Source organism: Electrophorus electricus, chromosome 26 (assembly GCF_041902795.1).
Source record: "Electrophorus electricus isolate QZ-2024a chromosome 26, ASM4190279v1, whole genome shotgun sequence".
NCBI classification, from domain to species: domain Eukaryota; kingdom Metazoa; phylum Chordata; class Actinopteri; order Gymnotiformes; family Gymnotidae; genus Electrophorus; species Electrophorus electricus.
The window spans coordinates 7,907,648-8,051,826 of NC_137522.1; the positions used below are offsets into that span (position 1 = coordinate 7,907,648).

Consider the following 144,179-nt stretch of genomic DNA (forward strand, 5'->3'; position numbering starts at 1 on the left):
GTCATTGAAATCCAGTGGCTGGACCAGAAGCAGCACAGGACTTTGGATCCTTGGCACTTGCTCTTCTGTTCCCTGCCCAGCACATTTGCAACAGGTGTTCGGTCATGCCAAAGGCTCAGTTCAGGTTCAGGTGTGCGGGGAGCTGGAATAGGGGAGAAATGTGCACTGTCCATCTAGGCTCTGGTGAGCATGCACTGTGATCTGAACAGGGCTGTTTCTGGCATATTCTGATCCAGCACTGACTGCATTAGCACAGCACCACGTTCGCTTAGTTAATACCCACTTATTTAACACTGATTTATTTAATACACAGTAAATCTGGCTTAAAACTGTAGTGCAGGACAGGAGATCTAGTATCAGATGCCTGAATTTATCTCTTGAAGCACATTAGCCACTAGATTCGCCTGTCTCAAGATTTGCATGTTTGTCACTGCGTTTCCCTTTTCTCTGCTCTAGGTCAGATGATGAGACAGATGTTCTCTCCATTCAGGCAGATCATGGAGATCAGTGTTTTCCCGGATAAAAGCTATTCCTTCGTGAGGCATTGTAACGTGGAGCGAATGTGAGGCGGACGCATACGCCGAGAACAGCGAGATTTATTAAGGGAAAATCAATAATCAGAGTCGTGAAAACGGTGCAGGGTCAGTGAGCCAACACGTAGAGTCCAGGAATACATCTTAAACAAACAAATAAAAGCACACGATGAGAAAAAGGGAGCAGGTTATAACAATGATACAAGTAACGATAAGAGCTGACACTAGATATAAAAAAAAAAACAGGCAAAGAAAACAGTAGGCTGAATCGGAAACAGAGGCTAGGCTTTAGCCAATGACCAGCAAGCACACAGGCAACAAGCCAGCTTTTACTTACACAGGGTAATGAGGACTAATAATGCACAGGTGATGCAAATGAGGTGAAAACCAAAACAAGAACTACAGAAAATGAACCAATGAGACACGGAAACCATGACAATAGGATGCTAGGGAGTAGCCAATCATGACAGATGTGTTGTATCGAGAGACGTGTAAGATAAAGTTAGGACAGGTGCGCTGAAAGTAGCTTGCTACCTAATAGGTGTAACTTGCCATCATATGTACTGTAATTACCATTTCTATTGCAACATACTGTGATTACGATATGCCTGTTCCTATATTAAACTATGCTGGTGTCATTGTGATGTGGCTAAAGATTGATCAGAGATGTTTTGACCAAAACAGGTTTGACTCCCATGAGGTACCGGCTCATGCCATCATGTCTGTGAATAGCAAGTGTATCAATGGCTACATGGTAAAGTGCTACCGGGGCAAAGAAACCGCCAACATGAGCTCCATGCAGCAGATGCCCATACCTCAGATACTAACCATGGCCCCCTAAAGGCATAACCTCAGCACGCTACCCAACCCCCCAAAACACACAAACAAACAGGCACAAGCTCCATCGAATTTCTGAGCAAAACTCTCAGAAATAACCAATAACTACATGTCCTTTCTTTCAGCTTGTACAGTATTTCAGTTGTCAGTTCAGGTGTACAGTCCTAGCCAAAGGTTTTGAGACTGACACAAATTTTGGTTTTCACAAAGTCTGCTGTTTGTTTGTGTTTTTTTTAGATCCTTTTGTTAGATGTTTATATGGTATAGTGAAGTACAATTATAAGCATTTCCTAAGTTTTTATTTATTTTTACTTTTTATTGACAAATACATCCAGTTTAAGCAAAACCCTTTTTTTAAGACTTCTGCAATTTTTCTTGGCATGCTGGATATCAGCTTCTGGACAGAATCTTGACTGATGGCAAACCATTCTTGCCTAATCAGGGTTTGGAGTTGATCACAGGTTCTGTCCACCCTCTTTTTGAGGACTGACCACAGGTTCTCAATGGGACTGAGATCTGGGAAGTTTCCTGGTCATGGACCCAAAATTTCAATATTTTGTTCACCAAGCCACTTTGGTTATCACTTTTGCCACTTGTGACATGGTGCTTCGTCATGCTTGAAAAGGCATTGTTCATTACCAAATTGCTCCTGGACCGTTGGGAGGAGTTGCTCTTGGAGGATGTTTTGATACCATTCCTTATTCATGGCAGTGTTCTTAGCCAAACTTTTGAGCAAACACTCCCTTGGATGAGAAGCAACCCACACACATGAATGGTCTCAGGTACTGGCGCTTGCATGACTTTTTTGGACACCTTGAAGCCTTCTGTACTGCAATTACCCTCTCTCCTTGAAGTTCTTGATGAGTCGATAAATGGTTGAATTTAGGTGCTATCTTACAAGCAGCAATGTCCTTGCCTGTGAAGCCATTTTGATACAATATAATGTTGACTGCATATGTTTCCTTGGAGGTAACCATGGTTATTTAGGGTTTTCCTTCCATGCAAGCTGGAAGAGTAAAAGTTTAGTGCCATTTTACATTCTATTTTTAGTTTCTTGTTTTAAATTGCAAATGTGATCACTGTAACAAAGTACTAATTCCCCCCCCCTAATTTTGTCATTCTTAAGTGTATTCTTAAGCAACAATGTTATATTTACCACAATCTCCGGTGGCAAGCCATACATGGTTCCTCCTACTACTAATTCAGAAGCACTTTGCTTGCACAGCTGATGAAGGACATCTGTCCAAAACATCCTGTACCTCAGTACCTTGGAGAGTATTATAATTACTGGGGCTAATAGGAAAAGCTATTGCTGGCTTATATTTTCTGATAATATTGAGATTAAACAATGGCCTCACTCATTTACATTTACATTTCTAGAATTTAGCATATGTTCTTAGTTGTGTCCTCCAAATGTATCCCTAGCTGGCACAAACAGGAGTCCAAAATCGCCTTGAAACTATGACACTGGCTGAAGCTGTGGCTCAGATGTGCACGAGTGTAAAGGATTCTATCAGTGCAAAGAAGAATGAATTTATTGCACTTTTCACCCATTTAAATCAACAGACCATCTGCTTGCACTACCAATGAACACATTAGTGTTGGCAATGGCATTGGTAAAAGAAGGCCAGGAAAAACATCAATTACAAATGTCAAAGAAAAAGATAGAAACAATGTTAAAAAAAAAAAAGATGTCATAATGATGTCCCATGTCATAATGTCACAAATGAAGGGCATCCCACGCACACTACCATTCCAGATCAGTCTGTGGAAAGACATTGAAGAGGATGGGTCTAACAATGAAACTTTTCAGGTGGTGTTGTGCTAGAGGCATTGAAGATGATTTTGAAGACTATTACAAAGACACAGAAGAGGTGGAATCCAGGAGAGACCTAATTAATGGACGAGCTGAAGGAGCTGAGGGTACTGAAGCAGAGGAGCCCGAGACACGAGCAGCAGGAGGAGCCAGAGCTCCTACAGCAGCACAGCCAGCTAGAGCAGCTCTGCTCACAGCAACATCGACAGGTCACACACACACACACACACACACACACACACACACTCAAAAGCTGAATATATCTGAGCTAGAGAAAATGGTTGGTGTCAGTACTCAGTATAGCTGAAGATATCTGAGCTGGAGAGGACCATGACATTCGTCATATATATATTAGTTAGATACATGAGTTTGTAGCACTCAATCTGGTAAAACTATGCACTCTGTATGTATACTATATACTCTGTATGTATACTATGCACTCTGTATGTATACTATATACTCTGTATGTATACTATGCACTCTGTAGGTATACTATATACTCTGTATGTATACTATGCACTCTGTATGTATACTATATACTCTGTATGTATACTATGCACTCTGTAGGTATACTATATACTCTGTATGTATACTATGCACTCTGTATGTATACTATATACTCTGTATGTATACTATGCACTCTGTAGGTATACTATATACTCTGTATGTATACTATGCACTCTGTATGTATACTATATACTCTGTATGTATACTATATACTCTGTATGTATACTATGCACTCTGTATGTATACTATATACTCTGTATGTATACTATATACTCTGTATGTATACTATGCACTCTGTATGTATACTATATACTCTGTATGTATACTATGCACTCTGTATGTATACTATATACTCTGTATGTATACTATGCACTCTGTATGTATACTATATACTCTGTATGTATACTATATACTCTGTATGTATACTATGCACTCTGTATGTATACTATATACTCTGTATGTATACTATATACTCTGTATGTATACTATTTACTCTGTGTGTAGTACCTGGTTTAACAGTATACACTCTGTATGTATTAAGTTGTAGTCAGCTCATAATCAAACTTACAAATGTATATATCATCCTACTTAGTGTGTCTGCAGATGTGAAGAAATTAAACAGTACACAGTAAACACAAACATAACCACATTAAACACAGTCATTACCACATTAAACCCAAACCATAAATATATCTTTCAAACTACATAAAATGCCTTTTGCTGTAGGCCATGTTTCCGCAGACACTCACATTTGATGAAAATGTTATTTATTACCTTGTCTGTGGTTTTGAAATCTCATCATCACCATACAAAATGTGTTTTTTTCTTATTGGCATTCTTCATTCTTTTAATACTCTTAGTTGGAGGACATCCAGAATGTGTGTGTATGTGTGTTTGTTAGAGAGAGTGAGGGAGTGGGATAGATAGATAGATAGATAGATAGATAGATAGATAGATAGATAGATAGATAGATAGATAGATAGATAGATAGATAGATAGATAGGTGGCGCTGTTGTTGATTGCCACTGTCAGCCTTGGCATGCTCACTGGGGGTTTGGACTTGAACAGTTGTAAAGCTCCTTTGTGACATCTGTTGTCAAGAGAGCTATATAAATCAATTTTGATTGATTGATATTCTACTGTTCTGTTCTATTCTATTCTATTCAGTTCTATTTCACTTATGTTCTAATTACAAATGTCTATAGTAGATGTTTAATTACTGCAGATCTCTACACTGACTGACTGTCTCTTAAATCGGGCTGCACCTTGTTAGGCGCCCAGGACGGCGTCCACACTGTCTGGTGCCACCCTCGCTTCCTGTGGGGAGGCTTGTTCCAGAGGGGCAGCTATGATGCCTCCATCTCAACAGACAACGAGGCCTCCATACAGGAGATGAAGGTTATTTGTGTACATCATTTATTACTTACTTGATCACGTACTGCTTTTGCATATATGCATATGTCTGTGAATGCATCTGTATGTTTTGTTTTTTTTTGCTGAGTCATGCTTTGAGTTCCTTTGGTTCGCCACTAATGCACATGTTCCCAGAAGTGTGTTTGTGTGTGCATGTATATGTGTGTGTGTGTGTGTGTGTGTGTGTGTGTGTGTGTGTGTGTGTGTGTGTGTGTGTGTGTGTGCACATGTTTGTACAAACACATAAAAATGACTAAGGCAAACACCCTTTGCTTGGTGATCTTCCAGGATTCACTGGCAGAGGCTAAGGAGATGTATCAGCTGGCTATGGTGTCCAATGCCCAGCTGGAAAATGAGAAGACCGTGTTGATGTACCAGGTGGACACGCTGCGGGAGACACTTCTGGAGCTGGAGGAGCAGCTGTCTGAGACACAGAGGGAGTGTGAGGAGAACACAAAGGTGAGCGAGAAGAAGAAGCCCAGGGTGTTGTGAGTTGGGCGTGGTTCTGTGGGAAACACAGAGTGGTCTAGACCAGGTTTTCTGTGGGTGGTCGTGGCTCTATGAGAAACACAGAGTGGTCTAGACCAGGTTTTCTGTGGGTGGTCGTGGCTCTATGAGAAACACAGAGTGGTCTAGACCAGGTTTTCTGTGGGTGGTCGTGGCTCTATGAGAAACACAGAGTGGTCTAGACCAGGTGCTCTGTGGGTGGTCGTGGCTCTATGAGAAACACAGAGGGTTCTAGACCAGGTTTTCTGTGGGTGGTCGTGGCTCTGTGAGAAAGACAGGGGTCTAGGCCAGGTGTTCTGGCGTGGGCATGCTGCTTTTAACACACCCATAAGAGGCTTGACTGTTAGCAAGTGAGCACGGTTAGAGAAAGCCAAGTGTAAATTGTTGTAAATCAATATTTTCATATACTGCTTGACCAAAATAATAATTAAATAACTAAAAGACACCACATTAAATTTCCTCACTGAGTATGAAATGGTGGTGTTCCTTTGGCCGAGGCCAACGGCCAGAGTTAAGACACTGTGAGAACTTTAACCCTCATGTTTGAAACTGTTCCACCCCATGTCTGTGTGCTAGGAGTATGAGCGAGAACACCACGCACATACTGTCCTTCAGTTACAGGTCAGTGAGCTGAAGAAGACGTTGAGATACTGAAGGTAAGGGTTTCCTGTTACCATTACGAACCGCAGGAACCACACTCAGCCACGCACCGCCACGCCTACTTGCAAACACCCCCCATCTGATTCACCAGAGTTCGAGCAAGCACCTGATCCTCATTCTCCTCATTACTGCCCCCTTTATAAGTTTCCCTACCCCACATTCACACTGTGAAATATTGCTACTCTATGGTGCATACCGAGTGCTCTAGAATTTTCTTTGTCTTCGTGGTTTCTGACTTCTGCCAGTTTTTTTTTTAGAGCTCCTCTCCCGCCTGACCCCTGGACACTCCTCACCCCCAGACTCTGCCCCGTGTTATCGACCTTTGAACAACCTGACCTTGAATACCTGCCTGACCCCCACTGATTTGTTTGGTTTCACTATTAAAACCTCTTGCATTTAGATCCTCTTCCTCATGTGTGTGTGTGTTCAATCGTTACCATTACCAAGCCCTGACCAGCCACTGTCTGGCCAGCTTGAGCTGGAGTTCTCTACGTCGTTTGGTTTAACTGTAAAGTTGCCGACCACTGATTCTGGGCATTTTAAAATGTCCTTCTGCTTAAAGAAATAAAGGCTTTTCTTTATCTTCCTCGAGCTTGAATAGGCCAGCACTGCCATCCAGTTCCACCTAACATATGAAATGTGACACTTGGTGTCACCCACACCTGTGGAGGAACATACTGTCCTTCTTATCCCCACCCAGCTGTTCCTACTCTGTTCACTCGTCTGCTCTCTCTGCTCTGATCTGACTCGCCTGGTGTTCTTCCAGCTCCGTGTCCTGTGGTACTATCACTGAGTTTCAGATCAGTGCTTTGATTTGCCATTAAAGCTGCCCAGTAGAAGTTAACCTATTAAATGCTTCTGATGGAGGAACACTCACCTGGACTAGCTGACCTGTTTCATGTCATGTAATCAGTGGTCTTTGTCTTGTGTTATTTTGAATTTCTTATATTATGTGGCCTGTGTGTATAAGCAGACTTTTGGCATTCTGTATTTTATCTTTAGTTTTCCTTTTCCTTCTTCCTGTTGCTCTTCCTGCTGCTGACGGTCGGCCTTAGAGAGGCAGAAGGAATATTTGGATATTATCCGAGATGAGCGGAATGCTTTGAGGGGTGAGGTTTTCCGGCTTAGGGATGCTCTGAAGGGATAAATCTGGAGCAATGTCGAGCGAGGAGGCAATTTAGTTGATCCACCAGGGGATGTAGAATCGGCCTCTAGCTTGGCTCACGACCTGCAAACACCTACCATCACAGGTGATAGCATCTTGGGTAAGATTAAAGACCAGGTTTGTTTTACCTGTTAAATGATTTTATAACACATCGAAATCATTATCCTTTCATGATAAAACATATCATTTGAATTGTTGTGCCTACTCTTAATATGGCAATTAGTGAATATTAATTTCTAACAGTTTGGAGTGCTGCAAACTAAGTGTTGATTTTTATGTTTCAAACAATTGATCCTTTCATCTAAAGTGCCCAGAACCTATTAGGAGAATTAATCATGTACTCTCTCTGTCCAACGGAAGTGAATAATTCATGAAATCAGTGTCTCTTTCAGCTTTTTAAATTTTTCAAAACCTGCAGTCTTCTACAAATGCCTTTGGGGTTCTGCAGTGTCCAGACTGTATCTTATTCATAATGAATTTTATTCCTCCTTCCTGGTGATTTTTTTCCATTCCTTCTCTGCAACAATTAGTCTAAAAAAAATTAATTCTATGCGGCCTTTAAATGTCTTTCCAATGATATTCCAGAGAGACCAAAAGAAAAATAAAGATATTGGAACTGACAGCACAACACGGAAGAACACAAGTCCAAGATTGGAGTCTGTATTTCAGGAAGAAGATCGGAGGTCTGCTTCTGAAGATGAGGACACGAGCAGTGTGAGATCAGCCAAGGCAGCAGGCTTTGTTGCACAGGCGTTAGTGGAACTTCACCACGCAAACAACGAGACTGTGGTGCAGATACAGGACATCCACCCCTCTAAAATATCTGATGGAACAAAAGTGGAGCAGTTACTAAGAGCTGAAAGTGGGGCAGAAGCATGAAGTGGAAGGTTAGAGAACCACAAGGAGCAGAACACCAAGCAACTTGTCTCAGTTTACCTCATGCAGGTTGCAAATGACATCCATATAGACTGTACAAAGCATACGGACTGTAACCGAACAGAAACTGTTCAAGGAGGTGTGAGTGATAGACAAAGTCAAGGCGATGTATTGAGCAACAAGTCAAGGAGTGCAAATGAGTGGAAAAGTGGTGGACCTTGCCGAGCAACCTCTCACACAGGAGGAGGGAGGAGCTTTAGAACCTCTCACACGGGAGGAGGGAGGAGCTTTAGAACCTCTCGTACAGGAGGAGGGAGGAGCTTTAGGACCTCTCGTACAGGAGGAGGGAGGAGCTTTAGAACCTCTTGTACAGGAGGAGGGAGGAACCTTAGAACCTTTGGTACAGGAGGAGGGAGGAGCTTTAGAACCTCTCGTACAGGAGGAGGGAGGAACCTTAGAACCTTTGGTACAGGAGGAGGGAGGAGCTTTAGAGGATATGAAAGTCCCAGATAACCAAACTGAAAAGACCACATGACATTTCAATGAAAATATAAAAGAGGCACTTTGAGCACAGCAAAACGGCTCCGAGCCTATTCAGTCTTAGCTGCTGGAGTCTGCATTCATTCCTCAGAAAAGCAAGGTGATGAAGGTACTGTTAAGGAAATTAATAGACCAGGGCTCAACAGAAAAGATCAGGAGCTCATAAAACCCCTGATGGAGCTGAGGTGGCGATGACCAGCACCAGTTGACTGTGTGCGACGGAGCCTGCACGTGAGGTGCTCAGCAGGTCACTGCAGGAGGAGGAGCAGGGAGTTGCTTTATTTCTAGATAGCTGCTAAGAAGCTGGAGCTCTGGACTTTGAGGTATTCACACCAGAGCAGGAGGATGAGCCCAGTGCTGAGACCCGGAAGGAAGCAGATACTACTGGGGACAAGGTGAAAAGCACCAGGATGAAGCTTAGGACAGACAACACACACAACTGCTGTGTTTCATAGCATGGCCAGACAACACACACGACTGCTGTGTGTCATATCTTAGGACAGATTACACACATGACTACTTTGTGTCATAGCTTTAAAAATTTTTTAAATTTTATTTAATCTTATTTTGGAAGACCATTCTTCTTAGTATCAGATATTTTCTTTCTACTACCAATCAGTGTCAGATGAAGAAGTTTCCAGGTATTGAACACCGGAGACGAAATCTCCTGGCGGCTCCCTCGTTGCCAATCTGCACTGTTGAGGGGACAACTTATATAGGGTCAGATGTGTTTCTTAAGTGCCAATCAAATAGAACAAGGCAAACGATTTTTCTACTCCTGGAACAGTATAGATGGACAGCAAATGCTGGTTTCTATCAGTGTGCACTTTGCAGTTTGGAGGATCCTTGGCTTTGATTCTGCTGGCAGGGCTATAATTCTACTGTTGCCACAAAAGGAACAAAAATAGCACCCAAGATATGGGCAATGACATTTTCAAGGATGCCTTGCCTCCAAAAAGAAAGTCTGTGACCTTCAACATCGAAGAGGATGGCGTATAGTTCTCAATGAAGGACATTCGGTTGTGAGACGTGGACTGTGTGATGAAAACCCCTTGTATATACTGTATATTTGTTCTGTGTGATTTTGTTCCACAGTCTGTTCCTGCACATTACATATCTATGATTACTTGTGATTAATTCACTATACAACAATTTACATGCTACCTCACAATATTCTAAATCAACCTTTAAAAAAAGTAGAAAAATTGTAGAAAATTGTATGTGGTTTAATCTTTAAATCATGTCAATTTCATTAAACTTACAAAATCTTTATGATGATTAAATATAAACACAAGTTTGAGATACAATTACAATGTTTACACATCATATTTAAAAAAAAAATATTTTCTCTATAAAGACAAATAAATATTCTGTAAAAACTCAGATTATATATATTTTTTAAAAAATGTAAATTCTCTAGAATGCCATAGAAAGATTCTGTAATTCAAGTCTGGTCTTTACCTGAGCTCCAGAAGTCTCCAGTGGTGCAGGTCAAACTATCTGGATCCTCCCAGTGTATTGAATACTAGGATTAAAGGCAGGCTTACAGAATATATATATATATATATATATATATATATATATAAAAAAAAAAATTACTATAAGGACATAGAAAGATTCTGTAAAAAATTATGACAGCATATAGACAAGAGTACAGAAAAAATATGTAAATTACCTCTAAGGACAAAATATTACATAACACCGCCACCTGGTGGTGAAAAATTAGTCCTACAAAAAAATGTATTACTTATAAAAACTAGAAATATGTAATTGTTATGTGTTTGTTGTGGAAATATTACATAATTTTCAATTATGTTAATGATATATCTATCATGTATTTTTGCTTTCTCACAATTACCTAAGCTATATTGAAAATTACAGGGAAAAAAAGAAAAATGTAACAACAAAAAAAAGACATAATTAACAGAACAAGTCTGTACAGTTAGTAAGCGGACCCTAACCCTAACCCTAACCCTAACCAAACCTGGCACTGATCCACTTTTAGGCCCTTTGTAAAAGGCTGAAATTACCTCTGCGTTCCGCCTATTACCTAAGAGTCCCATTAGGGTTTCTCGCCTGCCAAAGCTGAAGAGGTTGCCCGGTCCACCAAATCTGACACAGTGGTTTATGAGGACATCCTGGACAAGACTGACTGGTCAGATCGGACATTATTCGATTTTTAGTCCTGTTTTAAAGGCTGATATTACCTATGCAGTCAGCCTATTACTTACGTGTCCCATTAGGCTCTCTGCCAGGACCACCAAAACCTGACACTGTGTATCACGAGCATATCCTGGCTAAGAGGGTGTGGTCAGATCTGATACTGGTCCACTTTTAGACCAAATTTGCTACAGTATGTCATCAGGCCGTGCTAGATGAGCCACTGTAGTCACCTCTAAGATTGGACTATTTTTGAAGAGTTGGGGCCATATGTTACCAATGAGTTACAGGTATTAACACAACCCCTAACCCACTGCTACAATGGCCCAAGATACCATTAGATTAAAAAAGATGTCTTCCTACTTCATACATCTTTTGAATATATAATTATTATTGATAACATCCGTTCCAACTGAGCATGTGCTCAGCAAACTGCAAGATACATTCATCCATTATGAACAGTGCAGTACACATCATGTCATTTAGGACAGACTATGTTCTAAACTTCACAGAGCAAGATTGATAATATGCAACTTAATATACAATCTTGTTCCCATAATCACTATTTTGCCAGTATGCATAAAGCACATAATCTGGAACCTACATTAGTGATGTATATTTTAAAAGTATTCCAATAAACTTAATTTAATTTTAGTATTTGACCTATGGCTCAAGATGTGTACTAGGAAGCAAGAATCATGAGTTAATACATCAGCACCATACACAATGTGATTTTTCAGCCCATTTTTCAATGTATTCATTTGACTATATGGCAGGCTATGTGGCAACTATAAATTAACATAGTGTTTATTATTGTTTATATCTGATTTGAATTATTTGTACACAAAGTTTTGTCCCATATAAAATGTATTTTACAATGGAAAAGATCTAGAATGATATAATAATGGGAAGCAGTACAATATTTTGAAAACTAAATCGCTAATGGACTTGAAATGGGGGCAGCAGTCTTTATTGACTGTTGACAGTGTTTCACAGATACCATTATTCTCATTTTAAGTGATTTATCGTTTATTTATCATTTATAAGTGACTTGGCAGGTTGTCCAGATAAAGTACTTCCTTTAAAAAAGTTTGGACTTGGCCGTGCTATATTAAAATGTGCAAAATGGGTTAATTTAAATGCAAAGATGATTGTCATTGGACATGGTGACTATGTTGAAAATACAACATTGTGCAAATTTGACCGATGTGATTAAATTACTACAATAGTAAGAGGTATACACAGACTACGAGGTGGTGTAGCATCACAAGCTGCTGGACAACCTACTGTGTGTGACTGCAGAAATGTCCAGAAGAATCAAAACATTTTTGAAGCTGCTATGAGGGCTGTTTATGGTGACTGTGCCGGTTTGTGCCGGTACCCAGACATATTGGGATCGTGGAGCTGTTTCTGGGAGAGGAAAAGAGATGAAAGGAAGCAGATCTCTTGAGAGGAAGAGAGTGGAAGGAATTGGATCATGTGGCCATGTAGTGAGGTTGCTGGAAGTCAGACGTTTGTCTGAAGAGAAGAGAAACAGAAGCCAGACACTTGGATGTGGGGGTATGAACACTTTTTGGAAGAGTGGGAACAGAGGAAAAGAACTGGAAGATTGCCGCAACCTTCTCCTGAAAGCAGGTGATGAAATCCTCGGGAGTGAAAGATGAGGGTGGAGGGGGAGGGTTAAGGACCGAAGAAAAAACACTGAAGAGCTCGTATGGATCAGATGCTTATGATTAAAATGTTCTTTTGTAGCAGCATGACTTTGCAGATGGCACTTCCAGTGAGTACTGGTATGAGCTGAGGTCTGAATCCAGGAGAGGTTGTTTTTTTTTTTTCCCACTGTCTCTATGCAGTCCTTTTTGATTAATATGACTGAAAATTTGAATTGTAATGACATTTTGGAGTTTTCTCCTGTGGTAATACAGAGCACAGAAGAATCATTAATGAGGGGAGCATAGAAAGGAAAGTATTAGTAACTGTATCCAGGGAGACAGAAGAAAGTGGGTTTTGAGCTCCAACATTTTCTTGGAGCTCAAACTTCACTAGAGGTGTGCTAAATTTTCAGAAGTTCAGAGTGTGCTGAACATTTAGGAGGTGCTCTGTGCAGCACTCTGTTTATTGTTTAGTGTGAAATAGGCAGTTTGATATCAACATAATGGATTTAAATCACAGTATGTTAAAGATCCCCTCAAAAATATACAGTTGTGGCCACTTTGAAGTCGCAAAACAGTGTGGTAATGAACTGTATGATTACTTACTGATATCCTAATCAAGAGCTACTCCATTAGCCATTCTCTGCCATGGTTTTGCGTTGCATAGCCTTGAGAAGCATTCAGCCAAAATTACAATGTCAAAGGCAACGAGAAGTCTCATATTCTCCAGGTTTTATGAAGTGTGGTGCAATTTCCACGACAAATTATAGCCCTACATTGAAGTAAATTTTGCGCACAAAAATGCTTCTAAAATTCTTGTCTGTCTACTGGGAAGTCAAATTTACTGTCTGATATAGACCCTTGTTGAACAGCATTTATCTTGTTTCCATAATAGTCTACACTAACAGATGTTATGTGACTTGTCCTTTATATAGTATATAGTGTGAATTGCGACTATAAGTCTTAGGCTTAAATCTTTACAACATAATTAGCTTTACACAGATGCTTAATTTTTGCAGGCCAATCTAATTTTTTAATACCATAATCCAAGGACCTAAACACCAGAACTCTACAGGACAGAACTGATGCAATGAAATATAGTTACACTTTTGATTTTAAAATAGAATTAAACTTCCATGTGACAGTTGCATTTTCACACCACTATTTCTTCATGCATACCTTCACAATATTCAGCGTATTACTTTCGATTGTTAAAGAATAAATGCTCAAGAAGTAAACAAACAGCAGAACTGTTTGAAAATTAACTTTGAAAAGATTGTCAACTGTTTTTACCTTATAGTTGCAGAAGGAGCATGTGGTGAATTCACTTTGACCAATTGATTCATACAGTATTCCAAAGACGATGATGGATGCCAACGTGCTTCCTATTCATGTGACACCGGTTACAAAGCATTTGATGAAAAGTGGCGGGGAGTAGTAACCTGCCAACAGCCTGACTACAGGGTCGTCCACAGCTTCTGGCGTGTCCACAACCCAAGCTGGGCCAACATCAACACCCAGAGACAGCTCCCGTTCTGGCAGAACTCCAGGCGCAACAAGGGAAGACTCGACTAGTCCTCTCCCTCTGATTAGCAGAGCGAGGTATAACCACGTTATACAAAGCAGCTACCAACAAAAGATCTGCCTTTCTCAAAAAACTGCTCAAAAGACGGACAAACAGAAAAAGCAGACAAATCCAATGTCGCAGCCATAGCCAGTACAAACAGCACAACACACCCCACACACAAAGAAGGAAGGGGGGAGAAATAAAAAACACCAACCAGAACCAAACACCAGAGAGAAGGGGCAAAACTAAAAGGAACAGGCTAAAAAGGAACTAACAGGAACCAGAGGAGAAACAGAGGACGAGCCCCCAATTGTTACGACCCCGTCTAGGCTGTGAGGCCATAACACTGAAAAAGAAATGCAAACGGCTAACTTAAACACACAAAATATATGCTGAAAATGCATTGTAATAAAAACAGGAGTTGGAATAATATCATAATAGCAGAAGGAAATAGTTAAAAATAACAGTCATAGAACTGACATTTATGGTATAACTCAATAAATGTAACTGTAGACTTATATGTAATGAGTCATAATTAACTCCACCCTTACCTTATATATATATATATATATATATATATGTATATATATATATATATATATATATATATATATATATATATATATATATATATATATATATATATATATATATATGATGTGATGTGATGTGACAGTATTTCCTGTGTGACATAACACGGCATACATTTGAATTTGCATGCTAATTTCTGCTTGACGATCATTATTCATATAATACTCAGGGGTTTAACTAATTCCAGTTTAACCGTGTCATCTCCTTAAAACTTGGGATGTCATTCATGATGGCAGGGACGCAATGTGATCAAGTCAGCATAGTGTTGTCAATTTCTTATTATTTTATATCATTATGATATCAGAGGAAATTATGTATTTGTTGTTTCTGAGGGAAAAAAGTTTCATATTAAACTTTCATATTAATATAATTTACTCTGATACTTCAAGGAAGAGTATCTGATTTGTTCACAGCATTCATTTGAACTCAAATTTAAATGATTATGCTAAATTATTAGTAAAAAGTAGTGACAGTACGTGAGGGAAATGTGTGGGGAGGCTAACATGTAAATGACTACTAATCAAGACCATTTTTGTTACCTATACAAACAGACAGTAATGCTGAATTAATTTTCTAAGAAACGTTCACAGCCATGTTATCCAGCTTTAATCGTGAACTTAAGAGATCTGATGATAGCAACACTAAGTGATTCTAAGTGATTCTCTAATTGGTTTCCAAGACGCTATGTAGCTAGCTATATTATAGCTGAATATGAATGGGTATTATTACAAACAGGTACATAGCAGTTATAAATTTGAAACTGCAAATGGAATTCCAAAATTTGCTTCTCAGTTCTGACTGGTCAGTTTCCATACCAAAGGTTGTAGGCTTTCAACCTCAATATTTTTTTGTTAGTGTTTTGTTTTTGTTTTTTAAATGTATCTATTGGTCCACCACCATCCCCCTCTTTAGAGGACTATTAAGACTTAATTTATACTTATGTATTGTTCATGAGGGAAGATACATAAGCGCAAATAAAGAAACAATAAAAAAATAAAATTTATTAATAACACCAGCAGTATAGTATGTACAGTTTGTATGACAGATGTTAAACATTGTTATACAGAGATAGAATTCTGTATTAGGGAGAGTTTGGATATGGAGAAAATTGTTTTGTGGTAGTTATGTAGCTTGGTATGGAACTGGGTATGGATTTGTGTACCTGCTTTTTCAGTGTTCATTTGGAGGCATGATTACTGTAGAATATTAATTACCAAGGTCCAGATTGAGTCATATTGAGTGGATTTGCCAATGCGGAACCATGCTCTACATTTCACCTAGCATGTTTTTACACCTAATTTAGATTTTCATCATAATCAAAATTATATCACTGATGATATACTGCAGTGGTTTGATTAATGTTCCAGTCTTTAATGATGATTTGGACTGATACACAAGAACACACAAACAATATATTTAAAATAAAATATAGTTTAATAATTGTAATAATCTTAATACAAGCGCTATTCATTATGATTTAATGTATGTGCAACATTAGATGCTTTATTATTATTGTTGTTGTTATTTAATGCAACACCACAAGCAAAGAGCTATGGGTCAGCTTCATTTGGAAGAAGGCAATAAGTATGTCAACAGATTCATATTCTGTATTATCTATTATGTATGTCTACAATGACAGAAGAAGAAACAGAACAACATTAAATACAGAAAAATCCAGTTTAAATGCAAGATTACGTTGTAAGAGTTTAACTCTTATGAGATTAAGAATGTATTAAGAAATACTCCTTTGTGAATTATCATGATGTGAATGCATCAGTAGGGTAGTGGGGGAATCAGGTTCCTGTCCGGTTGACTGGTTGTGCTCTGGTGATCCTCCCAGGATGGAGTGCACGCCAAATGCATCAGGTCTGTCTTTTCCGCAGAGCGGGTTTCAAGACAAACCATCACAAATTCATGGGGTTACACCGCTGACGCACAGAAGTCCACAGGAAAGCCCGGAAACGGGAGGGGGATGCTAAGAAGTTATCTTGCCCAGTGGGAACACAGAGTTTACAAATACTTGGAAAGATCATTCTCTACCACCTGAAATGGAAGAACAGCTATAGCTGCATAATTCTTGAGACAATTCCAACATCTCACTCTGTAAAAACAATCTGATATCATTTGGGTGAATTTGGGTGAAATCTACGAGTACATATGCAATCTTTAAGAGTATAAACAAATTTCTACAATAATTTATGGTGATTTTATGGAGGGTTTTTTGTTGTTGTCTGTTTTCTTACGCTGGGATTATTCAGTGGGGAATATCTCTTCACAACTTGGCCGTCTCGGTCAATGAGGAACTGCACAAATGTCACACACAAACATCAGTCACAACATCACAGCACCTTCTAAGCCAAAAGAGCAGACAAGCAGTGAATTTAAAAACAAGGAACCAGATAGAGAGATAAAATGTAATGGTTCTAAATTTCCATAAATAAATGTGAATAGGAGCTAAGGAAGGACATACCTTAGTGAAATTCCACTTGATGCCACTGGAAGGGATGGGAAAGTATATGTGTTTTACCATATGAATCACTACTAGTAATTATGTCAGCCATCATAATGCAGTTACAGAGAGGTAGTGACAGAAAAGTGACAGAAGAATTAAAGCATTAATCCTGCTTTGTCATGTCATGGTTATTGAGCCCTTTGTGAGAAGATATCTGACTTGGCATGTCCCCTTTTGCTGAGTGGGTGCTGAGATGCCAATGTGGCATTACAGCATGTCCATGCAGTGCCATCACCTGGAAAGTGAGTCTGTCCAGTGCCTACACCAAAACCACCCCAAACCCTGCCCGCAAATCAGATCTCTCCAGTATTCAGTTCTAACAACGTTCTCTTCGTCCAACCATAACATTGTACCTGAACCAAATATTCTTGTGGAAGTGAATAGAACCAAGATTGAGACAGCTTTATATTAATTATTACGGGAAATAAATGCTTCTGCTTGTATCACTAAATGGGAATAGTGCTGACTTACTTTCCCAGAAATCCTTTGCCATTAGGCTGTTCCTTTAGCAAATTCTTTGATTTGTGCACTGGTGCCTGGTAGTTAAGGTTTTGTTGCTGTTTGCCTCTGTTGTGTTCTACATTTGTTGTGTTGTTCAAAAAGTAAAAGGTCAAAGTTCTTCAATATTCAAAGGCTTACCGAATTGTTCTGTAATGAGATCATTTAAGAAAAAAAGGTTCTAAGACATTAGGGTTAGGGTTAGAATAATCATATCACCATTTCTCTATAAGGAAGTAAAGTTTCTTTAAAATTTGTGTAATGCAATTCTGGTCATTACCTGAGCTCCCGTGTCACAGATTATTTCTACAGGATACAGGAAAAAATATGTATCTAAAAGAAAAATGATTATGTAAAAGTTCTGTCAGTTAATAGAAAAATATGTAAATTCTCTAGAACTGCTTAGAAAGATACTGTTAAATGTCTGTAATACAAGTCTGTTCTTTACCTGAACTCCAGAGATCTCCAGTGGGGGCAATCAGGCCATCTGGATCCTCCCTGTGTATTGGATGCTAGGGTTAGGGTTACAGAATATAGAAAACATGCATATTTTAGGAAGGAAATTTGAAAAAAGATTCTGTAAACATTATGACAGCATATAGAAAATAATATATAAATTCTCTAGAACTGCATAACCCATATAGGGTTAGGGTTACAGAATATAGAAATAAAAATATGTCAGTTCTCTTTAAGGACATAGAAAGATTCTGTAAAGGTTCTGACAGTGTGCAGAAAAAAATATTTTATCTACAAGGATATTAAAAGATTCAGTGTACAAGATAAAATATGTAAATTAGGTACAACTCCTTAGAAAGATTCTGTAACCAGAAAATGTGAAAAAAAAAAAAAATCATTTCTAACCCTGATCTTAATCTGTTTAATTTCTTCATTTCAACACTTCCACTTGTGGGGGTGAGACATTTTTTGAATTGCATTTTTTATATTTAGTTTTTCCAAAGAAATACGTAATTTCTCTACTAAAGGTGATTAAAAAAGAAAGAAAGAAAGATTATGTAATTATGTAATATCCCATGATGTAATACCCCGAAAATTCCCGCTTCTGAATCTGCGGCTTCACAAGTTCACGTATTTTTTCCTTGGAACCTCACACTTAAAAGTCGCAGTTTATCGCGTCTCACGACCTATTTCGTTGTGTCAAGTGTATCGTGTAGCGTGTTAGCTTTGCGTGTGTGTGAAAGTACGGTACGCTACATCCAGAAGAACGGAGCGGCTATTAGACATACCGTTTCATCAAGTTTCCGTGAAACTGCTAAAAATGTATCCAACGTTAGGAATAAATACATCGTTAGGATGGAATCGGCCAGAAGAATCATCTACGTTTACCTGTACAATTTTAAAGGGTGATGTAAATTATAACATCAATTTTTAAATGAACTTGAAGTGTTTTGGGGAGATAGGCCTTTTAGGCCTTTATTAGTTGTCCGTCCAAAATTCGCATTTTTGGACAGGCAACGAACATATTCAAAATTCGCGGTGGGGTCTAGGAACGTAACCCCCGCAAACCTTGGGGTACTACTGTAATTCCTCTACCTGTGGTAGCAGTCCCTAGTTATTGCAATTTGTCACATAAACATTACCAGAGTTCTGATGCTGAAAATGTTTAGATTTTTGCCTTTTTCCGATTCCTCAGGCATGGGCTGCTACTGTTGATGGTGGTGCTCCTTATGCTGCTGTCAACAGTAGCACTGAAGATCTTTCCAAGTGATCCCACAACTGTTCATAAGGCAATTGGGAGCAGGGTTATTCTTGGATGCCATTTTACCTGGGAAGATATGGATCACGGACCTCTGGAGATAGAATGGACACTTAAATTTGACCTTCATAAGTAAGATCCTACCATCCTTCTTTATACCTCTGATAAATTATATTCTAACTTCTATTTCCCTTGATGGACAGAGTTTACTTTAACTCTTCGGATCCAAGTCAAGCAGATACATCGGTTATCAATGAGGGGCTCAAGAGGTCAGATGCAGGGACCTACAAGTGTCAGGTGAAGATGGTTCCAGGTATTGAACACCGGAGCCAAAATCTTCATCTCATAGCGGCTCCATCGTTGCCAATCTGCACTGTTGAGGGGACAACTTATATAGGGTTAGATGTGTTTCTTAAAGTGTCAATCAAATGGAACAAGACGAGACGATTTTCTACTCCTGGAACAGTACAGATGGACAGAAAATGCACGAGAACATTCCAGCAAAAACCTTCCCAACTCCCCAGTCTAGTCACGCCTCCTCATCATGGATAGGTCAGTGACAATGTCACTCAGTCTTAGCAGCCACCTAATTGCTTGACTTGGTGAAAGGCTGGCAGTACCCAACAGCTGACAATGTTATCTGTAACAAATAAAAACACTTCAGTTGTGAGTAATGTAAATTAGCTGATGCTTCATAAGTCATGGAACATTTATATATTAGAAAAAAATATATTAAAAATGATTAATACCAGACTATTCTAAAAATATTCAAATCCAAAGTATTTGTCATAGATAGTCATCCAGTTTTTCATCATCATTTAAGTACAAGTAAAAATGTAGTGCACAGAAAAGACACGCCTTTTATTGAAATCAATGGTTTAGCATCTGTTTTTATAATATTTCCGAGCTGGCAATGAGCCACCAAATTATGCAGAAACAACGCATATAAAAATGTAAAGGCAAGTACAACAAAAATGTTTCTGAAAGGTTAGATAAGAATATAAAAGTATGTACAAGGTCAGTTTAATTATGAAAAATAATGTTATATATATATATATATATATATATATACACACGCACACACAGAGACCAGCAGCTGGATGGCAACAAGAAGGTCTACAATATCTTCCTGCTTTGCTTTCTGAAGAACTGTTTAAGTACAAAACTGTTTCAAGAACAATCAAACAAAGACATGATACAAAAGAAAGAATTCATGAAATTAAATTAAAAGTTATCTCTAGTCTTACTCTCCAACAATATAGAGCTTACAGAATTATAGGGAATTTATAAAGTCGGTGACACAGCTTGGCTAGCTAGCTTTTAGTGGTTAGAATAACACGTACAGTTAAGCACACATGCATAGTGTACAATCAAGTAAAGACTTCTCAAACATACCTTGCCATTGACTTGGATTTCTGGGGAGTGGCTTGCAGAAGGATGTTTCCATTTTGTGAGACATTCATCCTCTGTTTGACTTTGGTGCTCTGGGTGTCCATTTTGTACTTTCGTATTGTAAGGTGGTAAACGTTGCATATACGGTCTGAGGCCCTGGGAAGCGTTCTTACCCCCTAGTGGGGGCAAAACACCAAATTAAGTACACGCACCAGCATCAAGGCTTGAATTACTCCGTGTACTAATGACATCCTGGAAATACCCACCATTGCACGTCCTTCATCCTGTACCAAAATCACCAAAATAAACATGCTTTGGTAAAGATGCTGCCTCCTTTGTCAGCCACCTTGTCCCCAGCTTTCTCTCTGTAGATCTGGAGCAGGTCCAAGAGTCTGTCCACAGAGTCCTCCACCTCAAACCGTATCTATGGTTTTGTTGTACTACAGCAAACGGCAAAGCAGTCACACAAGAGACTTGAGACAAACAGAACTCTTCTGACCACATGAAATACAAATGTTTGCATTTGTAATTCAATCAAACAATGACCTATGCATGCAACATTAAGCATAGCATGCAAGGACAAAGCAGAAAACTAAACAGCAGAAAAATATATATAAAATGCAGATCTTTGCTGGCAACAGCACAAGATGCTGCGGATGAATACTGTATATTAGGACATGATCACGTACCTTTGATAAATTGAAAAGAACTTGGATTGCCAAGGTGATGATCTCCATGGAAGGAACACTGCGGTCGCAGCTCCTTATCAGGGTGAAGACGGTGCATGTGGCTCCACTGTTCACAAGGCGCTCACAACACCCTGGTGAAAGTCTGGTTGCAGTCTCTTTAATCACAATCACAACAAAGATGTTGTTTGATGCTCTCACCTTGAAACGACAGTCATGTTTGTGTATTCTGCCCATGGTTCTATTACCTGAATTCTTTAAGGCCATAAGAATGTGGGTATAATTGTGATATTCCAGAAGGTAACTCAGGGCAGTCTTGGTCTTGTGATACAGCTTGTCTTCTTTGGCTTTCCTGTTGACTTTCCTGAGGCAATGTCGGATGGAAATGACCTTGGAGGTATCATGGAATTTTCTTGAGCTATGACCTCTCCAAAGGGTCTAAAGATATCATAAATGTCATTGTTGCATGATATTACAGCTTCTTACAAAAGCATATTGTTAAATTCTGTGTTTTCCCCTGTTCTATTGAAATTCAAGCAGGACATCTCACTGTAATTTCACCATTTGGCAGGACACACTAGCTTGTTTTTGATTACTCACCATCAACTTTCTAGACTATCTATCCCCATTTCTCATCTGTCTATAACACCCTCACCTAGAACTGTATAAAGAGTTTGGCAGGCTCTCTGATCACCAGAGAATGATGCAGTGCCTCATCATGTGCTCTCTGTTGGCCAAGTGTTGTCAAAGTTTACTGTGATGTTTCCAAGGTAATTGACACAGCAACCATCTGCAATCTAACTATGTAATTTAAGGCAACCAGAGAGTCACCAAATAAATTTTAAAAAACGCAAAACAGACATCCAAGAAAGTTATTTCCCTGCCTGCGCCTTTATAATTCCATGCCGAAACTTTTCTTTCCTGCGTCTCAGAAGGAATCTTCTGGCCATGTGCTGGATAACAGTGGCAGCTTGACTGCGGCGGTGAAACCAAGCCACTCTCTGTACCTTGATGATGCTCTCTCTTTGCTCAAGGTATTGCTTTCTTTGAAGCTTCGCCCTGACCCAATGCTGGATCAACACAAACAAGGCAGAGAGGTGGGCATTTTAGATGGTATAGTAGCATGTCAGGTCTTTATGTTGGGCTTACTTGTTAGTTGTAAATAAATACAAGATCAGTAAAATAGCTTAGAATGTGATATATATATTGGTTGTGTCAGATTTGAGTCAGGTTGTCCAGTCTCAAAAGGCAGCTTCCATGCTTAAATTGAGAATAGTATACTTTTTCCTCCGAAGGCACATCCATGGCCAAACTACCAGTCCCCTGTACTACACCATCCATGAAAAGGTAAAGATTACCTGGTTAGCAGGTACATAGTCATTATTGAATAAAGCTCAGATGTTTGAACACTGCTGTTTGAGTCTATACTGCTGTGAAGACAGAGCATCGGGGCACTTGGACATGCTCATTTTCTGTTGGACATGTTCATTTCATCACACTGCCAAAGCCTTAGCATTAGAATCGCCCGAGTGTGGAAAGAGTTCTGTACCTGGATGTACAGGACGGAGGAGAATTGCCTCCGGGCTGCTGTCAGTGCCCAGTGAGCTCGCAGGGCCCTCTGGATCCTCACCGCACAGAGATGCACTGAACCGCCGACGCACCACAAGCGTGTGCAGCTTCCTATGCCTGGAGACAGGGGTGATGAGAGTAATGCAAAGTTAGAGCTGAAAGGGCATTTTCAGCCATTGAATCTTATGCAGTCCAGTTGCACTTGTGATTGCACTGAAGGAGTGTAATATAAATGTTCAGGTTGTATAAAACAGTGGAGGTCAGGGAGTCTGTTACCTAAACAAACAAAGCTCAATTGAGGACAGGCTCAAGGACTGCTGGGGTCATTAGTGTTAAAGATGACATGCCATGGCTTTGACTTCAATCATGTTCAATCATGTTTACGTGACTGACAATATGAATGGTCACCACCCTCTTTTTAGAAGCTTGTTCTCCCTAGAATGTTGGTCAAAAACAGGCTGCAGTGGCAATATCAAGCACAGCCTGGCAATAGCCAACAGATGCGCTGCCCATCATCAATGCAAAACTGTTAGAGTAAAGGAGCAACTACAAAAACAGGTAGAAACGCACGTTTCAGATTTAGACGTTTAACCTGGCTAGAGATGTCTCAGAAACAGTATAAAATATTTATTAAATTGTTCTACAAACATATGATGTTGACCAGTTGGGAAGTGATGCTTGCCAACAGTGATTTCACAACAAAGGTTCTCTTTTCCAATGTATGTAATGGTCATAGATACAGAAAATTGACTGCGGAGTACTTATGCGTTGCCTTGCGAGCTGGCCACGGCAGAAGGCCTGCAGAGTGACGGCGTCAGTAACCCACCTCCTCTGACACTCCTGCTTCACTCTGGCCAGCAGGAATGCTCGTAATCTCTCCTGGAGAATGCCCACTGCCCACCACTGTCCTCGGAATGCACGTCTGTGCTTGTGCATTTGTAAAGCAGCCTGAATGACGGTGGCAACGTTGTGCATCGCTGTTATATTCTGACGTATGCAGTGCCATCTGAAAGCTGCCTGAATGAGAATAGCACGCCTAAGCCTCACATATTCCTCATGGTCATTCGTCGCCTGAATATATAACCTGTAATGTTTCTGTATGATAACGGCAGACAGCCTCATGACCTGGAACTTGGTCCATGCCTTCTGAAAGCAACCTGAATCAGAGTAACTGCTTGCTGCTGAAGAGCAATTTCTCTCCTGACCTTCTGACCTCTGTAGCAGGCTTGTAGGAGAACCGCAGCATGGCACAGTCTCAGGAAGTGCTCCCTCTGCTGGCGGGCATAAAGTGTGGCACAGTGTTTTTGCTGAATGGCAACAGCAGTATATTTCATGCATAAATACTACATCTGGGCACAGTGGGCCCAGAACAGTGGCAGCCTGATGCTTTTGGCTCAAAGAGTGGCTGGCTTTCATACCACGGAACGCTGCTTGTAAAAGCACAGCAGACCGCTGCATCCCCTGTAAGTACAACTTGGCCTTCCTCATCAGTGTGTCTGCTCAGTGCTGAATAGTCCTGGCTGCCCACAGTAGCCTCTGTTAGTCTTGTTTGTTGATTTGCTTCCTGATGTGGGACGGAATGATTACTGCAACCTTCCTTTGTTGTTCACAGAGAAGACATTATGAATGAAGAGAAATTCAGCCACAGAACAGGGCAGTGGAAGGGAGCTCAGCGATACAAGCTACCAGATGGAGCCATCTGAAAATTACTCCTCTCATCCTCAAGAAGCACCTTGAAATCCACTGATGGTGACTCATTAGCTAAGACATTAGCTAAGAATTGTTACATTTTTAAAAGGCAGTGCAACTTCCTACCATAATCTACTCACATAAAACATACATATAATCAGTATACATGTCCTCCTAATGCAGGTCATAAATAATGGGGAGAAATGTTACCATTTTGCTCCATTGCAAAGGAGCAGTCTGAGTCACTGGAGATGTTTAGTTTCACTTTGCCCTGATAGCCACACTTGATGGTCTGGGTGGTTTCCTGGTGAATGTCCTCAGCCGGCAGGCGGCTTGGATGGTAGTGATGAATCAGACAGCAAAGAATTCTGCCACCCGAGAAAGCAACTGTGACATTTTCAGCTTAGAGAGGAATCAAAGACACAGGCTCCATTAACCTCGATTCCAGCCACAATAAACTGTAGTAAATCAATGAAACATTATTGGTGCTTGAGGGGGAAAAGAAAAATCACCCCCAAAATAAACATACACACACAAACAACCACCACCCACCTTTAAACTGTAAAATTCACAGACAGAGTTGACCCAGTCCAGGAGCAGATGTATTTTCTCTCTGGGATGTTGAAATGTTGGCATTTCTTTTGTGCAACTCACAACACATTTATCAGCCCTCAAACAACACCAACATCTGTTTTGTTTTCCATGTTTTCCCGAGGACGCAGATTTCCTCTTTGAGTTGTTCCACATCAAGCTAAATGATGTCAACCTAAATGATGAATTATTGCTATTTGATCCATATAAAAAGAAAGAAGCCTGCCTGCTTATTTAAATCACTGCAGTGCAGGGTGCAGTCTGTTACTGTGGCAGTCAAATGGACGGTCACCCATGTCAACAGAAATAAATGTTTACAAGATAATTACGGTATGTACAGAGCAGAGTTCATCATGGTAGTTAATATCATCAGCATTACAATTTGGAACTATTAATATTAATATTAATTAATATTAAAATTAATAGTTAATAGTAAAATTTATGTTCAAACTATTAATATTAATATTTTAAAAAGTACAATTTTAAATTATTCCACAATAATTAAATACAAGCAATAACATGACTTATCTCTCCATGAGGCTTAGATGTGAAACCTTATAGCTGAATTATATTAGCAATATTGTATATTATGACAATTCTAATCAATTTTTTAAATGAAATTATCATCCAAGTTTAGAATACAGTATATAAATGCTGAATCGATGTAAATCTAATGGGTAATGACCAAATCAATTTTACACTGTTGTGAATTTATAAACAAAATCAGAGCACACAAAGGATGTAAATCAGAATAAGACAAAATACTTGAAAGTTAAAAACGATTTTCCACAGTAGATTAAGGGTCTTCTCGCTGAGTCCATCTACTATGTCTCTGGCATCGGTGACTGTCCCTAAAATGATTCCAACATTTTATGGCTCATCTAAAACCTCCCACAGAAGGGAACACTGATGCATGTGTACAGGGCACATGGATGATGATCTTGAGTGTTCTAGTATCGTGCTCATCAGACAGGCCATTCCCCTAACCGCCATCAACATGTATACGAAACCAAAGCACTCAATCCCATGTCCCTTCCACTAAAGGTCAAGTGGACCTTCTGACCTAGAATTAAGGCAAATCTCTTGTATCATAGCAAAGAACAACCTAGGATCAAATAAACATATACTGAAGACAAACATTGAAGCGCCTTTTAAAGCTACGCTAAGCGAACGCCGCATCTCAGGTCAACGGCGAGCTTCTGCACGGCGAAGCTGAACTCAGCCAGGGGCGTCTGGCTGTGGGACACAGCGAGACCTAGAAGAGCAAGGTGGAGTGGGAGATTGCCCTCACCACTGAGAAAGTCCCGCGAGAACGCCAGCAGGATATCTTTACTCGTCTGAGGGACCACCATGAAACGATGGAAATCAAAATCAATTCCATGTTAAATTGTGATAGAAATGTAAGAATGAGACGAAACAGATTTAGCACAAACACTAAATCTGACTATAAATACAAGAATGGGAAACAGAGATACAATTAACAACAAACTGTTATGTTCACATGTTTTATTTGGGTGTGAGTCTGTAAAACAATGTGGAATAAGAGCAAAAAATATTTGGCCTTTGGAAGGTTAGTGACTGATAATCACATATACCCTATTTCAAAGTCTCTTCTACCTTTGGCATAATATAGTTTAGCATTTATTTGTTGCATTGTGATCAGTTAAATCAGAATAGCGCCACTGCAAGGATATCAGAGGAAATGCTCTATTGCTCTCATGCTTATGGTTGAATTAACATTTAATCATTTCGACTTTTTTAGTTTACGTTTTCTTCCACGTAATAAAACACCAGTTAGCCATCTAATGCTATCTCTGAAACTAATAAGAGGCATGTCAAATCCTTGATAGGTTCATCCATGTAACCAGTCTTGTTTGAACGTTCTATATAAATTTGACAGAATGTGTATCCGTATGTTTGAGTTAAGCCCATCATACACAGGATAACGGGGAAATGAAAAAGCTACCGCAGGCAATGTCTGAGATTGAACGCCTTATTTTTAATCGGTCTTTTAGGTTTTCCACAGAAAAGTTATGAAAGAATAATTCTTCACATACAAAATATATGAGGTAGCCTAATACATAGCACCGGCGCAATTTTATGCTTGTTTATGAGTAGGCCTACATTTTGGAAACTGCCGTTTCAAATTGTATTACTGAATGTTTACAGAATCTTTCTATGGAACTGCAGGGAATTTACTTTTTTTTTCTATACATTGATAGAACTTGTACAGAATCTTTCTGTCCTTATAGAGAACATACATATTTTTAGTATAGACTGTAAGAAATTTCACATTTCCTCATAGAGAATACACATATGTTTCTATACTGTGTAACTCTGAGCCTATTCTTTATATGAGGGGAAGCTCGAGGGACTTTTACAGACTTTTTCAACGTTCTTACAGAGAATATAAATAGTTTTCCTATACACTCATATAACACTCAAAGGTTTGGGAATTGAATTAGATGCTTCCCTTTGGAATTTTTTTGAGTCTTCCAAGCTGAGCACAAATTCCTGTATTTTCAGTTTTCAAAGAGCTAAATTAGCACGTGTGGCTTTAGGTAGTGAGCATACCCCATTTCTCCTTGTGCATGGTCTGCTGGTGAACTGTGATTTCTTCGTCCAGTGATTTGAGCTCCATGGACAATGTGGAAAGGACAAGTTTGGAGGCTGCTTGGTTGAGACGGACACCTCTACTGGTGTCGTATTCTCGTATGTGCCGAATTATAGTTTTTGTGTGCTAAATATACAGTGCTTCTGAGTGGTTGCCGCTTTGTCCTCTTGCATCTGCAACCACAAACAGGACATACTAAGCTGCCAAATAATAACTGAAGGATTTACAACTTAAGTCTTTCCACATTTCCTATGAAGGAGAGGTCTCTGCCAATTTCTTTTGTTTTGTTTCACATGAAGTTTAAAAAATGTAATGACATGACTTCATGATTGAGCTACGTTTTCTATTTTTTTCCTTTCAGGTCGGCTCCCATCATAGAAACTCTGGAACTTCATGAGCACGGTGCCTGCAAATATAAAAGAGCAATAATATAAGTGTTAGAAGTAAAATTAGACTGAATCTTGATTGTGTTCAATAGGTCAACCATACTGATTGCTGAATGTTTCTTTAACAAGATGCCCAAGTCATTCGACTTGAGGTGTACTTAAATATTTGATTTTTTCTTGTCTGGATCATGGATCTCTCTCACTAGTTTTTTTTCTTCTAGGTTTCTCTGAAGGTTGTTTGAAGTAGACAGATGTTTTCATCTCACTGGATGAGTCTGGTGAGAATGATGCACATCCTTCTTTACATAGTTTTTATCATTTAAGGGTTAGGCTTCTCCACAGGGGGCTTGGAGGGGGCAGATGTTTCTCCATCAGTGGAAAGGGTCTGGAGTGTAAGCACATAACTCTTCCTTGATTGACCGCTTGGCTCCATTTTCTGTCGCTACACATCTGGCACTATAAAAAAGATATGGTAGGTGCTGTAAAAGTTATGACCATATATAAAAAAAAAAAAGTAAATTCTCTACAGGACCTGAAAAATCTTTATACATTTTATGTAATCCATGTCTGCCCTCTGTTTTTCCCTGGTTCTGTTTGGCTGTTCATTTTTGGTTCTTTGTGTGCCCCCTTGCTCTTGTGCCAGTGTTTGTTTGGTTCTGACTGGTGTTTTTTTCTTTGTGGGTTTGGTATGTTTGTACTGTTTGTACTGGCTATTGTGTGCTATGGCTGCCACATTTCATTTGTCTGCTTTTTCTATTTGTTCTTCTGTTGATGAACAGCAGATCTTTCACTGGTGGCTGCTTTATATAAGTTGCTTGTGCCTCACTCTGCTAAGGCGGTTAGCTTCAGTGAAAATGTGGCAGTAATGAAGCAGTTCTGCCTTTTCTCCTCTCATTTGACCTTTCCAGCTCTAGCAGGAGACTCATTGTTCAAGGATGGACAGTGTTTAGATGCACATGAGGTTTAAGCTGAGTGCATTGTGATTTCCATTAATTGAGACAGTGATTCTAAGATATGGTTTCTACACTAATATAAAGAACAATGTAGTCAGTTTGGCATATTCAGCACGCCATGATTTGCACGTTAGTCTTTAGTAAGACGTAAGGCAGATATCTCCAAAAATATTGTGCTAGTTCCTTTTAGTCCTTTCATGAAAATAGTTTCTATTATTGTTAGAAATTGGGCAATGGCTGTCAGTGAGTTTTTGTCTTCTCTCCCAGAGGAGCCTCCCACTAGTGGGGAGTCAGGAATCGGTGAATGTAATGCTCCTCCATCGCCTCCCCTGCAAATGTCCACTGACACCAAGGAAATGAACGTTATCTCAGGTTGTGCTGACTCCTGGCACTAGCCGAGGACAGGGATACACCCCCCCACCCCCCCCACCCCCCACACCAAGGGCACCACCTCGTTTAGACGCTTCGGTGCATCCAACAAACCCGGCAACCTGTTCCTATAGGCGGCGGGGCAAGGCAGCTCAGGCCTGGTCAGGAAGGGTGAAGAGGCTGAGGCTGATCACACGAACAAGGTTGAGTTTGCCGTGCTGGACGAGCTGGAGTATTTCAGCGAGAACTTTCTGGAAGCGGAAGACAGGGAGACGAGCGAGTTCATGCCTGAGATGATTGTTCAACAGGAGCAGGTGAACAAGGAGGACCTCAGTTACTTTTATGAGGTGTGTGGGATGTTTCTGTTATTGTCTGCTGAGCAGTTAATTGGCACAAAATTGATTTTGATAGCACTGTAAAAATGCTTCAGTTCAATACTACACTGTAGTGTGATTTGCTGATGATGGCTCTTTGATGGCTTGTCACTAACATATGCAAACATCATTCAAAAACATTGCACAGTAATCCAACATTGCATGATTTCAGTGGGGGATTTGCTACTATGTCAGGGTCATTTAGTCCCAAATACATACCTTGAATCCATTTCCTGGTACAATCTATGATTAAATCTGTGCAAAAATAAAGGAGTTGACTTCCACGTTTAAGAATTATGGTGCTGCTTGAAATTTTATTGTGTAACTAATGAGATATTGGGGCCATTTCCCAGAGAAATTTTAAACCTAAGTCTAATTTCTAAAGGTGAGTTACTTTTGGCTCTGCAGTTTAGTCCAGGACTAGGTTTATTCTATGTGAGTGAAACTGACGCACAATGTGAATCCATTTATTAACTACTGAAAGTGATATTTTGATTGACATTTGTATCATCCAGTCATGTGGCATCACATGATCAGTAAATGGTCGTGTATGGTTTGGGTCTTTTGTGTAGGTCGTGGGCCTCTTCCTGACAGGTGGATCGTGACATTCCACAACTCGGGCATCCCAGTCCACCTCCCTCGGGAGATGAGGGAGGTTACCTGGTCTAGACCTTACTTCCTTGGAACTGAAAGCATCAGAGTATACAGAGTGTTTGGGTCATTCTCACAAAGACCTTCACTTCGCAGCTCTCTGTCACAAAAGCAGGAGCAGGAAAATGGCGACGCGGTAGCACGCCGCGGCCACTCCAGGTCCGATAATGGCGCTATTGTGCTACTATCTGTCGTCTATACTACTTTTTTCCAGCAACTTAAACCACACATACATAGAAACAACAAAGCTCCCTGTATACCACCGCCATAGCCTGCTACACTTAAGACACCATGCACAAACCTACCTGGACGACGGCGTGCTTCAGACGCTCTGTGAGCTCGGGTTGCTATGCGTACCAGGCCTGCAGACCACGGCGTCGCCTAAGTCCGGATACCGAAGGGGAGACACCGCAAGCGGTGTGCAAGGAAGCAGAAGCGGGGGATTGCGAGCTGGGGTCCGTGCTTGGCTAAAAGCTAATCCTAGTCAAACCTCACACAAATAAACTATGCACTCCTGTTGCAGTCTTGCACATTATCCTACTATCCTACTGTACTAAACCAGCACTGTACTCTGAACTGTTCTGGCTGCTACCAGTGACTGCTATGTTCAGTGCCATAACTTTCAGTTCAGGGTTTGTTTATTCGTATTTTTTCATTTTCTCCTGTATTTTTCTGTAAAGGAATTTGTAAACCTTCTATAGTGTGTCATTGAAATCCAGTGGCTGGACCAGAAGCAGCACAGGACTTTGGATCCTTGGCACTTGCTCTTCTGTTCCCTGCCCAGCACATTTGCAACAGGTGTTCGGTCATGCCAAAGGCTCAGTTCAGGTTCAGGTGTGCGGGGAGCTGGAATAGGGGAGAAATGTGCACTGTCCATCTAGGCTCTGGTGAGCATGCACTGTGATCTGAACAGGGCTGTTTCTGGCATATTCTGATCCAGCACTGACTGCATTAGCACAGCACCACGTTCGCTTAGTTAATACCCACTTATTTAACACTGATTTATTTAATACACAGTAAATCTGGCTTAAAACTGTAGTGCAGGACAGGAGATCTAGTATCAGATGCCTGAATTTATCTCTTGAAGCACATTAGCCACTAGATTCGCCTGTCTCAAGATTTGCATGTTTGTCACTGCGTTTCCCTTTTCTCTGCTCTAGGTCAGATGATGAGACAGATGTTCTCTCCATTCAGGCAGATCATGGAGATCAGTGTTTTCCCGGATAAAAGCTATTCCTTCGTGAGGCATTGTAACGTGGAGCGAATGTGAGGCGGACGCATACGCCGAGAACAGCGAGATTTATTAAGGGAAAATCAATAATCAGAGTCGTGAAAACGGTGCAGGGTCAGTGAGCCAACACGTAGAGTCCAGGAATACATCTTAAACAAACAAATAAAAGCACACGATGAGAAAAAGGGAGCAGGTTATAACAATGATACAAGTAACGATAAGAGCTGACACTAGATATAAAAAAAAAAACAGGCAAAGAAAACAGTAGGCTGAATCGGAAACAGAGGCTAGGCTTTAGCCAATGACCAGCAAGCACACAGGCAACAAGCCAGCTTTTACTTACACAGGGTAATGAGGACTAATAATGCACAGGTGATGCAAATGAGGTGAAAACCAAAACAAGAACTACAGAAAATGAACCAATGAGACACGGAAACCATGACAATAGGATGCTAGGGAGTAGCCAATCATGACAGATGTGTTGTATCGAGAGACGTGTAAGATAAAGTTAGGACAGGTGCGCTGAAAGTAGCTTGCTACCTAATAGGTGTAACTTGCCATCATATGTACTGTAATTACCATTTCTATTGCAACATACTGTGATTACGATATGCCTGTTCCTATATTAAACTATGCTGGTGTCATTGTGATGTGGCTAAAGATTGATCAGAGATGTTTTGACCAAAACAGGTTTGACTCCCATGAGGTACCGGCTCATGCCATCATGTCTGTGAATAGCAAGTGTATCAATGGCTACATGGTAAAGTGCTACCGGGGCAAAGAAACCGCCAACATGAGCTCCATGCAGCAGATGCCCATACCTCAGATACTAACCATGGCCCCCTAAAGGCATAACCTCAGCACGCTACCCAACCCCCCAAAACACACAAACAAACAGGCACAAGCTCCATCGAATTTCTGAGCAAAACTCTCAGAAATAACCAATAACTACATGTCCTTTCTTTCAGCTTGTACAGTATTTCAGTTGTCAGTTCAGGTGTACAGTCCTAGCCAAAGGTTTTGAGACTGACACAAATTTTGGTTTTCACAAAGTCTGCTGTTTGTTTGTGTTTTTTTTAGATCCTTTTGTTAGATGTTTATATGGTATAGTGAAGTACAATTATAAGCATTTCCTAAGTTTTTATTTATTTTTACTTTTTATTGACAAATACATCCAGTTTAAGCAAAACCCTTTTTTTAAGACTTCTGCAATTTTTCTTGGCATGCTGGATATCAGCTTCTGGACAGAATCTTGACTGATGGCAAACCATTCTTGCCTAATCAGGGTTTGGAGTTGATCACAGGTTCTGTCCACCCTCTTTTTGAGGACTGACCACAGGTTCTCAATGGGACTGAGATCTGGGAAGTTTCCTGGTCATGGACCCAAAATTTCAATATTTTGTTCACCAAGCCACTTTGGTTATCACTTTTGCCACTTGTGACATGGTGCTTCGTCATGCTTGAAAAGGCATTGTTCATTACCAAATTGCTCCTGGACCGTTGGGAGGAGTTGCTCTTGGAGGATGTTTTGATACCATTCCTTATTCATGGCAGTGTTCTTAGCCAAACTTTTGAGCAAACACTCCCTTGGATGAGAAGCAACCCACACACATGAATGGTCTCAGGTACTGGCGCTTGCATGACTTTTTTGGACACCTTGAAGCCTTCTGTACTGCAATTACCCTCTCTCCTTGAAGTTCTTGATGAGTCGATAAATGGTTGAATTTAGGTGCTATCTTACAAGCAGCAATGTCCTTGCCTGTGAAGCCATTTTGATACAATATAATGTTGACTGCATATGTTTCCTTGGAGGTAACCATGGTTATTTAGGGTTTTCCTTCCATGCAAGCTGGAAGAGTAAAAGTTTAGTGCCATTTTACATTCTATTTTTAGTTTCTTGTTTTAAATTGCAAATGTGATCACTGTAACAAAGTACTAATTCCCCCCCCCCCCCTAATTTTGTCATTCTTAAGTGTATTCTTAAGCAACAATGTTATATTTACCACAATCTCCGGTGGCAAGCCATACATGGTTCCTCCTACTACTAATTCAGAAGCACTTTGCTTGCACAGCTGATGAAGGACATCTGTCCAAAACATCCTGTACCTCAGTACCTCGGAGAGTATTATAATTACTGGGGCTAATAGGAAAAGCTATTGCTGGCTTATATTTTCTGATAATATTGAGATTAAACAATGGCCTCACTCATTTACATTTACATTTCTAGAATTTAGCATATGTTCTTAGTTGTGTCCTCCAAATGTATCCCTAGCTGGCACAAACAGGAGTCCAAAATCGCCTTGAAACTATGACACTGGCTGAAGCTGTGGCTCAGATGTGCACGAGTGTAAAGGATTCTATCAGTGCAAAGAAGAATGAATTTATTGCACTTTTCACCCATTTAAATCAACAGACCATCTGCTTGCACTACCAATGAACACATTAGTGTTGGCAATGGCATTGGTAAAAGAAGGCCAGGAAAAACATCAATTACAAATGTCAAAGAAAAAGATAGAAACAATGTTAAAAAAAAAAAAGATGTCATAATGATGTCCCATGTCATAATGTCACAAATGAAGGGCATCCCACGCACACTACCATTCCAGATCAGTCTGTGGAAAGACATTGAAGAGGATGGGTCTAACAATGAAACTTTTCAGGTGGTGTTGTGCTAGAGGCATTGAAGATGATTTTGAAGACTATTACAAAGACACAGAAGAGGTGGAATCCAGGAGAGACCTAATTAATGGACGAGCTGAAGGAGCTGAGGGTACTGAAGCAGAGGAGCCCGAGACACGAGCAGCAGGAGGAGCCAGAGCTCCTACAGCAGCACAGCCAGCTAGAGCAGCTCTGCTCACAGCAACATTGACAGGTCACACACACACACACACACACACACACACACACACTCAAAAGCTGAATATATCTGAGCTAGAGAAAATGGTTGGTGTCAGTACTCAGTATAGCTGAAGATATCTGAGCTGGAGAGGACCATGACATTCGTCATATATATATTAGTTAGATACATGAGTTTGTAGCACTCAATCTGGTAAAACTATGCACTCTGTATGTATACTATATACTCTGTATGTATACTATGCACTCTGTATGTATACTATATACTCTGTATGTATACTATGCACTCTGTAGGTATACTATATACTCTGTATGTATACTATGCACTCTGTATGTATACTATATACTCTGTATGTATACTATGCACTCTGTAGGTATACTATATACTCTGTATGTATACTATGCACTCTGTATGTATACTATATACTCTGTATGTATACTATATACTCTGTATGTATACTATGCACTCTGTATGTATACTATATGCTCTGTATGTATACTATATACTCTGTATGTATACTATGCACTCTGTATGTATACTATATACTCTGTATGTATACTATGCACTCTGTATGTATAATATATACTCTGTATGTATACTATGCACTCTGTATGTATACTATATACTCTGTATGTATACTATATACTCTGTATGTATACTATGCACTCTGTATGTATACTATATACTCTGTATGTATACTATATACTCTGTATGTATACTATGTACTCTGTGTGTAGTACCTGGTTTAACAGTATACACTCTGTATGTATTAAGTTGCAGTCAGCTCATAATCAAACTTACAAATGTATATATCATCCTACTTAGTGTGTCTGCAGATGTGAAGAAATTAAACAGTACACAGTAAACACAAACATAACCACATTAAACACAGTCATTACCACATTAAACCCAAACCATAAATATATCTTTCAAACTACATAAAATGCCTTTTGCTGTAGGCCATGTTTCCGCAGACACTCACATTTGATGAAAATGTTATTTATTACCTTGTCTGTGGTTTTGAAATCTCATCATCACCATACAAAATGTGTTTTTTTCTTATTGGCATTCTTCATTCTTTTAATACTCTTAGTTGGAGGACATCCAGAATGTGTGTGTATGTGTGTGTGTTAGAGAGAGTGAGGGAGTGGGATAGATAGATAGATAGATAGATAGATAGATAGATAGATAGATAGATAGATAGATAGATAGATAGATAGATAGATAGATAGATAGATAGATAGATAGATAGATAGATAGATAGATACTTGCCTTCAACTACAATGCAGGGTTTCCATATATATATATATATATATATATATATATATAGGTGGCGCTGTTGTTGATTGCCACTGTCAGCCTTGGCATGCTCACTGGGGGTTTGGACTTGAACAGTTGTAAAGCTCCTTTGTGACATCTGTTGTCAAGAGAGCTATATAAATCAATTTTGATTGATTGATATTCTACTGTTCTGTTCTATTCTATTCTATTCAGTTCTATTTCACTTATGTTCTAATTACAAATGTCTATAGTAGATGTTTAATTACTGCAGATCTCTACACTGACTGACTGTCTCTTAAATCGGGCTGCACCTTGTTAGGCGCCCAGGACGGCGTCCACACTGTCTGGTGCCACCCTCGCTTCCTGAGGGGAGGCTTGTTCCAGAGGGGCAGCTATGATGCCTCCATCTCAACAGACAGCGAGGCCTCCATACAGGAGATGAAGGTTATTTGTGTACATCATTTATTACTTACTTGATCACGTACTGCTTTTGCATATATGCATATGTCTGTGAATGCATCTGTATGTTTTGTTTTTTTTGCTGAGTCATGCTTTGAGTTCCTTTGGTTCGCCACTAATGCACATGTTCCCAGAAGTGTGTTTGTGTGTGCATGTATATGTGTGTGTGTGTGTGTGTGTGTGTGTGTGTGTGTGTGTGCACATGTTTGTACAAACACATAAAAATGACTAAGGCAAACACCCTTTGCTTGGTGATCTTCCAGGATTCACTGGCAGAGGCTAAGGAGATGTATCAGCTGGCTATGGTGTCCAATGCCCAGCTGGAAAATGAGAAGACCGTGTTGATGTACCAGGTGGACACGCTGCGGGAGACACTTCTGGAGCTGGAGGAGCAGCTGTCTGAGACACAGAGGGAGTGTGAGGAGAACACAAAGGTGAGCGAGAAGAAGAAGCCCAGGGTGTTGTGAGTTGGGCGTGGTTCTGTGGGAAACACAGAGTGGTCTAGACCAGGTTTTCTGTGGGTGGTCGTGGCTCTATGAGAAACACAGAGTGGTCTAGACCAGGTTTTCTCTGGGTGGTCGTGGCTCTATGAGAAACACAGAGTGGTCTAGACCAGGTGCTCTGTGGGTGGTCGTGGCTCGATGAGAAACACAGAGGGTTCTAGACCAGGTTTTCTGTGGGTGGTCGTGGCTCTGTGAGAAAGACAGGGGTCTAGGCCAGGTGTTCTGGCGTGGGCATGCTGCTTTTAACACACCCATAAGAGGCTTGACTGTTAGCAAGTGAGCACGGTTAGAGAAAGCCAAGTGTAAATTGTTGTAAATCAATATTTTCATATACTGCTTGACCAAAATAATAATTAAATAACTAAAAGACACCACATTAAATTTCCTCACTGAGTATGAAATGGTGGTGTTCCTTTGGCCGAGGCCAACGGCCAGAGTTAAGACACTGTGAGAACTTTAACCCTCATGTTTGAAACTGTTCCACCCCATGTCTGTGTGCTAGGAGTATGAGCGAGAACACCACGCACATACTGTCCTTCAGTTACAGTTCAGTGAGCTGAAGAAGACGTTGAGATACTGAAGGTAAGGGTTTCCTGTTACCATTACGAACCGCAGGAACCACACTCAGCCACGCACCGCCACGCCTACTTGCAAACACCCCTCATCTGATTCACCAGAGTTCGAGCAAGCACCTGATCCTCATTCTCCTCATTACTGCCCCCTTTATAAGTTTCCCTACCCCACATTCACACTGTGAAATATTGCTACTCTATGGTGCATACCGAGTGCTCTAGAATTTTCTTTGTCTTCGTGGTTTCTGACTTCTGCCAGTTTTTTTTTTAGAGCTCCTCTCCCGCCTGACCCCTGGACACTCCTCACCCCCAGACTCTGCCCCGTGTTATCGACCTTTGAACAACCTGACCTTGAATACCTGCCTGACCCCCACTGATTTGTTTGGTTTCACTATTAAAACCTCTTGCATTTAGATCCTCTTCCTCATGTGTGTGTGTGTTCAATCGTTACCATTTCCAAGCCCTGACCAGCCACTGTCTGGCCAGCTTGAGCTGGAGTTCTCTACGTCGTTTGGTTTAACTGTAAAGTTGCCGACCACTGATTCCGGGCATTTTAAAATGTCCTTCTGCTTAAAGAAATAAAGGCTTTTCTTTATCTTCCTCGAGCTTGAATAGGCCAGCACTGCCATCCAGTTCCACCTAACATATGAAATGTGACACTTGGTGTCACCCACACCTGTGGAGGAACATACTGTCCTTCTTATCCCCACCCAGCTGTTCCTACTCTGTTCACTCGTCTGCTCTCTCTGCTCTGATCTGACTCGCCTGGTGTTCTTCCAGCTCCGTGTCCTGTGGTACTATCACTGAGTTTCAGATCAGTGCTCAAGCAACTTGTCTCAGTTTACCTCATGCAGGTTGCAAATGACATCCATATAGACTGTACAAAGCATACGGACTGTAGCCGAACAGAAACTGTTCAAGGAGGTGTGAGTGATAGACAAAGTCAAGGCGATGTATTGAGCAACAAGTCAAGGAGTGCAAATGAGTGGAAAAGTGGTGGACCTTGCCGAGCAACCTCTCACACAGGAGGAGGGAGGAGCTTTAGAACCTCTCACACGGGAGGAGGGAGGAGCTTTAGAACCTCTCGTACAGGAGGAGGGAGGAGCTTTAGGACCTCTCGTACAGGAGGAGGGAGGAGCTTTAGAACCTCTTGTACAGGAGGAGGGAGGAACCTTAGAACCTTTGGTACAGGAGGAGGGAGGAGCTTTAGAACCTCTCGTACAGGAGGAGGGAGGAACCTTAGAACCTTTGGTACAGGAGGAGGGAGGAGCTTTAGAGGATATGAAAGTCCCAGATAACCAAACTGAAAAGACCACATGACATTTCAATGAAAATATAAAAGAGGCACTTTGAGCACAGCAAAACGGCTCCGAGCCTATTCAGTCTTAGCTGCTGGAGTCTGCATTCATTCCTCAGAAAAGCAAGGTGATGAAGGTACTGTTAAGGAAATTAATAGACCAGGGCTCAACAGAAAAGATCAGGAGCTCATAAAACCCCTGATGGAGCTGAGGTGGCGATGACCAGCACCAGTTGACTGTGTGCGACGGAGCCTGCACGTGAGGTGCTCAGCAGGTCACTGCAGGAGGAGGAGCAGGGAGTTGCTTTATTTCTAGATAGCTGCTAAGAAGCTGGAGCTCTGGACTTTGAGGTATTCACACCAGAGCAGGAGGATGAGCCCAGTGCCGAGACCCGGAAGGAAGCAGATACTACTGGGGACAAGGTGAAAAGCACCAGGATGAAGCTTAGGACAGACAACACACACAACTGCTGTGTTTCATAGCATGGCCAGACAACACACACGACTGCTGTGTGTCATATCTTAGGACAGATTACACACATGACTACTTTGTGTCATAGCTTTAAAAATTTTTTACATTTTATTTAATCTTATTTTGGAAGATCATTCTTCTTAGTATCAGATATTTTCTTTCTACTACCAATCAGTGTCAGATGAAGAAGTTTCCAGGTATTGAACACCGGAGACGAAATCTCCTGGCGGCTCCCTCGTTGCCAATCTGCACTGTTGAGGGGACAACTTATATAGGGTCAGATGTGTTTCTTAAGTGCCAATCAAATAGAACAAGGCAAACGATTTTTCTACTCCTGGAACAGTATAGATGGACAGCAAATGCTGGTTTCTATCAGTGTGCACTTTGCAGTTTGGAGGATCCTTGGCTTTGATTCTGCTGGCAGGGCTATAATTCTACTGTTGCCACAAAAGGAACAAAAATAGCACCCAAGATATGGGCAATGACATTTTCAAGGATGCCTTGCCTCCAAAAAGAAAGTCTGTGACCTTCAACATCGAAGAGGATGGCGTATAGTTCTCAATGAAGGACATTCGGTTGTGAGACGTGGACTGTGTGATGAAAACCCCTTGTATATACTGTATATTTGTTCTGTGTGATTTTGTTCCACAGTCTGTTCCTGCACATTACATATCTATGATTACTTGTGATTAATTCACTATACAACAATTTACATGCTACCTCACAATATTCTAAATCAACTTTTAAAAAAAGTAGAAAAATTGTAGAAAATTGTATGTGGTTTAATCTTTAAATCATGTCAATTTCATTAAACTTACAAAATCTTTATGATGATTAAATATAAACATAAGTTTGAGATACAATTACAATGTTTACACATTTAAAAAAAAATATTTTCTCTATAAAGACAAATAAATATTCTGTAAAAACTCAGATTATATATATTTTTTAAAAATGTAAATTCTCTAGAATGCCATAGAAAGATTCTGTAATTCAAGTCTGGTCTTTACCTGAGCTCCAGAAGTCTCCAGTGGTGCAGGTCAAACTATCTGGATCCTCCCAGTGTATTGAATACTAGGATTAAAGGCAGGCTTACAGAATATAGAAAAAATAAAAATAAATTTACTATAAGGACATAGAAAGATTCTGTAAAAATTATGACAGCATATAGACAAGAGTACAGAAAAAATATGTAAATTACCTCTAAGGACAAAATATTACATAACACCGCCACCTGGTGGTGAAAAAATAGTCCTACAAAAAAATGTATTACTTATAAAAACTAGAAATATGTAATTGTTATGTGTTTGTTGTGGAAATATTACATAATTTTCAATTATGTTAATGATATATCTATCATGTATTTTTGCTTTCTCACAATTACCTAAGCTATATTGAAAATTACAGGAAAAAAATGAAAAATGTAACAACAAAAAAAAGACACAATTAACAGAACAAGTCTGTACAGTTAGTAAGCGGACCCTAACCCTAACCCTAACTAAACCTGGCACTGATCCACCTTTAGGCCCTTTGTAAAAGGCTGAAATTACCTCTGCGGTCCGCCTATTACCTAAGAGTCCCATTAGGGTTTCTCGCCTGCCAAAGCTAAAGAGGTTGCCAGGTCCACCAAATCTGACACAGTGGGTTATGAGGACATCCTGGACAAGACTGACTGGTCAGATCGGACATTATTCGATTTTTAGTCCTGTTTTAAAGGCTGATATTACCTATGCAGTCAGCCTATTACTTACGTGTCCCATTAGGCTCTCTGCCAGGACCACCAAAACCTGTGTATCACGAGCATATCCTGGCTAAGAGGGTGTGGTCCACTTTTAGACCAAATTTGCTACAGTATGTCATCAGGCCGTGCTAGATGAGCCACTGTAGTCACCTCTAAGATTGGACTATTTTTGAAGAGTTGGGGCCATATGTCACCAATGAGTTCCAGGTATTAACACAACCCCTAACCCACTGCTACAATGGCCCAAGATACCATTAGATTAAAAAAGATGTCTTCCTACTTCATACATCTTTTGAATATATAATTATTATTGGTAACATCCGTTCCAACTGAACATGTGCTCAGCAAACTGCAAGATACATTCATCCATTATGAACAGTGCAGTACACATCATGTCATTTAGGACAGACTATGTTCTAAACTTCACAGAGCAAGATTGATAATATGCAACTTAATATACAATCTTGTTCCCGTAATCACTACTTTGCCAGTATGCATAAAGCACATAATCTGGAACCTACATTAGTGATGTATATTTTAAAAGTATTCCAATAAACTTAATTTAATTTTAGTATTTGACCTATGGCTCAAGATGTGTACTAGGAAGCAAGAATCATGAGTTAATACATCAGCACCATACACAATGTGATTTTTCAGCCCATTTTTCAATTTATTCATTTGACTATATGGCAGGCTATGTGGCAACTATAAATTAAGATAGTGTTTATTATTGTTTATATCTGATTGGAATTATTTGTACACAAAGTTTTGTCCCATATAAAATGTATTTTACAATGGAAAAGATCTAGAATGATATAATAATGGGAAGCAGTACAATATTTTGAAAACTAAATCACTAATGGACTTGAAATGGGGGCAGCAGTCTTTATTGACTGTTGACAGTGTTTCACAGATACCATTATTCTCATTTTAAGTGATTTATCATTTATTTATCATTTATAAGTGACTTGGCAGGTTGTCCAGATAAAGTACTTCCTTTAAAAAAGTTTGGACTTGGCCGTGCTATATTAAAATGTGCAAAATGGGTTAATTTAATTGCAAAGATGATTGTCATTGGACATGGTGACTATGTTGAAAATACAACATTGTGCAAATTTGACCGATGTGATTAAATTACTACAATAGTAAGAGGTATACACAGACTACGAGGTGGTGTAGCATCACAAGCTGCTGGACAACCTACTGTGTGTGACTGCAGAAATGTCCAGAAGAATCAAAACATTTTTGAAGCTTTGGTAGCATGAAGATTCTCTGTCGCTGCTATGAGGGCTGTTTATGGTGACTGTGCCGGTTTGTGCCGGTACCCAGACATATTGGGATCGTGGAGCTGTTTCTGGGAGAGGAAAAGAGATGAAAGGAAGCAGATCTCTTGAGAGGAAGAGAGTGGAAGGAATTGGATCATGTGGCCATGTAGTGAGGTTGCTGGAAGTCAGACGTTTGTCTGAAGAGAAGAGAAACAGAAGCTAGACACTTGGATGTGGGGGTATGAACACTTTTTGGAAGAGTGGGAACAGAGGAAAAGAACTGGAAGATTGCCGCAACCTTCTCCTGAAAGCAGGTGATGAAATCCTCGGGAGTGAAAGATGAGGGTGGAGGGGGAGGGTTAAGGACCGAAGAAAAAACACTGAAGAGCTCGTATGGATCAGATGCTTATGATTAAAATGTTCTTCTGTAGCAGCATGACTTTGCAGATGGTACTTCCAGTGAGTACTGGTATGAGCTGAGGTCTGAATCCAGGAGAGGTTGTTGTTTTTTTTCCCACTGTCTCTATGCAGTCCTTTTCGATTAATATGACTGAAAATTTGAATTGTAATGACATTTTGGAGTTTTCTCCTGTGGTAATACAGAGCACAGAAGAATCATTAATGAGGGGAGCATAGAAAGGAAAGTATTAGTAACTGTATCCAGGGAGACAGAAGAAAGTGGGTTTTGAGCTCCAACATTTTCTTGGAGCTCAAACTTCACTAGAGGTGTGCTAAATTTTCAGAAGTTCAGAGTGTGCTGAACATTTAGGAGGTGCTCTGTGCAGCACTCTGTTTATTGTTTAGTGTGAAATAGGCAGTTTGATATCAACATAATGGATTTAAATCACAGTATGTTAAAGATCCCCTCAAAAATATACAGTTGTGGCCACTTTGAAGTCGCAAAACAGTGTGGTAATGAACTGTATGATTACTTACTGATATCCTAATCAAGAGCTACTCCATTAGCCATTCTCTGCCATGGTTTTGCGTTGCATAGCCTTGAGAAGCATTCAGCCAAAATTACAATGTCAAAGGCAACGAGAAGTCTCATATTCTCCAGGTTTTATGAAGTGTGGTGCAATTTCCACGACAAATTATAGCCCTACATTGAAGTAAATTTTGCGCACAAAAATGCTTCTAAAATTCTTGTCTGTCTACTGGGAAGTCAAATTTACTGTCTGATATAGACCCTTGTTGAACAGCATTTATCTTGTTTCCATGTGACTTGTCCTTTATATAGTATATAGTGTGAATTGCGACTATAAGTCTTAGGCTTAAATCTTTACAACATAATTAGCTTTACACAGATGCTAAATTTTTGCAGGCCAATCTAATTTTTTAATACCATAACCCAAGGACCTAAACACCAGAACTCTACAGGACAGAGCTGATGCAATGAAATATAGTTACACTTTTGATTTTAAAATAGAATTAAACTTCCATGTGACAGTTGCATTTTCACACCACTATTTCTTCATGCATACCTTCACAATATTCAGCGTATTACTTTCGATTGTTAAAGAATAAATGCTCAAGAAGTAAACAAACAGCAGAACTGTTTGAAAATTAACTTTGAAAAGATTGTCAACTGTTTTTACCTTATAGTTGCAGAAGGAGCATGTGGTGAATTCACTTTGACCAATTAATTCATACAGTATTCCAAAGATGATGATGGATGCCAACGTGCTTCCTATTCATGTGACACCGGTTACAAAGCATTTGATGAAAAGTGGCGGGGAGTAGTAACCTGCCAACAGCCTGACTACAGGGTCGTCCACAGCTTCTGGCGTGTCCACAACCCAAGCTGGGCCAACATCAACACCCAGAGACAGCTCCCGTTCTGGCAGAACTCTAGGCGCAACAAGGGAAGACTCGACTAGTCCTCTCCCTCTGATTAGCAGAGCGAGGTATAACCACGTTATACAAAGCAGCTACCAACAAAAGATCTGCCTTTCTCAAAAAACTGCTCAAAAGACGGACAAACAGAAAAAGCAGACAAATCCAATGTCGCAGCCATAGCCAGTACAAACAGCACAACACACCCCACACACAAAGAAGGAAGGGGGGAGAAATAAAAAACACCAACCAGAACCAAACACCAGAGAGAAGGGGCAAAACTAAAAGGAACAGGCTAAAAAGGAACTACCAGGAACCAGAGGAGAAACAGAGGACGGGCCCCCAATTGTTACGACCCTGTCTAGGCTGTGAGGCCATAACACTGAAAAAGAAATGCAAACGGCTAACTTAAACACACAAAATATATGCTGAAAATGCATTGTAATAAAAACAGGAGTTGGAATAATATCATAATGGCAGAAGGAAATAGTTAAAAATAACAGTCATAGAACTGACATTTATGGTATAACTCAATAAATGTAACTGTAGACTTATATGTAATGAGTCATAATGAACTCCACCCTTACCTTATATATATATATATATATATAAGGTAAGGGTGGAGTTCATTATATATATATATATATATATATATATATATATATATATATATATATATATATATATATATATATATATATATATATATATATATATATATATATATATATATATATATGATGTGATATGATGTGACAGTATTTCCTGTGTGACATAACACGGCATATATTTGAATTTGCATGCTAATTTCTGCTTGACGATCATTATTCATATAATACTCAGGGGTTTAACTAATTCCAGTTTAACCGTGTCATCTCCTTAAAACTTGGGATGTCATTCATGATGGCAGGGACGCAATGTGATCAAGTCAGCATAGTGTTGTCAAGTTCTTATTATTTTATATCATTATGATATCAGAGGAAATTATGTATTTGTTGTTTCTGAGGGAAAAAAGTTTCATATTAAACTTTCATATTAATATAATTTACTCTGATACTTCAAGGAAGAGTATCTGATTTGTTCACAGCATTCATTTGAACTCAAATTTAAATTATTATGCTAAATTATTAGTAAAAAGTAGTGACAGTACGTGAGGGAAATGTGTGGGGAGGCTAACATGTAAATGACTACTAATCAAGACCATTTTTGTTACCTATACAAACAGACAGTAATGCTGAATTAATTTTCTAAGAAACGTTCACAGCCATGTTATCCAGCTTTAATCATGAACTTAAGAGATCTGATGATAGCAACACATACTAAATGATTCTCTAATTGGTTTCCAAGACGCTATGTAGCTAGCTATATTATAGCTGAATATGAATGGGTATTATTACAAACAGGTACATAGCAGTTATAAATTTGAAACTGCAAATGGAATTCCAAAATTTGCTTCTCAGTTCTGACTGGTCAGTTTCCCTACCAAAGGTTGTAGGCTTTCAACCTCAATATTTTTTTTGTTAGTGTTTTGTTTTTGTTTTTTAAATTTATCTATTGGTCCACCACCATCCCCCTCTTTAGAGGACTATTAAGACTTAATTTATACTTATGTATTGTTCATGAGGGAAGATACATAAGCGCAAATAAAGAAACAATAAAAAAATAAAATTTATTAATAACACCAGCAGTATAGTATGTACAGTTTGTATGACAGATGTTAAACATTGTTATACAGAGATAGAATTCTGTATTAGGGAGAGTTTGGATATGGAGAAAATTGTTTTGTGGTAGTTATGTAGCTTGGTATGGAACTGGGTATGGATTTGTGTACCTGCTTTTTCAGTGTTCATTTGGAGGCATGATTACTGTAGAATATTAATTACCAAGGTCCAGATTGAGTCATATTGAGTGGATTTGCCAATGCGGAACCATGCTCTACATTTCACCTAGCATGTTTTTACACCTAATTTAGATTTTCATCATAATCAAAATTATATAACTGATGATATACTGCAGTGGTTTGATTAATGTTCCAGTCTTTAATGATGATTTGGACTGATACACAAGAACACACAAACAATATATTTAAAATAAAATATAGTTTAATAATTGTAATAATCTTAATACAAGCGCTATTCATTATGATTTAATGTATGTGCAACATTAGATGCTTTATTATTATTGTTGTTGTTATTTAATGCAACACCACAAGCAAAGAGCTATGGGTCAGCTTCATTTGGAAGACGGCAATAAGTATGTCAACAGATTCATATTCTGTATTATCTATTATGTATGTCTACAAGGACAGAAGAAAAAACAGAACATTAAATACAGAAAAATCCAGTTTAAATGCAAGATTACGTTGTAAGAGTTTAACTCTTATGAGATTAAGAATGTATTAAGAAATACTCCTTTGTGAATTATCATGATGTGAATGCATCAGTAGGGTAGTGGGGGAATCAGGTTCCTGTCCGGTTGACTGGTTGTGCTCTGGTGATCCTCCCAGGATGGAGTGCACGCCAAATGCATCAGGTCTGTCTTTTCCGCAGAGCGGGTTTCAAGACAAACCATCACAAATTCATGGGGTTACACCGCTGACGCACAGAAGTCCACAGGAAAGGCCGGAAACGGGAGGGGGATGCTAAGAAGTTATCTTGCCCAGTGGGAACACAGAGTTTACAAATACTTGGAAAGATCATTCTCTACCACCTGAAATGGAAGAACAGCTATAGCTGCATAATTCTTGAGACAATTCCAACAGCTCACTCTGTAAAAACAATCTGATATCATTTGGGTGAATTTGGGTGAAATCTACGAGTACATATGCAATCTTTAAGAGTATAAACAAATTTCTACAATAATTTATGGTGATTTTATGGAGGGTTTTTTGTTGTTGTCTGTTTTCCTACGCTGGGATTATTCAGTGGAGAATATCTCTTCACAACTTGGCCGTCTCGGTCAATGAGGAACTGTACAAATGTCACACACAAACATCAGTCACAACATCACAGCACCTTCTAAGCCAAAAGAGCAGACAAGCAGTGAATTTAAAAACAAGGAACCAGATAGAGAGATAAAATGTAATGGTTCTAAATTTCCATAAATAAATGTGAATAGGAGCTAAGGAAGGACATACCTTAGTGAAATTCCACTTGATGCCACTGGAAGGGATGGGAAAGTATATGTGTTTTACCATATGAATCACTACTAGTAATTATGTCAGCCATCATAATGCAGTTACAGAGAGGTAGTGACAGAAAAGTGACAGAAGAATTAAAGCATTAATCCTGCTTTGTCATGTCATGGTTATTGAGCCCTTTGTGAGAAGATATCTGACTTGGCATGTCCCCTTTTGCTGAGTGGGTGCTGAGATGCCAATGTGGCATTACAGCATGTCCATGCAGTGCCATCACCTGGAAAGTGAGTCTGTCCAGTGCCTACACCAAAACCACCCCAAACCCTGCCCGCAAATCAGATCTCTCCAGTATTCAGATCTAACAACGTTCTCTTCGTCCAACCTTAACATTGTACCTGAACCAAATATTCTTGTGGAAGTCAATAGAACCAAGATTGAGACAGCTTTATATTAATTATTACGGGAAATAAATGCTTCTGCTTGTATCACTAAATGGGAATAGTGCTGACTTACTTTCCCAGAAATCCTTTGCCATTAGGCTGTTCCTTTAGCAAATTCTTTGATTTGTGCACTGGTGCCTGGTAGTTAAGGTTTTGTTGCTGTTTGCCTCTGTTGTGTTCTACATTTGTTGTGTTGTTCAAAAAGTAAAAGGTCAAAGTTCTTCAATATTCAAAGGCTTACCGAATTGTTCTGTAATGAGATCATTTAAGAAAAAAAGGTTCTAAGACATTAGGGTTAGGGTTAGAATAATCATATCACCATTTCTCTATAAGGAAGTAAAGTTTCTTTAAAATTTGTGTAATGCAATTCTGGTCATTACCTGAGCTCCCGTGTCACAGATTATTTCTACAGGATACAGGAAAAAATATGTATCTAAAAGAAAAATGATTATGTAAAAGTTCTGTCAGTTAATAGAAAAATATGTAAATTCTCTAGAACTGCTTAGAAAGATACTGTTAAATGTCTGTAATACAAGTCTGTTCTTTACCTGAACTCCAGAGATCTCCAGTGGGGGCAATCAGGCCATCTGGATCCTCCCTGTGTATTGGATGCTAGGGTTAGGGTTACAGAATATAGAAAACATGCATATTTTAGGAAGGAAATTTGAAAAAAGATTCTGTAAACATTATGACAGCATATAGAAAATAATATATAAATTCTCTAGAACTGCATAACCCATATAGGGTTAGGGTTACAGAATATAGAAATAAAAATATGTCAGTTCTCTTTAAGGACATAGAAAGATTCTGTAAAGGTTCTGACAGTGTGCAGAAAAAAATATTTTATCTACAAGGATATTAAAAGATTCAGTGTACAAGATAAAATATGTAAATTAGGTACAACTCCTTAGAAAGATTCTGTAACCAGAAAATGTGAAAAAAAAAATCATTTCTAACCCTGATCTTAATCTGTTTAATTTCTTCATTTCAACACTTCCACTTGTGGGGGTGAGACATTTTTTGAATTGCATTTTTTATATTTAGTTTTTCCAAAGAAATACGTAATTTCTCTACTAAAGGTGATTAAAAAAGAAAGAAAGAAAGATTATGTAATTATGTAATATCCCATGATGTAATACCCCGAAAATTCCCGCTTCTGAATCTGCGGCTTCACAAGTTCACGTATTTTTTCCTTGGAACCTCACACTTAAAAGTCGCAGTTTATCGCGTCTCACGACCTATTTCGTTGTGTCAAGTGTATCGTGTAGCGTGTTAGCTTTGCGTGTGTGTGAAAGTACGGTACGCTACATCCAGAAGAACGGAGCGGCTATTAGACATACCGTTTCATCAAGTTTCCGTGAAACTGCTAAAAATGTATCCAACGTTAGGAATAAATACATCGTTAGGATGGAATCGGCCAGAAGAATCATCTACGTTTACCTGTACAATTTTAAAGGGTGATGTAAATTATAACATCAATTTTTAAATGAACTTGAAGTGTTTTGGGGAGATATTTAAGGTTTAACATATGAAGATAGGTCCTTTTAGGCCTTTATTAGTTGTCCGTCCAAAATTCGCATTTTTGGACGGACAACGAACATATTCAAAATTCGCGGTGGGGTCTAGGAACGTAACCCCCGCAAACTTTGGGGTACTACTGTAATTCCTCTACCTGTGGTAGCAGTCCCTAGTTATTGCAATTTGTCACATAAACATTACCAGAGTTCTGATGCTGAAAATGTTTAGATTTTTGCCTTTTTCCGATTCCTCAGGCATGGGCTGCTACTGTTGATGGTGGTGCTCCTTATGCTGCTGTCAACAGTAGCACTGAAGATCTTTCCAAGTGATCCCACAACTGTTCATAAGGCAATTGGGAGCAGGGTTATTCTTGGATGCCATTTTACCTGGGAAGATATGGATCACGGACCTCTGGAGATAGAATGGACACTTAAATTTGACCTTCATAAGTAAGATCCTACCATCCTTCTTTATACCTCTGATAAATTATATTCTAACTTCCATTTCCCTTGATGGACAGAGTTTACTTTAACTCTTCGGATCCAAGTCAAGCAGATACATCGGTTATCAATGAGGGGCTCAAGAGGTCAGATGCAGGGACCTACAAGTGTCAGGTGAAGATGGTTCCAGGTATTGAACACCGGAGCCAAAATCTTCATCTCATAGCGGCTCCATCGTTGCCAATCTGCACTGTTGAGGGGACAACTTATATAGGGTTAGATGTGTTTCTTAAAGTGTCAATCAAATGGAACAAGACGAGACGATTTTCTACTCCTGGAACAGTACAGATGGACAGAAAATGCACGAGAACATTCCAGCAAAAACCTTCCCAACTCCCCAGTCTAGTCACGCCTCCTCATCATGGATAGGTCAGTGACAATGTCACTCAGTCTTAGCAGCCACCTAATTGCTTGACTTGGTGAAAGGCTGGCAGTACCCAACAGCTGACAATGTTATCTGTAACAAATAAAAACACTTCAGTTGTGAGTAATGTAAATTAGCTGATGCTTCATAAGTCATGGAACATTTATATATTAGAAAAAAATATATTAAAAATGACTAATACCAAACTATTCTAAAAATATTCAAATCCAAAGTATTTGTCATAGATAGTCATCCAGTTTTTCATCATCATTTAAGTACAAGTAAAAATGTAGTACACAGAAAAGACACGCCTTTTATTGAAATCAATGGTTTAGCATCTGTTTTTATAATATTTCCGAGCTGGCAATGAGCCACCAAATTATGCAGAAACAACGCATATAAAAATGTAAAGGCAAGTACAACAAAAATGTTTCTGAAAGGTTAGATAAGAATATAAAAGTATGTACGAGGTCAGTTTAATTATGAAAAATAATGTTATATATATATATATATATATACACACGCACACACAGAGACCAGCAGCTCGATGGCAACAAGAAGGTCTACAATATCTTCCTGCTTTGCTTTCTGAAGAACTGTTTAAGTACAAAACTGTTTCAAGAACAATCAAACAAAGACATGATACAAAAGAAAGAATTCATGAAATTAAAGTAAAAGTTATCTCTAGTCTTACTCTCCAACAATATAGAGCTTACAGAATTATAGGGAATTTATAAAGTCGGTGACACAGCTTGGCTAGCTAGCTTTTAGTGGTTAGAATAACACGTACAGTTAAGCACACATGCATAGTGTACAATCAAGTAAAGACTTCTCAAACATACCTTGCCATTGACTTGGATTTCTGGGGAGTGGCTTGCAGAAGGATGTTTCCATTTTGTGAGACATTCATCCTCTGTTTGACTTTGGTGCTCTGGGTGTCCATTTTGTACTTTCGTATTGTAAGGTGGTAAATGTTGCATATACGGTCTGAGGCCCTGGGAAGCGTTCTTACCCCCTAGTGGGGGCAAAACACCAAATTAAGTACACGCACCAGCATCAAGGCTTGAATTACTCCGTGTACTAATGACATCCTGGAAATACCCACCATTGCACGTCCTTCATCCTGTACCAAAATCACCAAAATAAACATGCTTTGGTAAAGATGCTGCCTCCTTTGTCAGCCACCTTGTCCCCAGCTTTCTCTCTGTAGATCTGGAGCAGGTCCAAGAGTCTGTCCACAGAGTCCTCCACCTCAAACCGTATCTATGGTTTTGTTGTACTACAGCAAACGGCAAAGCAGTCACACAAGAGACTTGAGACAAACAGAACTCTTCTGACCACATGAAATACAAATGTTTGCATTTGTAATTCAATCAAACAATGACCTATGCATGCAACATTAAGCATAGCATGCAAGGACAAAGCAGAAAACTAAACAGCAGAAAAATATATATAAAATGCAGATCTTTGCTGGCAACAGCACAAGATGCTGCGGATGAATACTGTATATTAGGACATGATCACGTACCTTTGATAAATTGAAAAGAACTTGGATTGCCAAGGTGATGATCTCCATGGAAGGAACACTGCGGTCGCAGCTCCTTATCAGGGTGAAGACGGTGCATGTGGCTCCACTGTTCACAAGGCGCTCACAACACCCTGGTGAAAGTCTGGTTGCAGTCTCTTTAATCACAATCACAACAAAGATGTTGTTTGATGCTCTCACCTTGAAACGACAGTCATGTTTGTGTATTCTGCCCATGGTTCTATTACCTGAATTCTTTAAGGCCATAAGAATGTGGGTATAATTGTGATATTCCAGAAGGTAACTCAGGGCAGTCTTGGTCTTGTGATACAGCTTGTCTTCTTTGGCTTTCCTGTTGACTTTCCTGAGGCAATGTCGGATGGAAATGACCTTGGAGGTATCATGGAATTTTCTTGAGCTATGACCTCTCCAAAGGGTCTAAAGATATCATAAATGTCATTGTTGCATGATATTACAGCTTCTTACAAAAGCATATTGTTAAATTCTGTGTTTTCCCCTGTTCTATTGAAATTCAAGCAGGACATCTCACTGTAATTTCACCATTTGGCAGGACACACTAGCTTGTTTTTGATTACTCACCATCAACTTTCTAGACTATCTATCCCCATTTCTCATCTGTCTATAACACCCTCACCTAGAACTGTATAAAGAGTTTGGCAGGCTCTCTGATCACCAGAGAATGATGCAGTGCCTCATCATGTGCTCTCTGTTGGCCAAGTGTTGTCAAAGTTTACTGTGATGTTTCCAAGGTAATTGACACAGCAACCATCTGCAATCTAACTATGTAATTTAAGGCAACCAGAGAGTCACCAAATAAATTTTAAAAAACGCAAAACAGACATCCAAGAAAGTTATTTCCCTGCCTGCGCCTTTATAATTCCATGCCGAAACTTTTCTTTCCTGCGTCTCAGAAGGAATCTTCTGGCCATGTGCTGGATAACAGTGGCAGCTTGACTGCGGCGGTGAAACCAAGCCACTCTCTGTACCTTGATGATGCTCTCTCTTTGCTCAAGGTATTGCTTTCTTTGAAGCTTCGCCCTGACCCAATGCTGGATCAACACAAACAAGGCAGAGAGGTGGGCATTTTAGATGGTATAGTAGCATGTCAGGTCTTTATGTTGGGCTTACTTGTTAGTTGTAAATAAATACAAGATCAGTAAAATAGCTTAGAATGTGATATATATATTGGTTGTGTCAGATTTGAGTCAGGTTGTCCAGTCTCAAAAGGCAGCTTCCATGCTTAAATTGAGAATAGTATACTTTTTCCTCCGAAGGCACATCCATGGCCAAACTACCAGTCCCCTGTACTACACCATCCATGAAAAGGTAAAGATTACCTGGTTAGCAGGTACATAGTCATTATTGAATAAAGCTCAGATGTTTGAACACTGCTGTTTGAGTCTATACTGCTGTGAAGACAGAGCATCGGGGCACTTGGACATGCTCATTTTCTGTTGGACATGTTCATTTCATCACACTGCCAAAGCCTTAGCATTAGAATCGCCCGAGTGTGGAAAGAGTTCTGTACCTGGATGTACAGGACGGAGGAGAATTGCCTCCGGGCTGCTGTCAGTGCCCAGTGAGCTCGCAGGGCCCTCTGGATCCTCACCGCACAGAGATGCACTGAACCGCCGACGCACCACAAGCGTGTGCAGCTTCCTATGCCTGGAGACAGGGGTGATGAGAGTAATGCAAAGTTAGAGCTGAAAGGGCATTTTCAGCCATTGAATCTTATGCAGTCCAGTTGCACTTGTGATTGCACTGAAGGAGTGTAATATAAATGTTCAGGTTGTATAAAACAGTGGAGGTCAGGGAGTCTGTTACCTAAACAAACAAAGCTCAATTGAGGACAGGCTCAAGGACTGCTGGGGTCATTAGTGTTAAAGATGACATGCCATGGCTTTGACTTCAATCATGTTCAATCATGTTTACGTGACTGACAATATGAATGGTCACCACCCTCTTTTTAGAAGCTTGTTCTCCCTAGAATGTTGGTCAAAAACAGGCTGCAGTGGCAATATCAAGCACAGCCTGGCAATAGCCAACAGATGCGCTGCCCATCATCAATGCAAAACTGTTAGAGTAAAGGAGCAACTACAAAAACAGGTAGAAACGCACGTTTCAGATTTAGACGTTTAACCTGGCTAGAGATGTCTCAGAAACAGTATAAAATATTTATTAAATTGTTCTACAAACATATGATGTTGACCAGTTGGGAAGTGATGCTTGCCAACAGTGATTTCACAACAAAGGTTCTCTTTTCCAATGTATGTAATGGTCATAGATACAGAAAATTGACTGCGGAGTACTTATGCGTTGCCTTGCGAGCTGGCCACGGCAGAAGGCCTGCAGAGTGACGGCGTCAGTAACCCACCTCCTCTGACACTCCTGCTTCACTCTGGCCAGCAGGAATGCTCGTAATCTCTCCTGGAGAATGCCCACTGCCCACCACTGTCCTCGGAATGCACGTCTGTGCTTGTGCATTTGTAAAGCAGCCTGAATGACGGTGGCAACGTTGTGCATCGCTGTTATATTCTGACGTATGCAGTGCCATCTGAAAGCTGCCTGAATGAGAATAGCACGCCTAAGCCTCACATATTCCTCATGGTCATTCGTCGCCTGAATATATAACCTGTAATGTTTCTGTATGATAACGGCAGACAGCCTCATGACCTGGAACTTGGTCCATGCCTTCTGAAAGCAACCTGAATCAGAGTAACTGCTTGCTGCTGAAGAGCAATTTCTCTCCTGACCTTCTGACCTCTGTAGCAGGCTTGTAGGAGAACCGCAGCATGGCACAGTCTCAGGAAGTGCTCCCTCTGCTGGCGGGCATAAAGTGTGGCACAGTGTTTTTGCTGAATGGCAACAGCAGTATATTTCATGCATAAATACTACATCTGGGCACAGTGGGCCCAGAACAGTGGCAGCCTGATGCTTTTGGCTCAAAGAGTGGCTGGCTTTCATACCACGGAACGCTGCTTGTAAAAGCACAGCAGACCGCTGCATCCCCTGTAAGTACAACTTGGCCTTCCTCATCAGTGTGTCTGCTCAGTGCTGAATAGTCCTGGCTGCCCACAGTAGCCTCTGTTAGTCTTGTTTGTTGATTTGCTTCCTGATGTGGGACGGAATGATTACTGCAACCTTCCTTTGTTGTTCACAGAGAAGACATTATGAATGAAGAGAAATTCAGCCACAGAACAGGGCGGTGGAAGGGAGCTCAGCGATACAAGCTACCAGATGGAGCCATCTGAAAATTACTCCTCTCATCCTCAAGAAGCACCTTGAAATCCACTGATGGTGACTCATTAGCTAAGACATTAGCTAAGAATTGTTACATTTTTAAAAGGCAGTGCAACTTCCTACCATAATCTACTCACATAAAACATACATATAATCAGTATACATGTCCTCCTAATGCAGGTCATAAATAATGGGGAGAAATGTTACCATTTTGCTCCATTGCAAAGGAGCAGTCTGAGTCACTGGAGATGTTTAGTTTCACTTTGCCCTGATAGCCACACTTGATGGTCTGGGTGGTTTCCTGGTGAATGTCCTCAGCCGGCAGGCGGCTTGGATGGTAGTGATGAATCAGACAGCAAAGAATTCTGCCACCCGAGAAAGCAACTGTGACATTTTCAGCTTAGAGAGGAATCAAAGACACAGGCTCCATTAACCTCGATTCCAGCCACAATAAACTGTAGTAAATCAATGAAACATTATTGGTGCTTGAGGGGGAAAAGAAAAATCACCCCCAAAATAAACATACACACACAAACAACCACCACCCACCTTTAAACTGTAAAATTCACAGACAGAGTTGACCCAGTCCAGGAGCAGATGTATTTTCTCTCTGGGATGTTGAAATGTTGGCATTTCTTTTGTGCAACTCACAACACATTTATCAGCCCTCAAACAACACCAACATCTGTTTTGTTTTCCATGTTTTCCCGAGGACGCAGATTTCCTCTTTGAGTTGTTCCACATCAAGCTAAATGATGTCAACCTAAATGATGAATTATTGCTATTTGATCCATATAAAAAGAAAGAAGCCTGCCTGCTTATTTAAATCACTGCAGTGCAGGGTGCAGTCTGTTACTGTGGCAGTCAAATGGACGGTCACCCATGTCAACAGAAATAAATGTTTACAAGATAATTACGGTATGTACAGAGCAGAGTTCATCATGGTAGTTAATATCATCAGCATTACAATTTGGAACTATTAATATTAATATTAATTAATATTAAAATTAATAGTTAATAGTAAAATTTATGTTCAAACTATTAATATTAATATTTTAAAAAGTACAATTTTAAATTATTCCACAATAATTAAATACAAGCAATAACATGACTTATCTCTCCATGAGGCTTAGATGTGAAACCTTATAGCTGAATTATATTAGCAATATTGTATATTATGACAATTCTAATCAATTTTTTAAATGAAATTATCATCCAAGTTTAGAATACAGTATATAAATGCTGAATCGATGTAAATCTAATGGGTAATGACCAAATCAATTTTACACTGTTGTGAATTTATAAACAAAATCAGAGCACACAAAGGATGTAAATCAGAATAAGACAAAATACTTGAAAGTTAAAAACGATTTTCCACAGTAGATTAAGGGTCTTCTCGCTGAGTCCATCTACTATGTCTCTGGCATCGGTGACTGTCCCTAAAATGATTCCAACATTTTATGGCTCATCTAAAACCTCCCACAGAAGGGAACACTGATGCATGTGTACAGGGCACATGGATGATGATCTTGAGTGTTCTAGTATCGTGCTCATCAGACAGGCCATTCCCCTAACCGCCATCAACATGTATACGAAACCAAAGCACTCAATCCCATGTCCCTTCCACTAAAGGTCAAGTGGACCTTCTGACCTAGAATTAAGGCAAATCTCTTGTATCATAGCAAAGAACAACCTAGGATCAAATAAACATATACTGAAGACAAACATTGAAGCGCCTTTTAAAGCTACGCTAAGCGAACGCCGCATCTCAGGTCAACGGCGAGCTTCTGCACGGCGAAGCTGAACTCAGCCAGGGGCGTCTGGCTGTGGGACACAGCGAGACCTAGAAGAGCAAGGTGGAGTGGGAGATTGCCCTCACCACTGAGAAAGTCCCGCGAGAACGCCAGCAGGATATCTTTACTCGTCTGAGGGACCACCATGAAACGATGGAAATCAAAATCAATTCCATGTTAAATTGTGATAGAAATGTAAGAATGAGACGAAACAGATTTAGCACAAACACTAAATCTGACTATAAATACAAGAATGGGAAACAGAGATACAATTAACAACAAACTGTTATGTTCACATGTTTTATTTGGGTGTGAGTCTGTAAAACAATGTGGAATAAGAGCAAAAAATATTTGGCCTTTGGAAGGTTAGTGACTGATAATCACATATACCCTATTTCAAAGTCTCTTCTACCTTTGGCATAATATAGTTTAGCATTTATTTGTTGCATTGTGATCAGTTAAATCAGAATAGCGCCACTGCAAGGATATCAGAGGAAATGCTCTATTGCTCTCATGCTTATGGTTGAATTAACATTTAATCATTTCGACTTTTTTAGTTTACGTTTTCTTCCACGTAATAAAACACCAGTTAGCCATCTAATGCTATCTCTGAAACTAATAAGAGGCATGTCAAATCCTTGATAGGTTCATCCATGTAACCAGTCTTGTTTGAACGTTCTATATAAATTTGACAGAATGTGTATCCGTATGTTTGAGTTAAGCCCATCATACACAGGATAACGGGGAAATGAAAAAGCTACCGCAGGCAATGTCTGAGATTGAACGCCTTATTTTTAATCGGTCTTTTAGGTTTTCCACAGAAAAGTTATGAAAGAATAATTCTTCACATACAAAATATATGAGGTAGCCTAATACATAGCACCGGCGCAATTTTATGCTTGTTTATGAGTAGGCCTACATTTTGGAAACTGCCGTTTCAAATTGTATTACTGAATGTTTACAGAATCTTTCTATGGAACTGCAGGGAATTTACTTTTTTTTTCTATACATTGATAGAACTTGTACAGAATCTTTCTGTCCTTATAGAGAACATACATATTTTTAGTATAGACTGTAAGAAATTTCACATTTCCTCATAGAGAATACACATATGTTTCTATACTGTGTAACTCTGAGCCTATTCTTTATATGAGGGGAAGCTCGAGGGACTTTTACAGACTTTTTCAACGTTCTTACAGAGAATATAAATAGTTTTCCTATACACTCATATAACACTCAAAGGTTTGGGAATTGAATTAGATGCTTCCCTTTGGAATTTTTTTGAGTCTTCCAAGCTGAGCACAAATTCCTGTATTTTCAGTTTTCAAAGAGCTAAATTAGCACGTGTGGCTTTAGGTAGTGAGCATACCCCATTTCTCCTTGTGCATGGTCTGCTGGTGAACTGTGATTTCTTCGTCCAGTGATTTGAGCTCCATGGACAATGTGGAAAGGACAAGTTTGGAGGCTGCTTGGTTGAGACGGACACCTCTACTGGTGTCGTATTCTCGTATGTGCCGAATTATAGTTTTTGTGTGCTAAATATACAGTGCTTCTGAGTGGTTGCCGCTTTGTCCTCTTGCATCTGCAACCACAAACAGGACATACTAAGCTGCCAAATAATAACTGAAGGATTTACAACTTAAGTCTTTCCACATTTCCTATGAAGGAGAGGTCTCTGCCAATTTCTTTTGTTTTGTTTCACATGAAGTTTAAAAAATGTAATGACATGACTTCATGATTGAGCTACGTTTTCTATTTTTTTCCTTTCAGGTCGGCTCCCATCATAGAAACTCTGGAACTTCATGAGCACGGTGCCTGCAAATATAAAAGAGCAATAATATAAGTGTTAGAAGTAAAATTAGACTGAATCTTGATTGTGTTCAATAGGTCAACCATACTGATTGCTGAATGTTTCTTTAACAAGATGCCCAAGTCATTCGACTTGAGGTGTACTTAAATATTTGATTTTTTCTTGTCTGGATCATGGATCTCTCTCACTAGTTTTTTTTCTTCTAGGTTTCTCTGAAGGTTGTTTGAAGTAGACAGATGTTTTCATCTCACTGGATGAGTCTGGTGAGAATGATGCACATCCTTCTTTACATAGTTTTTATCATTTAAGGGTTAGGCTTCTCCACAGGGGGCTTGGAGGGGGCAGATGTTTCTCCATCAGTGGAAAGGGTCTGGAGTGTAAGCACATAACTCTTCCTTGATTGACCGCTTGGCTCCATTTTCTGTCGCTACACATCTGGCACTATAAAAAAGATATGGTAGGTGCTGTAAAAGTTATGACCATATATAAAAAAAAAAAAGTAAATTCTCTACAGGACCTGAAAAATCTTTATACATTTTATGTAATCCATGTCTGCCCTCTGTTTTTCCCTGGTTCTGTTTGGCTGTTCATTTTTGGTTCTTTGTGTGCCCCCTTGCTCTTGTGCCAGTGTTTGTTTGGTTCTGACTGGTGTTTTTTTCTTTGTGGGTTTGGTATGTTTGTACTGTTTGTACTGGCTATTGTGTGCTATGGCTGCCACATTTCATTTGTCTGCTTTTTCTATTTGTTCTTCTGTTGATGAACAGCAGATCTTTCACTGGTGGCTGCTTTATATAAGTTGCTTGTGCCTCACTCTGCTAAGGCGGTTAGCTTCAGTGAAAATGTGGCAGTAATGAAGCAGTTCTGCCTTTTCTCCTCTCATTTGACCTTTCCAGCTCTAGCAGGAGACTCATTGTTCAAGGATGGACAGTGTTTAGATGCACATGAGGTTTAAGCTGAGTGCATTGTGATTTCCATTAATTGAGACAGTGATTCTAAGATATGGTTTCTACACTAATATAAAGAACAATGTAGTCAGTTTGGCATATTCAGCACGCCATGATTTGCACGTTAGTCTTTAGTAAGACGTAAGGCAGATATCTCCAAAAATATTGTGCTAGTTCCTTTTAGTCCTTTCATGAAAATAGTTTCTATTATTGTTAGAAATTGGGCAATGGCTGTCAGTGAGTTTTTGTCTTCTCTCCCAGAGGAGCCTCCCACTAGTGGGGAGTCAGGAATCGGTGAATGTAATGCTCCTCCATCGCCTCCCCTGCAAATGTCCACTGACACCAAGGAAATGAACGTTATCTCAGGTTGTGCTGACTCCTGGCACTAGCCGAGGACAGGGATACACCCCCCCACCCCCCCCACCCCCCACACCAAGGGCACCACCTCGTTTAGACGCTTCGGTGCATCCAACAAACCCGGCAACCTGTTCCTATAGGCGGCGGGGCAAGGCAGCTCAGGCCTGGTCAGGAAGGGTGAAGAGGCTGAGGCTGATCACACGAACAAGGTTGAGTTTGCCGTGCTGGACGAGCTGGAGTATTTCAGCGAGAACTTTCTGGAAGCGGAAGACAGGGAGACGAGCGAGTTCATGCCTGAGATGATTGTTCAACAGGAGCAGGTGAACAAGGAGGACCTCAGTTACTTTTATGAGGTGTGTGGGATGTTTCTGTTATTGTCTGCTGAGCAGTTAATTGGCACAAAATTGATTTTGATAGCACTGTAAAAATGCTTCAGTTCAATACTACACTGTAGTGTGATTTGCTGATGATGGCTCTTTGATGGCTTGTCACTAACATATGCAAACATCATTCAAAAACATTGCACAGTAATCCAACATTGCATGATTTCAGTGGGGGATTTGCTACTATGTCAGGGTCATTTAGTCCCAAATACATACCTTGAATCCATTTCCTGGTACAATCTATGATTAAATCTGTGCAAAAATAAAGGAGTTGACTTCCACGTTTAAGAATTATGGTGCTGCTTGAAATTTTATTGTGTAACTAATGAGATATTGGGGCCATTTCCCAGAGAAATTTTAAACCTAAGTCTAATTTCTAAAGGTGAGTTACTTTTGGCTCTGCAGTTTAGTCCAGGACTAGGTTTATTCTATGTGAGTGAAACTGACGCACAATGTGAATCCATTTATTAACTACTGAAAGTGATATTTTGATTGACATTTGTATCATCCAGTCATGTGGCATCACATGATCAGTAAATGGTCGTGTATGGTTTGGGTCTTTTGTGTAGGTCGTGGGCCTCTTCCTGACAGGTGGATCGTGACATTCCACAACTCGGGCATCCCAGTCCACCTCCCTCGGGAGATGAGGGAGGTTACCTGGTCTAGACCTTACTTCCTTGGAACTGAAAGCATCAGAGTATACAGAGTGTTTGGGTCATTCTCACAAAGACCTTCACTTCGCAGCTCTCTGTCACAAAAGCAGGAGCAGGAAAATGGCGACGCGGTAGCACGCCGCGGCCACTCCAGGTCCGATAATGGCGCTATTGTGCTACTATCTGTCGTCTATACTACTTTTTTCCAGCAACTTAAACCACACATACATAGAAACAACAAAGCTCCCTGTATACCACCGCCATAGCCTGCTACACTTAAGACACCATGCACAAACCTACCTGGACGACGGCGTGCTTCAGACGCTCTGTGAGCTCGGGTTGCTATGCGTACCAGGCCTGCAGACCACGGCGTCGCCTAAGTCCGGATACCGAAGGGGAGACACCGCAAGCGGTGTGCAAGGAAGCAGAAGCGGGGGATTGCGAGCTGGGGTCCGTGCTTGGCTAAAAGCTAATCCTAGTCAAACCTCACACAAATAAACTATGCACTCCTGTTGCAGTCTTGCACATTATCCTACTATCCTACTGTACTAAACCAGCACTGTACTCTGAACTGTTCTGGCTGCTACCAGTGACTGCTATGTTCAGTGCCATAACTTTCAGTTCAGGGTTTGTTTATTCGTATTTTTTCATTTTCTCCTGTATTTTTCTGTAAAGGAATTTGTAAACCTTCTATAGTGTGTCATTGAAATCCAGTGGCTGGACCAGAAGCAGCACAGGACTTTGGATCCTTGGCACTTGCTCTTCTGTTCCCTGCCCAGCACATTTGCAACAGGTGTTCGGTCATGCCAAAGGCTCAGTTCAGGTTCAGGTGTGCGGGGAGCTGGAATAGGGGAGAAATGTGCACTGTCCATCTAGGCTCTGGTGAGCATGCACTGTGATCTGAACAGGGCTGTTTCTGGCATATTCTGATCCAGCACTGACTGCATTAGCACAGCACCACGTTCGCTTAGTTAATACCCACTTATTTAACACTGATTTATTTAATACACAGTAAATCTGGCTTAAAACTGTAGTGCAGGACAGGAGATCTAGTATCAGATGCCTGAATTTATCTCTTGAAGCACATTAGCCACTAGATTCGCCTGTCTCAAGATTTGCATGTTTGTCACTGCGTTTCCCTTTTCTCTGCTCTAGGTCAGATGATGAGACAGATGTTCTCTCCATTCAGGCAGATCATGGAGATCAGTGTTTTCCCGGATAAAAGCTATTCCTTCGTGAGGCATTGTAACGTGGAGCGAATGTGAGGCGGACGCATACGCCGAGAACAGCGAGATTTATTAAGGGAAAATCAATAATCAGAGTCGTGAAAACGGTGCAGGGTCAGTGAGCCAACACGTAGAGTCCAGGAATACATCTTAAACAAACAAATAAAAGCACACGATGAGAAAAAGGGAGCAGGTTATAACAATGATACAAGTAACGATAAGAGCTGACACTAGATATAAAAAAAAAAACAGGCAAAGAAAACAGTAGGCTGAATCGGAAACAGAGGCTAGGCTTTAGCCAATGACCAGCAAGCACACAGGCAACAAGCCAGCTTTTACTTACACAGGGTAATGAGGACTAATAATGCACAGGTGATGCAAATGAGGTGAAAACCAAAACAAGAACTACAGAAAATGAACCAATGAGACACGGAAACCATGACAATAGGATGCTAGGGAGTAGCCAATCATGACAGATGTGTTGTATCGAGAGACGTGTAAGATAAAGTTAGGACAGGTGCGCTGAAAGTAGCTTGCTACCTAATAGGTGTAACTTGCCATCATATGTACTGTAATTACCATTTCTATTGCAACATACTGTGATTACGATATGCCTGTTCCTATATTAAACTATGCTGGTGTCATTGTGATGTGGCTAAAGATTGATCAGAGATGTTTTGACCAAAACAGGTTTGACTCCCATGAGGTACCGGCTCATGCCATCATGTCTGTGAATAGCAAGTGTATCAATGGCTACATGGTAAAGTGCTACCGGGGCAAAGAAACCGCCAACATGAGCTCCATGCAGCAGATGCCCATACCTCAGATACTAACCATGGCCCCCTAAAGGCATAACCTCAGCACGCTACCCAACCCCCCAAAACACACAAACAAACAGGCACAAGCTCCATCGAATTTCTGAGCAAAACTCTCAGAAATAACCAATAACTACATGTCCTTTCTTTCAGCTTGTACAGTATTTCAGTTGTCAGTTCAGGTGTACAGTCCTAGCCAAAGGTTTTGAGACTGACACAAATTTTGGTTTTCACAAAGTCTGCTGTTTGTTTGTGTTTTTTTTAGATCCTTTTGTTAGATGTTTATATGGTATAGTGAAGTACAATTATAAGCATTTCCTAAGTTTTTATTTATTTTTACTTTTTATTGACAAATACATCCAGTTTAAGCAAAACCCTTTTTTTAAGACTTCTGCAATTTTTCTTGGCATGCTGGATATCAGCTTCTGGACAGAATCTTGACTGATGGCAAACCATTCTTGCCTAATCAGGGTTTGGAGTTGATCACAGGTTCTGTCCACCCTCTTTTTGAGGACTGACCACAGGTTCTCAATGGGACTGAGATCTGGGAAGTTTCCTGGTCATGGACCCAAAATTTCAATATTTTGTTCACCAAGCCACTTTGGTTATCACTTTTGCCACTTGTGACATGGTGCTTCGTCATGCTTGAAAAGGCATTGTTCATTACCAAATTGCTCCTGGACCGTTGGGAGGAGTTGCTCTTGGAGGATGTTTTGATACCATTCCTTATTCATGGCAGTGTTCTTAGCCAAACTTTTGAGCAAACACTCCCTTGGATGAGAAGCAACCCACACACATGAATGGTCTCAGGTACTGGCGCTTGCATGACTTTTTTGGACACCTTGAAGCCTTCTGTACTGCAATTACCCTCTCTCCTTGAAGTTCTTGATGAGTCGATAAATGGTTGAATTTAGGTGCTATCTTACAAGCAGCAATGTCCTTGCCTGTGAAGCCATTTTGATACAATATAATGTTGACTGCATATGTTTCCTTGGAGGTAACCATGGTTATTTAGGGTTTTCCTTCCATGCAAGCTGGAAGAGTAAAAGTTTAGTGCCATTTTACATTCTATTTTTAGTTTCTTGTTTTAAATTGCAAATGTGATCACTGTAACAAAGTACTAATTCCCCCCCCCCCCCTAATTTTGTCATTCTTAAGTGTATTCTTAAGCAACAATGTTATATTTACCACAATCTCCGGTGGCAAGCCATACATGGTTCCTCCTACTACTAATTCAGAAGCACTTTGCTTGCACAGCTGATGAAGGACATCTGTCCAAAACATCCTGTACCTCAGTACCTCGGAGAGTATTATAATTACTGGGGCTAATAGGAAAAGCTATTGCTGGCTTATATTTTCTGATAATATTGAGATTAAACAATGGCCTCACTCATTTACATTTACATTTCTAGAATTTAGCATATGTTCTTAGTTGTGTCCTCCAAATGTATCCCTAGCTGGCACAAACAGGAGTCCAAAATCGCCTTGAAACTATGACACTGGCTGAAGCTGTGGCTCAGATGTGCACGAGTGTAAAGGATTCTATCAGTGCAAAGAAGAATGAATTTATTGCACTTTTCACCCATTTAAATCAACAGACCATCTGCTTGCACTACCAATGAACACATTAGTGTTGGCAATGGCATTGGTAAAAGAAGGCCAGGAAAAACATCAATTACAAATGTCAAAGAAAAAGATAGAAACAATGTTAAAAAAAAAAAAGATGTCATAATGATGTCCCATGTCATAATGTCACAAATGAAGGGCATCCCACGCACACTACCATTCCAGATCAGTCTGTGGAAAGACATTGAAGAGGATGGGTCTAACAATGAAACTTTTCAGGTGGTGTTGTGCTAGAGGCATTGAAGATGATTTTGAAGACTATTACAAAGACACAGAAGAGGTGGAATCCAGGAGAGACCTAATTAATGGACGAGCTGAAGGAGCTGAGGGTACTGAAGCAGAGGAGCCCGAGACACGAGCAGCAGGAGGAGCCAGAGCTCCTACAGCAGCACAGCCAGCTAGAGCAGCTCTGCTCACAGCAACATTGACAGGTCACACACACACACACACACACACACACACACACACTCAAAAGCTGAATATATCTGAGCTAGAGAAAATGGTTGGTGTCAGTACTCAGTATAGCTGAAGATATCTGAGCTGGAGAGGACCATGACATTCGTCATATATATATTAGTTAGATACATGAGTTTGTAGCACTCAATCTGGTAAAACTATGCACTCTGTATGTATACTATATACTCTGTATGTATACTATGCACTCTGTATGTATACTATATACTCTGTATGTATACTATGCACTCTGTAGGTATACTATATACTCTGTATGTATACTATGCACTCTGTATGTATACTATATACTCTGTATGTATACTATGCACTCTGTAGGTATACTATATACTCTGTATGTATACTATGCACTCTGTATGTATACTATATACTCTGTATGTATACTATATACTCTGTATGTATACTATGCACTCTGTATGTATACTATATGCTCTGTATGTATACTATATACTCTGTATGTATACTATGCACTCTGTATGTATACTATATACTCTGTATGTATACTATGCACTCTGTATGTATAATATATACTCTGTATGTATACTATGCACTCTGTATGTATACTATATACTCTGTATGTATACTATATACTCTGTATGTATACTATGCACTCTGTATGTATACTATATACTCTGTATGTATACTATATACTCTGTATGTATACTATGTACTCTGTGTGTAGTACCTGGTTTAACAGTATACACTCTGTATGTATTAAGTTGCAGTCAGCTCATAATCAAACTTACAAATGTATATATCATCCTACTTAGTGTGTCTGCAGATGTGAAGAAATTAAACAGTACACAGTAAACACAAACATAACCACATTAAACACAGTCATTACCACATTAAACCCAAACCATAAATATATCTTTCAAACTACATAAAATGCCTTTTGCTGTAGGCCATGTTTCCGCAGACACTCACATTTGATGAAAATGTTATTTATTACCTTGTCTGTGGTTTTGAAATCTCATCATCACCATACAAAATGTGTTTTTTTCTTATTGGCATTCTTCATTCTTTTAATACTCTTAGTTGGAGGACATCCAGAATGTGTGTGTATGTGTGTGTGTTAGAGAGAGTGAGGGAGTGGGATAGATAGATAGATAGATAGATAGATAGATAGATAGATAGATAGATAGATAGATAGATAGATAGATAGATAGATAGATAGATAGATAGATAGATAGATAGATAGATAGATAGATACTTGCCTTCAACTACAATGCAGGGTTTCCATATATATATATATATATATATATATATATAGGTGGCGCTGTTGTTGATTGCCACTGTCAGCCTTGGCATGCTCACTGGGGGTTTGGACTTGAACAGTTGTAAAGCTCCTTTGTGACATCTGTTGTCAAGAGAGCTATATAAATCAATTTTGATTGATTGATATTCTACTGTTCTGTTCTATTCTATTCTATTCAGTTCTATTTCACTTATGTTCTAATTACAAATGTCTATAGTAGATGTTTAATTACTGCAGATCTCTACACTGACTGACTGTCTCTTAAATCGGGCTGCACCTTGTTAGGCGCCCAGGACGGCGTCCACACTGTCTGGTGCCACCCTCGCTTCCTGAGGGGAGGCTTGTTCCAGAGGGGCAGCTATGATGCCTCCATCTCAACAGACAGCGAGGCCTCCATACAGGAGATGAAGGTTATTTGTGTACATCATTTATTACTTACTTGATCACGTACTGCTTTTGCATATATGCATATGTCTGTGAATGCATCTGTATGTTTTGTTTTTTTTGCTGAGTCATGCTTTGAGTTCCTTTGGTTCGCCACTAATGCACATGTTCCCAGAAGTGTGTTTGTGTGTGCATGTATATGTGTGTGTGTGTGTGTGTGTGTGTGTGTGTGTGTGTGTGTGCACATGTTTGTACAAACACATAAAAATGACTAAGGCAAACACCCTTTGCTTGGTGATCTTCCAGGATTCACTGGCAGAGGCTAAGGAGATGTATCAGCTGGCTATGGTGTCCAATGCCCAGCTGGAAAATGAGAAGACCGTGTTGATGTACCAGGTGGACACGCTGCGGGAGACACTTCTGGAGCTGGAGGAGCAGCTGTCTGAGACACAGAGGGAGTGTGAGGAGAACACAAAGGTGAGCGAGAAGAAGAAGCCCAGGGTGTTGTGAGTTGGGCGTGGTTCTGTGGGAAACACAGAGTGGTCTAGACCAGGTTTTCTGTGGGTGGTCGTGGCTCTATGAGAAACACAGAGTGGTCTAGACCAGGTTTTCTCTGGGTGGTCGTGGCTCTATGAGAAACACAGAGTGGTCTAGACCAGGTGCTCTGTGGGTGGTCGTGGCTCGATGAGAAACACAGAGGGTTCTAGACCAGGTTTTCTGTGGGTGGTCGTGGCTCTGTGAGAAAGACAGGGGTCTAGGCCAGGTGTTCTGGCGTGGGCATGCTGCTTTTAACACACCCATAAGAGGCTTGACTGTTAGCAAGTGAGCACGGTTAGAGAAAGCCAAGTGTAAATTGTTGTAAATCAATATTTTCATATACTGCTTGACCAAAATAATAATTAAATAACTAAAAGACACCACATTAAATTTCCTCACTGAGTATGAAATGGTGGTGTTCCTTTGGCCGAGGCCAACGGCCAGAGTTAAGACACTGTGAGAACTTTAACCCTCATGTTTGAAACTGTTCCACCCCATGTCTGTGTGCTAGGAGTATGAGCGAGAACACCACGCACATACTGTCCTTCAGTTACAGTTCAGTGAGCTGAAGAAGACGTTGAGATACTGAAGGTAAGGGTTTCCTGTTACCATTACGAACCGCAGGAACCACACTCAGCCACGCACCGCCACGCCTACTTGCAAACACCCCTCATCTGATTCACCAGAGTTCGAGCAAGCACCTGATCCTCATTCTCCTCATTACTGCCCCCTTTATAAGTTTCCCTACCCCACATTCACACTGTGAAATATTGCTACTCTATGGTGCATACCGAGTGCTCTAGAATTTTCTTTGTCTTCGTGGTTTCTGACTTCTGCCAGTTTTTTTTTTAGAGCTCCTCTCCCGCCTGACCCCTGGACACTCCTCACCCCCAGACTCTGCCCCGTGTTATCGACCTTTGAACAACCTGACCTTGAATACCTGCCTGACCCCCACTGATTTGTTTGGTTTCACTATTAAAACCTCTTGCATTTAGATCCTCTTCCTCATGTGTGTGTGTGTTCAATCGTTACCATTTCCAAGCCCTGACCAGCCACTGTCTGGCCAGCTTGAGCTGGAGTTCTCTACGTCGTTTGGTTTAACTGTAAAGTTGCCGACCACTGATTCCGGGCATTTTAAAATGTCCTTCTGCTTAAAGAAATAAAGGCTTTTCTTTATCTTCCTCGAGCTTGAATAGGCCAGCACTGCCATCCAGTTCCACCTAACATATGAAATGTGACACTTGGTGTCACCCACACCTGTGGAGGAACATACTGTCCTTCTTATCCCCACCCAGCTGTTCCTACTCTGTTCACTCGTCTGCTCTCTCTGCTCTGATCTGACTCGCCTGGTGTTCTTCCAGCTCCGTGTCCTGTGGTACTATCACTGAGTTTCAGATCAGTGCTCAAGCAACTTGTCTCAGTTTACCTCATGCAGGTTGCAAATGACATCCATATAGACTGTACAAAGCATACGGACTGTAGCCGAACAGAAACTGTTCAAGGAGGTGTGAGTGATAGACAAAGTCAAGGCGATGTATTGAGCAACAAGTCAAGGAGTGCAAATGAGTGGAAAAGTGGTGGACCTTGCCGAGCAACCTCTCACACAGGAGGAGGGAGGAGCTTTAGAACCTCTCACACGGGAGGAGGGAGGAGCTTTAGAACCTCTCGTACAGGAGGAGGGAGGAGCTTTAGGACCTCTCGTACAGGAGGAGGGAGGAGCTTTAGAACCTCTTGTACAGGAGGAGGGAGGAACCTTAGAACCTTTGGTACAGGAGGAGGGAGGAGCTTTAGAACCTCTCGTACAGGAGGAGGGAGGAACCTTAGAACCTTTGGTACAGGAGGAGGGAGGAGCTTTAGAGGATATGAAAGTCCCAGATAACCAAACTGAAAAGACCACATGACATTTCAATGAAAATATAAAAGAGGCACTTTGAGCACAGCAAAACGGCTCCGAGCCTATTCAGTCTTAGCTGCTGGAGTCTGCATTCATTCCTCAGAAAAGCAAGGTGATGAAGGTACTGTTAAGGAAATTAATAGACCAGGGCTCAACAGAAAAGATCAGGAGCTCATAAAACCCCTGATGGAGCTGAGGTGGCGATGACCAGCACCAGTTGACTGTGTGCGACGGAGCCTGCACGTGAGGTGCTCAGCAGGTCACTGCAGGAGGAGGAGCAGGGAGTTGCTTTATTTCTAGATAGCTGCTAAGAAGCTGGAGCTCTGGACTTTGAGGTATTCACACCAGAGCAGGAGGATGAGCCCAGTGCCGAGACCCGGAAGGAAGCAGATACTACTGGGGACAAGGTGAAAAGCACCAGGATGAAGCTTAGGACAGACAACACACACAACTGCTGTGTTTCATAGCATGGCCAGACAACACACACGACTGCTGTGTGTCATATCTTAGGACAGATTACACACATGACTACTTTGTGTCATAGCTTTAAAAATTTTTTACATTTTATTTAATCTTATTTTGGAAGATCATTCTTCTTAGTATCAGATATTTTCTTTCTACTACCAATCAGTGTCAGATGAAGAAGTTTCCAGGTATTGAACACCGGAGACGAAATCTCCTGGCGGCTCCCTCGTTGCCAATCTGCACTGTTGAGGGGACAACTTATATAGGGTCAGATGTGTTTCTTAAGTGCCAATCAAATAGAACAAGGCAAACGATTTTTCTACTCCTGGAACAGTATAGATGGACAGCAAATGCTGGTTTCTATCAGTGTGCACTTTGCAGTTTGGAGGATCCTTGGCTTTGATTCTGCTGGCAGGGCTATAATTCTACTGTTGCCACAAAAGGAACAAAAATAGCACCCAAGATATGGGCAATGACATTTTCAAGGATGCCTTGCCTCCAAAAAGAAAGTCTGTGACCTTCAACATCGAAGAGGATGGCGTATAGTTCTCAATGAAGGACATTCGGTTGTGAGACGTGGACTGTGTGATGAAAACCCCTTGTATATACTGTATATTTGTTCTGTGTGATTTTGTTCCACAGTCTGTTCCTGCACATTACATATCTATGATTACTTGTGATTAATTCACTATACAACAATTTACATGCTACCTCACAATATTCTAAATCAACTTTTAAAAAAAGTAGAAAAATTGTAGAAAATTGTATGTGGTTTAATCTTTAAATCATGTCAATTTCATTAAACTTACAAAATCTTTATGATGATTAAATATAAACATAAGTTTGAGATACAATTACAATGTTTACACATTTAAAAAAAAATATTTTCTCTATAAAGACAAATAAATATTCTGTAAAAACTCAGATTATATATATTTTTTAAAAATGTAAATTCTCTAGAATGCCATAGAAAGATTCTGTAATTCAAGTCTGGTCTTTACCTGAGCTCCAGAAGTCTCCAGTGGTGCAGGTCAAACTATCTGGATCCTCCCAGTGTATTGAATACTAGGATTAAAGGCAGGCTTACAGAATATAGAAAAAATAAAAATAAATTTACTATAAGGACATAGAAAGATTCTGTAAAAATTATGACAGCATATAGACAAGAGTACAGAAAAAATATGTAAATTACCTCTAAGGACAAAATATTACATAACACCGCCACCTGGTGGTGAAAAAATAGTCCTACAAAAAAATGTATTACTTATAAAAACTAGAAATATGTAATTGTTATGTGTTTGTTGTGGAAATATTACATAATTTTCAATTATGTTAATGATATATCTATCATGTATTTTTGCTTTCTCACAATTACCTAAGCTATATTGAAAATTACAGGAAAAAAATGAAAAATGTAACAACAAAAAAAAGACACAATTAACAGAACAAGTCTGTACAGTTAGTAAGCGGACCCTAACCCTAACCCTAACTAAACCTGGCACTGATCCACCTTTAGGCCCTTTGTAAAAGGCTGAAATTACCTCTGCGGTCCGCCTATTACCTAAGAGTCCCATTAGGGTTTCTCGCCTGCCAAAGCTAAAGAGGTTGCCAGGTCCACCAAATCTGACACAGTGGGTTATGAGGACATCCTGGACAAGACTGACTGGTCAGATCGGACATTATTCGATTTTTAGTCCTGTTTTAAAGGCTGATATTACCTATGCAGTCAGCCTATTACTTACGTGTCCCATTAGGCTCTCTGCCAGGACCACCAAAACCTGTGTATCACGAGCATATCCTGGCTAAGAGGGTGTGGTCCACTTTTAGACCAAATTTGCTACAGTATGTCATCAGGCCGTGCTAGATGAGCCACTGTAGTCACCTCTAAGATTGGACTATTTTTGAAGAGTTGGGGCCATATGTCACCAATGAGTTCCAGGTATTAACACAACCCCTAACCCACTGCTACAATGGCCCAAGATACCATTAGATTAAAAAAGATGTCTTCCTACTTCATACATCTTTTGAATATATAATTATTATTGGTAACATCCGTTCCAACTGAACATGTGCTCAGCAAACTGCAAGATACATTCATCCATTATGAACAGTGCAGTGCACATCATGTCATTTAGGACAGACTATGTTCTAAACTTCACAGAGCAAGATTGATAATATGCAACTTAATATACAATCTTGTTCCCGTAATCACTACTTTGCCAGTATGCATAAAGCACATAATCTGGAACCTACATTAGTGATGTATATTTTAAAAGTATTCCAATAAACTTAATTTAATTTTAGTATTTGACCTATGGCTCAAGATGTGTACTAGGAAGCAAGAATCATGAGTTAATACATCAGCACCATACACAATGTGATTTTTCAGCCCATTTTTCAATTTATTCATTTGACTATATGGCAGGCTATGTGGCAACTATAAATTAAGATAGTGTTTATTATTGTTTATATCTGATTGGAATTATTTGTACACAAAGTTTTGTCCCATATAAAATGTATTTTACAATGGAAAAGATCTAGAATGATATAATAATGGGAAGCAGTACAATATTTTGAAAACTAAATCACTAATGGACTTGAAATGGGGGCAGCAGTCTTTATTGACTGTTGACAGTGTTTCACAGATACCATTATTCTCATTTTAAGTGATTTATCATTTATTTATCATTTATAAGTGACTTGGCAGGTTGTCCAGATAAAGTACTTCCTTTAAAAAAGTTTGGACTTGGCCGTGCTATATTAAAATGTGCAAAATGGGTTAATTTAATTGCAAAGATGATTGTCATTGGACATGGTGACTATGTTGAAAATACAACATTGTGCAAATTTGACCGATGTGATTAAATTACTACAATAGTAAGAGGTATACACAGACTACGAGGTGGTGTAGCATCACAAGCTGCTGGACAACCTACTGTGTGTGACTGCAGAAATGTCCAGAAGAATCAAAACATTTTTGAAGCTTTGGTAGCATGAAGATTCTCTGTCGCTGCTATGAGGGCTGTTTATGGTGACTGTGCCGGTTTGTGCCGGTACCCAGACATATTGGGATCGTGGAGCTGTTTCTGGGAGAGGAAAAGAGATGAAAGGAAGCAGATCTCTTGAGAGGAAGAGAGTGGAAGGAATTGGATCATGTGGCCATGTAGTGAGGTTGCTGGAAGTCAGACGTTTGTCTGAAGAGAAGAGAAACAGAAGCTAGACACTTGGATGTGGGGGTATGAACACTTTTTGGAAGAGTGGGAACAGAGGAAAAGAACTGGAAGATTGCCGCAACCTTCTCCTGAAAGCAGGTGATGAAATCCTCGGGAGTGAAAGATGAGGGTGGAGGGGGAGGGTTAAGGACCGAAGAAAAAACACTGAAGAGCTCGTATGGATCAGATGCTTATGATTAAAATGTTCTTCTGTAGCAGCATGACTTTGCAGATGGTACTTCCAGTGAGTACTGGTATGAGCTGAGGTCTGAATCCAGGAGAGGTTGTTGTTTTTTTTCCCACTGTCTCTATGCAGTCCTTTTCGATTAATATGACTGAAAATTTGAATTGTAATGACATTTTGGAGTTTTCTCCTGTGGTAATACAGAGCACAGAAGAATCATTAATGAGGGGAGCATAGAAAGGAAAGTATTAGTAACTGTATCCAGGGAGACAGAAGAAAGTGGGTTTTGAGCTCCAACATTTTCTTGGAGCTCAAACTTCACTAGAGGTGTGCTAAATTTTCAGAAGTTCAGAGTGTGCTGAACATTTAGGAGGTGCTCTGTGCAGCACTCTGTTTATTGTTTAGTGTGAAATAGGCAGTTTGATATCAACATAATGGATTTAAATCACAGTATGTTAAAGATCCCCTCAAAAATATACAGTTGTGGCCACTTTGAAGTCGCAAAACAGTGTGGTAATGAACTGTATGATTACTTACTGATATCCTAATCAAGAGCTACTCCATTAGCCATTCTCTGCCATGGTTTTGCGTTGCATAGCCTTGAGAAGCATTCAGCCAAAATTACAATGTCAAAGGCAACGAGAAGTCTCATATTCTCCAGGTTTTATGAAGTGTGGTGCAATTTCCACGACAAATTATAGCCCTACATTGAAGTAAATTTTGCGCACAAAAATGCTTCTAAAATTCTTGTCTGTCTACTGGGAAGTCAAATTTACTGTCTGATATAGACCCTTGTTGAACAGCATTTATCTTGTTTCCATGTGACTTGTCCTTTATATAGTATATAGTGTGAATTGCGACTATAAGTCTTAGGCTTAAATCTTTACAACATAATTAGCTTTACACAGATGCTAAATTTTTGCAGGCCAATCTAATTTTTTAATACCATAACCCAAGGACCTAAACACCAGAACTCTACAGGACAGAGCTGATGCAATGAAATATAGTTACACTTTTGATTTTAAAATAGAATTAAACTTCCATGTGACAGTTGCATTTTCACACCACTATTTCTTCATGCATACCTTCACAATATTCAGCGTATTACTTTCGATTGTTAAAGAATAAATGCTCAAGAAGTAAACAAACAGCAGAACTGTTTGAAAATTAACTTTGAAAAGATTGTCAACTGTTTTTACCTTATAGTTGCAGAAGGAGCATGTGGTGAATTCACTTTGACCAATTAATTCATACAGTATTCCAAAGATGATGATGGATGCCAACGTGCTTCCTATTCATGTGACACCGGTTACAAAGCATTTGATGAAAAGTGGCGGGGAGTAGTAACCTGCCAACAGCCTGACTACAGGGTCGTCCACAGCTTCTGGCGTGTCCACAACCCAAGCTGGGCCAACATCAACACCCAGAGACAGCTCCCGTTCTGGCAGAACTCTAGGCGCAACAAGGGAAGACTCGACTAGTCCTCTCCCTCTGATTAGCAGAGCGAGGTATAACCACGTTATACAAAGCAGCTACCAACAAAAGATCTGCCTTTCTCAAAAAACTGCTCAAAAGACGGACAAACAGAAAAAGCAGACAAATCCAATGTCGCAGCCATAGCCAGTACAAACAGCACAACACACCCCACACACAAAGAAGGAAGGGGGGAGAAATAAAAAACACCAACCAGAACCAAACACCAGAGAGAAGGGGCAAAACTAAAAGGAACAGGCTAAAAAGGAACTACCAGGAACCAGAGGAGAAACAGAGGACGGGCCCCCAATTGTTACGACCCTGTCTAGGCTGTGAGGCCATAACACTGAAAAAGAAATGCAAACGGCTAACTTAAACACACAAAATATATGCTGAAAATGCATTGTAATAAAAACAGGAGTTGGAATAATATCATAATGGCAGAAGGAAATAGTTAAAAATAACAGTCATAGAACTGACATTTATGGTATAACTCAATAAATGTAACTGTAGACTTATATGTAATGAGTCATAATGAACTCCACCCTTACCTTATATATATATATATATATATAAGGTAAGGGTGGAGTTCATTATATATATATATATATATATATATATATATATATATATATATATATATATATATATATATATATATATATATATATATATATATATATATATATATATATGATGTGATATGATGTGACAGTATTTCCTGTGTGACATAACACGGCATATATTTGAATTTGCATGCTAATTTCTGCTTGACGATCATTATTCATATAATACTCAGGGGTTTAACTAATTCCAGTTTAACCGTGTCATCTCCTTAAAACTTGGGATGTCATTCATGATGGCAGGGACGCAATGTGATCAAGTCAGCATAGTGTTGTCAAGTTCTTATTATTTTATATCATTATGATATCAGAGGAAATTATGTATTTGTTGTTTCTGAGGGAAAAAAGTTTCATATTAAACTTTCATATTAATATAATTTACTCTGATACTTCAAGGAAGAGTATCTGATTTGTTCACAGCATTCATTTGAACTCAAATTTAAATTATTATGCTAAATTATTAGTAAAAAGTAGTGACAGTACGTGAGGGAAATGTGTGGGGAGGCTAACATGTAAATGACTACTAATCAAGACCATTTTTGTTACCTATACAAACAGACAGTAATGCTGAATTAATTTTCTAAGAAACGTTCACAGCCATGTTATCCAGCTTTAATCATGAACTTAAGAGATCTGATGATAGCAACACATACTAAATGATTCTCTAATTGGTTTCCAAGACGCTATGTAGCTAGCTATATTATAGCTGAATATGAATGGGTATTATTACAAACAGGTACATAGCAGTTATAAATTTGAAACTGCAAATGGAATTCCAAAATTTGCTTCTCAGTTCTGACTGGTCAGTTTCCCTACCAAAGGTTGTAGGCTTTCAACCTCAATATTTTTTTTGTTAGTGTTTTGTTTTTGTTTTTTAAATTTATCTATTGGTCCACCACCATCCCCCTCTTTAGAGGACTATTAAGACTTAATTTATACTTATGTATTGTTCATGAGGGAAGATACATAAGCGCAAATAAAGAAACAATAAAAAAATAAAATTTATTAATAACACCAGCAGTATAGTATGTACAGTTTGTATGACAGATGTTAAACATTGTTATACAGAGATAGAATTCTGTATTAGGGAGAGTTTGGATATGGAGAAAATTGTTTTGTGGTAGTTATGTAGCTTGGTATGGAACTGGGTATGGATTTGTGTACCTGCTTTTTCAGTGTTCATTTGGAGGCATGATTACTGTAGAATATTAATTACCAAGGTCCAGATTGAGTCATATTGAGTGGATTTGCCAATGCGGAACCATGCTCTACATTTCACCTAGCATGTTTTTACACCTAATTTAGATTTTCATCATAATCAAAATTATATAACTGATGATATACTGCAGTGGTTTGATTAATGTTCCAGTCTTTAATGATGATTTGGACTGATACACAAGAACACACAAACAATATATTTAAAATAAAATATAGTTTAATAATTGTAATAATCTTAATACAAGCGCTATTCATTATGATTTAATGTATGTGCAACATTAGATGCTTTATTATTATTGTTGTTGTTATTTAATGCAACACCACAAGCAAAGAGCTATGGGTCAGCTTCATTTGGAAGACGGCAATAAGTATGTCAACAGATTCATATTCTGTATTATCTATTATGTATGTCTACAAGGACAGAAGAAAAAACAGAACATTAAATACAGAAAAATCCAGTTTAAATGCAAGATTACGTTGTAAGAGTTTAACTCTTATGAGATTAAGAATGTATTAAGAAATACTCCTTTGTGAATTATCATGATGTGAATGCATCAGTAGGGTAGTGGGGGAATCAGGTTCCTGTCCGGTTGACTGGTTGTGCTCTGGTGATCCTCCCAGGATGGAGTGCACGCCAAATGCATCAGGTCTGTCTTTTCCGCAGAGCGGGTTTCAAGACAAACCATCACAAATTCATGGGGTTACACCGCTGACGCACAGAAGTCCACAGGAAAGGCCGGAAACGGGAGGGGGATGCTAAGAAGTTATCTTGCCCAGTGGGAACACAGAGTTTACAAATACTTGGAAAGATCATTCTCTACCACCTGAAATGGAAGAACAGCTATAGCTGCATAATTCTTGAGACAATTCCAACAGCTCACTCTGTAAAAACAATCTGATATCATTTGGGTGAATTTGGGTGAAATCTACGAGTACATATGCAATCTTTAAGAGTATAAACAAATTTCTACAATAATTTATGGTGATTTTATGGAGGGTTTTTTGTTGTTGTCTGTTTTCCTACGCTGGGATTATTCAGTGGAGAATATCTCTTCACAACTTGGCCGTCTCGGTCAATGAGGAACTGTACAAATGTCACACACAAACATCAGTCACAACATCACAGCACCTTCTAAGCCAAAAGAGCAGACAAGCAGTGAATTTAAAAACAAGGAACCAGATAGAGAGATAAAATGTAATGGTTCTAAATTTCCATAAATAAATGTGAATAGGAGCTAAGGAAGGACATACCTTAGTGAAATTCCACTTGATGCCACTGGAAGGGATGGGAAAGTATATGTGTTTTACCATATGAATCACTACTAGTAATTATGTCAGCCATCATAATGCAGTTACAGAGAGGTAGTGACAGAAAAGTGACAGAAGAATTAAAGCATTAATCCTGCTTTGTCATGTCATGGTTATTGAGCCCTTTGTGAGAAGATATCTGACTTGGCATGTCCCCTTTTGCTGAGTGGGTGCTGAGATGCCAATGTGGCATTACAGCATGTCCATGCAGTGCCATCACCTGGAAAGTGAGTCTGTCCAGTGCCTACACCAAAACCACCCCAAACCCTGCCCGCAAATCAGATCTCTCCAGTATTCAGATCTAACAACGTTCTCTTCGTCCAACCTTAACATTGTACCTGAACCAAATATTCTTGTGGAAGTCAATAGAACCAAGATTGAGACAGCTTTATATTAATTATTACGGGAAATAAATGCTTCTGCTTGTATCACTAAATGGGAATAGTGCTGACTTACTTTCCCAGAAATCCTTTGCCATTAGGCTGTTCCTTTAGCAAATTCTTTGATTTGTGCACTGGTGCCTGGTAGTTAAGGTTTTGTTGCTGTTTGCCTCTGTTGTGTTCTACATTTGTTGTGTTGTTCAAAAAGTAAAAGGTCAAAGTTCTTCAATATTCAAAGGCTTACCGAATTGTTCTGTAATGAGATCATTTAAGAAAAAAAGGTTCTAAGACATTAGGGTTAGGGTTAGAATAATCATATCACCATTTCTCTATAAGGAAGTAAAGTTTCTTTAAAATTTGTGTAATGCAATTCTGGTCATTACCTGAGCTCCCGTGTCACAGATTATTTCTACAGGATACAGGAAAAAATATGTATCTAAAAGAAAAATGATTATGTAAAAGTTCTGTCAGTTAATAGAAAAATATGTAAATTCTCTAGAACTGCTTAGAAAGATACTGTTAAATGTCTGTAATACAAGTCTGTTCTTTACCTGAACTCCAGAGATCTCCAGTGGGGGCAATCAGGCCATCTGGATCCTCCCTGTGTATTGGATGCTAGGGTTAGGGTTACAGAATATAGAAAACATGCATATTTTAGGAAGGAAATTTGAAAAAAGATTCTGTAAACATTATGACAGCATATAGAAAATAATATATAAATTCTCTAGAACTGCATAACCCATATAGGGTTAGGGTTACAGAATATAGAAATAAAAATATGTCAGTTCTCTTTAAGGACATAGAAAGATTCTGTAAAGGTTCTGACAGTGTGCAGAAAAAAATATTTTATCTACAAGGATATTAAAAGATTCAGTGTACAAGATAAAATATGTAAATTAGGTACAACTCCTTAGAAAGATTCTGTAACCAGAAAATGTGAAAAAAAAAATCATTTCTAACCCTGATCTTAATCTGTTTAATTTCTTCATTTCAACACTTCCACTTGTGGGGGTGAGACATTTTTTGAATTGCATTTTTTATATTTAGTTTTTCCAAAGAAATACGTAATTTCTCTACTAAAGGTGATTAAAAAAGAAAGAAAGAAAGATTATGTAATTATGTAATATCCCATGATGTAATACCCCGAAAATTCCCGCTTCTGAATCTGCGGCTTCACAAGTTCACGTATTTTTTCCTTGGAACCTCACACTTAAAAGTCGCAGTTTATCGCGTCTCACGACCTATTTCGTTGTGTCAAGTGTATCGTGTAGCGTGTTAGCTTTGCGTGTGTGTGAAAGTACGGTACGCTACATCCAGAAGAACGGAGCGGCTATTAGACATACCGTTTCATCAAGTTTCCGTGAAACTGCTAAAAATGTATCCAACGTTAGGAATAAATACATCGTTAGGATGGAATCGGCCAGAAGAATCATCTACGTTTACCTGTACAATTTTAAAGGGTGATGTAAATTATAACATCAATTTTTAAATGAACTTGAAGTGTTTTGGGGAGATATTTAAGGTTTAACATATGAAGATAGGTCCTTTTAGGCCTTTATTAGTTGTCCGTCCAAAATTCGCATTTTTGGACGGACAACGAACATATTCAAAATTCGCGGTGGGGTCTAGGAACGTAACCCCCGCAAACTTTGGGGTACTACTGTAATTCCTCTACCTGTGGTAGCAGTCCCTAGTTATTGCAATTTGTCACATAAACATTACCAGAGTTCTGATGCTGAAAATGTTTAGATTTTTGCCTTTTTCCGATTCCTCAGGCATGGGCTGCTACTGTTGATGGTGGTGCTCCTTATGCTGCTGTCAACAGTAGCACTGAAGATCTTTCCAAGTGATCCCACAACTGTTCATAAGGCAATTGGGAGCAGGGTTATTCTTGGATGCCATTTTACCTGGGAAGATATGGATCACGGACCTCTGGAGATAGAATGGACACTTAAATTTGACCTTCATAAGTAAGATCCTACCATCCTTCTTTATACCTCTGATAAATTATATTCTAACTTCCATTTCCCTTGATGGACAGAGTTTACTTTAACTCTTCGGATCCAAGTCAAGCAGATACATCGGTTATCAATGAGGGGCTCAAGAGGTCAGATGCAGGGACCTACAAGTGTCAGGTGAAGATGGTTCCAGGTATTGAACACCGGAGCCAAAATCTTCATCTCATAGCGGCTCCATCGTTGCCAATCTGCACTGTTGAGGGGACAACTTATATAGGGTTAGATGTGTTTCTTAAAGTGTCAATCAAATGGAACAAGACGAGACGATTTTCTACTCCTGGAACAGTACAGATGGACAGAAAATGCACGAGAACATTCCAGCAAAAACCTTCCCAACTCCCCAGTCTAGTCACGCCTCCTCATCATGGATAGGTCAGTGACAATGTCACTCAGTCTTAGCAGCCACCTAATTGCTTGACTTGGTGAAAGGCTGGCAGTACCCAACAGCTGACAATGTTATCTGTAACAAATAAAAACACTTCAGTTGTGAGTAATGTAAATTAGCTGATGCTTCATAAGTCATGGAACATTTATATATTAGAAAAAAATATATTAAAAATGACTAATACCAAACTATTCTAAAAATATTCAAATCCAAAGTATTTGTCATAGATAGTCATCCAGTTTTTCATCATCATTTAAGTACAAGTAAAAATGTAGTACACAGAAAAGACACGCCTTTTATTGAAATCAATGGTTTAGCATCTGTTTTTATAATATTTCCGAGCTGGCAATGAGCCACCAAATTATGCAGAAACAACGCATATAAAAATGTAAAGGCAAGTACAACAAAAATGTTTCTGAAAGGTTAGATAAGAATATAAAAGTATGTACGAGGTCAGTTTAATTATGAAAAATAATGTTATATATATATATATATATATACACACGCACACACAGAGACCAGCAGCTCGATGGCAACAAGAAGGTCTACAATATCTTCCTGCTTTGCTTTCTGAAGAACTGTTTAAGTACAAAACTGTTTCAAGAACAATCAAACAAAGACATGATACAAAAGAAAGAATTCATGAAATTAAAGTAAAAGTTATCTCTAGTCTTACTCTCCAACAATATAGAGCTTACAGAATTATAGGGAATTTATAAAGTCGGTGACACAGCTTGGCTAGCTAGCTTTTAGTGGTTAGAATAACACGTACAGTTAAGCACACATGCATAGTGTACAATCAAGTAAAGACTTCTCAAACATACCTTGCCATTGACTTGGATTTCTGGGGAGTGGCTTGCAGAAGGATGTTTCCATTTTGTGAGACATTCATCCTCTGTTTGACTTTGGTGCTCTGGGTGTCCATTTTGTACTTTCGTATTGTAAGGTGGTAAACGTTGCATATACGGTCTGAGGCCCTGGGAAGCGTTCTTACCCCCTAGTGGGGGCAAAACACCAAATTAAGTACACGCACCAGCATCAAGGCTTGAATTACTCCGTGTACTAATGACATCCTGGAAATACCCACCATTGCACGTCCTTCATCCTGTACCAAAATCACCAAAATAAACATGCTTTGGTAAAGATGCTGCCTCCTTTGTCAGCCACCTTGTCCCCAGCTTTCTCTCTGTAGATCTGGAGCAGGTCCAAGAGTCTGTCCACAGAGTCCTCCACCTCAAACCGTATCTATGGTTTTGTTGTACTACAGCAAACGGCAAAGCAGTCACACAAGAGACTTGAGACAAACAGAACTCTTCTGACCACATGAAATACAAATGTTTGCATTTGTAATTCAATCAAACAATGACCTATGCATGCAACATTAAGCATAGCATGCAAGGACAAAGCAGAAAACTAAACAGCAGAAAAATATATATAAAATGCAGATCTTTGCTGGCAACAGCACAAGATGCTGCGGATGAATACTGTATATTAGGACATGATCACGTACCTTTGATAAATTGAAAAGAACTTGGATTGCCAAGGTGATGATCTCCATGGAAGGAACACTGCGGTCGCAGCTCCTTATCAGGGTGAAGACGGTGCATGTGGCTCCACTGTTCACAAGGCGCTCACAACACCCTGGTGAAAGTCTGGTTGCAGTCTCTTTAATCACAATCACAACAAAGATGTTGTTTGATGCTCTCACCTTGAAACGACAGTCATGTTTGTGTATTCTGCCCATGGTTCTATTACCTGAATTCTTTAAGGCCATAAGAATGTGGGTATAATTGTGATATTCCAGAAGGTAACTCAGGGCAGTCTTGGTCTTGTGATACAGCTTGTCTTCTTTGGCTTTCCTGTTGACTTTCCTGAGGCAATGTCGGATGGAAATGACCTTGGAGGTATCATGGAATTTTCTTGAGCTATGACCTCTCCAAAGGGTCTAAAGATATCATAAATGTCATTGTTGCATGATATTACAGCTTCTTACAAAAGCATATTGTTAAATTCTGTGTTTTCCCCTGTTCTATTGAAATTCAAGCAGGACATCTCACTGTAATTTCACCATTTGGCAGGACACACTAGCTTGTTTTTGATTACTCACCATCAACTTTCTAGACTATCTATCCCCATTTCTCATCTGTCTATAACACCCTCACCTAGAACTGTATAAAGAGTTTGGCAGGCTCTCTGATCACCAGAGAATGATGCAGTGCCTCATCATGTGCTCTCTGTTGGCCAAGTGTTGTCAAAGTTTACTGTGATGTTTCCAAGGTAATTGACACAGCAACCATCTGCAATCTAACTATGTAATTTAAGGCAACCAGAGAGTCACCAAATAAATTTTAAAAAACGCAAAACAGACATCCAAGAAAGTTATTTCCCTGCCTGCGCCTTTATAATTCCATGCCGAAACTTTTCTTTCCTGCGTCTCAGAAGGAATCTTCTGGCCATGTGCTGGATAACAGTGGCAGCTTGACTGCGGCGGTGAAACCAAGCCACTCTCTGTACCTTGATGATGCTCTCTCTTTGCTCAAGGTATTGCTTTCTTTGAAGCTTCGCCCTGACCCAATGCTGGATCAACACAAACAAGGCAGAGAGGTGGGCATTTTAGATGGTATAGTAGCATGTCAGGTCTTTATGTTGGGCTTACTTGTTAGTTGTAAATAAATACAAGATCAGTAAAATAGCTTAGAATGTGATATATATATTGGTTGTGTCAGATTTGAGTCAGGTTGTCCAGTCTCAAAAGGCAGCTTCCATGCTTAAATTGAGAATAGTATACTTTTTCCTCCGAAGGCACATCCATGGCCAAACTACCAGTCCCCTGTACTACACCATCCATGAAAAGGTAAAGATTACCTGGTTAGCAGGTACATAGTCATTATTGAATAAAGCTCAGATGTTTGAACACTGCTGTTTGAGTCTATACTGCTGTGAAGACAGAGCATCGGGGCACTTGGACATGCTCATTTTCTGTTGGACATGTTCATTTCATCACACTGCCAAAGCCTTAGCATTAGAATCGCCCGAGTGTGGAAAGAGTTCTGTACCTGGATGTACAGGACGGAGGAGAATTGCCTCCGGGCTGCTGTCAGTGCCCAGTGAGCTCGCAGGGCCCTCTGGATCCTCACCGCACAGAGATGCACTGAACCGCCGACGCACCACAAGCGTGTGCAGCTTCCTATGCCTGGAGACAGGGGTGATGAGAGTAATGCACAGTTAGAGCTGAAAGGGCATTTTCAGCCATTGAATCTTATGCAGTCCAGTTGCACTTGTGATTGCACTGAAGGAGTGTAATATAAATGTTCAGGTTGTATAAAACAGTGGAGGTCAGGGAGTCTGTTACCTAAACAAACAAAGCTCAATTGAGGACAGGCTCAAGGACTGCTGGGGTCATTAGTGTTAAAGATGACATGCCATGGCTTTGACTTCAATCATGTTCAATCATGTTTACGTGACTGACAATATGAATGGTCACCACCCTCTTTTTAGAAGCTTGTTCTCCCTAGAATGATGGTCAAAAACAGGCTGCAGTGGCAATATCAAGCACAGCCTGGCAATAGCCAACAGATGCGCTGCCCATCATCAATGCAAAACTGTTAAAGTAAAGGAGCAACTACAAAAACACGTAGAAACGCACGTTTCAGATTTAGACATTTAACCTGGCTAGAGATGTCTCAGAAACAGTATAAAATATTTATTAAATTGTTCTACAAACATATGATGTTGACCAGTTGGGAAGTGATGCTTGCCAACAGTGATTTCACAACAAAGGTTCTCTTTTCCAATGTATGTAATGGTCATAGATACAGAAAATTGACTGCGGAGTACTTATGCGTTGCCTTGCGAGCTGGCCATGGCAGAAGGCCTGCAGAGTGACGGCGTCAGTAACCCACCTCCTCTGACACTCCTGCTTCACTCTGGCCAGCAGGAATGCTCGGAATCTCTCCTGGAGAATGCCCACTGCCCACCACTGTCCTCGGAATGCACGTCTGTGCTTGTGCATTTGTAAAGCAGCCTGAATGACGGTGGCAACGTTGTGCATCGCTGTTATATTCTGACGTATGCAGTGCCATCTGAAAGCTGCCTGAATGAGAATAGCACACCTAAGCCTCACATATTCCTCATGGTCATTCGTCGCCTGAATATATAACCTGTAATGTTTCTGTATGATAACGGCAGACAGCCTCATGACCTGGAACTTGGTCCATGCCTTCTGAAAGCAACCTGAATCAGAGTAACTGCTTGCTGCTGAAGAGCAATTTCTCTCCTGACCTTCTGACCTCTGTAGCAGGCTTGTAGGAGAACCGCAGCATGGCACAGTCTCAGGAAGTGCTCCCTCTGCTGGCAGGCATAAAGTGTGGCACAGTGTTTTTGCTGAATGGCAACAGCAGTATATTTCATGCATAAATACTGCATCTGGGCACAGTGGGCCCAGAACAGTGGCAGCCTGATGCTTTTGGCTCAAAGAGTGGCTGGCTTTCATACCACGGAACGCTGCTTGTAAAAGCACAGCAGACCGCTGCATCCCCTGTAAGTACAACTTGGCCTTCCTCATCAGTGTGTCTGCTCAGTGCTGAATAGTCCTGGCTGCCCACAGTAGCCTCTGTTAGTCTTGTTTGTTGATTTGCTTCCTGATGTGGGACGGAATGATTACTGCAACCTTCCTTTGTTGTTCACAGAGAAGACATTAAGAATGAAGAGAAATTCAGCCACAGAACAGGGCGGTGGAAGGGAGCTCAGCGATACAAGCTACCAGATGGAGCCAGCTGAAAATTACTCCTCTCATCCTCAAGAAGCACCTTGAAATCCACTGATGGTGACTCATTAGCTAAGACATTAGCTAAGAATTGTTACATTTTTAAAAGGCAGTGCAACTTCCTACCATAATCTACTCACATAAAACATACATATAATCAGTATACATGTCCTCCTAATGCAGGTCATAAATAATGGGGAGAAATGTTACCATTTTGCTCCATTGCAAAGGAGCAGTCTGAGTCACTGGAGATGTTTAGTTTCACTTTGCCCTGATAGCCACACTTGATGGTCTGGGTGGTTTCCTGGTGAATGTCCTCAGCCGGCAGGCGGCTTGGATGGTAGTGATGAATCAGACAGCAAAGAATTCTGCCACCCGAGAAAGCAACTGTGACATTTTCAGCTTAGAGAGGAATCAAAGACACAGGCTCCATTAACTTCGATTCCAGCCACAATAAACTGTAGTAAATCAATGAAACATTATTGGTGCTTGAGGGGGAAAAGAAAAATCACCCCCAAAATAAACATACACACACAAACAACCACCACCCACCTTTAAACTGTAAAATTCACAGACAGAGTTGACCCAGTCCAGGAGCAGATGTATTTTCTCTCTGGGATGTTGAAATGTTGGCATTTCTTTTGTGCAACTCACAACACATTTATCAGCCCTCAAACAACACCAACATCTGTTTTGTTTTCCATGTTTTCCCGAGGACGCAGATTTCCTCTTTGAGTTGTTCCACATCAAGCTAAATGATGTCAACCTAAATGATGAATTATTGCTATTTGATCCATATAAAAAGAAAGAAGCCTGCCTGCTTATTTAAATCACTGCAGTGCAGGGTGCAGTCTGTTACTGTGGCAGTCAAATGGACGGTCACCCATGTCAACAGAAATAAATGTTTACAAGATAATTACGGTATGTACAGAGCAGAGTTCATCATGGTAGTTAATATCATCAGCATTACAATTTGGAACTATTAATATTAATATTAATTAATATTAAAATTAATAGTTAATAGTAAAATTTATGTTCAAACTATTAATATTAATATTTTAAAAAGTACAATTTTAAATTATTCCACAATAATTAAATACAAGCAATAACATGACTTATCTCTCCATGAGGCTTAGATGTGAAACCTTATAGCTGAATTATATTAGCAATATTGTATATTATGACAATTCTAATCAATTTTTTAAATGAAATTATCATCCAAGTTTAGAATACAGTATATAAATGCTGAATCGATGTAAATCTAATGGGTAATGACCAAATCAATTTTACACTGTTGTGAATTTATAAACAAAATCAGAGCACACAAAGGATGTAAATCAGAATAAGACAAAATACTTGAAAGTTAAAAACGATTTTCCACAGTAGATTAAGGGTCTTCTCGCTGAGTCCATCTACTATGTCTCTGGCATCGGTGACTGTCCCTAAAATGATTCCAACATTTTATGGCTCATCTAAAACCTCCCACAGAAGGGAACACTGATGCATGTGTACAGGGCACATGGATGATGATCTTGAGTGTTCTAGTATCGTGCTCATCAGACAGGCCATTCCCCTAACCGCCATCAACATGTATACGAAACCAAAGCACTCAATCCCATGTCCCTTCCACTAAAGGTCAAGTGGACCTTCTGACCTAGAATTAAGGCAAATCTCTTGTATCATAGCAAAGAACAACCTAGGATCAAATAAACATATACTGAAGACAAACATTGAAGCGCCTTTTAAAGCTACGCTAAGCGAACGCCGCATCTCAGGTCAACGGCGAGCTTCTGCACGGCGAAGCTGAACTCAGCCAGGGGCGTCTGGCTGTGGGACACAGCGAGACCTAGAAGAGCAAGGTGGAGTGGGAGATTGCCCTCACCACTGAGAAAGTCCCGCGAGAACGCCAGCAGGATATCTTTACTCGTCTGAGGGACCACCATGAAACGATGGAAATCAAAATCAATTCCATGTTAAATTGTGATAGAAATGTAAGAATGAGACGAAACAGATTTAGCACAAACACTAAATCTGACTATAAATACAAGAATGGGAAACAGAGATACAATTAACAACAAACTGTTATGTTCACATGTTTTATTTGGGTGTGAGTCTGTAAAACAATGTGGAATAAGAGCAAAAAATATTTGGCCTTTGGAAGGTTAGTGACTGATAATCACATATACCCTATTTCAAAGTCTCTTCTACCTTTGGCATAATATAGTTTAGCATTTATTTGTTGCATTGTGATCAGTTAAATCAGAATAGCGCCACTGCAAGGATATCAGAGGAAATGCTCTATTGCTCTCATGCTTATGGTTGAATTAACAGTTGTTTCAGTATGGCTTTGAACGCTAATGTTTTATCTGCTCACACATTTTAGCTACTTAACCTACATAACTAATCCTTACTTTTCCTAGCTCTAGCCTTCGTGTAATATCAACGATGGCGTTTGACGAGAAAGTTCAAGCTTCCTGTATGCGTATTTCTTTTTTGGAAGTCACACAAATCACATACATTTAATTAGTCATTTAATCATGTCGACTTTTTTAGTTTACGTTTTCTTCCACGTAATAAAACACCAGTTAGCCATCTAATGCTATCTCTGAAACTAATAAGAGGCATGTCAAATCCTTGATAGGTTCATCCATGTAACCAGTCTTGTTTGAACGTTCTATATAAATTTGACAGAATGTGTATCCGTATGTTTGAGTTAAGCCCATCATACACAGGATAACGGGGAAATGAAAAAGCTACCGCAGGCAATGTCTGAGATTGAACGCCTTATTTTTAATCGGTCTTTTAGGTTTTCCACAGAAAAGTTATGAAAGAATAATTCTTCACATACAAAATATATGAGGTAGCCTAATACATAGCACCGGCGCAATTTTATGCTTGTTTATGAGTAGGCCCACATTTTGGAAACTGCCGTTTCAAATTGTATTACTGAATGTTTAAAGAATCTTTCTATGGAACTGCAGGGAATTTACTTTTTTTTTCTATACATTGATAGAACTTGTACAGAATCTTTCTGTCCTTATAGAGAACATACATATTTTTAGTATAGACTGTAAGAAATTTCACATTTCCTCATAGAGAATACACATATGTTTCTATACTGTGTAACCCTGAGCCTATTCTTTATATGAGGGGAAGCTCGAGGGACTTTTACAGACTTTTTCAACGTTCTTACAGAGAATATAAATAGTTTTCCTATACACTCATATAACACTCAAAGGTTTGGGAATTGAATTAGATGCTTCCCTTTGGAATTTTTTTGAGTCTTCCAAGCTGAGCACAAATTCCTGTATTTTCAGTTTTCAAAGAGCTAAATTAGCACGTGTGGCTTTAGGTAGTGAGCATACCCCATTTCTCCTTGTGCATGGTCTGCTGGTGAACTGCGATTTCTTCGTCCAGTGATTTGAGCTCCATGGACAATGTGGAAAGGACAAGTTTGGAGGCTGCTTGGTTGAGACGGACACCTCTACTGGTGTCGTATTCTCCTATGTGCCGAATTATAATTTTTGTGTGCTAAATATACAGTGCTTCTGAGTGGTTGCCGCTTTGTCCTCTTGCATCTGCAACCACAAACAGGACATACTAAGCTGCCAAATAATAACTGAAGGATTTACAACTTAAGTCTTTCCACGTTTCCTATGAAGGAGAGGTCTCTGCCAATTTCTTTTGTTTTGTTTCACATGAAGTTTAAAAAATGTAATGACATGACTTCTTGATTGAGCTACGTTTTCTATTTTTTTCCTTTCAGGTCGGCTCCCATCATATAAACTCTGGAACTTCATGAGCACGGTGCCTGCAAATATAAAAGAGCAATAATATAAGTGTTAGAAGTAAAATTAGACTGAATCTTGATTGTGTTCAATAGGTCAACCATACTGATTGCTGAATGTTTCTTTAACAAGATGCCCAAGTCATTCGACTTGAGGTGTACTTAAATATTTGATTTTTTCTTGTCTGGATCATGGATCTCTCTCACTAGTTTTTTTTCTTCTAGGTTTCTCTGAAGGTTGTTTGAAGTGGACAGATGTTTTCATCTCACTGGATGAGTCTGGTGAGAATGATGCACATCCTTCTTTACGTAGTTTTTATCATTTAAGGGTTAGGCTTCTCCACAGGGGGTTTGGAGGGGGCAGATGTTTCTCCATCAGTGGAAAGGGTCTGGAGTGTAAGCACATAACTCTTCCTTGATTGACCGCTTGGCTCCATTTTCTGTCGCTACACATCTGGCACTATAAAAAAGATATGGTAGTTGCTGTAAAAGTTATGACCGTATATAAAAAAAAAAAAGTAAATTCTCTACAGGACCTGAAAAATCTTTATACATTTTATGTAATCCAGGTCTGCCCTCTGTTTTTCCCTGGTTCTGTTTGGCTGTTCATTTTTGGTTCTTTGTGTGCCCCCTCGCTCTTGTGCCAGTGTTTGTTTGGTTCTGACTGGTGTTTTTTTCTTTGTGGGTTTGGTATGTTTGTACTGTTTGTACTGGCTATTGTGTGCTATGGCTGCCACATTTCATTTGTCTGCTTTTTCTATTTGTTCTTCTGTTGATGAACAGCAGATCTTTCACTGGTGGCTGCTTTATATAAGTTGCTTGTGCCTCACTCTGCTAAGGCGGTTAGCTTCAGTGAAAATGTGGCAGTAATGAAGCAGTTCTGCCTTTTCTCCTCTCATTTGACCTTTCCAGCTCTAGCAGGAGACTCATTGTTCAAGGATGGACAGTGTTTAGATGCACATGAGGTTTAAGCTGAGTGCATTGTGATTTCCATTAATTGAGACAGTGATTCTAAGATATGGTTTCTACACTAATATAAAGAACAATGTAGTCAGTTTGGCATATTCAGCACGCCATGATTTGCACGTTAGTCTTTAGTAAGACGTAAGGCAGATATCTCCAAAAATATTGTGCTAGTTCCTTTTAGTCCTTTCATGAAAATAGTTTCTATTATTGTTAGAAATTGGGCAATGGCTGTCAGTGAGTTTTTGTCTTCTCTCCCAGAGGAGCCTCCCACTAGTGGGGAGTCAGGAATCGGTGAATGTAATGCTCCTCCATCGCCTCCCCTGCAAATGTCCACTGACACCAAGGAAATGAACGTTATCTCAGGTTGTGCTGACTCCTGGCACTAGCCGAGGACAGGGATACACCCCCCCACCCCCCCACACCAAGGGCACCACCTCGTTTAGACGCTTCGGTGCATCCAACAAACCCGGCAACCTGTTCCTATAGGCGGCGGGGCAAGGCAGCTCAGGCCTGGTCAGGAAGGGTGAAGAGGCTGAGGCTGATCACACGAACAAGGTTGAGTTTGCCGTGCTGGACGAGCTGGAGTATTTCAGCGAGAACTTTCTGGAAGCGGAAGACAGGGAGACGAGCGAGTTCATGCCTGAGATGATTGTTCAACAGGAGCAGGTGAACAAGGAGGACCTCAGTTACTTTTATGAGGTGTGTGGGATGTTTCTGTTATTGTCTGCTGAGCAGTTAATTGGCACAAAATTGATTTTGATAGCACTGTAAAAATGCTTCAGTTCAATACTACACTGTAGTGTGATTTGCTGATGATGGCTCTTTGATGGCTTGTCACTAACATATGCAAACATCATTCAAAAACATTGCACAGTAATCCAACATTGCATGATTTCAGTGGGGGATTTGCTACTATGTCAGGGTCATTTAGTCCCAAATACATACCTTGAATCCATTTCCTGGTACAATCTATGATTAAATCTGTGCAAAAATAAAGGAGTTGACTTCCACGTTTAAGAATTATGGTGCTGCTTGAAATTTTATTGTGTAAATAATGAGATATTGGGGCCATTTCCCAGAGAGATTTTAAACCTAAATCTAATTTCTAAAGGTGAGTTACTTTTGGCTCTGCAGTTTAGTGCAGGACTAGGTTTATTCTATGTGAGTGAAACTGACGCACAATGTGAATCCATTTATTAACTACTGAAAGTGATATTTTGATTGACATTTGTATCATCCAGTCATGTGGCATCACATGCTCAGTAAATGGTCGTGTATGGTTTGGGTCTTTTGTGTAGGTCGTGGGCCTCTTCCTGACAGGTGGATCGTGACATTCCACAACTCGGGCATCCCAGTCCACCTCCCTCGGGAGATGAGGGAGGTTACCTGGTCTAGACCTTACTTCCTTGGAACTGAAAGCATCAGAGTATACAGAGTGTTTGGGTCATTCTCACAAAGACCTTCACTTCGCAGCTCTCTGTCACAAAAGCAGGAGCAGGAAAATGGCGACGCGGTAGCACGCCGCGGCCACTCCAGGTCCGATAATGGCGCTATTGTGCTACTATCTGTCGTCTATACTACTTTTTTCCAGCAACTTAAACCACACATACATAGAAACAACAAAGCTCCCTGTATACCACCGCCATAGCCTGCTACACTTAAGACACCATGCACAAACCTACCTGGACGTCGGCGTGCTTCAGACGCTCTGTGAGCTCGGGTTGCTATGCGTACCAGGCCTGCAGACCACGGCATCGCCTAAGTCCGGATACCGAAGGGGAGACACCGCAAGCGGTGTGCAAGGAAGCAGAAGCGGGGGAAGCGAGCTGGGGTCCGTGCTTGGCTAAAAGCTAATCCTAGTCAAACCTCACACAAATTAACTATGCACTCCTGTTGCAGTCTTGCACATTATCCTACTATCCTACTGTACTAAACCAGCACTGTACTCTGAACTGTTCTGGCTGCTACCAGTGACTGCTATGTTCAGTGCCATAACTTTCAGTTCAGGGTTTGTTTATTCGTATTTTTTCATTTTCTCCTGTATTTTTCTGTAAAGGAATTTGTAAACCTTCTATAGTGTGTCATTGAAATCCAGTGGCTGGACCAGAAGCAGCACAGGACTTTGGATCCTTGGCACTTGCTCTTCTGTTCCCTGCCCAGCACATTTGCAACAGGTGTTCGGTCATGCCAAAGGCTCAGTTCAGGTTCAGGTGTGCGGGGAGCTGGAATAGGGGAGAAATGTGCACTGTCCATCTAGGCTCTGGTGAGCATGCACTGTGATCTGAACAGGGCTGTTTCTGGCATATTCTGATCCAGCACTGACTGCATTAGCACAGCACCATGTTCGCTTAGTTAATACCCACTTATTTAACACTGATTTATTTAATACACAGTAAATTTGGCTTAAAACTGTAGTGCAGGACAGGAGATCTAGTATCAGATGCCTGAATTTATCTCTTGAAGCACATTAGCCACTAGATTCGCCTGTCTCAAGATTTGCATGTTTGTCACTGCGTTTCCCTTTTCTCTGCTCTAGGTCAGATGATGAGACAGATGTTCTCTCCATTCAGGCAGATCATGGAGATCAGTGTTTTCCCGGATAAAAGCTATTCCTTCGTGAGGCATTGTAACGTGGAGCGAATGTGAGGCGGACGCATACGCCGAGAACAGCGAGATTTATTAAGGGAAAATCAATAATCAGAGTCGTGAAAACGGTGCAGGGTCAGTGAGCCAACACGTAGAGTCCAGGAATACATCTTAAACAAACAAATAAAAGCACACGATGAGAAAAAGGGAGCAGGTTATAACAATGATACAAGTAACGATAAGAGCTGACACTAGATATAAAAAAAAAAAACAGGCAAAGAAAACAGTAGGCTGAATCGGAAACAGAGGCTAGGCTTTAGCCAATGACCAGCAAGCACACAGGCAACAAGCCAGCTTTTACTTACACAGGGTAATGAGGACTAATAATGCACAGGTGATGCAAATGAGGTGAAAACCAAAACAAGAACTACAGAAAATGAACCAATGAGACACGGAAACCATGACAATAGGATGCTAGGGAGTAGCCAATCATGACAGATGTGTTGTATCGAGAGACGTGTAAGATAAAGTTAGGACAGGTGCGCTGAAAGTAGCTTGCTACCTAACAGGTGTAACTTGCCATCATATGTACTGTAATTACCATTTCTATTGCAACATACTGTGATTACGATATGCCTGTTCCTATATTAAACTATGCTGGTGTCATTGTGATGTGGCTAAAGATTGATCAGAGATGTTTTGACCAAAACAGGTTTGACTCCCATGAGGTACCGGCTCATGCCATCATGTCTGTGAATAGCAAGTGTATCAATGGCTACATGGTAAAGTGCTACCGGGGCAAAGAAACCGCCAACATGAGCTCCATGCAGCAAATGCCCATACCTCAGATACTAACCATGGCCCCCTAAAGGCATAACCTCAGCACGCTACCCAACCCCCCAAAACACACAAACAAACAGGCACAAGCTCCATCGAATTTCTGAGCAAAACTCTCAGAAATAACCAATAACTACATGTCCTTTCTTTCAGCTTGTACAGTATTTCAGTTGTCAGTTCAGGTGTACAGTACTAGCCAAAGGTTTTGAGACTGACACAAATTTTGGTTTTCACAAAGTCTGCTGTTTGTTTGTGTTTTTTTTAGATCCTTTTGTTAGATGTTTATATGGTATAGTGAAGTACAATTATAAGCATTTCCTAAGTTTTTATTTATTTTTACTTTTTATTGACAAATACATCCAGTTTAAGCAAAACCCTTTTTTTAAGACTTCTGCAATTTTTCTTGGCATGCTGGATATCAGCTTCTGGACAGAATCTTGACTGATGGCAAACCATTCTTGCCTAATCAGGGTTTGGAGTTGATCACAGGTTCTGTCCACCCTCTTTTTGAGGACTGACCACAGGTTCTCAATGGGACTGAGATCTGGGAAGTTTCCTGGTCATGGACCCAAAATTTCAATATTTTGTTCACCAAGCCACTTTGGTTATCACTTTTGCCACTTGTGACATGGTGCTTCATCATGCTGGAAAAGGCATTGTTCATTACCAAATTGCTCCTGGACCGTTGGGAGGAGTTGCTCTTGGAGGATGTTTTGATACCATTCCTTATTCATGGCAGTGTTCTTAGCCAAACTTTTGAGCAAACACTCCCTTGGATGAGAAGCAACCCACACACATGAATGGTCTCAGGTACTGGCGCTTGCATGACTTTTTTGGACACCTTGAAGCCTTCTGTACTGCAATTACCCTCTCTCCTTGAAGTTCTTGATGAGTCGATAAATGGTTGAATTTAGGTGCTATCTTACAAGCAGCAATGTCCTTGCCTGTGAAGTCATTTTGATACAATATAATGTTGACTGCATATGTTTCCTTGGAGGTAACCATGGTTATTTAGGGTTTTCCTTCCATGCAAGCTGGAAGAGTAAAAGTTTAGTGCCATTTTACATTCTATTTTTAGTTTCTTGTTTTAAATTGCAAATGTGATCACTGTAACAAAGTACTAATTCCCCCCCCCCCCCTAATTTTGTCATTCTTAAGTGTATTCTTAAGCAACAATGTTATATTTACCACAATCTCCGGTGGCAAGCCATACATGGTTCCTCCTACTACTAATTCAGAAGCACTTTGCTTGCACAGCTGATGAAGGACATCTGTCCAAAACATCCTGTACCTCAGTACCTCGGAGAGTATTATAATTACTGGGGCTAATAGGAAAAGCTATTGCTGGCTTATATTTTCTGATAATATTGAGATTAAACAATGGCCTCACTCATTTACATTTACATTTCTAGAATTTAGCATATGTTCTTAGTTGTGTCCTCCAAATGTATCCCTAGCTGGCACAAACAGGAGTCCAAAATCGCCTTGAAACTATGACACTGGCTGAAGCTGTGGCTCAGATGTGCACGAGTGTAAAGGATTCTATCAGTGCAAAGAAGAATGAATTTATTGCACTTTTCACCCATTTAAATCAACAGACCATCTGCTTGCACTACCAATGAACACATTAGTGTTGGCAATGGCATTGGTAAAAGAAGGCCAGGAAAAACATCAATTACAAATGGCAAAGAAAAAGATATAAACAATGTTAAAAAAAAAAAAAGATGTCATAATGATGTCCCATGTCATAATGTCACAAATGAAGGGCATCCCACGCACACTACCATTCCAGATCAGTCTGTGGAAAGACATTGAAGAGGATGGGTCTAACAATGAAACTTTTCAGGTGGTGTTGTGCTAGAGGCATTGAAGATGATTTTGAAGACTATTACAAAGACACAGAAGAGGTGGAATCCAGGAGAGACCTAATTAATGGACGAGCTGAAGGAGCTGAGGGTACTGAAGCAGAGGAGCCCGAGACACGAGCAGCAGGAGGAGCCAGAGCTCCTACAGCAGCACAGCCAGCTAGAGCAGCTCTGCTCACAGCAACATCGACAGGTCACACACACACACACACACACACACATACACACACACACACACTCAAAAGCTGAATATATCTGAGCTGGAGAAAATGGTTGGTGTCAGTACTCAGTATAGCTGAAGATATCTGAGCTGGAGAGGACCATGACATTCGTCATATATATATTAGTTAGATACATGAGTTTGTAGCACTCAATCTGGTAAAACTATGCACTCTGTATGTATACTATATACTCTGTATGTATACTATGCACTCTGTATGTATACTATATACTCTGTATGTATACTATATACTCTGTATGTATACTATGTACTCTGTGTGTAGTACCTGGTTTAACAGTATACACTCTGTATGTATTAAGTTGCAGTCAGCTCATAATCAAACTTACAAATGTATATATCATCCTACTTAGTGTGTCTGCAGATGTGAAGAAATTAAACAGTACACAGTAAACACAAACATAACCACATTAAACACAGTCATTACCACATTAAACCCAAACCATAAATATATCTTTCAAACTACATAAAATGCCTTTTGCTGTAGGCCATGTTTCCGAAGACACTCACATTTGATGAAAATGTTATTTATTACCTTGTCTGTGGTTTTGAAATCTCATCATCACCATACAAAATGTGTTTTTTTCTTATTGGCATTCTTCATTCTTTTAATACTCTTAGTTGGAGGACATCCAGAATGTGTGTGTATGTGTGTGTGTTAGAGAGAGTGAGGGAGTGGGATAGATAGATAGATAGATAGATAGATAGATAGATAGATAGATAGATAGATAGATAGATAGATAGATAGATAGATAGATAGATAGATAGATAGATAGATAGATAGATAGATAGATAGATAGATACTTGCCTTCAACTACAATGCAGGGTTTCCATATATATATATATATATATATATATATATATATATATATATATATATATAGGTGGCGCTGTTGTTGATTGCCACTGTCAGCCTTGGCATGCTCACTGGGGGTTTGGACTTGAACAGTTGTAAAGCTCCTTTGTGTCATCTGTTGTCAAGAGAGCTATATAAATCAATTTTGATTGATTGATATTCTACTGTTCTGTTCTATTCTATTCTATTCAGTTCTATTTCACTTATGTTCTAATTACAAATGTCTATAGTAGATGTTTAATTACTGCAGATCTCTACACTGACTGACTGTCTCTTAAATCGGGCTGCACCTTGTTAGGCGCCCAGGACGGCGTCCACACTGTCTGGTGCCACCCTCGCTTCCTGTGGGGAGGCTTGTTCCAGAGGGGCAGCTATGATGCCTCCATCTCAACAGACAGCGAGGCCTCCATACAGGAGATGAAGGTTATTTGTGTACATCATTTATTACTTACTTGATCACGTACTGCTTTTGCATATATGCATATGTCTGTGAATGCATCTGTATGTTTTGTTTTTTTTGCTGAGTCATGCTTTGAGTTCCTTTGGTTCGCCACTAATGCACATGTTCCCAGAAGTGTGTTTGTGTGTGCATGTATATGTGTGTGTGTGTGTGTGTGTGTGTGTGTGTGTGTGTGTGTGTGTGTGTGCACATGTTTGTACAAACACATAAAAATGACTAAGGCAAACACCCTTTGCTTGGTGATCTTCCAGGATTCACTGGCAGAGGCTAAGGAGATGTATCAGCTGGCTATGGTGTCCAATGCCCAGCTGGAAAATGAGAAGACCGTGTTGATGTACCAGGTGGACACGCTGCGGGAGACACTTCTGGAGCTGGAGGAGCAGCTGTCTGAGACACAGAGGGAGTGTGAGGAGAACACAAAGGTGAGCGAGAAGAAGAAGCCCAGGGTGTTGTGAGTTGGGCGTGGTTCTGTGGGAAACACAGAGTGGTCTAGACCAGGTTTTCTGTGGGTGGTCGTGGCTCTATGAGAAACACAGAGTGGTCTAGACCAGGTTTTCTGTGGGTGGTCGTGGCTCTATGAGAAACACAGAGTGGTCTAGACCAGGTTTTCTGTGGGTGGTCGTGGCTCTATGAGAAACACAGAGTGGTCTAGACCAGGTGCTCTGTGGGTGGTCGTGGCTCTATGAGAAACACAGAGGGTTCTAGACCAGGTTTTCTGTGGGTGGTCGTGGCTCTGTGAGAAAGACAGGGGTCTAGGCCAGGTGTTCTGGCGTGGGCATGCTGCTTTTAACACACCCATAAGAGGCTTGACTGTTAGCAAGTGAGCACGGTTAGAGAAAGCCAAGTGTAAATTGTTGTAAATCAATATTTTCATATACTGCTTGACCAAAATAATAATTAAATAACTAAAAGACACCACATTAAATTTCCTCACTGAGTATGAAATGGTGGTGTTCCTTTGGCCGAGGCCAACGGCCAGAGTTAAGACACTGTGAGAACTTTAACCCTCATGTTTGAAACTGTTCCACCCCATGTCTGTGTGCTAGGAGTATGAGCGAGAACACCACGCACATACTGTCCTTCAGTTACAGTTCAGTGAGCTGAAGAAGACGTTGAGATACTGAAGGTAAGGGTTTCCTGTTACCATTACGAACCGCAGGAACCACACTCAGCCACGCACCGCCACGCCTACTTGCAAACACCCCCCATCTGATTCACCAGAGTTCGAGCAAGCACCTGATCCTCATTCTCCTCATTACTGCCCCCTTTATAAGTTTCCCTACCCCACATTCACACTGTGAAATATTGCTACTCTATGGTGCATACCGAGTGCTCTAGAATTTTCTTTGTCTTCGTGGTTTCTGACTTCTGCCAGTTTTTTTTTTAGAGCTCCTCTCCCGCCTGACCCCTGGACACTCCTCACCCCCAGACTCTGCCCCGTGTTATCGACCTTTGAACAACCTGACCTTGAATACCTGCCTGACCCCCACTGATTTGTTTGGTTTCACTATTAAAACCTCTTGCATTTAGATCCTCTTCCTCATGTGTGTGTGTGTTCAATCGTTACCATTACCAAGCCCTGACCAGCCACTGTCTGGCCAGCTTGAGCTGGAGTTCTCTACGTCGTTTGGTTTAACTGTAAAGTTGCCGACCACTGATTCTGGGCATTTTAAAATGTCCTTCTGCTTAAAGAAATAAAGGCTTTTCTTTATCTTCCTCGAGCTTGAATAGGCCAGCACTGCCATCCAGTTCCACCTAACATATGAAATGTGACACTTGGTGTCACCCACACCTGTGGAGGAACATACTGTCCTTCTTATCCCCACCCAGCTGTTCCTACTCTGTTCACTCGTCTGCTCTCTCTGCTCTGATCTGACTCGCCTGGTGTTCTTCCAGCTCCGTGTCCTGTGGTACTATCACTGAGTTTCAGATCAGTGCTTTGATTTGCCATTAAAGCTGCCCAGTAGAAGTTAACCTATTAAATGCTTCTGATGGAGGAACACTCACCTGGACTAGCTGACCTGTTTCATGTCATGTAATCAGTGGTCTTTGTCTTGTGTTATTTTGAATTTCTTATATTATGTGGCCTGTGTGTATAAGCAGACTTTTGGCATTCTGTATTTTATCTTTAGTTTTCCTTTTCCTTCTTCCTGTTGCTCTTCCTGCTGCTGACGGTCGGCCTTAGAGAGGCAGAAGGAATATTTGGATATTATCCGAGATGAGCGGAATGCTTTGAGGGGTGAGGTTTTCCGGCTTAGGGATGCTCTGAAGGGATAAATCTGGAGCAATGTCGAGCGAGGAGGCAATTTAGTTGATCCACCAGGGGATGTAGAATCGGCCTCTAGCTTGGCTCACGACCTGCAAACACCTACCATCACAGGTGACAGCATCTTGGGTAAGATTAAAGACCAGGTTTGTTTTACCTGTTAAATGATTTTATAACACATCGAAATCATTATCCTTTCATGATAAAACATATCATTTGAATTGGTGTCCCTACTCTTAATATGGCAATTAGTGAATATTAATTTCTAACAGTTTGGAGTGCTGCAAACTAAGTGTTGATTTTTATGTTTCAAACAATTGATCCTTTCATCTAAAGTGCCCAGAACCTATTAGGAGAATTAATCATGTACTCTCTCTGTCCAACGGAAGTGAATAATTCATGAAATCAGTGTCTCTTTCAGCTTTTTAAATTTTTCAAAACCTGCAGTCTTCTACAAATGCCTTTGGGGTTCTGCAGTGTCCAGACTGTATCTTATTCATAATGAATTTTATTCCTCCTTCCTGGTGATTTTTTTCCATTCCTTCTCTGCAACAATTAGTCTAAAAAAAATGAATTCTATGCGGCCTTTAAATGTCTTTCCAATGATATTCCAGAGAGACCAAAAGAAAAATAAAGATATTGGAACTGACAGCACAACACGGAAGAACACAAGTCCAAGATTGGAGTCTGTATTTCAGGAAGAAGATCGGAGGTCTGCTTCTGAAGATGAGGACACGAGCAGTGTGAGATCAGCCAAGGCAGCAGGCTTTGTTGCACAGGCGTTAGTGGAACTTCACCACGCAAACAACGAGACTGTGGTGCAGATACAGGACATCCACCCCTCTAAAATATCTGATGGAACAAAAGTGGAGCAGTTACTAAGAGCTGAAAGTGGGGCAGAAGCATGAAGTGGAAGGTTAGAGAACCACAAGGAGCAGAACACCAAGCAACTTGTCTCAGTTTACCTCATGCAGGTTGCAAATGACATCCATATAGACTGTACAAAGCATACGGACTGTAACCGAACAGAAACTGTTCAAGGAGGTGTGAGTGATAGACAAAGTCAAGGCGATGTATTGAGCAACAAGTCAAGGAGTGCAAATGAGTGGAAAAGTGGTGGACCTTGCCGAGCAACCTCTCACACAGGAGGAGGGAGGAGCTTTAGAACCTCTCACACGGGAGGAGGGAGGAGCTTTAGAACCTCTCGTACAGGAGGAGGGAGGAGCTTTAGGACCTCTCGTACAGGAGGAGGGAGGAGCTTTAGAACCTCTTGTACAGGAGGAGGGAGGAACCTTAGAACCTTTGGTCCAGGAGGAGGGAGGAGCTTTAGAACCTCTCGTACAGGAGGAGGGAGGAACCTTAGAACCTTTGGTACAGGAGGAGGGAGGAGCTTTAGAGGATATGAAAGTCCCAGATAACCAAACTGAAAAGACCACATGACATTTCAATGAAAATATAAAAGAGGCACTTTGAGCACAGCAAAACGGCTCCGAGCCTATTCAGTCTTAGCTGCTGGAGTCTGCATTCATTCCTCAGAAAAGCAAGGTGATGAAGGTACTGTTAAGGAAATTAATAGACCAGGGCTCAACAGAAAAGATCAGGAGCTCATAAAACCCCTGATGGAGCTGAGGTGGCGATGACCAGCACCAGTTGACTGTGTGCGACGGAGCCTGCACGTGAGGTGCTCAGCAGGTCACTGCAGGAGGAGGAGCAGGGAGTTGCTTTATTTCTAGATAGCTGCTAAGAAGCTGGAGCTCTGGACTTTGAGGTATTCACACCAGAGCAGGAGGATGAGCCCAGTGCTGAGACCCGGAAGGAAGCAGATACTACTGGGGACAAGGTGAAAAGCACCAGGATGAAGCTTAGGACAGACAACACTCACAACTGCTGTGTTTCATAGCATGGCCAGACAACACACACGACTGCTGTGTGTCATATCTTAGGACAGATTACACACATGACTACTTTGTGTCATAGCTTTAAAAAAATTTTAAATTTTATTTAATCTTATTTTGGAAGATCATTCTTCTTAGTATCAGATATTTTCTTTCTACTACCAATCAGTGTCAGATGAAGAAGTTTCCAGGTATTGAACACCGGAGACGAAATCTCCTGGCGGCTCCCTCGTTGCCAATCTGCACTGTTGAGGGGACAACTTATATAGGGTCAGATGTGTTTCTTAAGTGCCAATCAAATAGAACAAGGCAAACGATTTTTCTACTCCTGGAACAGTATAGATGGACAGCAAATGCTGGTTTCTATCAGTGTGCACTTTGCAGTTTGGAGGATCCTTGGCTTTGATTCTGCTGGCAGGGCTATAATTCTACTGTTGCCACAAAAGGAACAAAAATAGCACCCAAGATATGGGCAATGACATTTTCAAGGATGCCTTGCCTCCAAAAAGAAAGTCTGTGACCTTCAACATCGAAGAGGATGGCGTATAGTTCTCAATGAAGGACATTCGGTTGTGAGACGTGGACTGTGTGATGAAAACCCCTTGTATATACTGTATATTTGTTCTGTGTGATTTTGTTCCACAGTCTGTTCCTGCACATTACATATCTATGATTACTTGTGATTAATTCACTATACAACAATTTACATGCTACCTCACAATATTCTAAATCAACCTTTAAAAAAAGTAGAAAAATTGTAGAAAATTGTATGTGGTTTAATCTTTAAATCATGTCAATTTCATTAAACTTACAAAATCTTTATGATGATTAAATATAAACACAAGTTTGAGATACAATTACAATGTTTACACATCATATTTAAAAAAAAATTATTTTCTCTATAAAGACAAATAAATATTCTGTAAAAACTCAGATTATATATATTTTTAAAAAAATGTAAATTCTCTAGAATGCCATAGAAAGATTCTGTAATTCAAGTCTGGTCTTTACCTGAGCTCCAGAAGTCTCCAGTGGTGCAGGTCAAACTATCTGGATCCTCCCAGTGTATTGAATACTAGGATTAAAGGCAGGCTTACAGAATATATATATATATATATATATATATATATAAAAAAAAAAATTACTATAAGGACATAGAAAGATTCTGTAAAAAATTATGACAGCATATAGACAAGAGTACAGAAAAAATATGTAAATTACCTCTAAGGACAAAATATTACATAACACCGCCACCTGGTGGTGAAAAATTAGTCCTACAAAAAAATGTATTACTTATAAAAACTAGAAATATGTAATTGTTATGTGTTTGTTGTGGAAATATTACATAATTTTCAATTATGTTAATGATATATCTATCATGTATTTTTGCTTTCTCACAATTACCTAAGCTATATTGAAAATTACAGGGAAAAAAAGAAAAATGTAACAACAAAAAAAAGACATAATTAACAGAACAAGTCTGTACAGTTAGTAAGCGGACCCTAACCCTAACCCTAACCCTAACCAAACCTGGCACTGATCCACTTTTAGGCCCTTTGTAAAAGGCTGAAATTACCTCTGCGTTCCGCCTATTACCTAAGAGTCCCATTAGGGTTTCTCGCCTGCCAAAGCTGAAGAGGTTGCCCGGTCCACCAAATCTGACACAGTGGTTTATGAGGACATCCTGGACAAGACTGACTGGTCAGATCGGACATTATTCGATTTTTAGTCCTGTTTTAAAGGCTGATATTACCTATGCAGTCAGCCTATTACTTACGTGTCCCATTAGGCTCTCTGCCAGGACCACCAAAACCTGACACTGTGTATCACGAGCATATCCTGGCTAAGAGGGTGTGGTCAGATCTGATACTGGTCCACTTTTAGACCAAATTTGCTACAGTATGTCATCAGGCCGTGCTAGATGAGCCACTGTAGTCACCTCTAAGATTGGACTATTTTTGAAGAGTTGGGGCCATATGTTACCAATGAGTTACAGGTATTAACACAACCCCTAACCCACTGCTACAATGGCCCAAGATACCATTAGATTAAAAAAGATGTCTTCCTACTTCATACATCTTTTGAATATATAATTATTATTGATAACATCCGTTCCAACTGAGCATGTGCTCAGCAAACTGCAAGATACATTCATCCATTATGAACAGTGCAGTACACATCATGTCATTTAGGACAGACTATGTTCTAAACTTCACAGAGCAAGATTGATAATATGCAACTTAATATACAATCTTGTTCCCATAATCACTATTTTGCCAGTATGCATAAAGCACATAATCTGGAACCTACATTAGTGATGTATATTTTAAAAGTATTCCAATAAACTTAATTTAATTTTAGTATTTGACCTATGGCTCAAGATGTGTACTAGGAAGCAAGAATCATGAGTTAATACATCAGCACCATACACAATGTGATTTTTCAGCCCATTTTTCAATGTATTCATTTGACTATATGGCAGGCTATGTGGCAACTATAAATTAACATAGTGTTTATTATTGTTTATATCTGATTTGAATTATTTGTACACAAAGTTTTGTCCCATATAAAATGTATTTTACAATGGAAAAGATCTAGAATGATATAATAATGGGAAGCAGTACAATATTTTGAAAACTAAATCGCTAATGGACTTGAAATGGGGGCAGCAGTCTTTATTGACTGTTGACAGTGTTTCACAGATACCATTATTCTCATTTTAAGTGATTTATCGTTTATTTATCATTTATAAGTGACTTGGCAGGTTGTCCAGATAAAGTACTTCCTTTAAAAAAGTTTGGACTTGGCCGTGCTATATTAAAATGTGCAAAATGGGTTAATTTAAATGCAAAGATGATTGTCATTGGACATGGTGACTATGTTGAAAATACAACATTGTGCAAATTTGACCGATGTGATTAAATTACTACAATAGTAAGAGGTATACACAGACTACGAGGTGGTGTAGCATCACAAGCTGCTGGACAACCTACTGTGTGTGACTGCAGAAATGTCCAGAAGAATCAAAACATTTTTGAAGCTGCTATGAGGGCTGTTTATGGTGACTGTGCCGGTTTGTGCCGGTACCCAGACATATTGGGATCGTGGAGCTGTTTCTGGGAGAGGAAAAGAGATGAAAGGAAGCAGATCTCTTGAGAGGAAGAGAGTGGAAGGAATTGGATCATGTGGCCATGTAGTGAGGTTGCTGGAAGTCAGACGTTTGTCTGAAGAGAAGAGAAACAGAAGCCAGACACTTGGATGTGGGGGTATGAACACTTTTTGGAAGAGTGGGAACAGAGGAAAAGAACTGGAAGATTGCCGCAACCTTCTCCTGAAAGCAGGTGATGAAATCCTCGGGAGTGAAAGATGAGGGTGGAGGGGGAGGGTTAAGGACCGAAGAAAAAACACTGAAGAGCTCGTATGGATCAGATGCTTATGATTAAAATGTTCTTTTGTAGCAGCATGACTTTGCAGATGGCACTTCCAGTGAGTACTGGTATGAGCTGAGGTCTGAATCCAGGAGAGGTTGTTTTTTTTTTTTCCCACTGTCTCTATGCAGTCCTTTTTGATTAATATGACTGAAAATTTGAATTGTAATGACATTTTGGAGTTTTCTCCTGTGGTAATACAGAGCACAGAAGAATCATTAATGAGGGGAGCATAGAAAGGAAAGTATTAGTAACTGTATCCAGGGAGACAGAAGAAAGTGGGTTTTGAGCTCCAACATTTTCTTGGAGCTCAAACTTCACTAGAGGTGTGCTAAATTTTCAGAAGTTCAGAGTGTGCTGAACATTTAGGAGGTGCTCTGTGCAGCACTCTGTTTATTGTTTAGTGTGAAATAGGCAGTTTGATATCAACATAATGGATTTAAATCACAGTATGTTAAAGATCCCCTCAAAAATATACAGTTGTGGCCACTTTGAAGTCGCAAAACAGTGTGGTAATGAACTGTATGATTACTTACTGATATCCTAATCAAGAGCTACTCCATTAGCCATTCTCTGCCATGGTTTTGCGTTGCATAGCCTTGAGAAGCATTCAGCCAAAATTACAATGTCAAAGGCAACGAGAAGTCTCATATTCTCCAGGTTTTATGAAGTGTGGTGCAATTTCCACGACAAATTATAGCCCTACATTGAAGTAAATTTTGCGCACAAAAATGCTTCTAAAATTCTTGTCTGTCTACTGGGAAGTCAAATTTACTGTCTGATATAGACCCTTGTTGAACAGCATTTATCTTGTTTCCATAATAGTCTACACTAACAGATGTTATGTGACTTGTCCTTTATATAGTATATAGTGTGAATTGCGACTATAAGTCTTAGGCTTAAATCTTTACAACATAATTAGCTTTACACAGATGCTTAATTTTTGCAGGCCAATCTAATTTTTTAATACCATAATCCAAGGACCTAAACACCAGAACTCTACAGGACAGAACTGATGCAATGAAATATAGTTACACTTTTGATTTTAAAATAGAATTAAACTTCCATGTGACAGTTGCATTTTCACACCACTATTTCTTCATGCATACCTTCACAATATTCAGCGTATTACTTTCGATTGTTAAAGAATAAATGCTCAAGAAGTAAACAAACAGCAGAACTGTTTGAAAATTAACTTTGAAAAGATTGTCAACTGTTTTTACCTTATAGTTGCAGAAGGAGCATGTGGTGAATTCACTTTGACCAATTGATTCATACAGTATTCCAAAGACGATGATGGATGCCAACGTGCTTCCTATTCATGTGACACCGGTTACAAAGCATTTGATGAAAAGTGGCGGGGAGTAGTAACCTGCCAACAGCCTGACTACAGGGTCGTCCACAGCTTCTGGCGTGTCCACAACCCAAGCTGGGCCAACATCAACACCCAGAGACAGCTCCCGTTCTGGCAGAACTCCAGGCGCAACAAGGGAAGACTCGACTAGTCCTCTCCCTCTGATTAGCAGAGCGAGGTATAACCACGTTATACAAAGCAGCTACCAACAAAAGATCTGCCTTTCTCAAAAAACTGCTCAAAAGACGGACAAACAGAAAAAGCAGACAAATCCAATGTCGCAGCCATAGCCAGTACAAACAGCACAACACACCCCACACACAAAGAAGGAAGGGGGGAGAAATAAATAACACCAACCAGAACCAAACACCAGAGAGAAGGGGCAAAACTAAAAGGAACAGGCTAAAAAGGAACTAACAGGAACCAGAGGAGAAACAGAGGACGAGCCCCCAATTGTTACGACCCCGTCTAGGCTGTGAGGCCATAACACTGAAAAAGAAATGCAAACGGCTAACTTAAACACACAAAATATATGCTGAAAATGCATTGTAATAAAAACAGGAGTTGGAATAATATCATAATAGCAGAAGGAAATAGTTAAAAATAACAGTCATAGAACTGACATTTATGGTATAACTCAATAAATGTAACTGTAGACTTATATGTAATGAGTCATAATTAACTCCACCCTTACCTTATATATATATATATATATATATGTATATATATATATATATATATATATATATATATATATATATATATATATATATATATATATATATATATATATATGATGTGATGTGATGTGACAGTATTTCCTGTGTGACATAACACGGCATACATTTGAATTTGCATGCTAATTTCTGCTTGACGATCATTATTCATATAATACTCAGGGGTTTAACTAATTCCAGTTTAACCGTGTCATCTCCTTAAAACTTGGGATGTCATTCATGATGGCAGGGACGCAATGTGATCAAGTCAGCATAGTGTTGTCAATTTCTTATTATTTTATATCATTATGATATCAGAGGAAATTATGTATTTGTTGTTTCTGAGGGAAAAAAGTTTCATATTAAACTTTCATATTAATATAATTTACTCTGATACTTCAAGGAAGAGTATCTGATTTGTTCACAGCATTCATTTGAACTCAAATTTAAATGATTATGCTAAATTATTAGTAAAAAGTAGTGACAGTACGTGAGGGAAATGTGTGGGGAGGCTAACATGTAAATGACTACTAATCAAGACCATTTTTGTTACCTATACAAACAGACAGTAATGCTGAATTAATTTTCTAAGAAACGTTCACAGCCATGTTATCCAGCTTTAATCGTGAACTTAAGAGATCTGATGATAGCAACACTAAGTGATTCTAAGTGATTCTCTAATTGGTTTCCAAGACGCTATGTAGCTAGCTATATTATAGCTGAATATGAATGGGTATTATTACAAACAGGTACATAGCAGTTATAAATTTGAAACTGCAAATGGAATTCCAAAATTTGCTTCTCAGTTCTGACTGGTCAGTTTCCATACCAAAGGTTGTAGGCTTTCAACCTCAATATTTTTTTGTTAGTGTTTTGTTTTTGTTTTTTAAATGTATCTATTGGTCCACCACCATCCCCCTCTTTAGAGGACTATTAAGACTTAATTTATACTTATGTATTGTTCATGAGGGAAGATACATAAGCGCAAATAAAGAAACAATAAAAAAATAAAATTTATTAATAACACCAGCAGTATAGTATGTACAGTTTGTATGACAGATGTTAAACATTGTTATACAGAGATAGAATTCTGTATTAGGGAGAGTTTGGATATGGAGAAAATTGTTTTGTGGTAGTTATGTAGCTTGGTATGGAACTGGGTATGGATTTGTGTACCTGCTTTTTCAGTGTTCATTTGGAGGCATGATTACTGTAGAATATTAATTACCAAGGTCCAGATTGAGTCATATTGAGTGGATTTGCCAATGCGGAACCATGCTCTACATTTCACCTAGCATGTTTTTACACCTAATTTAGATTTTCATCATAATCAAAATTATATCACTGATGATATACTGCAGTGGTTTGATTAATGTTCCAGTCTTTAATGATGATTTGGACTGATACACAAGAACACACAAACAATATATTTAAAATAAAATATAGTTTAATAATTGTAATAATCTTAATACAAGCGCTATTCATTATGATTTAATGTATGTGCAACATTAGATGCTTTATTATTATTGTTGTTGTTATTTAATGCAACACCACAAGCAAAGAGCTATGGGTCAGCTTCATTTGGAAGAAGGCAATAAGTATGTCAACAGATTCATATTCTGTATTATCTATTATGTATGTCTACAATGACAGAAGAAGAAACAGAACAACATTAAATACAGAAAAATCCAGTTTAAATGCAAGATTACGTTGTAAGAGTTTAACTCTTATGAGATTAAGAATGTATTAAGAAATACTCCTTTGTGAATTATCATGATGTGAATGCATCAGTAGGGTAGTGGGGGAATCAGGTTCCTGTCCGGTTGACTGGTTGTGCTCTGGTGATCCTCCCAGGATGGAGTGCACGCCAAATGCATCAGGTCTGTCTTTTCCGCAGAGCGGGTTTCAAGACAAACCATCACAAATTCATGGGGTTACACCGCTGACGCACAGAAGTCCACAGGAAAGCCCGGAAACGGGAGGGGGATGCTAAGAAGTTATCTTGCCCAGTGGGAACACAGAGTTTACAAATACTTGGAAAGATCATTCTCTACCACCTGAAATGGAAGAACAGCTATAGCTGCATAATTCTTGAGACAATTCCAACATCTCACTCTGTAAAAACAATCTGATATCATTTGGGTGAATTTGGGTGAAATCTACGAGTACATATGCAATCTTTAAGAGTATAAACAAATTTCTACAATAATTTATGGTGATTTTATGGAGGGTTTTTTGTTGTTGTCTGTTTTCTTACGCTGGGATTATTCAGTGGAGAATATCTCTTCACAACTTGGCCGTCTCGGTCAATGAGGAACTGCACAAATGTCACACACAAACATCAGTCACAACATCACAGCACCTTCTAAGCCAAAAGAGCAGACAAGCAGTGAATTTAAAAACAAGGAACCAGATAGAGAGATAAAATGTAATGGTTCTAAATTTCCATAAATAAATGTGAATAGGAGCTAAGGAAGGACATACCTTAGTGAAATTCCACTTGATGCCACTGGAAGGGATGGGAAAGTATATGTGTTTTACCATATGAATCACTACTAGTAATTATGTCAGCCATCATAATGCAGTTACAGAGAGGTAGTGACAGAAAAGTGACAGAAGAATTAAAGCATTAATCCTGCTTTGTCATGTCATGGTTATTGAGCCCTTTGTGAGAAGATATCTGACTTGGCATGTCCCCTTTTGCTGAGTGGGTGCTGAGATGCCAATGTGGCATTACAGCATGTCCATGCAGTGCCATCACCTGGAAAGTGAGTCTGTCCAGTGCCTACACCAAAACCACCCCAAACCCTGCCCGCAAATCAGATCTCTCCAGTATTCAGTTCTAACAACGTTCTCTTCGTCCAACCATAACATTGTACCTGAACCAAATATTCTTGTGGAAGTGAATAGAACCAAGATTGAGACAGCTTTATATTAATTATTACGGGAAATAAATGCTTCTGCTTGTATCACTAAATGGGAATAGTGCTGACTTACTTTCCCAGAAATCCTTTGCCATTAGGCTGTTCCTTTAGCTACTTCCATAGTGGATGTGCATTAGGTCCATTCACATTGATTTTGCTGAACATGTCAAACTGCACATTGTATGACTTCGCAAATTCTTTGATTTGTGCACTGGTGCCTGGTAGTTAAGGTTTTGTTGCTGTTTGCCTCTGTTGTGTTCTACATTTGTTGTGTTGTTCAAAAAGTAAAAGGTCAAAGTTCTTCAATATTCAAAGGCTTACCGAATTGTTCTGTAATGAGATCATTTAAGAAAAAAAGGTTCTAAGACATTAGGGTTAGGGTTAGAATAATCATATCACCATTTCTCTATAAGGAAGTAAAGTTTCTTTAAAATTTGTGTAATGCAATTCTGGTCATTACCTGAGCTCCCGTGTCACAGATTATTTCTACAGGATACAGGAAAAAATATGTATCTAAAAGAAAAATGATTATGTAAAAGTTCTGTCAGTTAATAGAAAAATATGTAAATTCTCTAGAACTGCTTAGAAAGATACTGTTAAATGTCTGTAATACAAGTCTGTTCTTTACCTGAACTCCAGAGATCTCCAGTGGGGGCAATCAGGCCATCTGGATCCTCCCTGTGTATTGGATGCTAGGGTTAGGGTTACAGAATATAGAAAACATGCATATTTTAGGAAGGAAATTTGAAAAAAGATTCTGTAAACATTATGACAGCATATAGAAAATAATATATAAATTCTCTAGAACTGCATAACCCATATAGGGTTAGGGTTACAGAATATAGAAATAAAAATATGTCAGTTCTCTTTAAGGACATAGAAAGATTCTGTAAAGGTTCTGACAGTGTGCAGAAAAAAATATTTTATCTACAAGGATATTAAAAGATTCAGTGTACAAGATAAAATATGTAAATTAGGTACAACTCCTTAGAAAGATTCTGTAACCAGAAAATGTGAAAAAAAAAAAAAAATCATTTCTAACCCTGATCTTAATCTGTTTAATTTCTTCATTTCAACACTTCCACTTGTGGGGGTTAGACATTTTTTGAATTGCATTTTTTATATTTAGTTTTTCCAAAGAAATACGTAATTTCTCTACTAAAGGTGATTAAAAAAGAAAGAAAGAAAGATTATGTAATTATGTAATATCCCATGATGTAATACCCCGAAAATTCCCGCTTCTGAATCTGCGGCTTCACAAGTTCACGTATTTTTTCCTTGGAACCTCACACTTAAAAGTCGCAGTTTATCGCGTCTCACGACCTATTTCGTTGTGTCAAGTGTATCGTGTAGCGTGTTAGCTTTGCGTGTGTGTGAAAGTACGGTACGCTACATCCAGAAGAACGGAGCGGCTATTAGACATACCGTTTCATCAAGTTTCCGTGAAACTGCTAAAAATGTATCCAACGTTAGGAATAAATACATCGTTAGGATGGAATCGGCCAGAAGAATCATCTACGTTTACCTGTACAATTTTAAAGGGTGATGTAAATTATAACATCAATTTTTAAATGAACTTGAAGTGTTTTGGGGAGATATTTAAGGTTTAACATATGAAGATAGGTCCTTTTAGGCCTTTATTAGTTGTCCGTCCAAAATTCGCATTTTTGGACAGGCAACGAACATATTCAAAATTCGCGGTGGGGTCTAGGAACGTAACCCCCGCAAACCTTGGGGTACTACTGTAATTCCTCTACCTGTGGTAGCAGTCCCTAGTTATTGCAATTTGTCACATAAACATTACCAGAGTTCTGATGCTGAAAATGTTTAGATTTTTGCCTTTTTCCGATTCCTCAGGCATGGGCTGCTACTGTTGATGGTGGTGCTCCTTATGCTGCTGTCAACAGTAGCACTGAAGATCTTTCCAAGTGATCCCACAACTGTTCATAAGGCAATTGGGAGCAGGGTTATTCTTGGATGCCATTTTACCTGGGAAGATATGGATCACGGACCTCTGGAGATAGAATGGACACTTAAATTTGACCTTCATAAGTAAGATCCTACCATCCTTCTTTATACCTCTGATAAATTATATTCTAACTTCTATTTCCCTTGATGGACAGAGTTTACTTTAACTCTTCGGATCCAAGTCAAGCAGATACATCGGTTATCAATGAGGGGCTCAAGAGGTCAGATGCAGGGACCTACAAGTGTCAGGTGAAGATGGTTCCAGGTATTGAACACCGGAGCCAAAATCTTCATCTCATAGCGGCTCCATCGTTGCCAATCTGCACTGTTGAGGGGACAACTTATATAGGGTTAGATGTGTTTCTTAAAGTGTCAATCAAATGGAACAAGACGAGACGATTTTCTACTCCTGGAACAGTACAGATGGACAGAAAATGCACGAGAACATTCCAGCAAAAACCTTCCCAACTCCCCAGTCTAGTCACGCCTCCTCATCATGGATAGGTCAGTGACAATGTCACTCAGTCTTAGCAGCCACCTAATTGCTTGACTTGGTGAAAGGCTGGCAGTACCCAACAGCTGACAATGTTATCTGTAACAAATAAAAACACTTCAGTTGTGAGTAATGTAAATTAGCTGATGCTTCATAAGTCATGGAACATTTATATATTAGAAAAAAATATATTAAAAATGATTAATACCAGACTATTCTAAAAATATTCAAATCCAAAGTATTTGTCATAGATAGTCATCCAGTTTTTCATCATCATTTAAGTACAAGTAAAAATGTAGTGCACAGAAAAGACACGCCTTTTATTGAAATCAATGGTTTAGCATCTGTTTTTATAATATTTCCGAGCTGGCAATGAGCCACCAAATTATGCAGAAACAACGCATATAAAAATGTAAAGGCAAGTACAACAAAAATGTTTCTGAAAGGTTAGATAAGAATATAAAAGTATGTACAAGGTCAGTTTAATTATGAAAAATAATGTTATATACATATATATATATATATATACACACGCACACACAGAGACCAGCAGCTGGATGGCAACAAGAAGGTCTACAATATCTTCCTGCTTTGCTTTCTGAAGAACTGTTTAAGTACAAAACTGTTTCAAGAACAATCAAACAAAGACATGATACAAAAGAAAGAATTCATGAAATTAAATTAAAAGTTATCTCTAGTCTTACTCTCCAACAATATAGAGCTTACAGAATTATAGGGAATTTATAAAGTCGGTGACACAGCTTGGCTAGCTAGCTTTTAGTGGTTAGAATAACACGTACAGTTAAGCACACATGCATAGTGTACAATCAAGTAAAGACTTCTCAAACATACCTTGCCATTGACTTGGATTTCTGGGGAGTGGCTTGCAGAAGGATGTTTCCATTTTGTGAGACATTCATCCTCTGTTTGACTTTGGTGCTCTGGGTGTCCATTTTGTACTTTCGTATTGTAAGGTGGTAAACGTTGCATATACGGTCTGAGGCCCTGGGAAGCGTTCTTACCCCCTAGTGGGGGCAAAACACCAAATTAAGTACACGCACCAGCATCAAGGCTTGAATTACTCCGTGTACTAATGACATCCTGGAAATACCCACCATTGCACGTCCTTCATCCTGTACCAAAATCACCAAAATAAACATGCTTTGGTAAAGATGCTGCCTCCTTTGTCAGCCACCTTGTCCCCAGCTTTCTCTCTGTAGATCTGGAGCAGGTCCAAGAGTCTGTCCACAGAGTCCTCCACCTCAAACCGTATCTATGGTTTTGTTGTACTACAGCAAACGGCAAAGCAGTCACACAAGAGACTTGAGACAAACAGAACTCTTCTGACCACATGAAATACAAATGTTTGCATTTGTAATTCAATCAAACAATGACCTATGCATGCAACATTAAGCATAGCATGCAAGGACAAAGCAGAAAACTAAACAGCAGAAAAATATATATAAAATGCAGATCTTTGCTGGCAACAGCACAAGATGCTGCGGATGAATACTGTATATTAGGACATGATCACGTACCTTTGATAAATTGAAAAGAACTTGGATTGCCAAGGTGATGATCTCCATGGAAGGAACACTGCGGTCGCAGCTCCTTATCAGGGTGAAGACGGTGCATGTGGCTCCACTGTTCACAAGGCGCTCACAACACCCTGGTGAAAGTCTGGTTGCAGTCTCTTTAATCACAATCACAACAAAGATGTTGTTTGATGCTCTCACCTTGAAACGACAGTCATGTTTGTGTATTCTGCCCATGGTTCTATTACCTGAATTCTTTAAGGCCATAAGAATGTGGGTATAATTGTGATATTCCAGAAGGTAACTCAGGGCAGTCTTGGTCTTGTGATACAGCTTGTCTTCTTTGGCTTTCCTGTTGACTTTCCTGAGGCAATGTCGGATGGAAATGACCTTGGAGGTATCATGGAATTTTCTTGAGCTATGACCTCTCCAAAGGGTCTAAAGATATCATAAATGTCATTGTTGCATGATATTACAGCTTCTTACAAAAGCATATTGTTAAATTCTGTGTTTTCCCCTGTTCTATTGAAATTCAAGCAGGACATCTCACTGTAATTTCACCATTTGGCAGGACACACTAGCTTGTTTTTGATTACTCACCATCAACTTTCTAGACTATCTATCCCCATTTCTCATCTGTCTATAACACCCTCACCTAGAACTGTATAAAGAGTTTGGCAGGCTCTCTGATCACCAGAGAATGATGCAGTGCCTCATCATGTGCTCTCTGTTGGCCAAGTGTTGTCAAAGTTTACTGTGATGTTTCCAAGGTAATTGACACAGCAACCATCTGCAATCTAACTATGTAATTTAAGGCAACCAGAGAGTCACCAAATAAATTTTAAAAAACGCAAAACAGACATCCAAGAAAGTTATTTCCCTGCCTGCGCCTTTATAATTCCATGCCGAAACTTTTCTTTCCTGCGTCTCAGAAGGAATCTTCTGGCCATGTGCTGGATAACAGTGGCAGCTTGACTGCGGCGGTGAAACCAAGCCACTCTCTGTACCTTGATGATGCTCTCTCTTTGCTCAAGGTATTGCTTTCTTTGAAGCTTCGCCCTGACCCAATGCTGGATCAACACAAACAAGGCAGAGAGGTGGGCATTTTAGATGGTATAGTAGCATGTCAGGTCTTTATGTTGGGCTTACTTGTTAGTTGTAAATAAATACAAGATCAGTAAAATAGCTTAGAATGTGATATATATATTGGTTGTGTCAGATTTGAGTCAGGTTGTCCAGTCTCAAAAGGCAGCTTCCATGCTTAAATTGAGAATAGTATACTTTTTCCTCCGAAGGCACATCCATGGCCAAACTACCAGTCCCCTGTACTACACCATCCATGAAAAGGTAAAGATTACCTGGTTAGCAGGTACATAGTCATTATTGAATAAAGCTCAGATGTTTGAACACTGCTGTTTGAGTCTATACTGCTGTGAAGACAGAGCATCGGGGCACTTGGACATGCTCATTTTCTGTTGGACATGTTCATTTCATCACACTGCCAAAGCCTTAGCATTAGAATCGCCCGAGTGTGGAAAGAGTTCTGTACCTGGATGTACAGGACGGAGGAGAATTGCCTCCGGGCTGCTGTCAGTGCCCAGTGAGCTCGCAGGGCCCTCTGGATCCTCACCGCACAGAGATGCACTGAACCGCCGACGCACCACAAGCGTGTGCAGCTTCCTATGCCTGGAGACAGGGGTGATGAGAGTAATGCAAAGTTAGAGCTGAAAGGGCATTTTCAGCCATTGAATCTTATGCAGTCCAGTTGCACTTGTGATTGCACTGAAGGAGTGTAATATAAATGTTCAGGTTGTATAAAACAGTGGAGGTCAGGGAGTCTGTTACCTAAACAAACAAAGCTCAATTGAGGACAGGCTCAAGGACTGCTGGGGTCATTAGTGTTAAAGATGACATGCCATGGCTTTGACTTCAATCATGTTCAATCATGTTTACGTGACTGACAATATGAATGGTCACCACCCTCTTTTTAGAAGCTTGTTCTCCCTAGAATGTTGGTCAAAAACAGGCTGCAGTGGCAATATCAAGCACAGCCTGGCAATAGCCAACAGATGCGCTGCCCATCATCAATGCAAAACTGTTAGAGTAAAGGAGCAACTACAAAAACAGGTAGAAACGCACGTTTCAGATTTAGACGTTTAACCTGGCTAGAGATGTCTCAGAAACAGTATAAAATATTTATTAAATTGTTCTACAAACATATGATGTTGACCAGTTGGGAAGTGATGCTTGCCAACAGTGATTTCACAACAAAGGTTCTCTTTTCCAATGTATGTAATGGTCATAGATACAGAAAATTGACTGCGGAGTACTTATGCGTTGCCTTGCGAGCTGGCCACGGCAGAAGGCCTGCAGAGTGACGGCGTCAGTAACCCACCTCCTCTGACACTCCTGCTTCACTCTGGCCAGCAGGAATGCTCGTAATCTCTCCTGGAGAATGCCCACTGCCCACCACTGTCCTCGGAATGCACGTCTGTGCTTGTGCATTTGTAAAGCAGCCTGAATGACGGTGGCAACGTTGTGCATCGCTGTTATATTCTGACGTATGCAGTGCCATCTGAAAGCTGCCTGAATGAGAATAGCACGCCTAAGCCTCACATATTCCTCATGGTCATTCGTCGCCTGAATATATAACCTGTAATGTTTCTGTATGATAACGGCAGACAGCCTCATGACCTGGAACTTGGTCCATGCCTTCTGAAAGCAACCTGAATCAGAGTAACTGCTTGCTGCTGAAGAGCAATTTCTCTCCTGACCTTCTGACCTCTGTAGCAGGCTTGTAGGAGAACCGCAGCATGGCACAGTCTCAGGAAGTGCTCCCTCTGCTGGCGGGCATAAAGTGTGGCACAGTGTTTTTGCTGAATGGCAACAGCAGTATATTTCATGCATAAATACTACATCTGGGCACAGTGGGCCCAGAACAGTGGCAGCCTGATGCTTTTGGCTCAAAGAGTGGCTGGCTTTCATACCACGGAACGCTGCTTGTAAAAGCACAGCAGACCGCTGCATCCCCTGTAAGTACAACTTGGCCTTCCTCATCAGTGTGTCTGCTCAGTGCTGAATAGTCCTGGCTGCCCACAGTAGCCTCTGTTAGTCTTGTTTGTTGATTTGCTTCCTGATGTGGGACGGAATGATTACTGCAACCTTCCTTTGTTGTTCACAGAGAAGACATTATGAATGAAGAGAAATTCAGCCACAGAACAGGGCGGTGGAAGGGAGCTCAGCGATACAAGCTACCAGATGGAGCCATCTGAAAATTACTCCTCTCATCCTCAAGAAGCACCTTGAAATCCACTGATGGTGACTCATTAGCTAAGACATTAGCTAAGAATTGTTACATTTTTAAAAGGCAGTGCAACTTCCTACCATAATCTACTCACATAAAACATACATATAATCAGTATACATGTCCTCCTAATGCAGGTCATAAATAATGGGGAGAAATGTTACCATTTTGCTCCATTGCAAAGGAGCAGTCTGAGTCACTGGAGATGTTTAGTTTCACTTTGCCCTGATAGCCACACTTGATGGTCTGGGTGGTTTCCTGGTGAATGTCCTCAGCCGGCAGGCGGCTTGGATGGTAGTGATGAATCAGACAGCAAAGAATTCTGCCACCCGAGAAAGCAACTGTGACATTTTCAGCTTAGAGAGGAATCAAAGACACAGGCTCCATTAACCTCGATTCCAGCCACAATAAACTGTAGTAAATCAATGAAACATTATTGGTGCTTGAGGGGGAAAAGAAAAATCACCCCCAAAATAAACATACACACACAAACAACCACCACCCACCTTTAAACTGTAAAATTCACAGACAGAGTTGACCCAGTCCAGGAGCAGATGTATTTTCTCTCTGGGATGTTGAAATGTTGGCATTTCTTTTGTGCAACTCACAACACATTTATCAGCCCTCAAACAACACCAACATCTGTTTTGTTTTCCATGTTTTCCCGAGGACGCAGATTTCCTCTTTGAGTTGTTCCACATCAAGCTAAATGATGTCAACCTAAATGATGAATTATTGCTATTTGATCCATATAAAAAGAAAGAAGCCTGCCTGCTTATTTAAATCACTGCAGTGCAGGGTGCAGTCTGTTACTGTGGCAGTCAAATGGACGGTCACCCATGTCAACAGAAATAAATGTTTACAAGATAATTACGGTATGTACAGAGCAGAGTTCATCATGGTAGTTAATATCATCAGCATTACAATTTGGAACTATTAATATTAATATTAATTAATATTAAAATTAATAGTTAATAGTAAAATTTATGTTCAAACTATTAATATTAATATTTTAAAAAGTACAATTTTAAATTATTCCACAATAATTAAATACAAGCAATAACATGACTTATCTCTCCATGAGGCTTAGATGTGAAACCTTATAGCTGAATTATATTAGCAATATTGTATATTATGACAATTCTAATCAATTTTTTAAATGAAATTATCATCCAAGTTTAGAATACAGTATATAAATGCTGAATCGATGTAAATCTAATGGGTAATGACCAAATCAATTTTACACTGTTGTGAATTTATAAACAAAATCAGAGCACACAAAGGATGTAAATCAGAATAAGACAAAATACTTGAAAGTTAAAAACGATTTTCCACAGTAGATTAAGGGTCTTCTCGCTGAGTCCATCTACTATGTCTCTGGCATCGGTGACTGTCCCTAAAATGATTCCAACATTTTATGGCTCATCTAAAACCTCCCACAGAAGGGAACACTGATGCATGTGTACAGGGCACATGGATGATGATCTTGAGTGTTCTAGTATCGTGCTCATCAGACAGGCCATTCCCCTAACCGCCATCAACATGTATACGAAACCAAAGCACTCAATCCCATGTCCCTTCCACTAAAGGTCAAGTGGACCTTCTGACCTAGAATTAAGGCAAATCTCTTGTATCATAGCAAAGAACAACCTAGGATCAAATAAACATATACTGAAGACAAACATTGAAGCGCCTTTTAAAGCTACGCTAAGCGAACGCCGCATCTCAGGTCAACGGCGAGCTTCTGCACGGCGAAGCTGAACTCAGCCAGGGGCGTCTGGCTGTGGGACACAGCGAGACCTAGAAGAGCAAGGTGGAGTGGGAGATTGCCCTCACCACTGAGAAAGTCCCGCGAGAACGCCAGCAGGATATCTTTACTCGTCTGAGGGACCACCATGAAACGATGGAAATCAAAATCAATTCCATGTTAAATTGTGATAGAAATGTAAGAATGAGACGAAACAGATTTAGCACAAACACTAAATCTGACTATAAATACAAGAATGGGAAACAGAGATACAATTAACAACAAACTGTTATGTTCACATGTTTTATTTGGGTGTGAGTCTGTAAAACAATGTGGAATAAGAGCAAAAAATATTTGGCCTTTGGAAGGTTAGTGACTGATAATCACATATACCCTATTTCAAAGTCTCTTCTACCTTTGGCATAATATAGTTTAGCATTTATTTGTTGCATTGTGATCAGTTAAATCAGAATAGCGCCACTGCAAGGATATCAGAGGAAATGCTCTATTGCTCTCATGCTTATGGTTAAATTAACATTTAATCATTTCGACTTTTTTAGTTTACGTTTTCTTCCACGTAATAAAACACCAGTTAGCCATCTAATGCTATCTCTGAAACTAATAAGAGGCATGTCAAATCCTTGATAGGTTCATCCATGTAACCAGTCTTGTTTGAACGTTCTATATAAATTTGACAGAATGTGTATCCGTATGTTTGAGTTAAGCCCATCATACACAGGATAACGGGGAAATGAAAAAGCTACCGCAGGCAATGTCTGAGATTGAACGCCTTATTTTTAATCGGTCTTTTAGGTTTTCCACAGAAAAGTTATGAAAGAATAATTCTTCACATACAAAATATATGAGGTAGCCTAATACATAGCACCGGCACAATTTTATGCTTGTTTATGAGTAGGCCTACATTTTGGAAACTGCCGTTTCAAATTGTATTACTGAATGTTTACAGAATCTTTCTATGGAACTGCAGGGAATTTACTTTTTTTTTCTATACATTGATAGAACTTGTACAGAATCTTTCTGTCCTTATAGAGAACATACATATTTTTAGTATAGACTGTAAGAAATTTCACATTTCCTCATAGAGAATACACATATGTTTCTATACTGTGTAACTCTGAGCCTATTCTTTATATGAGGGGAAGCTCGAGGGACTTTTACAGACTTTTTCAACGTTCTTACAGAGAATATAAATAGTTTTCCTATACACTCATATAACACTCAAAGGTTTGGGAATTGAATTAGATGCTTCCCTTTGGAATTTTTTTGAGTCTTCCAAGCTGAGCACAAATTCCTGTATTTTCAGTTTTCAAAGAGCTAAATTAGCACGTGTGGCTTTAGGTAGTGAGCATACCCCATTTCTCCTTGTGCATGGTCTGCTGGTGAACTGCGATTTCTTCGTCCAGTGATTTGAGCTCCATGGACAATGTGGAAAGGACAAGTTTGGAGGCTGCTTGGTTGAGACGGACACCTCTACTGGTGTCGTATTCTCGTATGTGCCGAATTATAATTTTTGTGTGCTAAATATACAGTGCTTCTGAGTGGTTGCCGCTTTGTCCTCTTGCATCTGCAACCACAAACAGGACATACTAAGCTGCCAAATAATAACTGAAGGATTTACAACTTAAGTCTTTCCACATTTCCTATGAAGGAGAGGTCTCTGCCAATTTCTTTTGTTTTGTTTCACATGAAGTTTAAAAAATGTAATGACATGACTTCATGATTGAGCTACGTTTTCTATTTTTTTCCTTTCAGGTCGGCTCCCATCATAGAAACTCTGGAACTTCATGAGCACGGTGCCTGCAAATATAAAAGAGCAATAATATAAGTGTTAGAAGTAAAATTAGACTGAATCTTGATTGTGTTCAATAGGTCAACCATACTGATTGCTGAATGTTTCTTTAACAAGATGCCCAAGTCATTCGACTTGAGGTGTACTTAAATATTTGATTTTTTCTTGTCTGGATCATGGATCTCTCTCACTAGTTTTTTTTCTTCTAGGTTTCTCTGAAGGTTGTTTGAAGTAGACAGATGTTTTCATCTCACTGGATGAGTCTGGTGAGAATGATGCACATCCTTCTTTACATAGTTTTTATCATTTAAGGGTTAGGCTTCTCCACAGGGGGCTTGGAGGGGGCAGATGTTTCTCCATCAGTGGAAAGGGTCTGGAGTGTAAGCACATAACTCTTCCTTGATTGACCGCTTGGCTCCATTTTCTGTCGCTACACATCTGGCACTATAAAAAAGATATGGTAGGTGCTGTAAAAGTTATGACCATATATAAAAAAAAAAAAGTAAATTCTCTACAGGACCTGAAAAATCTTTATACATTTTATGTAATCCATGTCTGCCCTCTGTTTTTCCCTGGTTCTGTTTGGCTGTTCATTTTTGGTTCTTTGTGTGCCCCCTTGCTCTTGTGCCAGTGTTTGTTTGGTTCTGACTGGTGTTTTTTTCTTTGTGGGTTTGGTATGTTTGTACTGTTTGTACTGGCTATTGTGTGCTATGGCTGCCACATTTCATTTGTCTGCTTTTTCTATTTGTTCTTCTGTTGATGAACAGCAGATCTTTCACTGGTGGCTGCTTTATATAAGTTGCTTGTGCCTCACTCTGCTAAGGCGGTTAGCTTCAGTGAAAATGTGGCAGTAATGAAGCAGTTCTGCCTTTTCTCCTCTCATTTGACCTTTCCAGCTCTAGCAGGAGACTCATTGTTCAAGGATGGACAGTGTTTAGATGCACATGAGGTTTAAGCTGAGTGCATTGTGATTTCCATTAATTGAGACAGTGATTCTAAGATATGGTTTCTACACTAATATAAAGAACAATGTAGTCAGTTTGGCATATTCAGCACGCCATGATTTGCACGTTAGTCTTTAGTAAGACGTAAGGCAGATATCTCCAAAAATATTGTGCTAGTTCCTTTTAGTCCTTTCATGAAAATAGTTTCTATTATTGTTAGAAATTGGGCAATGGCTGTCAGTGAGTTTTTGTCTTCTCTCCCAGAGGAGCCTCCCACTAGTGGGGAGTCAGGAATCGGTGAATGTAATGCTCCTCCATCGCCTCCCCTGCAAATGTCCACTGACACCAAGGAAATGAACGTTATCTCAGGTTGTGCTGACTCCTGGCACTAGCCGAGGACAGGGATACACCCCCCCACCCCCCCACACCAAGGGCACCACCTCGTTTAGACGCTTCGGTGCATCCAACAAACCCGGCAACCTGTTCCTATAGGCGGCGGGGCAAGGCAGCTCAGGCCTGGTCAGGAAGGGTGAAGAGGCTGAGGCTGATCACACGAACAAGGTTGAGTTTGCCGTGCTGGACGAGCTGGAGTATTTCAGCGAGAACTTTCTGGAAGCGGAAGACAGGGAGACGAGCGAGTTCATGCCTGAGATGATTGTTCAACAGGAGCAGGTGAACAAGGAGGACCTCAGTTACTTTTATGAGGTGTGTGGGATGTTTCTGTTATTGTCTGCTGAGCAGTTAATTGGCACAAAATTGATTTTGATAGCACTGTAAAAATGCTTCAGTTCAATACTACACTGTAGTGTGATTTGCTGATGATGGCTCTTTGATGGCTTGTCACTAACATATGCAAACATCATTCAAAAACATTGCACAGTAATCCAACATTGCATGATTTCAGTGGGGGATTTGCTACTATGTCAGGGTCATTTAGTCCCAAATACATACCTTGAATCCATTTCCTGGTACAATCTATGATTAAATCTGTGCAAAAATAAAGGAGTTGACTTCCACGTTTAAGAATTATGGTGCTGCTTGAAATTTTATTGTGTAAATAATGAGATATTGGGGCCATTTCCCAGAGAGATTTTAAACCTAAATCTAATTTCTAAAGGTGAGTTACTTTTGGCTCTGCAGTTTAGTGCAGGACTAGGTTTATTCTATGTGAGTGAAACTGACGCACAATGTGAATCCATTTATTAACTACTGAAAGTGATATTTTGATTGACATTTGTATCATCCAGTCATGTGGCATCACATGCTCAGTAAATGGTCGTGTATGGTTTGGGTCTTTTGTGTAGGTCGTGGGCCTCTTCCTGACAGGTGGATCGTGACATTCCACAACTCGGGCATCCCAGTCCACCTCCCTCGGGAGATGAGGGAGGTTACCTGGTCTAGACCTTACTTCCTTGGAACTGAAAGCATCAGAGTATACAGAGTGTTTGGGTCATTCTCACAAAGACCTTCACTTCGCAGCTCTCTGTCACAAAAGCAGGAGCAGGAAAATGGCGACGCGGTAGCACGCCGCGGCCACTCAAGGTCCGATAATGGCGCTATTGTGCTACTATCTGTCGTCTATACTACTTTTTTCCAGCAACTTAAACCACACATACATAGAAACAACAAAGCTCCCTGTATACCACCGCCATAGCCTGCTACACTTAAGACACCATGCACAAACCTACCTGGACGTCGGCGTGCTTCAGACGCTCTGTGAGCTCGGGTTGCTATGCGTACCAGGCCTGCAGACCACGGCGTCGCCTAAGTCCGGATACCGAAGGGGAGACACCGCAAGCGGTGTGCAAGGAAGCAGAAGCGGGGGAAGCGAGCTGGGGTCCGTGCTTGGCTAAAAGCTAATCCTAGTCAAACCTCACACAAATTAACTATGCACTCCTGTTGCAGTCTTGCACATTATCCTACTATCCTACTGTACTAAACCAGCACTGTACTCTGAACTGTTCTGGCTGCTACCAGTGACTGCTATGTTCAGTGCCATAACTTTCAGTTCAGGGTTTGTTTATTCGTATTTTTTCATTTTCTCCTGTATTTTTCTGTAAAGGAATTTGTAAACCTTCTATAGTGTGTCATTGAAATCCAGTGGCTGGACCAGAAGCAGCACAGGACTTTGGATCCTTGGCACTTGCTCTTCTGTTCCCTGCCCAGCACATTTGCAACAGGTGTTCGGTCATGCCAAAGGCTCAGTTCAGGTTCAGGTGTGCGGGGAGCTGGAATAGGGGAGCAATGTGCACTGTCCATCTAGGCTCTGGTGAGCATGCACTGTGATCTGAACAGGGCTGTTTCTGGCATATTCTGATCCAGCACTGACTGCATTAGCACAGCACCACGTTCGCTTAGTTAATACCCACTTATTTAACACTGATTTATTTAATACACAGTAAATTTGGCTTAAAACTGTAGTGCAGGACAGGAGATCTAGTATCAGATGCCTGAATTTATCTCTTGAAGCACATTAGCCACTAGATTCGCCTGTCTCAAGATTTGCATGTTTGTCACTGCGTTTCCCTTTTCTCTGCTCTAGGTCAGATGATGAGACAGATGTTCTCTCCATTCAGGCAGATCATGGAGATCAGTGTTTTCCCGGATAAAAGCTATTCGTTCGTGAGGCATTGTAACGTGGAGCGAATGTGAGGCGGACGCATACGCCGAGAACAGCGAGATTTATTAAGGGAAAATCAATAATCAGAGTCGTGAAAACGGTGCAGGGTCAGTGAGCCAACACGTAGAGTCCAGGAATACATCTTAAACAAACAAATAAAAGCACACGATGAGAAAAAGGGAGCAGGTTATAACAATGATACAAGTAACGATAAGAGCTGACACTAGATATAAAAAAAAAACAGGCAAAGAAAACAGTAGGCTGAATCGGAAACAGAGGCTAGGCTTTAGCCAATGACCAGCAAGCACACAGGCAACAAGCCAGCTTTTACTTACACAGGGTAATGAGGACTAATAATGCACAGGTGATGCAAATGAGGTGAAAACCAAAACAAGAACTACAGAAAATGAACCAATGAGACACGGAAACCATGACAATAGGATGCTAGGGAGTAGCCAATCATGACAGATGTGTTGTATCGAGAGACGTGTAAGATAAAGTTAGGACAGGTGCGCTGAAAGTAGCTTGCTACCTAACAGGTGTAACTTGCCATCATATGTACTGTAATTACCATTTCTATTGCAACATACTGTGATTACGATATGCCTGTTCCTATATTAAACTATGCTGGTGTCATTGTGATGTGGCTAAAGATTGATCAGAGATGTTTTGACCAAAACAGGTTTGACTCCCATGAGGTACCGGCTCATGCCATCATGTCTGTGAATAGCAAGTGTATCAATGGCTACATGGTAAAGTGCTACCGGGGCAAAGAAACCGCCAACATGAGCTCCATGCAGCAGATGCCCATACCTCAGATACTAACCATGGCCCCCTAAAGGCATAACCTCAGCACGCTACCCAACCCCCCAAAACACACAAACAAACAGGCACAAGCTCCATCGAATTTCTGAGCAAAACTCTCAGAAATAACCAATAACTACATGTCCTTTCTTTCAGCTTGTACAGTATTTCAGTTGTCAGTTCAGGTGTACAGTCCTAGCCAAAGGTTTTGAGACTGACACAAATTTTGGTTTTCACAAAGTCTGCTGTTTGTTTGTGTTTTTTTTAGATCCTTTTGTTAGATGTTTATATGGTATAGTGAAGTACAATTATAAGCATTTCCTAAGTTTTTATTTATTTTTACTTTTTATTGACAAATACATCCAGTTTAAGCAAAACCCTTTTTTTAAGACTTCTGCAATTTTTCTTGGCATGCTGGATATCAGCTTCTGGACAGAATCTTGACTGATGGCAAACCATTCTTGCCTAATCAGGGTTTGGAGTTGATCACAGGTTCTGTCCACCCTCTTTTTGAGGACTGACCACAGGTTCTCAATGGGACTGAGATCTGGGAAGTTTCCTGGTCATGGACCCAAAATTTCAATATTTTGTTCACCAAGCCACTTTGGTTATCACTTTTGCCACTTGTGACATGGTGCTTCGTCATGCTGGAAAAGGCATTGTTCATTACCAAATTGCTCCTGGACCGTTGGGAGGAGTTGCTCTTGGAGGATGTTTTGATACCATTCCTTATTCATGGCAGTGTTCTTAGCCAAACTTTTGAGCAAACACTCCCTTGGATGAGAAGCAACCCACACACATGAATGGTCTCAGGTACTGGCGCTTGCATGACTTTTTTGGACACCTTGAAGCCTTCTGTACTGCAATTACCCTCTCTCCTTGAAGTTCTTGATGAGTCGATAAATGGTTGAATTTAGGTGCTATCTTACAAGCAGCAATGTCCTTGCCTGTGAAGCCATTTTGATACAATATAATGTTGACTGCATATGTTTCCTTGGAGGTAACCATGGTTATTTAGGGTTTTCCTTCCATGCAAGCTGGAAGAGTAAAAGTTTAGTGCCATTTTACATTCTATTTTTAGTTTCTTGTTTTAAATTGCAAATGTGATCACTGTAACAAAGTACTAATTCCCCCCCCCCCCCCCCCCCCCGCCAATTTTGTCATTCTTAAGTGTATTCTTAAGCAACAATGTTATATTTACCACAATCTCCGGTGGCAAGCCATACATGGTTCCTCCTACTACTAATTCAGAAGCACTTTGCTTGCACAGCTGATGAAGGACATCTGTCCAAAACATCCTGTACCTCAGTACCTCGGAGAGTATTATAATTACTGGGGCTAATAGGAAAAGCTATTGCTGGCTTATATTTTCTGATAATATTGAGATTAAACAATGGCCTCACTCATTTACATTTACATTTCTAGAATTTAGCATATGTTCTTAGTTGTGTCCTCCAAATGTATCCCTAGCTGGCACAAACAGGAGTCCAAAATCGCCTTGAAACTATGACACTGGCTGAAGCTGTGGCTCAGATGTGCACGAGTGTAAAGGATTCTATCAGTGCAAAGAAGAATGAATTTATTGCACTTTTCACCCATTTAAATCAACAGACCATCTGCTTGCACTACCAATGAACACATTAGTGTTGGCAATGGCATTGGTAAAAGAAGGCCAGGAAAAACATCAATTACAAATGTCAAAGAAAAAGATAGAAACAATGTTAAAAAAAAAAAAGATGTCATAATGATGTCCCATGTCATAATGTCACAAATGAAGGGCATCCCACGCACACTACCATTCCAGATCAGTCTGTGGAAAGACATTGAAGAGGATGGGTCTAACAATGAAACTTTTCAGGTGGTGTTGTGCTAGAGGCATTGAAGATGATTTTGAAGACTATTACAAAGACACAGAAGAGGTGGAATCCAGGAGAGACCTAATTAATGGACGAGCTGAAGGAGCTGAGGGTACTGAAGCAGAGGAGCCCGAGACACGAGCAGCAGGAGGAGCCAGAGCTCCTACAGCAGCACAGCCAGCTAGAGCAGCTCTTCTCACAGCAACATCGACAGGTCACACACACACACACACACACACACACTCAAAAGCTGAATATATCTGAGCTGGAGAAAATGGTTGGTGTCAGTACTCAGTATAGCTGAAGATATCTGAGCTGGAGAGGACCATGACATTCGTCATATATATATTAGTTAGATACATGAGTTTGTAGCACTCAATCTGGTAAAACTATGCACTCTGTATGTATACTATATACTCTGTATGTATACTATATACTCTGTATGTATACTATGCACTCTGTATGTATACTATATGCTCTGTATGTATACTATATACTCTGTATGTATACTATGCACTCTGTATGTATACTATATACTCTGTATGTATACTATGCACTCTGTATGTATACTATATACTCTGTATGTATACTATGCACTCTGTATGTATACTATATACTCTGTATGTATACTATGCACTCTGTATGTATACTATATACTCTGTATGTATACTATATACTCTGTATGTATACTATGTACTCTGTGTGTAGTACCTGGTTTAACAGTATACACTCTGTATGTATTAAGTTGCAGTCAGCTCATAATCAAACTTACAAATGTATATATCATCCTACTTAGTGTGTCTGCAGATGTGAAGAAATTAAACAGTACACAGTAAACACAAACATAACCACATTAAACACAGTCATTACCACATTAAACCCAAACCATAAATATATCTTTCAAACTACATAAAATGCCTTTTGCTGTAGGCCATGTTTCCGCAGACACTCACATTTGATGAAAATGTTATTTATTACCTTGTCTGTGGTTTTGAAATCTCATCATCACCATACAAAATGTGTTTTTTTCTTATTGGCATTCTTCATTCTTTTAATACTCTTAGTTGGAGGACATCCAGAATGTGTGTGTATGTGTGTGTGTCAGAGAGAGTGAGGGAGTGGGATAGATAGATAGATAGATAGATAGATAGATAGATAGATAGATAGATAGATAGATAGATAGATAGATAGATAGATAGATAGATAGATAGATAGATAGATAGATAGATAGATAGATAGATAGATAGATAGATAGATAGATAGATACTTGCCTTCAACTACAATGCAGGGTTTCCATATATATATATATATATATATATATATATATATATATATATATATATATATATATATATATATATATATATATAGGTGGCGCTGTTGTTGATTGCCACTGTCAGCCTTGGCATGCTCACTGGGGGTTTGGACTTGAACAGTTGTAAAGCTCCTTTGTGACATCTGTTGTCAAGAGAGCTATATAAATCAATTTTGATTGATTGATATTCTACTGTTCTGTTCTATTCTATTCTATTCAGTTCTATTTCACTTATGTTCTAATTACAAATGTCTATAGTAGATGTTTAATTACTGCAGATCTCTACACTGACTGACTGTCTCTTAAATCGGGCTGCACCTTGTTAGGCGCCCAGGACGGCGTCCACACTGTCTGGTGCCACCCTCGCTTCCTGAGGGGAGGCTTGTTCCAGAGGGGCAGCTATGATGCCTCCATCTCAACAGACAGCGAGGCCTCCATACAGGAGATGAAGGTTATTTGTGTACATCATTTATTACTTACTTGATCACGTACTGCTTTTGCATATATGCATATGTCTGTGAATGCATCTGTATGTTTTGTTTTTTTTGCTGAGTCATGCTTTGAGTTCCTTTGGTTCGCCACTAATGCACATGTTCCCAGAAGTGTGTTTGTGTGTGCATGTATATGTGTGTGTGTGTGTGTGTGTGTGTGTGTGTGTGTGTGTGTGCACATGTTTGTACAAACACATAAAAATGACTAAGGCAAACACCCTTTGCTTGGTGATCTTCCAGGATTCACTGGCAGAGGCTAAGGAGATGTATCAGCTGGCTATGGTGTCCAATGCCCAGCTGGAAAATGAGAAGACCGTGTTGATGTACCAGGTGGACACGCTGCGGGAGACACTTCTGGAGCTGGAGGAGCAGCTGTCTGAGACACAGAGGGAGTGTGAGGAGAACACAAAGGTGAGCGAGAAGAAGAAGCCCAGGGTGTTGTGAGTTGGGCGTGGTTCTGTGGGAAACACAGAGTGGTCTAGACCAGGTTTTCTGTGGGTGGTCGTGGCTCTATGAGAAACACAGAGTGGTCTAGACCAGGTTTTCTCTGGGTGGTCGTGGCTCTATGAGAAACATAGAGTGGTCTAGACCAGGTGCTCTGTGGGTGGTCGTGGCTCGATGAGAAACACAGAGGGTTCTAGACCAGGTTTTCTGTGGGTGGTCGTGGCTCTGTGAGAAAGACAGGGGTCTAGGCCAGGTGTTCTGGCGTGGGCATGCTGCTTTTAACACACCCATAAGAGGCTTGACTGTTAGCAAGTGAGCACGGTTAGAGAAAGCCAAGTGTAAATTGTTGTAAATCAATATTTTCATATACTGCTTGACCAAAATAATAATTAAATAACTAAAAGACACCACATTAAATTTCCTCACTGAGTATGAAATGGTGGTGTTCCTTTGGCCGAGGCCAACGGCCAGAGTTAAGACACTGTGAGAACTTTAACCCTCATGTTTGAAACTGTTCCACCCCATGTCTGTGTGCTAGGAGTATGAGCGAGAACACCACGCACATACTGTCCTTCAGTTACAGTTCAGTGAGCTGAAGAAGACGTTGAGATACTGAAGGTAAGGGTTTCCTGTTACCATTACGAACCGCAGGAACCACACTCAGCCACGCACCGCCACGCCTACTTGCAAACACCCCCCATCTGATTCACCAGAGTTCGAGCAAGCACCTGATCCTCATTCTCCTCATTACTGCCCCCTTTATAAGTTTCCCTACCCCACATTCACACTGTGAAATATTGCTACTCTATGGTGCATACCGAGTGCTCTAGAATTTTCTTTGTCTTCGTGGTTTCTGACTTCTGCCAGTTTTTTTTTAGAGCTCCTCTCCCGCCTGACCCCTGGACACTCCTCACCCCCAGACTCTGCCCCGTGTTATCGACCTTTGAACAACCTGACCTTGAATACCTGCCTGACCCCCACTGATTTGTTTGGTTTCACTATTAAAACCTCTTGCATTTAGATCCTCTTCCTCATGTGTGTGTGTGTTCAATCGTTACCATTACCAAGCCCTGACCAGCCACTGTCTGGCCAGCTTGAGCTGGAGTTCTCTACGTCGTTTGGTTTAACTGTAAAGTTGCCGACCACTGATTCCGGGCATTTTAAAATGTCCTTCTGCTTAAAGAAATAAAGGCTTTTCTTTATCTTCCTCGAGCTTGAATAGGCCAGCACTGCCATCCAGTTCCACCTAACATATGAAATGTGACACTTGGTGTCACCCACACCTGTGGAGGAACATACTGTCCTTCTTATCCCCACCCAGCTGTTCCTACTCTGTTCACTCGTCTGCTCTCTCTGCTCTGATCTGACTCGCCTGGTGTTCTTCCAGCTCCGTGTCCTGTGGTACTATCACTGAGTTTCAGATCAGTGATCAAGCAACTTGTCTCAGTTTACCTCATGCAGGTTGCAAATGACATCCATATAGACTGTACAAAGCATACGGACTGTAGCCGAACAGAAACTGTTCAAGGAGGTGTGAGTGATAGACAAAGTCAAGGCGATGTATTGAGCAACAAGTCAAGGAGTGCAAATGAGTGGAAAAGTGGTGGACCTTGCCGAGCAACCTCTCACACAGGAGGAGGGAGGAGCTTTAGAACCTCTCACACGGGAGGAGGGAGGAGCTTTAGAACCTCTCGTACAGGAGGAGGGAGGAGCTTTAGGACCTCTCGTACAGGAGGAGGGAGGAGCTTTAGAACCTCTTGTACAGGAGGAGGGAGGAACCTTAGAACCTTTGGTACAGGAGGAGGGAGGAGCTTTAGAACCTCTCGTACAGGAGGAGGGAGGAACCTTAGAACCTTTGGTACAGGAGGAGGGAGGAGCTTTAGAGGATATGAAAGTCCCAGATAACCAAACTGAAAAGACCACATGACATTTCAATGAAAATATAAAAGAGGCACTTTGAGCACAGCAAAACGGCTCCGAGCCTATTCAGTCTTAGCTGCTGGAGTCTGCATTCATTCCTCAGAAAAGCAAGGTGATGAAGGTACTGTTAAGGAAATGAATAGACCAGGGCTCAACAGAAAAGATCAGGAGCTCATAAAACCCCTGATGGAGCTGAGGTGGCGATGACCAGCACCAGTTGACTGTGTGCGACGGAGCCTGCACGTGAGGTGCTCAGCAGGTCACTGCAGGAGGAGGAGCAGGGAGTTGCTTTATTTCTAGATAGCTGCTAAGAAGCTGGAGCTCTGGACTTTGAGGTATTCACACCAGAGCAGGAGGATGAGCCCAGTGCCGAGACCCGGAAGGAAGCAGATACTACTGGGGACAAGGTGAAAAGCACCAGGATGAAGCTTAGGACAGACAACACACACAACTGCTGTGTTTCATAGCATGGCCAGACAACACACACGACTGCTGTGTGTCATATCTTAGGACAGATTACACACATGACTACTTTGTGTCATAGCTTTAAAAATTTTTTACATTTTATTTAATCTTATTTTGGAAGATCATTCTTCTTAGTATCAGATATTTTCTTTCTACTACCAATCAGTGTCAGATGAAGAAGTTTCCAGGTATTGAACACCGGAGACGAAATCTCCTGGCGGCTCCCTCGTTGCCAATCTGCACTGTTGAGGGGACAACTTATATTTTGGTCAGATGTGTTTCTTAAGTGCCAATCAAATAGAACAAGGCAAACGATTTTTCTACTCCTGGAACAGTATAGATGGACAGCAAATGCTGGTTTCTATCAGTGTGCACTTTGCAGTTTGGAGGATCCTTGGCTTTGATTCTGCTGGCAGGGCTATAATTCTACTGTTGCCACAAAAGGAACAAAAATAGCACCCAAGATATGGGCAATGACATTTTCAAGGATGCCTTGCCTCCAAAAAGAAAGTCTGTGACCTTCAACATCGAAGAGGATGGCGTATAGTTCTCAATGAAGGACATTCGGTTGTGAGACGTGGACTGTGTGATGAAAACCCCTTGTATATACTGTATATTTGTTCTGTGTGATTTTGTTCCACAGTCTGTTCCTGCACATTACATATCTATGATTACTTGTGATTAATTCACTATACAACAATTTACATGCTACCTCACAATATTCTAAATCAACTTTTAAAAAAAGTAGAAAAATTGTAGAAAATTGTATGTGGTTTAATGTTTAAATCATGTCAATTTCATTAAACTTACAAAATCTTTATGATGATTAAATATAAACATAAGTTTGAGATACAATTACAATGTTTACACATTTAAAAAAAAATATTTTCTCTATAAAGACAAATAAATATTCTGTAAAAACTCAGATTATATATATTTTTTAAAAATGTAAATTCTCTAGAATGCCATAGAAAGATTCTGTAATTCAAGTCTGGTCTTTACCTGAGCTCCAGAAGTCTCCAGTGGTGCAGGTCAAACTATCTGGATCCTCCCAGTGTATTGAATACTAGGATTAAAGGCAGGCTTACAGAATATAGAAAAAATAAAAATAAATTTACTATAAGGACATAGAAAGATTCTGTAAAAATTATGACAGCATATAGACAAGAGTACAGAAAAAATATGTAAATTACCTCTAAGGACAAAATATTACATAACACCGCCACCTGGTGGTGAAAAAATAGTCCTACAAAAAAATGTATTACTTATAAAAACTAGAAATATGTAATTGTTATGTGTTTGTTGTGGAAATATTACATAATTTTCAATTATGTTAATGATATATCTATCATGTATTTTTGCTTTCTCACAATTACCTAAGCTATATTGAAAATTACAGGAAAAAAATGAAAAATGTAACAACAAAAAAAAGACACAATTAACAGAACAAGTCTGTACAGTTAGTAAGCGGACCCTAACCCTAACCCTAACTAAACCTGGCACTGATCCACCTTTAGGCCCTTTGTAAAAGGCTGAAATTACCTCTGCGGTCCGCCTATTACCTAAGAGTCCCATTAGGGTTTCTCGCTTGCCAAAGCTAAAGAGGTTGCCAGGTCCACCAAATCTGACACAGTGGGTTATGAGGACATCCTGGACAAGACTGACTGGTCAGATCGGACATTATTCGATTTTTAGTCCTGTTTTAAAGGCTGATATTACCTATGCAGTCAGCCTATTACTTACGTGTCCCATTAGGCTCTCTGCCAGGACCACCAAAACCTGACACTGTGTATCACGAGCATATCCTGGCTAAGAGGGTGTGGTCCACTTTTAGACCAAATTTGCTACAGTATGTCATCAGGCCGTGCTAGATGAGCCACTGTAGTCACCTCTAAGATTGGACTATTTTTGAAGAGTTGGGGCCATATGTCACCAATGAGTTCCAGGTATTAACACAACCCCTAACCCACTGCTACAATGGCCCAAGATACCATTAGATTAAAAAAGATGTCTTCCTACTTCATACATCTTTTGAATATATAATTATTATTGGTAACATCCGTTCCAACTGAACATGTGCTCAGCAAACTGCAAGATACATTCATCCATTATGAACAGTGCAGTACACATCATGTCATTTAGGACAGACTATGTTCTAAACTTCACAGAGCAAGATTGATAATATGCAACTTAATATACAATCTTGTTCCCGTAATCACTACTTTGCCAGTATGCATAAAGCACATAATCTGGAACCTACATTAGTGATGTATATTTTAAAAGTATTCCAATAAACTTAATTTAATTTTAGTATTTGACCTATGGCTCAAGATGTGTACTAGGAAGCAAGAATCATGAGTTAATACATCAGCACCATACACAATGTGATTTTTCAGCCCATTTTTCAATGTATTCATTTGACTATATGGCAGGCTATGTGGCAACTATAAATTAAGATAGTGTTTATTATTGTTTATATCTGATTGGAATTATTTGTACACAAAGTTTTGTCCCATATAAAATGTATTTTACAATGGAAAAGATCTAGAATGATATAATAATGGGAAGCAGTACAATATTTTGAAAACTAAATCACTAATGGACTTGAAATGGGGGCAGCAGTCTTTATTGACTGTTGACAGTGTTTCACAGATACCATTATTCTCATTTTAAGTGATTTATCATTTATTTATCATTTATAAGTGACTTGGCAGGTTGTCCAGATAAAGTACTTCCTTTAAAAAAGTTTGGACTTGGCCGTGCTATATTAAAATGTGCAAAATGGGTTAATTTAATTGCAAAGATGATTGTCATTGGACATGGTGACTATGTTGAAAATACAACATTGTGCAAATTTGACCGATGTGATTAAATTACTACAATAGTAAGAGGTATACACAGACTACGAGGTGGTGTAGCATCACAAGCTGCTGGACAACCTACTGTGTGTGACTGCAGAAATGTCCAGAAGAATCAAAACATTTTTGAAGCTTTGGTAGCATGAAGATTCTCTGTCGCTGCTATGAGGGCTGTTTATGGTGACTGTGCCGGTTTGTGCCGGTACCCAGACATATTGGGATCGTGGAGCTGTTTCTGGGAGAGGAAAAGAGATGAAAGGAAGCAGATCTCTTGAGAGGAAGAGAGTGGAAGGAATTGGATCATGTGGCCATGTAGTGAGGTTGCTGGAAGTCAGACGTTTGTCTGAAGAGAAGAGAAACAGAAGCTAGACACTTGGATGTGGGGGTATGAACACTTTTTGGAAGAGTGGGAACAGAGGAAAAGAACTGGAAGATTGCCGCAACCTTCTCCTGAAAGCAGGTGATGAAATCCTCGGGAGTGAAAGATGAGGGTGGAGGGGGAGGGTTAAGGACCGAAGAAAAAACACTGAAGAGCTCGTATGGATCAGATGCTTATGATTAAAATGTTCTTTTGTAGCAGCATGACTTTGCAGATGGCACTTCCAGTGAGTACTGGTATGAGCTGAGGTCTGAATCCAGGAGAGGTTGTTTTTTTTTTTTCCCACTGTCTCTATGCAGTCCTTTTTGATTAATATGACTGAAAATTTGAATTGTAATGACATTTTGGAGTTTTCTCCTGTGGTAATACAGAGCACAGAAGAATCATTAATGAGGGGAGCATAGAAAGGAAAGTATTAGTAACTGTATCCAGGGAGACAGAAGAAAGTGGGTTTTGAGCTCCAACATTTTCTTGGAGCTCAAACTTCACTAGAGGTGTGCTAAATTTTCAGAAGTTCAGAGTGTGCTGAACATTTAGGAGGTGCTCTGTGCAGCACTCTGTTTATTGTTTAGTGTGAAATAGGCAGTTTGATATCAACATAATGGATTTAAATCACAGTATGTTAAAGATCCCCTCAAAAATATACAGTTGTGGCCACTTTGAAGTCGCAAAACAGTGTGGTAATGAACTGTATGATTACTTACTGATATCCTAATCAAGAGCTACTCCATTAGCCATTCTCTGCCATGGTTTTGCGTTGCATAGCCTTGAGAAGCATTCAGCCAAAATTACAATGTCAAAGGCAACGAGAAGTCTCATATTCTCCAGGTTTTATGAAGTGTGGTGCAATTTCCACGACAAATTATAGCCCTACATTGAAGTAAATTTTGCGCACAAAAATGCTTCTAAAATTCTTGTCTGTCTACTGGGAAGTCAAATTTACTGTCTGATATAGACCCTTGTTGAACAGCATTTATCTTGTTTCCATAATAGTCTACACTAACAGATGTTATGTGACTTGTCCTTTATATAGTATATAGTGTGAATTGCGACTATAAGTCTTAGGCTTAAATCTTTACAACATAATTAGCTTTACACAGATGCTTAATTTTTGCAGGCCAATCTAATTTTTTAATACCATAACCCAAGGACCTAAACACCAGAACTCTACAGGACAGAGCTGATGCAATGAAATATAGTTACACTTTTGATTTTAAAATAGAATTAAACTTCCATGTGACAGTTGCATTTTCACACCACTATTTCTTCATGCATACCTTCACAATATTCAGCGTATTACTTTCGATTGTTAAAGAATAAATGCTCAAGAAGTAAACAAACAGCAGAACTGTTTGAAAATTAACTTTGAAAAGATTGTCAACTGTTTTTACCTTATAGTTGCAGAAGGAGCATGTGGTGAATTCACTTTGACCAATTGATTCATACAGTATTCCAAAGACGATGATGGATGCCAACGTGCTTCCTATTCATGTGACACCGGTTACAAAGCATTTGATGAAAAGTGGCGGGGAGTAGTAACCTGCCAACAGCCTGACTACAGGGTCGTCCACAGCTTCTGGCGTGTCCACAACCCAAGCTGGGCCAACATCAACACCCAGAGACAGCTCCCGTTCTGGCAGAACTCCAGGCGCAACAAGGGAAGACTCGACTAGTCCTCTCCCTCTGATTAGCAGAGCAAGGTATAACCACGTTATACAAAGCAGCTACCAACAAAAGATCTGCCTTTCTCAAAAAACTGCTCAAAAGACGGACAAACAGAAAAAGCAGACAAATCCAATGTCGCAGCCATAGCCAGTACAAACAGCACAACACACCCCACACACAAAGAAGGAAGGGGGGAGAAATAAAAAACACCAACCAGAACCAAACACCAGAGAGAAGGGGCAAAACTAAAAGGAACAGGCTAAAAAGGAACTACCAGGAACCAGAGGAGAAACAGAGGACGGGCCCCCAATTGTTACGACCCTGTCTAGGCTGTGAGGCCATAACACTGAAAAAGAAATGCAAACGGCTAACTTAAACACACAAAATATATGCTGAAAATGCATTGTAATAAAAACAGGAGTTGGAATAATATCATAATAGCAGAAGGAAATAGTTAAAAATAACAGTCATAGAACTGACATTTATGGTATAACTCAATAAATGTAACTGTAGACTTATATGTATATATATATATATGATGTGATGTGATATGACAGTATTTCCTGTGTGACATAACACGGCATACATTTGAATTTGCATGCTAATTTCTGCTTGACGATCATTATTCATATAATACTCAGGGGTTTAACTAATTCCAGTTTAACCGTGTCATCTCCTTAAAACTTGGGATGTCATTCATGATGGCAGGGACGCAATGTGATCAAGTCAGCATAGTGTTGTCAAGTTCTTATTATTTTATATCATTATGATATCAGAGGAAATTATGTATTTGTTGTTTCTGAGGGAAAAAAGTTTCATATTAAACTTTCATATTAATATAATTTACTCTGATACTTCAAGGAAGAGTATCTGATTTGTTCACAGCATTCATTTGAACTCAAATTTAAATTATTATGCTAAATTATTAGTAAAAAGTAGTGACAGTACGTGAGGGAAATGTGTGGGGAGGCTAACATGTAAATGACTACTAATCAAGACCATTTTTGTTACCTATACAAACAGACAGTAATGCTGAATTAATTTTCTAAGAAACGTTCACAGCCATGTTATCCAGCTTTAATCGTGAACTTAAGAGATCTGATGATAGCAACACTAAGTGATTCTAAATGATTCTCTAATTGGTTTCCAAGACGCTATGTAGCTAGCTATATTATAGCTGAATATGAATGGGTATTATTACAAACAGGTACATAGCAGTTATAAATTTGAAACTGCAAATGGAATTCCAAAATTTGCTTCTCAGTTCTGACTGGTCAGTTTCCCTACCAAAGGTTGTAGGCTTTCAACCTCAATATTTTTTTTGTTAGTGTTTTGTTTTTGTTTTTTAAATGTATCTATTGGTCCACCACCATCCCCCTCTTTAGAGGACTATTAAGACTTAATTTATACTTATGTATTGTTCATGAGGGAAGATACATAAGCGCAAATAAAGAAACAATAAAAAAATAAAATTTATTAATAACACCAGCAGTATAGTATGTACAGTTTGTATGACAGATGTTAAACATTGTTATACAGAGATAGAATTCTGTATTAGGGAGAGTTTGGATATGGAGAAAATTGTTTTGTGGTAGTTATGTAGCTTGGTATGGAACTGGGTATGGATTTGTGTACCTGCTTTTTCAGTGTTCATTTGGAGGCATGATTACTGTAGAATATTAATTACCAAGGTCCAGATTGAGTCATATTGAGTGGATTTGCCAATGCGGAACCATGCTCTACATTTCACCTAGCATGTTTTTACACCTAATTTAGATTTTCATCATAATCAAAATTATATCACTGATGATATACTGCAGTGGTTTGATTAATGTTCCAGTCTTTAATGATGATTTGGACTGATACACAAGAACACACAAACAATATATTTAAAATAAAATATAGTTTAATAATTGTAATAATCTTAATACAAGCGCTATTCATTATGATTTAATGTATGTGCAACATTAGATGCTTTATTATTATTGTTGTTGTTATTTAATGCAACACCACAAGCAAAGAGCTATGGGTCAGCTTCATTTGGAAGACGGCAATAAGTATGTCAACAGATTCATATTCTGTATTATCTATTATGTATGTCTACAAGGACAGAAGAAAAAACAGAACATTAAATACAGAAAAATCCAGTTTAAATGCAAGATTACGTTGTAAGAGTTTAACTCTTATGAGATTAAGAATGTATTAAGAAATACTCCTTTGTGAATTATCATGATGTGAATGCATCAGTAGGGTAGTGGGGGAATCAGGTTCCTGTCCGGTTGACTGGTTGTGCTCTGGTGATCCTCCCAGGATGGAGTGCACGCCAAATGCATCAGGTCTGTCTTTTCCGCAGAGCGGGTTTCAAGACAAACCATCACAAATTCATGGGGTTACACCGCTGACGCACAGAAGTCCACAGGAAAGGCCGGAAACGGGAGGGGGATGCTAAGAAGTTATCTTGCCCAGTGGGAACACAGAGTTTACAAATACTTGGAAAGATCATTCTCTACCACCTGAAATGGAAGAACAGCTATAGCTGCATAATTCTTGAGACAATTCCAACATCTCACTCTGTAAAAACAATCTGATATCATTTGGGTGAATTTGGGTGAAATCTACGAGTACATATGCAATCTTTAAGAGTATAAACAAATTTCTACAATAATTTATGGTGATTTTATGGAGGGTTTTTTGTTGTTGTCTGTTTTCTTACGCTGGGATTATTCAGTGGAGAATATCTCTTCACAACTTGGCCGTCTCGGTCAATGAGGAACTGCACAAATGTCACACACAAACATCAGTCACAACATCACAGCACCTTCTAAGCCAAAAGAGCAGACAAGCAGTGAATTTAAAAACAAGGAACCAGATAGAGAGATACAATGTAATGGTTCTAAATTTCCATAAATAAATGTGAATAGGAGCTAAGGAAGGACATACCTTAGTGAAATTCCACTTGATGCCACTGGAAGGGATGGGAAAGTATATGTGTTTTACCATATGAATCACTACTAGTAATTATGTCAGCCATCATAATGCAGTTACAGAGAGGTAGTGACAGAAAAGTGACAGAAGAATTAAAGCATTAATCCTGCTTTGTCATGTCATGGTTATTGAGCCCTTTGTGAGAAGATATCTGACTTGGCATGTCCCCTTTTGCTGAGTGGGTGCTGAGATGCCAATGTGGCATTACAGCATGTCCATGCAGTGCCATCACCTGGAAAGTGAGTCTGTCCAGTGCCTACACCAAAACCACCCCAAACCCTGCCCGCAAATCAGATCTCTCCAGTATTCAGATCTAACAACGTTCTCTTCGTCCAACCTTAACATTGTACCTGAACCAAATATTCTTGTGGAAGTCAATAGAACCAAGATTGAGACAGCTTTATATTAATTATTACGGGAAATAAATGCTTCTGCTTGTATCACTAAATGGGAATAGTGCTGACTTACTTTCCCAGAAATCCTTTGCCATTAGGCTGTTCCTTTAGCCACTTCCATAGTGGATGTGCATTAGGTCCATTCACATTGATTTTGCTGAACATGTCAAACTGCACATTGTATGACTTCGCAAATTCTTTGATTTGTGCACTGGTGCCTGGTAGTTAAGGTTTTGTTGCTGTTTGCCTCTGTTGTGTTCTACATTTGTTGTGTTGTTCAAAAAGTAAAAGGTCAAAGTTCTTCAATATTCAAAGGCTTACCGAATTGTTCTGTAAATGAGATCATTTAAGAAAAAAAGGTTCTAAGACATTAGGGTTAGGGTTAGAATAATCATATCACCATTTCTCTATAAGGAAGTAAAGTTTCTTTAAAATTTGTGTAATGCAATTCTGGTCATTACCTGAGCTCCCGTGTCACAGATTATTTCTACAGGATACAGGAAAAAAATATGTATCTAAAAGAAAAATGATTATGTAAAAGTTCTGTCAGTTAATAGAAAAATATGTAAATTCTCTAGAACTGCTTAGAAAGATACTGTTAAATGTCTGTAATACAAGTCTGTTCTTTACCTGAACTCCAGAGATCTCCAGTGGGGGCAATCAGGCCATCTGGATCCTCCCTGTGTATTGGATGCTAGGGTTAGGGTTACAGAATATAGAAAACATGCATATTTTAGGAAGGAAATTTGAAAAAAGATTCTGTAAACATTATGACAGCATATAGAAAATAATATATAAATTCTCTAGAACTGCATAACCCATATAGGGTTAGGGTTACAGAATATAGAAATAAAAATATGTCAGTTCTCTTTAAGGACATAGAAAGATTCTGTAAAGGTTCTGACAGTGTGCAGAAAAAAAAAAATTATCTACAAGGATATTAAAAGATTCAGTGTACAAGATAAAATATGTAAATTAGGTACAACTCCTTAGAAAGATTCTGTAACCAGAAAATGTGAAAAAAAAAATAAAAATAATTTCTAACCCTGATCTTAATCTGTTTAATTTCTTCATTTCAACACTTCCACTTGTGGGGGTGAGACATTTTTTGAATTGCATTTTTTATATTTAGTTTTTCCAAAGAAATACGTAATTTCTCTACTAAAGGTGATTAAAAAAGAAAGAAAGAAAGATTATGTAATTATGTAATATCCCATGATGTAATACCCCGAAAATTCCCGCTTCTGAATCTGCGGCTTCACAAGTTCACGTATTTTTTCCTTGGAACCTCACACTTACAAGTCGCAGTTTATCGCGTCTCACGACCTATTTCGTTGTGTCAAGTGTATCGTGTAGCGTGTTAGCTTTGCGTGTGTGTGAAAGTACGGTACGCTACATCCAGAAGAACGGAGCGGCTATTAGACATACCGTTTCATCAAGTTTCCGTGAAACTGCTAAAAATGTATCCAACGTTAGGAATAAATACATCGTTAGGATGTAATCTACGTTTACCTGTACAATTTTAAAGAGTGATGTAAATTATAACATCAATTTTTAAATGAACTTGAAGTGTTTTGGGGAGATATTTAAGGTTTAACATATGAAGATAGGTCCTTTTAGGCCTTTATTAGTTGTCCGTCCAAAATTCGCATTTTTGGACGGACAACGAACATATTCAAAATTCGCGGTGGGGTCTAGGAACGTAACCCCCGCAAACTTTGGGGTACTACTGTAATTCCTCTACCTGTGGTAGCAGTCCCTAGTTATTGCAATTTGTCACATAAACATTACCAGAGTTCTGATGCTGAAAATGTTTAGATTTTTGCCTTTTTCCGATTCCTCAGGCATGGGCTGCTACTGTTGATGGTGGTGCTCCTTATGCTGCTGTCAACAGTAGCACTGAAGATCTTTCCAAGTGATCCCACAACTGTTCATAAGGCAATTGGGAGCAGGGTTATTCTTGGATGCCATTTTACCTGGGAAGATATGGATCACGGACCTCTGGAGATAGAATGGACACTTAAATTTGACCTTCATAAGTAAGATCCTACCATCCTTCTTTATACCTCTGATAAATTATATTCTAACTTCCATTTCCCTTGATGGACAGAGTTTACTTTAACTCTTCGGATCCAAGTCAAGCAGATACATCGGTTATCAATGAGGGGCTCAAGAGGTCAGATGCAGGGACCTACAAGTGTCAGGTGAAGATGGTTCCAGGTATTGAACACCGGAGCCAAAATCTTCATCTCATAGCGGCTCCATCGTTGCCAATCTGCACTGTTGAGGGGACAACTTATATAGGGTTAGATGTGTTTCTTAAAGTGTCAATCAAATGGAACAAGACGAGACGATTTTCTACTCCTGGAACAGTACAGATGGACAGAAAATGCACGAGAACATTCCAGCAAAAACCTTCCCAACTCCCCAGTCTAGTCACGCCTCCTCATCATGGATAGGTCAGTGACAATGTCACTCAGTCTTAGCAGCCACCTAATTGCTTGACTTGGTGAAAGGCTGGCAGTACCCAACAGCTGACAATGTTATCTGTAACAAATAAAAACACTTCAGTTGTGAGTAATGTAAATTAGCTGATGCTTCATAAGTCATGGAACATTTATTTATTAGAAAAAAATATATTAAAAATGACTAATACCAAACTATTCTAAAAATATTCAAATCCAAAGTATTTGTCATAGATAGTCATCCAGTTTTTCATCATCATTTAAGTACAAGTAAAAATGTAGTACACAGAAAAGACACGCCTTTTATTGAAATCAATGGTTTAGCATCTGTTTTTATAATATTTCCGAGCTGGCAATGAGCCACCAAATTATGCAGAAACAACGCATATAAAAATGTAAAGGCAAGTACAACAAAAATGTTTCTGAAAGGTTAGATAAGAATATAAAAGTATGTACGAGGTCAGTTTAATTATGAAAAATAATGTTATATATATATATATATATACACACGCACACACAGAGACCAGCAGCTGGATGGCAACAAGAAGGTCTACAATATCTTCCTGCTTTGCTTTCTGAAGAACTGTTTAAGTACAAAACTGTTTCAAGAACAATCAAACAAAGACATGATACAAAAGAAAGAATTCATGAAATTAAAGTAAAAGTTATCTCTAGTCTTACTCTCCAACAATATAGAGCTTACAGAATTATAGGGAATTTATAAAGTCGGTGACACAGCTTGGCTAGCTAGCTTTTAGTGGTTAGAATAACACGTACAGTTAAGCACACATGCATAGTGTACAATCAAGTAAAGACTTCTCAAACATACCTTGCCATTGACTTGGATTTCTGGGGAGTGGCTTGCAGAAGGATGTTTCCATTTTGTGAGACATTCATCCTCTGTTTGACTTTGGTGCTCTGGGTGTCCATTTTGTACTTTCGTATTGTAAGGTGGTAAACGTTGCATATACGGTCTGAGGCCCTGGGAAGCGTTCTTACCCCCTAGTGGGGGCAAAACACCAAATTAAGTACACGCACCAGCATCAAGGCTTGAATTACTCCGTGTACTAATGACATCCTGGAAATACCCACCATTGCACGTCCTTCATCCTGTACCAAAATCACCAAAATAAACATGCTTTGGTAAAGATGCTGCCTCCTTTGTCAGCCACCTTGTCCCCAGCTTTCTCTCTGTAGATCTGGAGCAGGTCCAAGAGTGTGTCCACAGAGTCCTCCACCTCAAACCGTATCTATGGTTTTGTTGTACTACAGCAAACGGCAAAGCAGTCACACAAGAGACTTGAGACAAACAGAACTCTTCTGACCACATGAAATACAAATGTTTGCATTTGTAATTCAATCAAACAATGACCTATGCATGCAACATTAAGCATAGCATGCAAGGACAAAGCAGAAAACTAAACAGCAGAAAAATATATATAAAATGCAGATCTTTGCTGGCAACAGCACAAGATGCTGCGGATGAATACTGTATATTAGGACATGATCACGTACCTTTGATAAATTGAAAAGAACTTGGATTGCCAAGGTGATGATCTCCATGGAAGGAACACTGCGGTCGCAGCTCCTTATCAGGGTGAAGACGGTGCATGTGGCTCCACTGTTCACAAGGCGCTCACAACACCCTGGTGAAAGTCTGGTTGCAGTCTCTTTAATCACAATCACAACAAAGATGTTGTTTGATGCTCTCACCTTGAAACGACAGTCATGTTTGTGTATTCTGCCCATGGTTCTATTACCTGAATTCTTTAAGGCCATAAGAATGTGGGTATAATTGTGATATTCCAGAAGGTAACTCAGGGCAGTCTTGGTCTTGTGATACAGCTTGTCTTCTTTGGCTTTCCTGTTGACTTTCCTGAGGCAATGTCGGATGGAAATGACCTTGGAGGTATCATGGAATTTTCTTGAGCTATGACCTCTCCAAAGGGTCTAAAGATATCATAAATGTCATTGTTGCATGATATTACAGCTTCTTACAAAAGCATATTGTTAAATTCTGTGTTTTCCCCTGTTCTATTGAAATTCAAGCAGGACATCTCACTGTAATTTCACCATTTGGCAGGACACATTAGCTTGTTTTTGATTACTCACCATCAACTTTCTATCCCCATTTCTCATCTGTCTATAACACCCTCACCTAGAACTGTATAAAGAGTTTGGCAGGCTCTCTGATCACCAGAGAATGATGCAGTGCCTCATCATGTGCTCTCTGTTGGCCAAGTGTTGTCAAAGTTTACTGTGATGTTTCCAAGGTA

The 144,179-nt window shown here is 39.8% G+C and overlaps 6 protein-coding genes, 9 long non-coding RNA genes and 3 pseudogenes across 16 annotated transcripts; 4 read left to right on the forward strand and 14 right to left on the reverse strand.

The window, feature by feature from the left end:
* Positions 1-16,239: 16,239 nt before the first annotated feature.
* Positions 16,240-18,367, reverse strand: LOC145653886 (uncharacterized). 2 transcript variants are annotated; one of them, XR_014120127.1, is made up of 5 exons: positions 18,283-18,367; positions 18,115-18,167; positions 17,295-17,319; positions 17,068-17,127; positions 16,240-16,867 (listed from the first exon to the last, which is right to left on the reverse strand). It is a non-coding gene; the product is annotated as an uncharacterized LOC145653886 (long non-coding RNA). The 2 variants fall into 2 exon arrangements; XR_014120126.1 differs by lacking the exons at positions 18,115-18,167; positions 18,283-18,367 and adding an exon at positions 17,808-17,852.
* Positions 18,368-20,803: 2,436 nt separating this feature from the next.
* LOC145653876 (abnormal spindle-like microcephaly-associated protein homolog) lies at positions 20,804-22,060 on the reverse strand (annotated as a pseudogene).
* Positions 22,061-22,616: 556 nt separating this feature from the next.
* Positions 22,617-25,649, reverse strand: LOC145653893 (uncharacterized). The gene is made up of 4 exons (XR_014120134.1): positions 25,437-25,649; positions 25,095-25,286; positions 23,176-23,312; positions 22,617-22,696 (listed from the first exon to the last, which is right to left on the reverse strand). It is a non-coding gene; the product is annotated as an uncharacterized LOC145653893 (long non-coding RNA).
* A 9,050-nt stretch (positions 25,650-34,699) lies between these two features.
* On the forward strand, positions 34,700-38,125 carry LOC118240923 (leucine-rich repeat flightless-interacting protein 1-like). Its single transcript, XM_035523471.2, has 5 exons — positions 34,700-34,925; positions 36,511-36,635; positions 36,914-37,084; positions 37,656-37,735; positions 37,997-38,125. The coding sequence occupies exons 1-4, from the start codon at positions 34,700-34,702 to the stop codon at positions 37,731-37,733; spliced, it is 600 nt and encodes a 199-aa protein (XP_035379364.2). The 3' UTR covers positions 37,734-37,735; positions 37,997-38,125.
* Positions 38,126-46,420: 8,295 nt separating this feature from the next.
* On the reverse strand, positions 46,421-48,024 carry LOC145653888 (uncharacterized). The gene is made up of 4 exons (XR_014120129.1): positions 47,986-48,024; positions 47,473-47,497; positions 47,246-47,305; positions 46,421-47,045 (listed from the first exon to the last, which is right to left on the reverse strand). It is a non-coding gene; the product is annotated as an uncharacterized LOC145653888 (long non-coding RNA).
* Positions 48,025-51,530: 3,506 nt separating this feature from the next.
* On the reverse strand, positions 51,531-52,253 carry LOC145653899 (uncharacterized). Its single transcript, XR_014120139.1, has 3 exons — positions 52,068-52,253; positions 51,823-51,977; positions 51,531-51,573 (listed from the first exon to the last, which is right to left on the reverse strand). It is a non-coding gene; the product is annotated as an uncharacterized LOC145653899 (long non-coding RNA).
* Positions 52,254-52,809: 556 nt separating this feature from the next.
* On the reverse strand, positions 52,810-55,842 carry LOC145653890 (uncharacterized). Its single transcript, XR_014120131.1, has 4 exons — positions 55,630-55,842; positions 55,288-55,479; positions 53,369-53,505; positions 52,810-52,889 (listed from the first exon to the last, which is right to left on the reverse strand). It is a non-coding gene; the product is annotated as an uncharacterized LOC145653890 (long non-coding RNA).
* A 9,050-nt stretch (positions 55,843-64,892) lies between these two features.
* Positions 64,893-68,318, forward strand: LOC145653799 (leucine-rich repeat flightless-interacting protein 1-like). Its single transcript, XM_081708042.1, has 5 exons — positions 64,893-65,118; positions 66,702-66,826; positions 67,107-67,277; positions 67,849-67,928; positions 68,190-68,318. Exons 1-4 carry the CDS (start codon positions 64,893-64,895, stop codon positions 67,924-67,926), a joined length of 600 nt encoding a protein of 199 aa, XP_081564168.1. The 3' UTR covers positions 67,927-67,928; positions 68,190-68,318.
* An 8,287-nt stretch (positions 68,319-76,605) lies between these two features.
* On the reverse strand, positions 76,606-78,209 carry LOC145653887 (uncharacterized). The gene is made up of 4 exons (XR_014120128.1): positions 78,171-78,209; positions 77,658-77,682; positions 77,431-77,490; positions 76,606-77,230 (listed from the first exon to the last, which is right to left on the reverse strand). It is a non-coding gene; the product is annotated as an uncharacterized LOC145653887 (long non-coding RNA).
* A 2,826-nt stretch (positions 78,210-81,035) lies between these two features.
* On the reverse strand, positions 81,036-82,438 carry LOC145653875 (abnormal spindle-like microcephaly-associated protein homolog; annotated as a pseudogene).
* A 556-nt stretch (positions 82,439-82,994) lies between these two features.
* Positions 82,995-86,027, reverse strand: LOC145653894 (uncharacterized). Its single transcript, XR_014120135.1, has 4 exons — positions 85,815-86,027; positions 85,473-85,664; positions 83,554-83,690; positions 82,995-83,074 (listed from the first exon to the last, which is right to left on the reverse strand). It is a non-coding gene; the product is annotated as an uncharacterized LOC145653894 (long non-coding RNA).
* A 10,746-nt stretch (positions 86,028-96,773) lies between these two features.
* On the forward strand, positions 96,774-98,498 carry LOC145653879 (leucine-rich repeat flightless-interacting protein 1-like). Its single transcript, XM_081708503.1, has 4 exons — positions 96,774-96,820; positions 97,109-97,279; positions 97,904-97,983; positions 98,245-98,498. Exons 1-3 carry the CDS (start codon positions 96,815-96,817, stop codon positions 97,979-97,981), a joined length of 255 nt encoding a protein of 84 aa, XP_081564629.1. The 5' UTR covers positions 96,774-96,814; the 3' UTR covers positions 97,982-97,983; positions 98,245-98,498.
* Positions 98,499-107,945: 9,447 nt separating this feature from the next.
* Positions 107,946-109,656, reverse strand: LOC145653881 (uncharacterized). The gene is made up of 4 exons (XR_014120121.1): positions 109,514-109,656; positions 109,001-109,025; positions 108,774-108,833; positions 107,946-108,573 (listed from the first exon to the last, which is right to left on the reverse strand). It is a non-coding gene; the product is annotated as an uncharacterized LOC145653881 (long non-coding RNA).
* A 2,957-nt stretch (positions 109,657-112,613) lies between these two features.
* Positions 112,614-113,870, reverse strand: LOC145653877 (abnormal spindle-like microcephaly-associated protein homolog; annotated as a pseudogene).
* A 556-nt stretch (positions 113,871-114,426) lies between these two features.
* LOC145653891 (uncharacterized) lies at positions 114,427-117,459 on the reverse strand. The gene is made up of 4 exons (XR_014120132.1): positions 117,247-117,459; positions 116,905-117,096; positions 114,986-115,122; positions 114,427-114,506 (listed from the first exon to the last, which is right to left on the reverse strand). It is a non-coding gene; the product is annotated as an uncharacterized LOC145653891 (long non-coding RNA).
* Positions 117,460-126,509: 9,050 nt separating this feature from the next.
* Positions 126,510-129,818, forward strand: LOC145653800 (leucine-rich repeat flightless-interacting protein 1-like). Its single transcript, XM_081708043.1, has 5 exons — positions 126,510-126,735; positions 128,163-128,287; positions 128,568-128,738; positions 129,310-129,389; positions 129,650-129,818. The coding sequence occupies exons 1-4, from the start codon at positions 126,510-126,512 to the stop codon at positions 129,385-129,387; spliced, it is 600 nt and encodes a 199-aa protein (XP_081564169.1). The 3' UTR covers positions 129,388-129,389; positions 129,650-129,818.
* An 8,128-nt stretch (positions 129,819-137,946) lies between these two features.
* On the reverse strand, positions 137,947-140,864 carry LOC145653801 (phospholipid hydroperoxide glutathione peroxidase-like). The gene is made up of 5 exons (XM_081708044.1): positions 140,825-140,864; positions 139,512-139,656; positions 138,999-139,023; positions 138,772-138,831; positions 137,947-138,571 (listed from the first exon to the last, which is right to left on the reverse strand). Exons 1-5 carry the CDS (start codon positions 140,862-140,864, stop codon positions 138,539-138,541), a joined length of 303 nt encoding a protein of 100 aa, XP_081564170.1. The 3' UTR covers positions 137,947-138,538.
* A 1,555-nt stretch (positions 140,865-142,419) lies between these two features.
* On the reverse strand, positions 142,420-144,042 carry LOC145653802 (abnormal spindle-like microcephaly-associated protein homolog). The gene is given in 7 exon segments (XM_081708046.1): positions 142,420-142,905; positions 142,996-143,036; positions 143,039-143,145; positions 143,147-143,169; positions 143,419-143,573; positions 143,664-143,853; positions 144,016-144,042. Coding segments are annotated over 7 exon segments (726 nt in total). The 3' UTR covers positions 142,420-142,722.
* Between the last annotated feature and the right edge of the window lie 137 nt (positions 144,043-144,179).

What these genes read in the sequence shown, in the direction of transcription:
- LOC145653879 (XM_081708503.1), top strand. An exon ending in AGTGTGAGGAGAACACAAAG is followed by an intron (nt 97,280 to 97,903) that starts GTGAGCGAGAAG and finishes TCTGTGTGCTAG; the next exon opens with GAGTATGAGCGAGAACACCA.
- LOC145653800 (XM_081708043.1), top strand. Translation starts at nt 126,510, where the DNA reads ATGAAACTTTTCAGGTGGTGTTGTGCTAGAGGCATTGAAGATGATTTT. An exon ending in CCTCCATACAGGAGATGAAG is followed by an intron (nt 128,288 to 128,567) that starts GTTATTTGTGTA and finishes GTGATCTTCCAG; the next exon opens with GATTCACTGGCAGAGGCTAA. An exon ending in AGTGTGAGGAGAACACAAAG is followed by an intron (nt 128,739 to 129,309) that starts GTGAGCGAGAAG and finishes TCTGTGTGCTAG; the next exon opens with GAGTATGAGCGAGAACACCA.
- LOC145653799 (XM_081708042.1), top strand. Translation starts at nt 64,893, where the DNA reads ATGAAACTTTTCAGGTGGTGTTGTGCTAGAGGCATTGAAGATGATTTT. An exon ending in GCTCACAGCAACATTGACAG is followed by an intron (nt 65,119 to 66,701) that starts GTCACACACACA and finishes GCACCTTGTTAG; the next exon opens with GCGCCCAGGACGGCGTCCAC. An exon ending in CCTCCATACAGGAGATGAAG is followed by an intron (nt 66,827 to 67,106) that starts GTTATTTGTGTA and finishes GTGATCTTCCAG; the next exon opens with GATTCACTGGCAGAGGCTAA.
- LOC145653801 (XM_081708044.1), bottom strand. Translation starts at nt 140,864, where the DNA reads ATGTCTAATAGCCGCTCCGTTCTTCTGGATGTAGCGTACC. An exon ending in TCTTCTGGATGTAGCGTACC is followed by an intron (nt 139,657 to 140,824) that starts GTACTTTCACAC and finishes CTTAACTACCAG; the next exon opens with GCACCAGTGCACAAATCAAA. An exon ending in TCAAGTGGAATTTCACTAAG is followed by an intron (nt 138,832 to 138,998) that starts GTATGTCCTTCC and finishes ACATTTGTGCAG; the next exon opens with TTCCTCATTGACCGAGACGG.
- LOC118240923 (XM_035523471.2), top strand. Translation starts at nt 34,700, where the DNA reads ATGAAACTTTTCAGGTGGTGTTGTGCTAGAGGCATTGAAGATGATTTT. An exon ending in CCTCCATACAGGAGATGAAG is followed by an intron (nt 36,636 to 36,913) that starts GTTATTTGTGTA and finishes GTGATCTTCCAG; the next exon opens with GATTCACTGGCAGAGGCTAA. An exon ending in AGTGTGAGGAGAACACAAAG is followed by an intron (nt 37,085 to 37,655) that starts GTGAGCGAGAAG and finishes TCTGTGTGCTAG; the next exon opens with GAGTATGAGCGAGAACACCA.